Genomic DNA, 144,179 nt, shown 5'->3' on the forward strand with positions numbered 1-144,179 from the left:
TCACAGGAACATACATATCGATAATTACCTTAAATGTGAATGGATTAAATGTTCCAACCAAAAGATACAGGCTTGCTGAATGGACACAAAAACAAGACCCATATATATGCTGTCTACAAGAGACCCACTTCAGCCTTGGGGACACATACAGACTGAAAGTGAGGGGATGCAAAACGATATTCCATGCAAATGGAAATCAAAAGAAAGCTGGAGTAGCTATACTCATATCAGATAAAATAGACTTTTAAAAAAAAGAATGTTACAAGAAAAAAGGAAGGACACTACATAATGATCAAGGGATCATTCCAAGAAGATATAACAATTATAAATATATATGCACCCAACATAGGAGCACCTCAATACATAAGGCAACTGTTAACAGCTATAAAAGAGGAAATCTATAGTAACACAATAATAGTGGGGGACTTTAACACCTCACTTACACCAATGGACAGATCATCCAAAATGAAAATAAATAAGGAAACAGAAGCTTTAAATGACACAACAGACCAGATGGATTTAACTGATATTTATAGGACATTCCATCCCCAAACAGCAGATTACACTCCCTTCTCAAGTGCACACGGAACATTCTCCAGGATAGATCACATCTTCGGTCACAAATCAAGCCTCAGTAAATTTAAGAAAATTGAAATCATATCAAGCATCTTTTGTGACCACAACACTATGAGATTAGAAATGAATTACAGGGGAAAAAAACATAAAAAACACAAACATATGGCGGCTACCATATGTTACTAAATAACCAAGAGATCACTGAAGAAATCAAAGAGGAAATCAGAAAATACCTAGAGACAAATGAAAATGAAAACATGACAACACAAAACCTATGGGATGCAGCAAAAGCAGTTCTAAGAAGGAAGTTTATAGCTATACAAGCCTACCTCAAGAAACAAGAAGAATGTCAAATAAACCACCTAACCTTACACCTAAAGGAACTAGAGAAAGAAGAACAAACAAAACCCAAAGTTAGCAGAAGGAAAGAAATCATCAAGATCAGAGCAGAAATAAATGAAATAGAAACAAAGAAAACAATAGCAAAGAGCAATAAAACTAAAAGCTGGTTCTTTGAGAAGATAAACAAAATTGATAAACCATTAGCCAGACTCATCAAGAAAAAGAGAGGACTCAAATCAATAAAATTAGAAATGAAAAAGAAGTTACAACAGACACAGAATACAAAATAGAAATACAAAGAAATACACAGAAATACAAAGCATCCTAAGAGACTACTACAAGCAGCTCTATGCCAATAAAATGGACAACCTGGAAGAAACGGACACATTCTTAGAAAGGTATAACCTTCCAAGACTGAACCAGGAAGAAATAGAAAATATGAACAGACCAATCACAAGTCATGAAATTGAAACTGTGATTAAAAATCTTCCAAGAAACAAGAGTCCAGGACCAGATGACTTCACAGGTGAATTCTATCAAACATTTAGAGAAGAGCTAACACCCATCCTTCTCAAACTCTTCCAAAAAATTGTAGAGGAAGGAACACTCCCAAACTCATTCTATGAGGCCACCATCACCCTGATACCAAAAGCAGACAAAGATACTACAAAAAAAGAAAATTACAGACCAATATCACTGATGAATATAAATGCAAAAATCCTCTACAAAATACTAGCAAACAGAATCCAATAACACATTAAAAGGATCATACACCACGATCAAGTGGGATTTATCCCAGGGATGCAAGAATTCTTCAATATATGCAAATCAATCAATGTGATACACCATATTAACAAACTGAAGAATAAAAACCATATGATGATCTCAATAAATGCAGAAAAAGCTTTTGACAAAATTAAACACCCATTTATGATAAAAACTCTCCAGAAAGTTGGCAGAGAGGGAACCTACCTCAACAAAACAAAGGCCATATATGACAAACCCACAGCAAACATCATTCTCAATGCTGAAAAACTGAAAGCATTTCCTCTAAGATCAGGAACTAGACAAGGCTGTCCACTCTCACCACTATTATTCAACATAGTTTTGGAAGTCCTAGCCATGGCAATCAGAGAAGAAAAAGAAATACAAATTGGAAAAGAAGAAGTAAAACTGTCACTGTTTGCAGATGACATGATACTGTACACAGAGAATCCTAAAAATGCCACCAGAAAACTACTAGAGCTAATCAATGAATCTGGTAAAGTTGCAGGATACAAAATTAATGCACAGAAATCTCTTGCATTCCTATACATTAATGATGAAAAATATGAAAGAGAAATTATGGAAACACTCCCATTTACCATTACAACACAAGGAATAAAATACCTAGGAATAAATCTACCTAGGGAGACAAAAGATCTATATGCAGAAAACTATAAGATACTGATGAAAGAAATTAAAGATGATACCAACAGATGGAGAGATATACCATATTCTTGGATTGGAAGAATCAATACTGTGAAAATGACTATACTACCCAAAGCAATCTACAGATTCAATGCAATCCATATCAAATTATCAATGGCATTTTTTACGGAACTAGAACAAAAAATCTTAAAATCTGTATGGAGACACAAAAGACCCCGATTAGCCAAAGCAGTCTTGAGGGAAAAAAAATGGAGCTGGAGGAATCAGACTCCCTGACTTCAGACTATAGTACAAAGGTACAATAATCAAGACAATATGGTACTGGCACAAAAACAGAAACATAGATCAGTGGAACAAGATAGAAAGCCCAGAGATAAACCCACGCACCTATGGTCAACTAATCTATGACAAAGGAGGCAAAGATATACAATGGAGAAAAGACAGTCTCTTCAATAAGTGGTGCTGGGAAAACTGTACAGCTACATGTAAAAGAATGAAATTAGAACACTCCCTGTCACCATACACAAAAATAAACTCAGAATGGATTTGAGACCTAAATGTAAGACCAGACACCATAAAACTCTTAGAGGAAAACATAGGAAGAACACTCTTTGACATAAATCACAGCAAGATCTTTTTTGATCCACCTCCTAGAGTAATGGAAATAAAAACAAAAATAAACAAATGGGACCTAATGAAACTTCAAAGCTTTTGCACAGCAAAGGAAACCATAAACAAGACAAAAAGACAACCCTCAGAATGGGAGAAAATATTTGCAAATGAATCAACGGACAAAGAATTAATCTTCAAAATATATAAACAGCTCATGCAGCTCAATATTAAAGATACAAACAACCCAATCCAAAAATGGGCAGAAGACCTAAATAGACATTTCTCCAAAGAAGATATACAGATGGCCAAGAAGCACATGAAAAGCTGTTCAACGTCGCTAATTATTAGAGAAATGCAAATTAACACTACAATAAGGTATCACCTCACACCAGTTAGAATGGGCATCATCAGAAAATCTACAAACAACAAATGCTGGAGAGGGTGCGGAGAAAAGGGAACCCTCTGGTACTGTTGGTGGGAATGTAAATGGATACAGCCACTATGGAGAACAGTATGGAGTTCCTTAAAAATCTAAAAATAGAATTATCATATGATCCAGCAATCCCACTACTGGGCATATACCCAGGGAAAACCATAATTCAAAAAGACACATGCACCCCAATATTCACTGCAGCACTATTTACAATAGCCAGGTCATGGAAGCAACCTAAATGCCCATCGACAGATGAATGGATAAAGAAGTTGTGGTACATATATACAATGGAGTATTACTCAGCCATAAAAAGGAATGAAATTGAGTCATTTGTTGAGATGTGGATGGATCTAGAGACTGTCATACCTAGTGAAGTAAGTCAGAAAGAGAAAAATATCGTATATTAACGCATGTATGTGGAACCTAAAAAATGGTACAGATGAACTGATTTGCAGGGCAGAAGTTGATACACAGATGTAGAGAACAAACGTATGGACGCCAAGGGGGGAAAACCGCGGTGGGGTGGGGATGGTGGTGTGCTGAATTGGGCGATTGGGATTGACATGTATACACTGATGTGTATAAAACTGATGACTAATAAGAACCTGCACTATAAACAAACAAACAAAAAAACAACTAATACTAAACTTTTTTTGGGTTATTTGTATGGAAATATGTCAATATAAATGTTTCAGACAGTACATGAAATTTTTAAAAATCTTATATGTTCTGGTATAATAAGTCATAATTCTAGTTATTACTTTAAAATGTACATCTCAGAAATAACTAAATTTCCTTGTCAATTGCATTATCATGAACTTTCATCAAATCTTTAACCGTGGTCATTTTTAAGTCTTTTGTCATTTGCAGACAGTTCTGGGTGTACTCTGATGCTTTTGCAAATATATTCCTATAAAAGGGTTTCATGTTCAAGGAATTCATGGAAAAGACTCTAACAAGTACAGGTTTCTGGTAACTGACTATACTGCTGAGCTGAATGAATAAGCATTTTCAGAACTCTAATGGAAAGCTGATGAATTCATAAAAGTGCTAACAAAATATCAAGATGAAAAAAAATTAATTACATGGGACTGAGTGAACTGATGAGGATGATTATAATTTTTGTGACTTTCTGTTTGAATAAAAAAAATGGGGACTAAAAGAAAATAAAAATAAAAAAGACATGGGCATAAATGAGGGACTCACAATACTTATAGGAGGGTAAGAACCCATGATGTATGGGGTGGGGAGGAGGTTGAACTTGGACAATTTCTTAGAGGAGATAGTATTCTAGCATTCTTAGTTGAAACTTGAAGTATTTAGTACATTTTAAAGATAATTTCCCATGCATGGGGAATAGCATAAAGCAGTTAGGAAAGAGAGAGTTTGGAAATCCCAGGGAAAATTCTGGGATTTTAAATAGTCCAGTTTGATGAAAGAAATGGGTAAGAGGATAATGAAAGATCTGGCTACAAGGGTAGGCTGGGGATATGTTAAGAAAGTTGGATTTCATTTTGTGGTAAACCCCAGATTTTTGAGCAAAGAAATAATGCATAATTATGTATGCAATTATGGGTGACAGGAATATTCAAACATCATCCACAGTTCTTAATATATAATTAAAATATATTTTTTCACTCATAAATTACAGGGAATCTTTAATAAAACATATGTACAATAAATAATTCACACTTAAAAGTGTTCATGTGACAGTTTCATGCCTTTTCAACAGAAGAGGCCACAATACCAGGGAAATCAGAAGGCAGTCTCAATAACTCTTCTACTTCTTCTTGCAAAGCCTCTGCTTTCTCATGCAACAGCAACTACAATAAAAAATCAAGACATGAGGCAAAAACACCGATTTCTAGAGAACTGCTAACATTTTACCACCATCTGTTTGACACCTGAATCCTTACATACCACCAAACTAGACATTAAAACTAATAATGAGATTGAAAAATGGCCACTTAAGAACAAGTGATTACAATTAATGAAGCTAAGACATTTAGTTAAAGCCATTTTAGCTGATCACTGCATTTGGTATACCAAAAATAAGGGAGCTTTAATACTCTCAAAGATTTGTTTTATTGAAGACTCAGCCACTTAAAAATTAACTTTTAATCTATAAAATTTAAGACAATTTTGCAAAAATTTAATTAGTTCTTGAAAATGTTAGCCTTTATATTTGGATTTTACTATTCCTCAAAGTTTAGTATGCTATCTTTTAAAAGCTTATCAGTGTTTCAAAGAAAAGTTTTATTCAAGCTCCTAAAATTAATATGGCTAATTTCAAAAGAAGCATAATGAGCAAAGAAAGTATTTCTAAACCCAGCGCATAGTGGATGTCAATGAATATTTGCTGAATAACGATTTCTCCCCTTTCTTTAAAAAAGCCGGAAATAAAATATTCGTATTTGTTGCATCTGGGTTTTGAGTATATTGGTGTGAAATATTTGCACTATTTCTCTTATAACATTTTTATGATAAAAAGGTCAGCAAAATCACACAGAGGAAGAAAACCACTCTCTACCAATTTGATATAAAGCATAGCATTATTTAGCACTATATAAAGGAGTCTAAAATGTAATTAGGATGTATATGTATAACTGACACTTTGCTGTACAGCAGAAATGAATACATTGTAAATCAACTATACTCCAATAAAAATTAATTAAAAAAAGGAAATTTCAAATATAAAAAAAAATAAAGCAATGAAGTCAAGGAAAAAAAAATGTAATTAGGTAAGCTTTCCAGTAACTGAGGTAATGGTGACCCTGCAAAATGAATTTGCCAACACATCCTGTAAGCACTCTACAGATCACAAAGGACAATAAGTAAACCATACAAAACTCACATGTCAACATTACTAGAATACAGAGAACACCACCAACATCAAATGACTTGAAGTGTTCTGTTTACCCCTCAGAGGCCAACTAGTAACCTCTGTTACTAATTCTTTTTTTTTAATTTATTTTATTTTTATTTTTGGCTGTGTTGAGTCTTCATTGCTGACTAATTCTTTATATTAAGCTTTCCTGTTCAAATTACTGTGTGGTTTCTGTTCCTAATGATTAGACCCTGACAGATACAACCAGAAAGTAAGAAAGTACACCAATAATGATGGGGACACGCCAAAAAGACACAGGAGCCAGTCTGCAGGGGCTCTTCCTGGCCAACTCTGAGACCATTTGAGTATCAAAATAAGTATGAACCCATCATTCACTCTGATATAAATAAATGAATTAAAAGATAAATGAGGAAGGAATAGCTTTTCCTCATAGTAAAATGCCAATAAAAAATATAGAGGGAACAATGGAGCTAGAAAATCACCACTTGACAAACATCATAGAAATAACTGAGGCAAAAATCATCAATGAATGCTAAAACAAGTGTGTGAAAGTTTAATGAAGAACAGGATATCTACATAGTCTCAAAGTATCCACTCCAAAAATACTAATAAAAAGGGAAAAATAATAATTTTACAGCGGAAAAGCTTGCCAGATGACACCTCCTTAACCAAATGATCAAAGTCATTATCAGTAATGTGATAAAGTGACATCCTGTGGCTCCTGATCTGATGTACTAAGGACACACAACTTTTTTGTGGCATTCCTGCAAAAACCTGTTTAACCTCAGTATAATCCTAACTGTTTTCCTTACTTCCATCCCCTATTTGCAACCTCTAACCCACTCTTCTACTCAAAATCCTGCAAGGAATATCCATTTTACTCTTTCAAGCTTACTGGAAAAGCAGAAGGGATGGTGGGAAGGAGAGCATGTACCTCAGTCCATAAGATGGAAGCTATATATTAAGACTGGCTGAGCAATGAGACAGGGGCAGTATGGGTCCTTGGACACACAACTGATTCCTCATATCAGCTGTGAACACTAATAAACCTTTAACATTTAAAGTCACTTATTTTGGCCATCGTTACCGCAGCTCCATTTGTATCCTTAATAACATATAGTGTAACTCTATAGTCCTGCTCTACTACTTACTGACTAGCTGTGTTTCCTTGGGTAAATCAATTTCTTTAAATCTTATTTATTAATAGATTTAATTAATTAATTTATTTATTTATTTTTGGTTGCGCTGGGTCTTCGTTGCTATGCACGGGCTTTCTCTAGTTGCTGAGAGCGGGCGCTACTCTTTGATGTGGTGCGAAGCCTTCTCATTGCGGTGGTTTCTCTTGTTGCCAAGCATGGGCACTAGGTATGCGGGCTTCAGTAGCTGTGGCTTGCGGGCTCAGTAGCTGTGGCTCGTGGGCTCTAGAGTGTAGGCTCAGTAGTTGTGGCGCACAGGCTTAGATGCTCTGCGGCATGCGGGATCTTCCCGGACCAGGGCTCAAACCCGTGTCCCCTGCATTGGCAGGCAGATTCTTAATGACTGCGCCACCAGGGAAGCCCCAATTTTATTTATTTATTTATTCAAATATTTGCTAAATATCTACTATAGGCTGAATACTGTGCTAGGTGCTACAGAAATGGAAATAACTATAACTTCATCCCTATCAACCCAAAGAACTCCTAATCTAATGGAACAAGTTTTAGTGTCTTCATTTGTAAATTGAATGTAACACCAACTCTGCCCACCTCAGAGGATTGTTGTAAAGATCAATCAAAGCAATACAAACAATGTGAGCACTATTCACAAAGTAAGATGGAAATTTACTTTTCAGCCATTTCTGATCTATATATGACAATAGTATAACGATGAAGTTAAAAAAACAAAAACAAAAAACTATGAGATTTCAGACCACAAGGACAGAATTATAGTTGAGATCAAGAAGGAAATAATCCCAAACTGTTGTGTAATGGATTTACCCACATGGAGCAGGAGGGTAATGACAAACTGGATTGCATCTAGCAAAGGGTAACCAGTATAGTGAATAGCCTAAAACTAGGTTATTTACTACAGGTGAAAGAAACAGAAAAGAGAAGCCCTTGGAGGCAAGAAGAGCCATTTTCAAGTATGTGAAAAGCTACCAAATGAACAAAGCAACAGTCTAGTTCCACAGGGTAGTACTCTATGATGCCATGGTAGACATTTTAACACAGCCTCATTATATTGGGATGCTCTTTGTAACACTAGGGGTCCAAAAATAGAACTACTTAATTTTTGAGGTTGTAGGCTCCTTGTCAGTGAAGGTGTTGGGGATGCTGAGGAAAGGACTTCTGTGTCAAGAGTAGCGGGAGGCAGAGTTCAGCGAGTTCCAGAGTTCCTCGTACTTCAATGAACTCTTGAAAGCGTCTTTATTTTTTAGGAGATCCTTTTCCTCCTTTTAGCAAACCTTGTATCATAACACGTGTATTATTTTTATCCAAATATTGTGAGTATAAACTTTTGCATATATAGTTAAACGTTTTTGCTTTTATATCTAAAGTATAAGGAGATTACACTACAAAATATCATAAAGATTGGGCTTCCCTGATGGCACAGTCGTTAAGAATCCGCCTGCCAATGCAGGCGACGCGGGTTTGAGCCCTGGTCCGTGAAGATCCCACATGCTGTGGGGCAACTAAGCCTGTGCGCCACAACTACTGAGCCTGTGCTCTAGAGCCCGTGAGCCACAACTACTGAAGCCCAGCGCCTAGACCCCGTGCTCCACAGCAAGAGAAGCCACCGCAATGAGAAGCCCGCGCACCGCAAAGAAGAGTAGCTCCCACTCGCCGCAACTAGAGAAAGCCTGCACACAGCAACAAAGACCCAACACAGCCAAAAATTAATTAATTACTTTAAAAAATATATATATATCATAAAGATTAAAAAATAGTTTGCTTACCTTGGCTGATGAAACAATTTGCTTGGCCTGGCGTCTTGATAAATGATCAATTGTTTTTATCAGCACTTCAGGATTTGCATTAGCTAAGTGCATTAGACTTTTATAACCTGCATTGTATAACTGTCTTGCTCGACCCTGAAAAGTATTACAAAAATCATTAGGATCAGAATTTGGGATTAGGAAAAAGTAATTAAGTGTCTTACTGAAGGGAAAAAATTCACTTGCAGAGACAGGAATAAACTAAGATAATAAATATGAAGAGATAACACATCAGAATCCCGAGGAATTTTAAAAGACGCATTTGGGTGGTTCCAATCTGACTGCAAGATAGCTAGTTTTCTGTGTAGCTTAAGTGAGCTGATGTGTGCTGCAATCAGAAATAAGAAACCCATTAGGGCACTTAGGCTAGGGGCATCCCCAATCAAATGTTTTAGTCCAGTACCCCTAAAATGTTCTTACCATCTACTCAGGGGACCTGAGGTAGGGGTGTGTGTCTGCATTCCCAAACAGAACTCCTCTGATTTAAGAACTGAATAACAGAGGATAAACTGAAATCAAGGGTTGGTGAAAAATAGAAAGCTAAGAAACCAGCTGAGGATACTTTCTCCTCACTCCCTTAGAAAACGTAAATGACCCTCACTGCCACCAAGTCACCACCACCTTCAACAAGCACTGTTTAAACTGACAGAAGGTGATTCTTCACTGGAGTAGAGGAAGGAAGGGATGTTAAGAATGACACATATACTTGGGAAGAGTCACCCCATCCCTACTGTTATTTTTTCCCATGAATGTGATTTTTCATCAGAACTTTTTCCAGATTAACAGGGATTTCTGGGAGACCATGGCAGCAATTAATTAAAAAAAAAAGATTCCCATGATAAATGAACAATAAGGCTATTGTCACTTACCCTGTGACATGACAGTAAAACCTGATTTTTCTGTTAGTTGAAATCATCTCAGGTGGGAAACTGGGAGGCTACTAACCTCTAAAACTCCAGTCACTTCCATGAGAGGGATTAGCTCTGCCTTTACACAATAAGTCAACTTCTTGGTAAGTTCTACCAAAAGGGCTCTATAAACCCAGAACTCCTCAAGTTCCTGCAGAACACAAAGAAATATGCAGAATTTAAATCTGGTAAGTTATTTCAAAATCTAGTTTGCATGGGAGAGGGCTCAGAGAGGACGCTCCCTTCTGTAAATTCTGGAAGTTGGGTTAAGCCAGAGATGAACAATGACTCCAAGCAAAATTGTTACAAGGAAACATGGCAGAGACTGAGGAATTTGATGGAATGGTTTTAGGATGAGGAAAAAGATTGAAAATTGAAAAATAAACAACTATACCCCAATTAAAAAAGAAAAAGAAGTCAATAAGAAGAGTTCTATTCATTTTTATCAAAACATCAGCAAGTGATTGCATAGTTTTTCTTTCCCAAATGATTGAAAACAATTCCTACCTCTGGAAATTTACCCTGAAGACAAAATACTGAATATGGAAGGATTCAAATACAAGATGATGCTCAGTGCAGCAATATTTAAAATAGTATTAGAAACCATGAGTTGGTAATTCTTAAAGCTGGGTGGGTAAATGGGTATTCATTACATTACCTTGTCTTTTTAAATATAGGGTTGAAATTTTCTGTAATAGTAGTTTGGTTTTTTCTTTTTTTTTTTTTTAAGTTTCCTTTCTAACCTTTGGGTATCACTGTGAGCATTTGTGATGCATGGAACAACATTAGCTAGCTACTTTGTGACCTACTACTTTCCTACTAGTAGGAAAGTAGTCAATGCACTAGTATGGCAGCAAAAAAAGAGGAAAAGAAAACCTTGAATAGAACTACTGAATCAATCAATCCTAAACCGCCTTAGCTCTGGCTTTCCTGCTACATAAGATATTCATTTTTCCTTATTGTTTAAATTTCTATGGAATTTTTCTGTTACTTGCAGTTAAAAGTATCTTAACTAATATGATCGGTGTACTATTTTATTCCACTTACATAACTTTTTTTGTTTTTATTTATTTATTTAATTTATTTATTTTTGGCTATGTTGGGTCTTTGTTGCTACACGTGGGTTTTCTCTAGTTGCAGCGAGCAGGGGCTACTCTTCACTACAGTGCATGGGCTTCTCAGTGTGGTGGCTTCTACTGTTGCAGAGCACAGGCTCTAGGCGCACGGGCTTCAGTATTTGCAGCACGCAGGCTCAGGAGTTGTGGCTTGTGGGCTCTAGAGCACAGGCTCAGTAGTTGTGGTACACAGGCTTAGTTGCTCCATGGCATGTGGGATCTTCCCAAACCAGGGATTGAACCCATGTCCCCTGCATTGGTAGGCAGATTCTCAACCACTGAGCCACCAGGGAAGTCCTACATAACTTTTTATAAAGAAAAAAAATGCTTTAAAATATTGAAAATACATTCATGAGAGTTGTCGGGTAGACTGACCCTAGGATCAACCATCAAATTATAGTTGCTTTTGAAGTTCAACCTATAGAGTCTTTCACTTGAACAATTCTGTAAGGCTCACATCCTTATAGTTCTAAGTAAAACAAAGGGATAGAATTATCATGGAACACCTTTTTAAATATGAAGAACAAACACAGTAAACTTAAGAAAATACATTTTAAAGGCCAGCTTCTCCTTATTATCCATAATGTTTGTGTACTGATTAGCTACCATGTAATTAGGGAATATACGTTAAAATTTAAAAATCAGCATAAATAAAAGGTATTTAAAAGGTAAATTTGCTAAAATAATTATCATTCAATCCAAAGCCAAGTAGTTTTGGATTATTTACTCCATTAGCATATATGATAGAACTAATTGCCCTATACACACACAGAATATGGAGGCTTAAGATAGGGCAAATGAAGTAGATTTTAAGTTTAAAAGTAGAATTCATTGTGGAAAAAATTAAAAAAAAATAAGTACAGAAAAAAAAAGTACAGAAACAAATATTACTATGCCACCCCAAAGCAATAAATTTCAATGCAACAAAAATGGCTTATCTTATAAACTCATCAAAAACTGGGTAGAAAACTCTGGTAAGCTTTGTTGTGTTATTTAAGGAAATTCTGAAAGCTTCTTTTAGTAAAGTCTTAAATAAATCGATCTCAAATGCATATGGCCAAAATTAAGTTTTCTTCTTTATTTTATAAAACACACATTTGATGTAGAAACTGACGTAGCTGCTTGACACTGGAAGCAAAAATGGGAAATTACTGTGGTAATCAAAAGAACATGGTACTGAGTAGTCAGGTATCTGCTGGATATTGGTAACATACCAATCAAACACTTTACATAGTTACCACTCAGGAGAAAGACACTCACACAGAATCTACATCAATGGAGAAAAGTTATTTTAAGAGTTGATTCCAGGGACTTCCCTGGTGGTCCAGTGGTTGGGAATCCACCTTTCAATGCAGGCAACGCGGGTTTGATCCCTGATTGAAGAACTAAGATCTCACATGCCACAGGGCAACTAAGCCCTCATGCCGCAACTACTGAGCCCTCATGCCACAACTAGAGAGAAGCCTGTGTGCCACAACAAAGAGCCCACGTACTGAAATGAAAGATCCCTCATGGTGCAACTAAGACCCAATGCAACCAAAAATAAAGAAAGAAAGAAAAGAAAAAACAACAACAACAAAAAGAAAGAGTAGAAAAAAAAAGAGTTGATTCCAAATACTTGAAACTATTAATGATAGCTCTAAAAGTAGGGATAACTAAGGACTTCCTACTTGTTCATTATGTTTTAGTTGATTCTGTCATTCTGTAATACCTTTATTACATGCATGTATATAGTATTTTTGTAAGTGGATAAAAACAAAGATATATTTTAAACAAATTTTGAGTGCTTTGTAATAACAGAAGAAACAAGAGAACATATTGACTAACTGGCTTTTGAGTTCAGTAACGGTTAAAACAGAAGATGCACACAACATATATCATCTATTTAATGGAATTACCTCACAGAAGTGTAACACACAAGAGGAGAATGTGGCAGCTCCAGAGAGAAGGTTTTGTATATATCCTCGAGGCATATTGAATTTTTCAGACACACTCCAAATGTTGGTCTCTTTGAGCAAGGTATAAAGAACGAAAGACAGGTATAGTCTGTTGACAATATTCTTGTCCACCTTCTAGAAAGACACAAATAAGTTTATGTACTGGACCTGCTAAAAAATGTACATTACATTCAAAATGGACAAAAGGTAAAGAGCATGAAGTTGTACCACAGGAGAGCAAGGATAGAATGGTTCCACAGAAATAAATCTAAGTTCTAACAAACGTACTTTAGATGAGTTCAAATTACCGTTTTTCTGAGTGTAAAAAAAGAGATATGCCAAATTGTTCCCAATTTAAAGTTCCTTCTATAGGGAGTGTAGTGAGTTGAATTGTTCCCCAAAAAAGATATGCTCAAGTCTTAACCCCTGGTACCTTTGAATGTGACCTTGTTTGGAAATAGGATCTCTGCAGATGTAATTAGTTAAGGATCTTGAGATGAAATCATCCTGGATATACAGGGGGCCCTTAAGGGCCCATTATTCAATGACTGTCATCCCTTACAAGAGAGACCACACAGAATGACACAGAGTAGGCAATGTGAAAATGGAGGCAGACTTTGGAGGGATACATCTACAAGGATTGCCTGCAACCACCAAAAGCTAGGAGAGAGGCAAGATGGTTTCTTCCTCAGAGCCTCCAGAAGGAACAGCCCTGCCAGCATCTTGATTTCAGATCTCTGGCCTCCTGAACTGTGCCAGAATACATTTCTGTTGTTTTAAGACACCTGGTTTGTGCTAATTTGTTATGGTAGCCTTAGGAAAGAATACAGGAAGGAAAGGAATTGGGGAAACCTTTACATTTACTGTAGTATTTATAGGTGGTATATATATGTGTGACTGTGATTATAAATTAGACAAACGCATTTGTTTAGATAAATATGTTAATAAGTCTAAAAAGTAAACACTAGATTCTATGATTTCCACATGGTCATGGTAAATAATTAATGTTTCCAAAGTTAAAACACTGAAAGAAAAATGCTTCCTGTAGTTGACTATTTCTATTCTGTTATGTGCTTTTGCCTGTGCTGCCTAGTGATTATTTTTTGGGTAAAGCATTTCATAGCTAATATTAAGCTAACTCAGAAACTGAGTAACTCATGCTTAAAATCAGAGGAAAAAAAAGATGAATTTTAAAGAGAAAAAGTAGGTTTAAAATATAAAATTATATCCTTTACTACAGTAAAAGAATGTTTAAGATGAGAACTTAGGGTGGCACATTGAAGGATATAAGAATTACAGATTCTGCATGTTGTACTGGATCACCCTTTTAAAAAGCATTAAGCTGAAAAGCATGATAGCTGAAAAACAAGTAGGAAAAGTTTACCTTTTAATTTCCCAATTTTAGTGCATCTTCATTATTAACTATAAATTGAGTCAATGTAGATTTTGCTTAGAATGTATTTTCTAAGCCAAGAAAAACGATGTGATTATATTACATGGCAAGATAAGCCACATCATGCCAATTTCAAGATTTTTACAAAAAATGTTTAAAGGTCTTTTTCAATGTGAAGACATCAATTAGATTCTAAGTAAACATCATGTTCTGCAGAAGTTTTTTAAAAAGATACTTCTAAAGCACTGAACTAGTAACTAACCCATTTGTAATTAAGACAAATCCATGCCCATACTATTTTAAATATTTAATTATCAATTGAACAAACATTTATTGACTATATTTCATAAAGTGTAACAAAAATAAATTTTGATTCAAGTTTTAAAAGATACATTATTCTAATAAGGTTTTATAAATGTTTATTATTTGGTAATGAGTTGCAAACTAATATGATTTTGTTTTTATTTTATATTTTAGAGTTTGATACAAAAGGCTTGTTTTAAGAAATATCTTTAGTCAACATTTTGAAGGCCTAAACAACATAGCCATTTCTGAGGTAAAAGACCCAATTTAAATATTGACAACATGAATACTGAAGTGATATATATTTATAATTTTATGATACATCAATACAGGGGACAGCTGCACAATTCAATTCAAATATAAGTAAACACCTCCTTCCATTTTTCAAAATGAAATCAGTAAAATCTATATAAATTTTAAAGATATAGGGGAAATGGTAGGTAAGATAATTACGTTTCAAGGAAGATTAGATTACCAAAGAAAATGAAAAATGAAAAAAAGTGTATTATGAGGTGGAAGACTATATGAACTTAAGGATTCTGAATGCATGTTTGCCACAGAATTATTTCCACTTCTCTCAAGGTTAGTGTGTACATTCAACACTTGCTTCATGTTTGTTGACTAAACTTTAAAACACAAAAATATAAGATATCACACAAGAGTATTGGCTTTTCCACTTCAACCTTCTAAAATGCTTTATGTACTTCAAGTACATTGGGAGTTCTTTGGGACAACAGCAACAACAAAAACAAAAATCCCAAACTCGTCCTATCTTAGAATCCCTGATACCAAGTAGAATGCTTAATAAAAGGTTTCTAGAAGATTTTTTTCTCCCTTTAACTGCACTTATTTCAGGATTCCATAATACTGTGAAAACATTTTACAAATATTTTACAATTTATATAATTTAAGCCATAATAAGTAGCCTAAGAAAAATAGATAAAATAAGGTTTACCTTTTCCTATGATACTTACATGTGCATGACTATTTTAGAAATACAAAGGTACACAAAAAAAGGGCCATCACACCACCCAGAAATAAATACTGTTTAAAAAAAAATACCTAAATTTCTGGTCCTCAGATGTTTTAAATAGTAAAATGGGAATTATATTAAAGAGAAAAAAAGTGAACCAAAAGGATCAAGTCAACAAAGGAGATGATACAACAGCATTAATTTTGTTTTATGAACTTAAGTTATTTAGGAAGGAAAAAAAGACTATGGTACCTTCCTGATAGCTTGACCTGATGCTTTCTTCCCAATAAAGTTCTCAGAGACTCCAAGCAGAACAGCCACATTTTGTTCTGCTGGGCTGAGCTGGCTGAACTACAGAGAAAAAGAGCATAAATATATTGAAAAATTAAATTGTAACTTTAAAAAGTCTGCCATTAATCAAATCCAGTATTTAGTCATATCACACTTTCATTATTATAAAAGATATGAAAAAACCCACATATTTTGTTTACAAATATTGCAAGCTTAAAAGATACAGTATTAAAATATTTGGGTTGGCCAAAAAGTTCGTTCGGGTTTTCCCGTAAGCTGTTACAGAAAAACCCGAACGAACTTTTGGGCCAACCCAATATAACAAACTTTAGTAGAATGACTTAAAGACATGGCCACAAATACTGTGACCATGGACTATGATTTCCATGGACTATGGGCTCATGTTTAATATGGGAGATGTCTGTGGGAAGAGAGAAGAGGGAAAGCTTTTGAAAGTAACTGCATTGTATAATACCACTTAGAAAAACTTAGAGTAACAATTTTAAAAAACGACATTAAAAAGACAGTTAATTTCCTGCAATTAAAAGCTGCATATTGCTTCTGCCTAATATGTGTTCATGCATCTAGCCTGTTCACAGTAAAATCATAATAGACTGTACTCTACCACTTGGTTTTGTAACAAGTATGGCTAGTTCCACCTTGCTACTGTTGATAAAGATGATATTCCTTCTCAGGTATTAACATCACCGGGTTTGGTGTGACATGATGTGACATCACGTGTGACTGTAATAGAGCTTTCATGTAATTAAACTATCAATCATCAGGGATGGCTTTCATGGTTTTCTTTATATTCCAGGCATTATAAAATGTAGTGGTCACCAAATCATACGAGTAAACTACCTTTGGGGAAATGGGACCAGGGATGACCTTTTTTTCTTTTCTGCACCTTTCTTTATTTTTTTGATAATGAACATGTTTATATTTAACAGAAAATATTTAAGTGAAACAAACAAAAAATGTTATTGCCATATTACTACTTTAAAAACTCAAAAACAAAGGGCCCAATTTCAAATATATTTTAATAAAGAAAAAATGTGAATAATCACTTGACAAAAATCAAATCCTGATCCATTATTGTAGCCTGTATTGCAGAATCTTATTGTCTCACCTGCCTGAAGTATATCATCCAATCAGGGTGACACTGAGAAGCCATATCATAGGGAGTTGTTAGGTAAATTAGATGAAGAAGGCTTTCAAGCACAAGTCCTTCAAGACCTTTCTTCAAGTCTCTGTAGAGACTGTCACAATAAGCCAAATCTATAGCTCCTAAAAGAAAGACACAAATAGTTCATCTTTCATAATCACCAAAGGGGGAAAGAGGTGACTTTAAAGTAAGTCTAGTTTAGGAGTTAACTACAAAAGTCTTTAAAATCTCTTACTATGTAACTTAACACAACTATTTTGGAGGTCATTTTGATAGTATCCATCAGCATTTAATAAGTACATACCTTCTGACCCAACCCCTCTAATCTTGGGAATCTAACCCAGAGAAACATTTCCACACAATTCCAAAAATACATGAGCAGAGATGCCCAAGCAGCCTTGTTTATAATGGAGAAAAATCAGGAACACAGTAAATGTCCATCAATAGGGGAGTGGTGAAATAAATTATGGTATCCATACTATGGATGACTATTGTAGTAAAAGAAAAATGAGGTAGATTTAAAGGGATTAACATGTGAAGATGCTCATGATATTTTATAAGTGAGAAAAGCAAGCTCTGTGTGTGTGTGTGTGTGTATATATACATATATATGTATATGTATATATATATATACACATATACACGTACACATAAAAATGTTTGGAAGGATATATGTATCAAATTGTTATGAAATTTACAGATAATGTCTGCAAAAATATATACCAAATTGTTATTCTTGGTAAGATATTATGATTTTATGACTGCTGAGGGAGGGGAGCATGAAGGAGGGATGACCACCCTTTTCTCCATATACCTCTACAGTACTCTAAATTACTTGTTTCAAAACACTTTTCAACTTTTTAAAGTTGAAGTAGTCCAACAGTTTGTAAGATAAGATTAATATTATTAATATGAAATTACAAATCCAACTTAACATTACATAATAATTTCTATTTTTTCCAATGCATTTTCTCAGATTAGTAATGAGATTTAGGTAAACTCTTACCCTTAAAAGAAGCTCGTCCCAACTTTGTAATGTGAAAACTATATTGGAACTCTTCTTCCGACCCATGAATAGTGTCTTTTTGTAGAAGTCCTTTTTCTGTCAAAATAGTATCGTTTTGTAGGAGTCCTTTTTCTGTCAAGTATCTAAGTGATTCGACAGTTATTTCCCAGAGACTTCTTTCTTTCAACAAAATCTTCTGCTGAACACCAAAAAATGTACCACTCATAAAGTGATATATGTCACCGAGATTTGTTGCAATCTGAAACAATTCAGGACATCATTAGAGCATCTTCCCTAATTCAAGGTAACATTTTGAATGAATAATTAATCAAGATGATGACTCATTTCCATACCGCAAAGCTATTTAAATAAAAAACTATTATAAAATCTACATAGTTGCATAAAGGTAATTTTATAACAACATTTTAAAATCAAAAGAAGAAAACAATTTAAGGGAAAAGATAGTTATCATATTCCTACTTTTTTTTTTTTTTTTTTTTTAATTTGCGGTACGCGGGCCTCTCACTGCTGTGGCCTCTCCCGTTGCGGAGCACAGGCTCCGGACGCGCAGGCGCAGCGGCCATGGCTCACGGGACCAGCCGCTCCGCGGCATGTGGGATCTTCCCGGACCGGGGCACAAACCCGTGTCCCCTGCATCGGCAGGTGGACTCTCAACCACTGCGCCACCAGGGAAGCCCCGTATTCATACTTTTAATGAAAACATCTACACATTTCTCATTCAAAAACCCCTTAGGTTTTTGAATAATTTTTCACAATACCTCCAAAGCTGTGCTCTCTGTTTACTCCTCAATTATCACTAATTCCCACTTAGCCTCCTTCAGAAATCCTTCCTCCACCCCTTTCCAGCCACATGTGAAAACATTCTTTAGCTTTAAAAATTGTATTAAAAAAACAAACAAACATGGAAAACACAACTGAAAGCCTCCACTAAAACAGGATCAGGCAATACTTTCCCTGACATATTACCTAAAAATAGACAGCAGTTTTTTACTGCTTTTTGTCTCTCTCATTCCCATCTCCTTTTCCTGTTCTTTTGCTGCCTTTTTTTCTCCCCACTTACTCAGTATTTAAAACTTATAATGGCAATCATAAGTAATACTTAACTCACCACTTGGTATTCAGATGTAGAGCTGTCTCTGAATTAGAATAATTTATATTAGCCAATTTCAATGAAATCAACAAGTTATACTAAAATATAGTCAATCAATAAGCATATTTTTCTCTCTCACAGCTCTGACGATATTTCAACTGGAAAACTTAACTAGTAATTTCATATTAAACCATTATAAGCGATAACAGAAAATAAAATGGAGCACAGACATTTCCTATTGTTTCTCCTTTTAATAAAAATCATTCTTAATATAGTATTCATTCAGGCCAAATTGTACTTTTAAGATACTCAGTTTGTAGATTATCAGCATACTTAGTTTCTATATTGTTTTTTGGTTGGCCGATTACAGTTAACCGTGGGAGTAAACAAACAAACAAAATCCTTTACTTGATCCTTCTGGCGACCAACAGGTTACCTTTCTAGCCCTCTGAAAACTTATAGACATAGTGGTTTAAACCCACTGGTAGAGACTCTGCTTCTGGCTTCTCAAAGCTGGGTTCTTCACTGTTGCCCCAACCTGCAAGTTCAGCCATGACCAACTCCAAAGTCAACCCATTCATTAATTCAAGTGTTTACCAAGTGCCAACCACATGCCAGGCACTGTGCTAGTCACTGGGATTCAGTGATAAATGACAATACATGTGGATCCTGCTGTCACAGGGCTTACATTCCACTGGGGTAAAGTTATTAGCCAAATAATGGCACTAACAAGAATACGACTACAAACTGATAGGTGCTATTAAAGGAAAGAATGTGTTTCTACAAAGCATACAATAGACTGACTGGACTCAGTGGCAAAGAAAGGCTTCCCTGAGGAAGTGGTGGTGAAGTGAAAGTCTGACCGTTAAGTGGGAGTGGGTGAGGGTGAAACTGGAGACGGGGAGGTAAGAAGGGCGAGTCCCAGGCTTACAGAACACTGCAGTAGGAGCAAGTATAGAATGTTTGAGAAATGTAATAGAAGGCCAGTATGTCTGGAGTACAGAGTATACGAAGGCTGGTGAGAGATGAGGATGAAAAGACAGGCAGAGGCCAAATCTACCACAGTAGACCATGATAAGGAATTTGGGCTCAATCCTAACAGCAACGGGAAACAACCAGTGACAAATTTTAAGCAGAAGGGGGTGATACATTCGGATTTTATATTTTGTGAAGATCAGTCTATTGAAGAATTACTTGGAGGGGATGTGGGAAGGCAGGGCAGACAGAGTGAATGCAAAGAGACCAACTGGGAGACCATTACAGTGATCCAGGCAAGACCGCAGTAGTATGCACCAGCGTGTGCAAGCAGCCTACGTAACCTACCTTTTTGCCTTGGATTCTTTTTTTGTGAAAGCACAGTTATATTACTTTATTCAAAGGTATGCAAAGATCAGAGATAAAACATATAAAGTGTCTAGCAGAACATCTGAAACATAGTTGTGAGAAACAATAATTGGAGGCTCCCTGTATCCCATGGCCCAACAACTGTTATGATCTCTTATTAATTCCTGGAGTTTCCATCTCTTCCACCAAACCCTGGACCTAGTCTCTCCAGGGATGCCCACCTCTACCTTCTGCCTCCTGACCTCACACTGCCCTTCTTGCCTCTCACCCCTATCCCACCTGGTTGTTCCTGTCCAGAGGACTTGACTTCTGCTTCAGTTCTAACTCTAAAGATTTTCCCACTTCTCCACCCGGTCTGTAATTCTGGCCTCTTTCCACAACTAGAGCCCTGTTGTGAAGCCTTACCCCAAGGAGTAGGAGGAACCCTGATGGCCTGTCCTCCTCAGGACGGGGCCCCATAGTCTCCTATGGGCAGGCTTGAAACAACAGCTGCCTATAGGCTAATCTCCTGAGCTGACTCTGCCTGGACTTCTTGCTGCTGTACTTCAATTGTTAAAACAGAAAACAACGGTTGCATTGCCAGGCCCATAAAACCAGACTTTTGTGGCCAAGTCAGTTCCCCCAGGAGTCCTGTACCTGAGAGCACTGGTCTCAGTGCACAGGGAGTGCACTGAAGTCCCAACTCCCTCCTAATTCCACTGCCTTTTGTGGAGTCCTCACTCATGACATACTCATATTTGTCAGATGTATAAACATTTTCCTCCGCCTTTTCATTTGTTAAGCAGGGTCTTTTGAAGAGAATTTTAAAATACTGATGAAGCCTATTAAATTGATTTTTTTCTTTCATGGTTTACGGTTTTTGTTTCCCACGTAAGAACTCTTTGCCTACCCCAAGGTAACAAAAATTTTTTCCTAGATTTTCTTCTAGAAGTTTTATTTTAGCTTTTAGGTCTAGGTCTATGATCCATTTTGAGTTAATTTTTTTGGACAGTGGGAGGTAAGAGTTGGGGTTAATTTGTCTGTGGTTGTTCCATATTGGTATCTACTTGTTTCAGCACCATTTATTGAAAAAAAAATCCTTTTTTCATTTAAATACCTTGGCACCTTTGTTGAAAATGAATTGATCATATATGGGCCTAATTCTGGACTTACTGATCTATTGGTCTATATGTCAATCTTTGCACCAATATCACACTGTTTTTAATTATTGAAGCTTTACAGTAAGTCTTGAAGTCAAGTTCTTTTACAAAACTATTTTTGGCTATTCTATTCCTTTGCATTACCAAATAAATTCTAGTATCAGTGTGAAATTTCTACAAAAAAACCTGTTGAGATTTTGATTGGGATTGCACTGAATTTATAGGCCAATTTGGGAAGAAGTAACATCTGAACAAAAGTGAGTGTCCCAATTCATGAACATGCTATCTCTCTCCATTTATGTAGGCCTTCTTTAATTTCTCTAAGCAGTGTTTCATAGTTTTCAGTGTATAGGTCTGACACATATTAGTTAAATTTACCCCTAAGTATTTCATGTTTTTTTTGAATTTACTGTAAATGGAATTGTTTTTCCAATTATTTGCAGTAAGTATATAAAAATATAATTGAGTTTTGTACATTGACCTTGTATCCTGTGACACCACTAATTACACTCTGGTTTTTTGGACATTCCTTTGGATTTTTCTTGAATTCAATGCCATCAGCAAATAAGACAGTTTTACTCTTCCTTTCTAAACTGTTTGCTTTATTTTTTCTTCCTGTCTTATTGTATTGGGTACAAGTTCTGACATATGTTGATTAGTAGAGTGAGAGCAGATTTCTTTTCCTGATCTTAGGGGAAAAAAAATTTAGTTTTTCACCATTAAGTGTGATGTTACCTGTAGTTTCCTTTTTTTTTAAAATAAACAACCTTTATCAGATTGAAGAAGTTCTTTTCTACTCCTAGTATGTTGAGCTTTTATCATGAATGTTGAGTTCTGTCAAATGGATAATTATCAATATACTGATGAACTTTGAATGTTAAACCAACTTTGCATTATTGGAATAAATTCTGATTGATCATGGTATATTGTTCTAATAATGTATTGTTGTATTACTAGTACTTTGATATGGTTTTTTTTTTTTTTTTTTTTTTCAGCACGTGGGCCTCTCACTGCTGTGGCCTCTCCTGCCGTGGAGCACAGGCTCCGGATGCACAGGCCCAGCGGCCACGGCCCACGGGCCCAGCCACTCCGCGGCATGTGGGATCCTCCCGGACCGAGGCACGAACCCACGCCCCCTGCATCGGCAGGCGGACTCTCAACCACTGAGCCACTAGGTAAGCCCTGATATGGGTTTTTATATGTATGTTTACCAGAGACATTGGCTTGTAGTTTTCTCTTCTTGTAATATCTTCATCTGGTTTTGGTATCAGCATAATGCTGGTCTCATAAGATAAGATGAGCAGTGTTCCATCTTCCTCTACGTTCTGAAAGAATGTGTGTATGACTGATATTATTTCTCCTTTAAATGTTTGTTAGAACTCACCAGTGAAGTCAGTTGGGCCTAGAGTTTTCTTTGTGGGAAAGTTCTAAATTATAAATTCAATTTCTTTAATAAATATAGGACTATTCAGATTTTTTATTTCTTCAGTCAATTTCGGGAATTGTGTCTTTCAAGAATTTTCCCCATTGGACTTCCCTGGTGTTGCAGTGGTTAAGAATCTGCCTGCCAATGCAGGGGACGTGGGTTCAAGCCCTGGTTCTGGGAAGATCCCACATGCTGTAGAGCAACTAAGCCCGTGCACCACAACTACTGAGCCTGTGCTCTAGAGCCCGCAAGCCACAACTACTGAACCCACATGCCACAAATACTGAAGCACGCATGCCTAGAGCCCGTGCTCCACAAGAGAAGCCACAGCAATTAGAAGCCTGAGCACCTCAATGAAGAGTAGCCTCTGCTCGCCGCAACTAGAGAAAGCCCACGCACAGCAACGAAGACCCAACACAGCCAAAATTAAATAAATAAAATAAGTAAATTAAAAAAAAAAAAGAATTTCCCCCATTTCATCCAAGTTGTTGAATTCATTTTTCAGTATTCAAGGATACAGCTATTCAAGGGTAATTCCTTACTACCTTTACTATCTCTGGGATATCCAGTGATGACCTTCCTTTCATTCCTGATATTGGTAATTTATGCGACTCTCTTTTCCTTCTGATCAATTCAATCAATAATCTTACTGATCTTTTCAAAGAACTAGCTTATGGTTTCATTAATATTTTCTCTTGTCTATTTTTTGTCATTGATTTCTGCTTTTATCTGTTATCATTTCCTTCCTTCTACTTACTTTGGGGCTTTTTGTTTTGTTTTGTTTTAGCTTCCTAAGGTGAAACTTAGATCACTGACTTTGGATCTTCCTTGAATTTTAATAAGCATTTAAAGCTATAAATGTCCCCTTAAGCACTTCTTTAGCTGCCTGCCACTAATTCTGATATATGTTTTCATCTTCATTCCATTCAAGGTATTTTCTAATTTCCCTTGTGATTTCTACTTTGACCATAAAAGTATGCTGTTTAATTTCCAAATATTTGGGTATTTTCCTGATACCTTTCTATTATTTATTCATTTTTAAATACTTATTTATTTATTTGGCTGCATTGGGTCTCAGTTGCAGTGTGAGGGCTTAGCTGCCCCGAGGCATGTGGGATCTTAGTTTCCCGACCAGGGATCGAACCTGTGTCCCTTGCACTGGAAGGTGGATTCTTAACCACTGGACCACCAGAGAAATCCCTACCTTTCTATTATTGATGTATACTATAATTTTGTTGTCATTAGATACCATTCTTTATATGATTTCAATCCTTTAACTTTACTGATACTTATTTTATGGCCCAGAATATGGCCTATTTTGGTGAGTTTTCAAGTGCACTTAGTGAATGTTCCACATTCACAATGGCATACTGGAAAGAGTACAGGCCAGCAAGGCAGGAACCTGAATTATAATCTCATCTAAACAGAACACACTGAATGACCTTAAACCAATCACGAATTCTCTGTTACCTTATTCAATATATAAATGTAATAAGACTCAATGATCTTCATGATCTCTTTCCCTTCTTTATTAATTCCTTGGCAACCCTCCAATTGCAGGTCTTTATTACATTATACATGGATTACTACAGTTGCTTCCAAACTAGCCTTGCAATACTTCTGCATACTATTATTCCCATTTTACAGATAAGACAACTGAGTGAGGTTTAAGAGAGCATTAGTAATTTACACAGGATAACAAGAGACAGAGCTGTGACCCAGACACAGATATGTGTGATATCAGAGCCCCTGCTTGAAACGACCACAGAACACTTTGACTATTACTCCACTGATAAGTGACTGTGTCACAACTCTTGAGTCTATATTTAAGCACTCTCTCCTGTCTTCCCCAATCTACAGCACACACTCTGCCCCAACTTTTTCCACCCAACCTTCTACTCTTTGGTATCTTCAGCCCTACTCTACAGCTATAATATCTATTGACTGTTACCCCACATCATCTTAAAGTTTCTCATCTTTCATTCTATTTTAAGTACCTGGAATGGCTCATTCCTTCCCTCTGCTTATCTAAAACCTCTATCTCCTTCAATACCCAGCATTAATTCCTTTTCTTTCTTGTAGCCTTTCACTCTTGTAAATGGCCAGGGGATACTGCAACGTTACACCATTCATCCGCAAGGTAATCAAAACCTGTCTCATATCTTTTATTTATCAATTAAATTTTGGATTTTCCCTTAAACCATTCAGGTTGATGAAGAGAGACTACATGATAGGTTAAGAACATTGGTTTTATCATTAAAGAAAGCTGAATTCAAACCCTGGCTTTGCCACTTTCGGGCTGAGTGATTTGGGCACAAAGTTAAAATTTACTTAAGGATAACCCTAAAAAAAAGGTTTAGCTCAAGAGATATCCTAAAAAAGAGCGCCAATTTCTAATCTTAGGAAAAAAAGAGTGTTTTCCCATTATGCCCCACCCAACTATTTTTTTTATTTTAATTTTCTGCCTGATAAAGGCTATACTGATCTGACAAATGTTTATGGTCACAGGACTACAATGAACCTTATTCTTAACAGTGGCAGAGATGCAGGATTATCCCACATCAGGACCCATGTCTTTAGAGCTCCTTCTATCCCCCATAGTATACACCAAAGTTTCTTACTTGTAATGGATGCCCAGTTATGATTTGTTGATTTTTCACATTCTTTATAATTCAAAGGATTAAAAATGCACATATAAATCCAGACTCAGATTTATCATGTCACAGACTGTTCTTTTCCACATTAGATTAGAAGTTAACATTTTTTTCATACCTTGTAGTTTTCAAAACTTTTTAACTTCCATTATCTCAGGTAACAGCAATAAGATATAAAAATATTAAAAAATACCTTCAAACCAATCAAAGAGAGAAACAAAGTATGGATTCCCTTGGTGAATTCTTGAACAAGTTGGCTATAACAGTTTTCCAATGGTCTGCTTATTAACTCCAATACCTACAAGAGTTAAAGCATTATTATAAAAAATAAATTTATGTTTTGCATTACTATAAAAAATAAATGGTGTTCCATATAAATTTTATATTTTGCATAGATTGTGTGAAGGCTGGGGGAGATAAAAAACATAAAGACAAAAAAATAAGAATTTAGCAGGTATTCTCATGAAAATGGAAGAAGATAAATAAGGAAAATACTTTTCATTGTTTGCCTGAAATAGAAAAGTATTTGAACTACTCTTTCTAATTCTTAATCATGGGAGAGAAGGAAACATTAGTTAAAGGAATATTAATAATTAATTTTTAAAAGACAATCTCATAAAAAGGCTAGACCAAAGTCCAAGAAAAGACAACAAAATGACCAACCATCCACCAGATTATTACCTGTTGCTTGTCTTTTTCTTGCAATATAAGAATACTCTCCCCAGTAGAATCTATTCCAGCACGGCCAGCCCTGCCAATCATCTGTTTATATTGATTCTTCTTTAAAAATTCTTTAGCAACATAGGGGGCTCTTAAAATAACTCTATGGAATTGATAAAATTAATTAAAAGTGGTATTCCATCTATAGCAATAGCTTCTATTTTTTAAAGTTTTCATTATATTTATGTGATATTAAATTTAGTAACATATTAACTCAAAATAATAGGCAACTACTGTTTACCAAGAATCTATGATGTCCTAGGCTCTTTATGTACATTATTTATAATCTTACAAAACTCTTGGTGATAACATTCTTTCTTACTTATTTATAAAGGAGTTAACTAAAGCATATATATACGTTAAGTCATTTAGCAAAACTCACAAAATTAGTAATTACCAGAACCATAACTTGAACTTAAGTCTGCTTAGCTGTAAAACATATGGTCAATCCACTAGAGCAATAATCTCAAAATAGTTTTGATTTGATACTCCATAAATGAAAAATCTGACCATGGACCACCAACATATGCATATTCATTTATGAGCTTACAATACTGTCAACATAAAATTGTAGATTTCATCTGATTTTGACCTACAAATATGGTGATTTCAATCCTGTTCACATATACAGAAGTTTGTAGCCAGCTTTCCTATTCAAAGGTGAGAGAAAACCTGTCATTTACCTAAAACAATCAGCCTACCTCTTTATTTATAAATCTCAATGGACAGCCAAGATTACCAAATACATGAAGAAAACCAATGACATAAAAGAAAAACAATGAGAGCATACAGAAAAAATGTCTGACAGAAGCAGATAATATGCAGAACAGAAAAGAACTTTAAAAAATTCTAATTAGTATCCACAGAAAGTTCTAAAGGGTACTGTATTCACACTATGAGAGCAGACTCTTATAAAGAAAGGACAATAAAAGAGAGTTCTTAGAAATTAAAAAGAATTAATTAATTTAAACAATTTAATAGAACAACTGAATAATGAATGAAACACAGTTAACGGAATACAATTAAAAACTGATTTTGTTATATAGAAAGTAAAGATGGGCTTCCCTGGTGACGCAGTGGTTGGGAGTCCACCTGCCGATGCAGGGGACGCGGGTTTGTGTCCCGGTCCGGGAGGATCCCACATGCCGCGGAGCGGCTGGGCCCGTGGGCCATGGCCACTGGGCCTGTGCGTCCAGAGCCTGTGCTCTGCAGCGGGAGGGGCCGCAGCGGTGAGAGGCCCGCATACCGCAAAAAAAAAAAAAAAGAAAGTAAAGGTGAAGAAATCACATAGCTCATATAGATTGAAAAATGTGTAAGAACAATTAAGAGATGCAAGCTCAATTTAAGAGGTTTCAACTGTCTAACTGAAGTTACAAAAGCAGACAACAGAGAAAACAGAAGAAAAGAAATAATAAAATAACTGAAAAAAATTACTCTAAGATGAATAAAGGCATAAAACTTTAGACTGAAAGCATGTACCAAAGGGCTAAGCCCTATGAATAAGAAGTAGCTAAACTGGGAGAGTTAGGATTGCAGAATTAGATTTCTCAGTTTCTTCAGTTTCAAACCTTGGCTTTGAAACTCATTTGTTGGCCGTGAAGTTGGGTAAGTTACTTCATTATTCAGTGCCTCAGTTTTCCCTTCTATAAAATGTGGATAATAAAATACGACCTTTCTCACAGAGCTGTTGTAAGGATCTATTAAGTCAACGCATGTAAAGCTGTTATGACATGAGTGAGGGCATGTAATAACTGTAATTATTATTATACACTATGACAAAATGTTAAGGTTAAAGAGAAAAGTCTAAAAGCTTCTGGAAAGGGAAAAACAGCACGCCTATGCAAAAACAAAAATGACCAACACTAGCGCCTAAAAGACATGGAAGAATACTACAAGGGCCCCAAAGAAAAAAAACTGAACCTAGAATTCTGCTCCTAGCAAGGTGTTCAAGTGTGAGGCTAAAATAAAGACATCTTCAGCTACGCAAAGATTCAAAAATTTTTACTCCCAATGCAGCGTTTAAAAAATAATTACCCAAGGATGGCAAAATAAAAAATGGATCATAGAAGGAAGATGTGAGACACAAGAGGCAGTGGTAGGCACACACACACACACAAAAAGTATAATTTACAGGTAAGTTTAAAGAACTATTGATTATAAGATGAAAGAAAATTTAAAATCTAGAACTAAAATTCCAGGTAAATGCAACAATACATGAGGCAGTGTAGAAAAACACACAAATGCTAAGACTCTTGTTATGTTCAAGCAGAGGATATAGTTATTGATTAATTCTAAAATGACAGAAAAACACAGTTGCGTTTTTTAACAGTTTTACAACTGTTAAAAACTTTAAGAGTAACCATTGAAACAAGAGAAATAGGATACATAACTTCCTTTTTTATTTCAACAATTGTCTGAAAAAATAGAAAACTTAACCAGTGACAGAGTTTGAAAATAAAAGAATAGAAAAAAATATACTTGGCAAAAAATGTAGTCCCAGCATTCAAAATAAAATCACTAAATGAGGAAAACAAGGATGTATTCTATTCATAAAAGGTATAATTCAGCAATAAGATATTTGCAGTAAACCTTTATATACCTAGTTTTGAAATACAAAGCAAGAACTTTTAAAAATGTAAAAAGGAGAAGTTGACAACTCCATCATTACAGTGGGAGACTCTGAAACTGACAAATCAAAGAATCACAAAGAAAAGGGAGGAGCTGATGACTAATAACTGTTATACATTGAGCTATATGAAACTACATACTCAACAGAAAATACATATTTTTTTAAATCTCATGGATGATTTATAAAAACTGACCATTTATTTGAAAAAATGTCACAAATGACAAAGAGTAGAAATCAATTATACTGGTAATAACCAAAAAGATAATCAAGGATCTACTCTTTAAAAAAAGATACTAGACTCAAAAGTCTTTCTGGATGAGTTCTCTAAAGTTTCAAGGAAATCTGTTAAATAAACTCTTTCAGATCATAAAACATGGTCAAAAACTTGCCAACTGTTTCTACACAACCAGGATAATAAACCATAACATCAAAACCAGATAGGGAGAGTAACAAAGAAAGAAGGAATTCTAACAGCAAGAAATCTACTAGTGTTATTTTTCATTAAAATATTAAAGTAAATAAACCGAACAATCAACTAAGCAAATGCTGAAAAAAACATTTGATAAATTCTCACCCACTACTGAGAAAGAATAAAACAACAAAAAAAACTGTTGGCAAGCTAGGAACTGGAAAGTTTTGAGACCGGCCAACAATGACTTATATCTTACCTTCGAGCTGGTAGGTTAACACCTGCTGCTAGGGTGGATGTGCAGGTAAAAAGGCAGAGAACTCCTGCAGAGTAGGCCTCTTCCAAGAGCTTCCTTTCATCACTCGTTAAACCACCATGGTGATAAGCAACTCCAAATGGGATGGTGTGCTTTAAAACAGGACACAGGTTGCCATTGCTGATATTCTTCAAGTTCTTAATCACCTCATGTTTTTCTTTCTCTTTGTGTTTCAGATATTCCCTGGGAAAAAGACGTTAGACGTGAACCCTTGATCTTATAGTGACAAAGTACCTAAAATTTTAATTTCAGTAGGTGCATGTAAACATTCTTTTTTTAAAAGAACTTATTACTTTTATTGATATAAATACATAGAATGTTCTTAGAATTTTGATTTGATTTCATTAGCTATTAGGCAGTTTCTCTGAACCTTTTTGTGGATCACAGAGCCCTGTGAAAATCGGCTTAAAACTAAGGAAAAAAATATTCACATAAACAAAACACTTTGCATATAATTTCAAGGATTCATGGACTTCCTGAAGTTCAATCCTGTACCTCCTATGAATACATGAACTCCAGGTGTAGACCCCTGCTCTAGATGTTACAATTATTTTTTCACAAGAACATATATCTTTAGTGAAGATGATTTGTTTTAAGTCATAAATTTTCTTCTCTGAAGATGAAAACATATATTATTAAATCATATGAATTATATGTAAAACTGTCTAAACTCTAGCATTTTAGAAGCCTCAGTAATATCCTACAATGTCTTCTTACCTAGAAGCACCTATTATTTTAAATTCCCTTCTAGAAAAGAAAAAAAGGAAAGAAAGACTAAGTACAACTAACTACTAACTGACTACAAAGCAACAACTTCTGAATACCAGTAGCAAACAAATATAGTCCAAGATATAAATATAATACACACAGCCCTATGTTGTTTTAGCATGCTTCATGGAAAGCATAGAGAGCTCTGGCTGGTGCTAACTGCACAAGGACAGTCATTTCACACGAAGTTGAGAAATGGGAGGCCAGGAGACAGTGAAGAATTGGGAAGAAAGTGGTCAAGATTCATCAGTGCAAGAACTAGAAGTGGCCGCTGAGTAGGGAGCAGCAGACTTTATGTTACTACTTTCCGGCCAGTGTTTGAGGTCCTGAAAGGGACAAATCCTTCTCAAGGAATTAAGACTTATGGATAATCACCTTATAATTTTAGAGAAGGGAGACATTATTTGTAACTGACCAGATAAGACATAATTATATGGAGAAGGGTTTTGTGGGAGAAGTTGAGATGTGAGCTGGGCCTTGAAGACCAGGTGTTAGAGAGGCAGCAATGAGGGGGCAGGAAAGTGCAGTGTTGGCAGAGGGTAAAGCAGGATTGTAGGCATGGAAATGGCAAGTTCAAGAATAAACAAAGAAGACAAGTAGTTCAGTCTGGATGAAGTGCAGGGTGGATAAAGAAAGGAAGAAATAAGGATGGAAAAGTAAGTTGAGTCATTATCTTAGCATGAATTCTAGGCTAAGAAGCACTGTGGTATCATTTTCAGGGACATTTTTAGGGAAAGTGATATGACCAGAGCTCTGGCAGTTGTCAGCAAATAGTGTTTAAAAGACATCCTTAACTTAGAAGTCAAAGGTGGTAATAGCTATAAAAAAGATAATTTTCCTTGAGATTGAGACAATCACTTGGGAAAAAATCTGCTTCAGTCTTTGCACTTAGACATACAAGCATATTCTAGGTGATTTTACTATACCTGCTTCACATGAAATGTCTGATTAGGAGGCAAATCATTAAGACATAGGCTGATATTCCAGGACTCTCATGAAATTACGTTCTAAGGACAATACTGAGATCAGAAACCATTTAGCCCCAGATTTTACTTCATCTACATGTAAACTATAGAATAATATGAAAAAGTATGCTCTAAACATGACATTTTAGCCAACAGCCACCAAAAAAGGGGGCTAAGCTATACTCAGAACATTCACCTTATGAAAGCAGCAAGTAATATGGAAAATGTATTTTAGAGGAAGTTTTCCTTCAGAAAGAGTTTAAGAAAGTATCAAGTGTCCATAATAATTCATTAACTAAGGGTTCTGGAGAACCAAATTTTTAAGTAATTCAATATTAAACATCAACATTTATGACCCAAATAAACTGTTATCACCAAAAAGCAAAATAAGTCAAGGATATAACTTGACTAATAATAAACCTCACATCTCCCAGTCAAAAGTTTGTCTCTAAATTTCCCCATCACTTAGTGCTACACTACCTTATTCTAAGAAAACAACTGATTTACTGAGAATATCTCAATGATAATTTAATTTCCTTAGGTTTTTATAGTCTACATCACCACTGTAAAGGCAGACTCTGTTACTGAAATCGGAAACTCCTGAGCTTTATCCCGAACATCTGCATCTCTGTACTAGTCAATGAATTTAACTCTATATTAGATCAATCCATGATGACAGCAGGATTGGGAGGGGAGGCGGAGGATGGCTAGATTAGAATCCATAGTACTGGTCTGTGAACAGTGAGATAGCACTGGCTCAGGGGCCAAAAAGAAGTCTGAAAAATATGATAAAAGTACACATGGGACAAAAAGGTACAGAAAAAACTAAACTGTTCATACTTAAGTTCATTTTATACTTATCTCTATGACATAACAGAACCAACATTAACATTTTATAGTATAAAATTACAAACTAATACATTTCTTAATTATTTAGGAAATTCAATTCAAATGTCCACACAACCTAAGTGTGAAGTTTACTAAGAAAACAAAGGCAACAGTACTTAATTAAAAAGAAAGTTAAGCTGAAGATATGATTCATCCACACAGTGATTAGTGATCAGTCCTCTGATCATGTAGGCCAGCAGCTGACCTTGGCTGCATGCTGGACTCTGCCTAGGAGCTTTACAAAATAATGGTGCCTGGGTCCCACTCCCATATATTCTGATTTGTCTTGGATGTAGCTTGGGCACTGAAATTTTAAAAAGGCTCCAAGATGATTCACTGTGCAGCCAAGCCAGTATATTAGTCAGCGTTCTCTTACAGGTAGAATTATTCTCTGGCCATTTCACATATGTGAATTTCACAGTTCAACTTTCTTCAAGGTCAGGGCCTTTAGAATCTATTATAACAACTTAGTACAATGTTCTGCAAGAAGTAATTAGTGCTTGCTGAATAAACAGAACATACAGCATGTAAATCATAATAAAAATGAAACAATATTTTTTAAAAGAGTAACATACTTGCTTAAAATTTTGCATATCATTTCTGCTACATTTTCACAGTTCTTCTTAGTGGGACAAAAAACTAAGCAGGAATAATTGGGAATAACTTCTGTCACCAATGCTACCAAGTGATCAGGATCCATCTTTTTCAGAGTATCAGAATACTGCACAACAAGATTTAGGAACAAAGTAGTTAGCAACCATGAAAGCCTTTCATTTTACCAGTGTAAAAGGTAAGTAAAAAGGTAAGCTTTGAAAGGTAAGTAAACCAACCATAATTTTGAACTTCTCATTTAAAATATGATCATTTAAAAGAAAAGATACAACCTATATTAAACAGCAAAATGTTAAGTCCCACTTTTCTCTTGGGTTATTAGGGTTTCATTAGGTGTATTTAGTTTTAAATAAAGGAAGTGAAAATAGTTAATGTTATTAATAACCCCACTGCACACCCGTCTCCACTGAAGCAGAAAAAGTCCACAGAGAGAAACACAGATTGATCCTAATAATAGTCAAAGAACTGCATAAATAAGCTAAACCTCCTGCTTTACTAACAGTTTTCAAAAACATAGATTCAATCATACTACAGGACATATTTTCAGAAATAAAAAATATATTTATCAAGCAGATGCAAAGAACTCAAAGAACATGAAGAAAAATGTAAAGTTATTTAAAATCTCCTCACTTCCTTCGACTTTACTGAAAACTAATTAAGATACAAATTTAGAATAACATACCTTTATAGAATTCTAAAACTGTTGTAAAATCCCTTTCTTCCTTTCAATGTCCTTCACATAAATCACAGAACATTAACATAGTATACATTAACATTTTCATACACCAGTATCTGAGCTATACAGCCCACAAATATTTCTTCTTGTTTTGCTGTTGTTGCTGAATGAATAAACATTTATGGGAGAGGTCTCCAAACGTTCTTGGTTCCTGGAGCCCCAAGGTCAAAAGAAATAACTAACAGTTCTGATTCTTAGGTAGTTAGGTCCAAACAACTTAATAAGTATGTATTTCCTCACAAATTAGTAGCCATCTAAATAAATAATACACATCAACTGAATAAAATTTTTTTTATTTCATTCTTAAATAACCATCAGAGCCCACTAACAGGATGTGCACACAACTGGGCCCTGCAGTCTTTCAAATCTTAGAAATCCTCATTTCCTGTCCCACATTGATTTTCACATGGTATTTTTTTACAGTAAGTGCAAAAACAACCCCCAACTTCACAAAGATACAATATCGTAGAAAGTAATGTAGTGTGATCTAATGTTGACATAGGAAACTGCCTATCTTGAACCAGTAGTTTGTGTGGTGTCCAAGAGTTGTCAAGCATCAGCTGTTTCTCTGAAACAACTAAACTACCCCATGGTACCCATGCAACTCTTTTGTGGTGCCCCAGGGAAGCCGGGCACAAAGTCTGGGAACCTCACCTTTAGGGATTATCAAGGTTACCTTATAGTTAAGGAGACGTGAAAAAGTCATGCCATTCTCAGCTTTGCTGTCAACCTCATATATTGTGTCCTTTATTTTCAGATATTCTTTTAATTCAACCTCGAATTAAAAGGACATTTGCAATTAATATCACATGTAAATTCCTTTTTCCAGAGTATCAAATTTTGTAAAATATGTTGTAAAAAGGAAAGATATACAAAAATTTTAGCTTTTCTAAGGTATGTAGAATGCTTCAACTTAAAAGTTACTTCTTTCCCATTTAAGTTTATTTTTCCCTTTAAATCAAAACAGGGATTAATATCCTTGAAGAAATACTTATGAATTGAATAGCCACATACCTAAAAGAAAATCAGATACTTGTATGTGTCACAAGAGGAAGTATAAATGAGTCAAGTGTTCAGACTCTATCTTTTATTAAGGAGTTATTTATGGTATTCCTCAAGATTTATAGCTTCATTAGTCATCAGTTTTAATCTAAAACTGACCAAATTATTAATTTAACTATTTGTAGACAAAAAAAGCTTGTAAATACAGCTCATTGAATTTTTAAAAGAACAGCATCTAATTTGACAATTAAGGTCAGAAAATGTCTCTTGAAAATTCTCATATTTGGTGCAAATGTAAAAACACTAAATTTCAAATTAAAATTTGGTGATTCTAAAAAAATTATTTTCTGAAAACCTATTTAGACACAGAAACTTCAAACAGAGTATATGTACATTATAAGTTACTTTCGAATAACTATGAACTACATTTATTTACTTTCTTTCTTTTAGGAATACTATTATTGGGGAGTTTAAATTTAAATCCATGTGAAGTCTTAACTTATTTTAAAAAAGCATTAAAACTACCAAAGCATAAATATTTGAAAATATTTTAACTTTTAAGATAATTTTTTTTATGCGCCAATAACTTGAAACATGAGTCACTAAATTCTCACTGAATGAAAAAATTTACCTTACAGAATATAAAGTAGAAAAGCAGAATGGGTCTGAAAAATTCCATTCAATAAATATTCATTGAAGGCCCATGGGTCACGCACTGTTCCAGGTGTTCCCCATACAGTACTGACCCAAGCCAAGATCCCTGACCTCTACACACAAACTTGCTACCGTTTAGCCATGGTGAGTGGCATTATGTTCCTTCACTACTCTTAGAATTTTTATACAGTACATTTGCTACTTTTCTTTCTAAATAGAAGATGATACATAACAAACCAAACCTTAGGTACATACTGGTCTAAACTGACTCGTGTAATATTCTGCTTGCAGGAACTCTTGTAGGTCTTCAACATTGTTTAATGTTGCACTCATACCGATAATTTGAGTTGTTTCTAAAAAAAAAAAACCCAAAGTATTGATGAAAATGTGTTACTTAGTATATCATAACAATAATTTTAGCAACCTTTCAGTGTTCTTATTCTTCCTGAGTGATTTGAGAAAGAGGGGACAGGTAAGAAAAATATCAACACAGTTGACCCTTGAACAACACGAGGGTTAGGGGTACCAGCCTGCTTCGCAGTCGAAAATCCATGTAAAACTTATAGTCGGTCCTCCATATCCTCAGTTCTGCATCCCTGGATTCAACCAACCACAGATCATGTGGTACTGTAGTACTTACTATTGAAAAAAATCCACATATAAGTGGACCCATGCAGTTCAAACCTGTGTTGTTCAACAGTCAACTGTATAATACCAGAGTATTAATCTGGCAGATGATATTACTCAGAAGAGAGGTATAAGCTGGTAACACAGATTGGGAGCCATCAAACACAAGGAGCCCTTGAAGTCATGAGTATGGATGAGAATTAGCAGAAATTGTATGAAGTAAGAAACAAGAGAAGAGTCTAAGATGAATCTATGGTAACACCAATGTACATGATGAATACGCTTAGAAAGCAGTGTCACAAAGGAGAACAAAAGGAGAAACTAAAGAGATTCCTTTCATTCAAATATCTATTAAGTGTAAGGCACTGGTGACAAAAGGACAAATAAGTATACAGCAGTAGCAAACACATGTCCATTATGTGCAGGTACTATGCTAGATGCTGTACAAAGACTGACTCGTGCTATCTTCACAGCAATTCAGTGAGGAAGGTTCTATTACTATCATCCATTTTTGATGCATAAGGAAAAAGAGGCACAGTTCCTATAACTTGCCCAAGGTCACAGACAAAGTTAAAAGTGAGCCAGGATTTGAATCCAGCTCCAGAGTCTGCCCTTAGCCATTATGCTATGCTATCTCTCAATGCTAACACATGATCAGTCTTACAGACAGACAGTAGGGAAACCAAGACAGAATGATGTTTAAGCATCCAAAGGAAAAATGAATGATAAATAATCAAATGCTGAAGAGAAATTAAGACAAGGACAGTCAGTGTACACTGGATTTGACAAGTAGATGATCATTTTCCCCTCTTCCTCTGCTTTATATTTTTCCATAGAATTTGTCACCATCTGACACACTGTATGTTTTCTTGTTTATCTGCTTATTATCTGTTCACTTTCACTAAAATATAGGTTTGATAAAGGCAGGGCCTGATGCACAGGGGGTACTAAATAAATTTTTTTTAATAAATGATTATAAAGTGCTACAACCTGCCTAAATACCACTGTTATCAAAATTTTAAAAATAATTCTTAAGATCTGATCTTTATGATTAATAATTTTCCGTATATAAACTATTAACAATATACAACAACTAATAAGCTATTGCAATAGTATATCAAAAAATAATAGAGAAGATATTTAGAATATTTCATATACATTTAAAGACTATCTGATGTTGTAAAATAGCTCCTTAAAGTGACTATTTATATACAATGTTTTCTTGGTATGATGATCATACTGATGGTGGCAACAACAGCAAACCCTTATTGTGCTACGTGCTAGGCATGGCTGAATGCGTCCGTTACATGTGTTAACTCATATAATCCTCACAATAATCCCATCTGGTTGGTACCATTATTATCCCCATTTTACAGATGAAGAAAGAACGGTTGAGTCACATGCCTAAGCACACATAGCTAGTAAGTGGAGGATACTGATAGGGGACATCCTCAAATGTTAACTTCATTTATCTTCACAATTCTACTCACTCATCCATTCTTCCAACAAAAATTTATAAGCTTACTTTAGACATAAAAAACTAAGGCAGAAAGCTTAAGTACCTTACTCTAGGTTACATAATCTAGCTAGTGACAGAATTAAGTCTTTTATAGGTCTCTTGATTATAAATCAATTAGTGACCACATTTGAAAGAATACTTACTGCTAGTGTAGAGGATTTTTGCTAGAGTCATTTCCAGTATAGCCCCACGGCTTCCTTCACCAATCATGTGCAACTTCGAGATTTAAAAAAAAAAAGGGAGAAAAGTAAATCTGCATAAAATACCTAAATAAAACAAGCATACATTGGATGAAATGAAGAAGCCATCTTTGCTTTATAACTCAAACATTTTCGTTATGGCAACTAGAGTACATATACATTATTTCACTGGTATTTTAAGTTAATGAGGTTGTCCCGAGTACAACATTCTGGCATCTGGAATTCATAAATACTATTATAAAACTGAACATATATACATATATTCACTCTTCAAGAAACACTTGACACAAAACTGAATTTAAGACTACCATGCATGGGGGCTTCCCCGGTGGCGCAGTGGTTAAGAATCCGCCTGCCAATGCAGGGGACACAGGTTCGAGCCCTGGTCCAGGAAGATCCCACATGCCGCGGAGCAACCATGCCTGTGCACCACAACTACTGAGCCTGTGCTCTAGAGCCCACGAGCCACAACTACTGAGCCCGTGAGCCACAACTACTGAGTCCACGAGCCACAACTACTGAGCCCGTGAGCCACAACTACTGAGTCCACGAGCCACAACTACTGAGCCCACATGCCACAACTACTGAAACCCATGCACCTAGAGCCCGTGCTCCACAACAAGCGAAACCACAGCAATGAGAAGCCCGTGCACCACAATGAAGAGTAGCCCCTACTCGCCGCAAATAGAGAAAGTCCGCGCGCAGCAACGAAGACCCAATGCAGCCAAAAATAAATAAAACAGATACAACATTAAAGAAATAAAAAATGTTTTAAAAAGAAGATTACCATGCATGAAATGTCTTTATCTGTGTTATCTATATATTAAAATAAATTACTTATTTTCATAAAGGTATTAAGCAGATCCACATAATAAATGTTAGTATAATAAAAATGTTGATAAATTAATAAATGGAGTAACCAACCTCATCTACAACAACCAGACCCAGACTGTTAATCCTTTCGGTTTCAATCAAAGAGTTCACCAGACTATGTCCTTTTTCAATAGTGGCAATATATAGTGATTTCTTTTCCCTTCTTTTAATTGGAGGAAATTTTCCTTTGCTTCCAGCATATTCTTCAACAAAGAAACCCAGTTCTACACCAAAACTTGACAAACCTGAAATCTAGAATATTAGTTAAAATGAACAAAAAATATCAGATAAGAACCCTAATTGTTAAGTGTTCACAGGGATTTAAAAAATCTAAAATAGTGTTTAATACTGACAATGGGAACAAGGTCACAGATAATACATACCTACATATATATAAGAAATGTCATAATTACTGTATTAATCTTTGCAAATAAATGCCACTTTTAAACTAGATAATATAAATATAAATTTTAAGTGTCTCCTCTGATGTTAAAAAAATCAGAATAACTCATTTATTTTGATAAAATAATTGGTTAGTTTCTGCTTGAAAAAGCAGGCTAAATATCAATACAACATGTAAAATGGAGTTTAATCCACAGGTTTAGAAAAAAATAAAACCCCTTCTGAAACAGAAGAGATTTTCGATTAAGTACTCCACACTGTATTTGCACATCCTAAAAATAATAATTCTCCATCATTAATAGAGATACCTTTTCTCAGTCAATAAAAAGTTGTTACATTTATGCTAGTTTTTATATCTGAATGTCGAAATTACATTAGCAAATACCACTTGTTAAAAAAAAAATCACACCTTTTCTTGAACAATTGCCACATATGGTAGGATCATTAAAACATCTTTTCGCCGGCAAAGCAGTTCTTGCAGCATTAAAATCTCAGCCACGAGGGTTTTTCCACCACTTGTTGGCAAGGAATATATTAAATTCTTTCTTTCTTGCACAGAATTCAATGTTAAGCAAGCATGTTGCCATTCTGTGGAATTGAAAAAAAAAAGCCTTATTTTCCCCTTCTACAATCTCAAAAGTTTTCTAAGAAGATAGAATCAAATCTTACCCTGTGTAGCATCTTCTCATAGTGATAAATGTAACTATATATCAATGTTAACTGTCAAAATCCCCAACGCATGGTGTGCATTCTAGTTCAGGCCTGGTCAGTGAGGTGGGCAACTAGCCCACCTATTTGCCCACTGCAGGCTGAGGTCTAAGATTCCACAGGGCAGACAGCACCTGCTGGACAAGAGATGTCACCTGGGACATGGAGGGGCTAACGGGCACTTCAAGGATCTGTGTGAATTCTAAGGCCTTCCTCTTATGTTCTGCAAGGATACTGTGTGAGCTTCCCTTGCTCATTCACCCAAATACCATCTTAGAGAGAAACAGGGCGAGGAGGAATAAAATTTATGAGATTTTACACAAAGTAAGAAAGACTATTCAACCAGCTCTCACAGGGAGCTGAAGTTTGAATGGCCTGAATACCACCTTAAACTGATTGATGAGACTGTTTAAACCATAAAAGACTAGGATCATTAACTAGGACATCCAGGATTTCTACAACTTAGCAAGGTGGAATGTATGAAAAGGATCACATCAGATCCGAAACAATGTGAAAACTAGTATAACTACTCTGTAGGAAAATCTGACAATGTGGATCATCAAAAGTCTTCAAACTATGCATCATTTTTATCCCTAGAAAAATGGGCAAAAGATATGACAAGACATTCACACCAGGGAGAAATGCAAATAGCTAATAAATACACGAAAAGATGCTCTATTGTTACCTATTAGGTTGGCAAAATAAAAAATGTTAAACAGCTACCAAAAAAAAAGCCCCCACACATAAAATCCAGAGTTTACTAGACTGGACATGAACAGGCATTTCTGTGTGTGGCTGACGAAAGCATAAACTGCTACAATTTTTTGGAAAGCAATCTAGCAGCATCAAAAATAAAACTGCACACTGCCTTTGATCTAGCAGTATTGCTTGTAGAACCCTACACCTACAGAAATAAAAGCAAGGGTATATGTGCAAGATGTTCACCATAGCATTGTTTATATATAACAAAGAGCCATCAAGGGGTAAAGACTGAATTATTGCACAATCATATGATGTAATTCTTTGCAGCCTGAAATATTTGCAGATGACTATGTATTTTTACTTTAAAAGTATCTCAATATTTTACAGGCCAAGAAAATACAGCCATTATATTGTAATAACTTTATTTACTTATTTTTTTATCTTTTGGTTGTGCTGTGCTGCATGTGGGATCTTAGTTCCCTGACCAGGGATCGAACCTGTGCCCCCTACAGTGGAAGCATGGAGTCTTAACTACTGGACTGCCAGGGAAGTCCCCTGTAATAACTTTAAATGGAGTATAATCTATAAAAATACTGAATCACTATGTTGTACACCTGAAACTAATATTGTAAATCAACTATGCTTAAATAAAAAAATTTCAAAAATATTTAAATAAATTGAATGTTTAATACTTAAATATTAAAAAATACTTCAGACTAGTATCACCCACTAGTTATCAAACTGCAGATGTTTGTGTGAAAACACAACTTGACCATATCCACATTTTATCCAACTCAGACTTTTAAAGTATAAAATGACCAAAATAATGAATATTTAGGAATAACATCTTCACACACTAAAAAAAAAAAAAAAAAAATTACATTAACTTAGTTCCCAACATTTCTATAAAACAAATTAAGCATAATTCTACACTTAAGAGGCAAAAATAAGTTTAAGGTTGAAGTTCTCTAGCTCAGTAGCTCTCAAACGTCCCACACATCAGAATAACCTGGAGGACTTACTAAAGCAGATTGTTAGGTCCCACCCCAAGGTTCTGATTCAGGAGGGCTAGGGTGGAGCCTGGGAATGTGCATTTCAACAAATTTCCAGGTGATGCTGCAGTAGGAACTGCACTTTGAGAAGCATTGTTTTAGCTCAATGAAAAGTAGCACATATATTTATGCTTTAACTTGGTCATCCTTAAGCCAGATTTACAAATAAAAAGAGATTTTAAAAAGTTATTTACTGGGACTTCCCTGGTGGTCCAGTGGTTAAGAATCCGCCTTCCAATGCAGGGGACGCGGGTTCGATCCCCGGTCCGGAACTAAGATTCCACATGCCACAGGGCAAACTAGGCCAGCGTGCTGCAACTAGAGAGAAGCCCACATGCCACAACGAAAGATCCCGCATGCTGCCAACGAAGATCCTGAGTGCCGCAGATTAAGGCCCAACGCAGCCAAAAAAAAATAGTTATTTACTGAAGTTCTTACTTAGAAGCAATCAATATAACTACTGACAGTCATTACCAACGTCTAACTTGGCATGTCCTTGACACAGAACTGGAAAAACAACTATTATTATTATCCCTTTTTAACAGAGCAGGAACTAAGGCTCAGAGTGCAAAACCTGTGTTTAAGTGACATGGCCAGAATTCATAACTAGGCTGACAAACCCCAGCAGTTGAGAACCTACCAGAGTGTACGAGGCACAGTGCCAGTCACATAAGAAAAAGATGAGTTAGATAGAGCCCTGTCCTCAGGGTACTCATTCTGGCAGGAGATGCAGATTAGACAAAAAACAAGGTGCTAGGAGAAAAGCAGAGGGAAAAAAGTTAACATCTACTTCAAGGGCAATATACACCTGTAGCTCTTAAACTGCAAACCTTGCAATTTAGAATTTGTTAGACTCTTGTAGAGCCTTATATTAGACTTTGTTTCCTGTAGTCCTATTTCTCCAACCTGATTGTCTTCTCCCGAGATGCGAACTCATGTTTTCATGTGGTTCATAAGATACTAACTTAGGAGTTTCAGAAATAATTTTGAAGTAATTGGATGATAGGCTGCTCTTCAGGGATGGAAGCAAGTGTCCTTTCTGTCTAAAATGACACATATTTGAAATATATGCAAGGACCCAGGATTTTTGAAAAACGTTACAAGACAAATGAATTATTATCACTATTTCTTTGCACTTAAATCCTAACGTTAGTTGTCCTTAAAAATGTTTAGTTTTCATCAAACTAAACAGTTCAGTCAGTTTTACAAATACTGACTTCTTTCACTCAAGACATATTAGTAGTCAATGGAATTTCAGCAACTAAGTTTTGGTAGTAAAGTAAGAACCAGCTAAGGAAGCATTAGCTAAGAAAACTGAGCAGCAGCTAGACAACCAGAGGAAAAAAACCAAGAGTGGAATGCCAAGAAGTCAATAAATGGGTGTTTCAAGAAGAGTTTGGTCAATTTTGTCAGGTAAGCAACTGTCAAAGAAGGTAAGAACTAAAAGTATCACTGAGTTGCAACACCCTAGTCATTATATCTTAAGTGACAGCACAGAACCCAGAGTTGGAGTGGACTGGGAATTATCTGAAGTGAGGAAAGGGAGGCAGCAAGGATAACACGTTGGAGAAGTGTGACCACGAAGGGAAGGAAAGAAGTTCAATAGTAGCAGGATAGGAATGGAAGCCTCAGAGAGGACTGATGTTTTGATTTGTTTTAAGGGGAGAAATATGACGATGGAAGCATCGGTTTTCTTTTGATTTGCATCAATATTACAGTGATGATGGTAAATTTTTTTCATTCCAGCAAAAAGCATTACCATATAATTTTTCAATTCCCTTGAACTGAACATAAAGGTCTCTCACTTTGCTGGGTAATGAATAAAAAGGACCAAGGTCATCTAATGATGACTCAATTGTTTTCTTAGCAACATTAATTTCTTCAGATAGAAGAGTCTCTTTGAGCTGTTTAGTCCTAGAAAATACTGGTGTTTGAGCCTTGGCATTTCCAGTCATGGTATTTTTTAGATGATCTTTAAGACTTTTTCTCCTATTCGCATCTGAACTAGTTCTGACTTTGGAAGAGGATTCATCAGTTTGCTGTGGTTGCTCTACGTTATTAATGGGCGATTCCTCGTTCACAGTCTTGTGAGAGGATGAGTTCCAATCCCTCTCTTCAGTAGATGGATCACCCAAATCATTTGAAGAGTTATATAAATTTTCAAAGAATAAAACCTGTGAAGAAGGTATATCATACAAAACATCAGCTTCAGGATCAATAGGGACATCTTCATGCCCACTCTGGTTCTTCGTGTGCTCATCTATTTTTAATTCAGTACAGTCGCCTACAGTAGTAATGCTGAGTGTGTTGTGTTTAATGCTTTCTGAACAAAGATCTTCAGTGGCACGGTCTGTAGCATGTTTCCTATGTTCAGGAAGTTGCAAATATTTTTGTTCCAGGTCATCAACTTGAGCTAAAAAAGAGTTTTCAGCAAAGCTATCATAGTCACCAAACATGTCCTCTTCACTGTCAATATTCTGGAAAGAAGACAAAAAGATTTATGGTCAATTCTAGCTTCATTAAGAATAAAAGTTCCAGCTGAGGGCTCTATCAAGCATATAATTATATGGTCACTTATGGATCACAGACCTAAATGTAAATCAGCCTATAAAATAGATACTATCATCCCATTTTACAGATCAAGAAATGGAGGCCCAGAGAGGTTAAGTGACTGGCATAAACTGTCCTCCTAGTGATGCTGGGATCCTAATTCTTAAGCTAGTGCTAAATCCTTTAAAATGGCAGCAAGACCGATAACCATCTACTGGAAGGGGAGAAGTTTCTGATAACCGCAGTGCTGTTTCACCTCCGATACTCCATTCTGCAGAGACTGGCCTGTAATAAAATCATGCTTGTACCACTGGACACTCCAAGGAGATTGTTCTTAGAAATCTGGAATTGAAAGGGAGTGTCTGACTTGGTATGGTCTATAAACAGAAGAGATGGAATTTGGAGGTAGCAATATAGGGGAGTGATTAAGAACCCAAGATTTGGAGTAGCAAATGTAGTTTCTTAACTTCTCAGGGCCAGATTTCTGTTGTAAAATCTAGATAACGTAAATAGTTTAACAAAGTACCCAGCACATAATAGGTCTGCAATAAATGGTAGATTTTTAGTACAAGGAGCAGCAGAAACTTGGAAGTCTAGGTTTGCGTCTGGTCATGCCACTTACTTGCTGCATGTACAACTTCTGTCTCCGGGTTTCATATCTATATAATAATGGGGCTAACAGTGCAACACCTCACAGGTGAGGATTAACAGCGATAACAAAGACGAGGTAAGCCCACGAAGGCTAGTAGATAATTGGTCAATTGTTTGCACCTGGGAAGGGAACTGCCAAACTTCTTGGCGTTCCAACCACGCCTTCTTCAGCTGGTCTCCCGCGCCTCTTTCAGTGAGCATGCGCAGTGGGAGACCTGGCTTTGTATCATCAACCCACAGGTAGGAAATGGAACGTGGAACTCAGGGGAATTTGAGAGGTGACGGGGCTGTACCTCGACCGGCTGCACGTCCATGGTTTTTCGCCGCCGGCTCCCAGCCACCGTCTCCTCGTCCTCGTCCTCCTTCTCCTCATCGCCGGGCTTAAGCTCGGCCGCGGTGAGGGCGGCAAAAACGCTCTCCAAGCTACGACGGTTCCTTTTGCGGACCGACACCCGCCGGCGGATGCGGGAACAACCTTCATCCATGGCAGGGGCTGGGGGCCCTGCCCGGATGTCGTTCTGCGTGACCCAGCTGCCAAACCCCAGTGAAGGGGTGCGCGCAGCAACAGGGGGAAGGTAGCAACAGGCGGAAACTGCGCTCGCCTTTCCATTCACCTTTGGGAAGGATCACAAACCAATTGTCAGGGCTTTGGGACCGGAAGCGGAAGCACAGACGTAGGAGCCCGCCCTCTCTTCGTCCAATCTTGCGGCGCGGCAAGAGGGAGAGGAGGCGAACGGGAAGGTACTGCGCAGGTGTATAGAAATCCCCACCTGCTCTTTCCTTGGATTCCCAGCGCTCGCCTTCGGAACCTTTGAACCGAGTGCTTGGGCTAACAGGGGAAGCATACCGGAAGTGGCTTGTCCAGACGATTTGGAAAAAGGAAAGGAAGAGGAGGAGCAACGAACCATGGCAGCTATGGTAGCCCTTTGCAGTGGGCTAGGAAGGAGAGCGTTAAAGCACTTCGTAACGGCTGCTGTCTGCCTCACAGATTCTGGGGCTCATGCAGGTAAAGTCTCCATATCCTAGGTTCCTTTATAGCATTGCAGCCGTTTGGCTTAGCCCTAATTAGGTCGGTGGAGTCGTCACTGTTAGCTAAAGGACTCCGGTGTCTAGGCAGTTTTCTCCAAGGTAAATGGGAATCTGTAGTGGCCCGTGACTAGTATTTTAAAGCTGAAGAGGGCGTGAAATATAGCCCAGTACTTTTTTTTTTTTAAACGTACGAGGAGAGTGATGGGGTGATTCTTAAAAAGAGGCAGGGACTTGCCCAAGATCTTCGGGTAGACTTGGTAAGGAAGGAGCATTTTCAGTCACCTAGCAGCAAATTCCAGATGTCTGAGGGCCCAGATCTGGGCGAAATTGTGACATGGGCCCTGGAATCTATCATTTCTGCACTTTTATCTACTTTGTGCTTGTCTGTAAAAATCTTTTCACTTTCCTTTGGTATGACAATGCCTTTCAGTTTGCATTAAAATCTGTCTCTTCCCATGGAGAGAAGGGAATATAAATTTCCGGAACAGGGAGGTTATATGGGTGGAGATATATATGCCCTTTTCCCAAAGCCCCAGAAAGCACATTTATCCTAAGTCTAACTCTGCCTCAAATCTGAAGACTTTTAACCTTCATTTAACCTTGTTAATATAATGAACATAAAACCTTTCTTTTCTGTTAGGTCCCTTAATTCATCTCGCCTCCACAGAAGCAAAATCTTTCCTTAGCTGCTCAGCTAACAAAAATAATTAGTTCGTCGCTGTTTCTGTTTAATTGCAGTGCTGTGGAGAAGTTGTTCACAATATAAACAGGTAACCAGCAATGAGGACCTGGTAAGAATTTTTTTCTTACTTGTAATAAAGCATTTGCAAATACGACCAAGTTCTTATGTCTTTGCTATTTGAATAGAGTTCAGCTGAAGGACAAAAACAATTAAGATGATAATCATTAGTCTGTGTTGGAAAATTATAATTTATTGAGTAGTTACTTAAGTGAATTTTGAAGTAAGAGAATCCCTAGATTCCTAGCAAGAAGCATGGCTTCTGTAACACCATATTTTGCTTCCTAGATATGTGCTTTGGGAATTTAAAAAGGTAGTTTTGGTGCATGCAGTAATTGCAGAAAACCTAACAAAGGGATTGTACAAAGTTTACATATACCTTGGCTCTCTTCCTCATTTCAAATTCAATTCTGTCTTCCTCCTATTCATCACTTTGGCTGGGTGGCGGCTGCTTTAATCAATGCGGGATCAAAATTAAAGTTTTATACCAGGACATTAAGTACAGTCTCTTCTAAACTGTAGATGTATTTTTATGGGTTTCAAGTACTATCATTGGGCTTGGGCAGTATAGGTTTTCTTGCTACATGCAAAGATAATTTGACACTAATCAGACCATATAAAGCACTTTGCACAGTGTAGAGAAGGAACACAGTCATTACAGGTAAGCTGAATGTAAATTGGATTAAGAACATTTGAGGAGTTGGAAAAAAACAGAAGAACCCCTCTAGTCCCTCTGAGCGTCCATCTCGGTCATCTAATTCACACCATAGTCAAGAGAGTAAAGGAAATTACTAGAGCTCCTCTTTAGGTCATTAAACCCACTAAGACTAATGAAAGCTATGGGCTCTCCCAGAAAAAGGCACACAGTCCCATTTATTTGAAAATTTGCATACAACTACAGCGGTTCAGGGACTTCCATAGCCATTTCTACATTAAGAATCTATACTGGAGACACCTAAACTGATTTTAGGAGGGAGCCCTTTGTGATAGAAGCATTAGAGGCAGTAGTGAACAAAGAAAAACGAAAAATGCTGACAGAAACTTACAAAACAGTCTGGGGCCATAAAATTGTAGTCAAAGAACCTGATAGTATTACGCTAAGCCTTGTCTTTTTTTATCTTATTTATTATTTTTGGCTGCATTGGCTTTTTTTGTTGTTGCACGCAGGCTTTCTGTAGTTGCTGCAAGCGGGGTCTACTCTTTGTTGCGGTGTGCGGGCTTCTCATTGCGGTGGCTTCTCTTGTTGCGGAGCACGGGCACGCGGGCTCAGTAGTTGTGGCTCGCAGGCTCAGTAGTTGTGGCGCACGGGGTAGTTGCTCCACGGCATGTGGGCTCTTTCCTGGACCAGGGCTCGAATCCGTGTCCCCTGCATTGGCAGGCGGATTCTTAACCACTGTGCCACCAGGGAAGTCCTGCATTGTCTTTTTACAAGAGAAATAGTGATAAAACATCTGAAGAAATATGGGGATGGATTTAGGGATTATAATTTAAGAATTGCATATGGTATCTGTTGTGCTTAAGTTTTTCTTGATTTAAATCTGAGAGTTTTTAGTCACCTACAGTCTGGACAAAGCATTTGAGGAGAGAATCATTTATCGAAGATTTGAATTTTTTTCCCCCTCCCATAAGCCCTTTTTTCTCCAAAGATTGTATTTTATCCCAGAATCCTCCTCCATGACTTAATTCCTCCTTAGCCAAACTTAAACAAGACACTTGCACAAAATATGTTTGAGTACACTGAAACCTTTAAAATAGTGAATCTTTTTCTGAAATACTCGATTTTTCCTTTACAAGCCTAGCTGTTGTATTCTCTTTCACAGTAAAAAGGTACAACTAATCCCTTGGAGAGATTTAAATGTGGTAACCTAAGATTTTAAGTTTTTTCGATTCAAAGTTAATACAAACTATATTATCATATATTTTTTTCCTTTAGCCTGTTCCAATGGAAAATCCTTATAAGGAGCCTCTGAAAAAATGTATCTTGTGTGGAAAACGTGTAGATTATAAGAATGTACAGGTGAGATCTGGTTTTACTTCACTATGATACTTGATTTTGGGATTTTGGCTCCTTTATTAATACAATAGAGAAGCAAGTCAGTTTTTATAACAGGCTTTGTGTAGGGTGACTGTTTTAGCGACTTCATAATTTCAGATCTCGTTATACTTCTACGTATTGATACAAGGCATCTCTTTTATTCAAATAAGAGCCCCTTGGCTGTCCCTCATTTACTGTTAATTCAGCTTAGCATTCCTCTTTTTTCTTTGCCCAAAATGTCTTTACAGTAGCTCGCTGTGGCAGTGATTCTCAGTTGGTGGAGTTCAGTAGTTTGGGAAAAGCTCCTCTGGTGAAGTTGATCTCTGTACCTCACCACCAATATCGCTATTTCAAATGTAATTTTATCTGTTGTCGAGCACTCAGCAAATTAAAAGTGGCAAATTTAGGGGAGAGAATGGTGCTGGAGCTAAGTATACTGACAGTAGTATAAAGTGATAGCTGCCTTGGTGGGAGAAAAGCCAAGGAATTTTAAAATGCAACGTATTAGGATTATGCATAGTGCCTAGAATGATGCCTGGTACATAGAAAGTGCTAAAGAATTTAAATTAATAAAACCTAAATAACAGCAAACGGCCTGATGTACCTGTGCATCTTGAAGACCTCATTGTAGTCTGATATTATGTGATAGCCTATCATGATAGATGAAGTGTTTTGTACCTTGTTATAAAAGCAACAGTATTTGAGAAAAGTTATCTGTGGAAAAGTCAAGAGAACAGCTTTAGCACTGAAAGAATACGCTCATTAATCCGTTGTATAGACTTTTTGACACACTGGATAAGAGATGTCAACTTTAGTGATTACTTTAGTTATTTAAAAAGATGACCTATTAATAGAATGAACATAATTCAGTGTTTTTATTCGTATTTTTGAAGTTTGTCTGAAATGTATTAATAAACCTTTACATAACTTGAAGGTGTGGCATAAGGTTTTTTTTTAATTTACCATTCAAGATTGAATAACAAGTGTATTAATGTAAATTTTTTTCCTTTTCAAATATAACTCAAAACAGCTTTTATCCCAGTTTATTTCTCCATTTACTGGATGCATTTATGGAAGGCACATAACAGGTATTTTGTTTTCTATATATTATAGCAACTTAAATGTAGGTAAGAACTTATATAAAGCTACTTCTGTTATTTAAGGAAACTGGCAGATTTTCAAATAGTGCTACAAATTACTATGACACCAGTTACTATGGCTAGTTTGAGAAAGCCTCTTCTTAGGCCAAAGGATAATTATTTTGCATGTCTTCTTATACTCAGTTAACTATAGGCTGACAATATGTAGAAAACTTGGGCTTAAAAAAAATTGCTTTGCTGTTTGGGAGTATACTATAATCATCCCCAGGCTATTATTTAAACCAGGGGCCTGTTGCCTATAGGCCAAATCGGATCTGCCACTTGTTTTTGTAGATAGCTTAGTTTCCATAGTGTCTGAGCTACAACAGCAGAATTGAGTAATGATGATAGAGACTGTATGGCCCACAAAGCCTAAGATAGTTACTATCTGGCTGTTTACAGGTTTTCCAATCCTTCCATGACATAGACATTTGTTATGCATTTTGATTACTGGCATTTTTTACGAATAAGAAAGCAATTTCTTTTATAGGTCTTTGTGGGAAGAAACAAAAAGAAATCACAAAAGCAATTAAGAGAGCTCAAATAATGGGTAAGAGCATCTGAAAAACTGAATTATGCTAACCAAAATTTTGCTCATTACCTTTTGTGAAGAACTTTCATTATCTCTTTACAGGGTTTATGCCAGTTACATACAAGGATCCTGCATATCTCAAAGACCCTAAAGTTTGTAACATCAAATACAGGGAATAAATTCTATAAAGTTATCATCAATAAATTTATTTTATAGTTGTGTGGTATTAATACTGGCTCAAACTGTAAGATTTAATAACCTTTGAGTAGAGAACTGATAGGCTAAATCTTATCAAACTATAAAGTATTATGTTTTTAATTCTTAATAATTTGAAATTATATGAGGAAAAAGTGTTTCAAGTGTGAAGTTTCCTCTCCATATCAGAATGTTCATTAAGTAAATCAGATTATTTAAAATGTTAATACTTGTTATATTTTACATACATATGAATTAAAAAAAGGTACTATGGGATTTTCACTTATATCTGGCCCCCAAATAGCTCATACAGCATACCACTGATAATGAGATGTTAAACATGGAAGGGATGACGTGTATTGGGATTTTACTTTAGGCCCAGATTCTGTGTTGTAAATAGTATTGTAGGGATATGGGTGCGGGAAAGTGGAATGCTTATATAATGTACAAATCCCACATGATAGGGTGTGGATTTGAAATTGCTAAGGAAGATTTTCTAACACGTAAATAATTATGCCTGGCTAGGACTATGGGTCTTCCCTCTGTAGAGATGTTATGTGGGGATGAACAGTGGTGCTGTCTGTCACAGGACCTAACACTTACTCCTGGACTAGTCTATCATGAACTGGTAGTGTCCTGTAAATAAACCGATCCATAGGCAATCTGTTGTATCATCTTCTCTTACTCCAGTGATACAAACTGATCGCCAAAAGATGGAGAATAACTGAGAAAAAATGTCCTACAAGGATTCTTTTCCTCCTTTTCATCTAGTACCCTGAAAGTTGGGACATCAAACTTAATTATTTTAACATTAGGGTTCAGAATGAACCCCATTTCCTCTCCTGCCCTGTGCTTCTTATGTAACTAGTAAAGCAATCCCAACAGCAACTCATTATTTGCACAAATCATCCCTGGTATTATGTGGGCTTCATAAACACTCCATGGTAACTAATGCATGTTAACACATAGATAAAAGATGATAGTTTTTGATACTAGCTATGAATTTGCTCTATCATTTAGGAAATAAGTGATGGAAGAGCAGTGGTCAACATGTGGGTTCAGCATTTCACCCAGTGAGTAAAGCATGAAGGCGTCATGTGATGTGTATGCTTTATGGGAAATTCTGTTATGGAAAGGATAAATAGAAAAAACAAACAGTAAAAGCTCTCTTAACCAACCTCCACTTAACCAACTCACTGGATTAAACAGGGGCTTTACATCCTCCTTAAAAATCACACGGAAGCCCATAACTCTTAACCTGTTGAGTTCTACATTACCAAGAGTCATCTATTTTGTTCCCAGACCTTATCAGTTGTATTTTTGTAGTGATGAATATGAGCATTAAAAATAAAGTTTCAGTTGCAGTGAAAACCAAGTAAAGGCTCTGAGAAGACTTGATAAAGATAACTAGCTTTTTAAAAAAAATAGTTGTCAAATTAGGTGTGGTTAGGACAAATAAGATTGGGAATGGAAAATGAAAAAACCTAGTAGCATTTTGTACTTAGGTTGCTTTGCAAATTTCTTTAAAGAAACTAAAATTGGGGATTATATAGGGTAAGTAATGGGTTTGATTTACATAGGAACTCCAACACATTCGTAAAAAAGTTCCTGGCCCTGCAACAAAAGTTTGACGAATGTACACTTCTGCTTTATGTTAAAGTGAAATCTCTGATAGACACCTTATTTATGTATCATTTGAGTCCCACTTAACTGGCCTTTTCACCTAACTAACCAACTGCTGATCCCAAACATTGCATTACCAGGCTTTGTTCTGTACTCAAATTCTGAACTGACTCAATTTAAAGTACTTTATAAAATAAATGAACTAGAACTTACCTATGTGTTATTGCAAAGAGCTGAACATAGTAAAAACAATAGGCATGTTTGGCTTTACCCTTCTTCTGATGAAAAATCTCCTTTCGGCCTAAAAGAATCAAAAGGTAGGAGACTGTGGGTATTCACCAGAACCGTTCATTTTCTCAATCTCTTCATCTGTTTCTGGGCTGCTCACTGTGGATGCCTTTTCTTGGTTACTACTATCAGTATCTGTTTTAGATGGTTGGTTCTGTATCTCTAACAGCCGTGACTTCTTGAATTGCCATCCACCATCTGTACCTGAAGCTTTACGCTTAATCATTTGCAGCGCACTACCAGCTGGACTAGCTTCAGGAATGTCAGTATATTCCACCATTAGGGTCAGGTTGTCTACCACATTGAGATGGTGGTTGGTATTACAGCTACTTTTAGAAATATGTCTATTTTTCAAGGAGATAACACATGAATGAAGAAATTCACAATCGGGAAAAAAGGTCTGTAAAGCTTGACAAAGAAAAATGTTCTCCTGAGGATCTTTCTGGACATTCTTCTCTCCTAAAGAAACAAACAAATATTTCAACATACAGTATTTATACTACAAAGGTTTTATAGTTATCTATTTGTTAGTAAAGTCAGAGACCTTAAAGAATCATATTGAATTATCTAAATTAAGAGAAATGATAATCCCAAATTTATATGCCACAATATCCTCAGAGAAAATTAAAGTTGTTATATTTTTTAAAATCAAGGTAGTATATCTATAGTAGTACCATGTTCTCTGTTCAGTGGGATTTAAGAGTATTAATGAAAGTTATTTTTAATCCTAAAGTGAACAAATTGATCAGTTAGTGCAAGCAGCTCATCCATAATTCCAATCAGTGAGAATTTTTCTTCAAAGCACAGAAAGTAGTGATATGTGAACTTTTTACTTACGTGTTGCTTGAATCTGTGCTTGCTTTCTTTTTTTAATTTCTCGTTTTAATCTGTTTATATCCTTTAGTAGTTTCTCTACTGCTCTCTCACTGTGTTCTACTTTACTGCATGTACTCTGGAAAATAAAGTAATTTAACAGCATAGATAAAGTTCCAAATTGTAATACTACAATCTACGTTCACAAATAATATAAAATCCTTCATGGTGTATAACATCAAATATTTTCCTTTATAAAAATTTTATTTTATTTTGCTATTTTCTGGAGGAACTCACCAACAAGCATTTGTATGGTGCTTCATAGGTTACAAAATGCTTTCCAGATGTATTAACTTCCTATTTATACAAAGTTTTATCATTCAAGTTATTTCCTAGATAATACACAGAAATAAAAATCAAAAATATTTAACTGCTTCAAAACAAAAAATACTGTACTATTTTGAGATGCATACTTATTGCAAACATTTAAGAAACTGCCAATAACAAAGTGACTTTCACTATTACAAAAGAAAACTACTGAAGATTTTAATTCCCGTAAAACTACTTTTGAAAAGCAGAATGGCCTTATGTGTCATCAGTTTTTAAGTACTAATACCCTTTGACTCAGTGATTTCATTTTGGGAATATATCTTGGATCAGTAACAAAAATTTATATAACATGATGTTTCTTAGAATAGTGTCAAATCAGAAGTAACTAATTTCCAATTATAGTGTAATGGGTTGTTAGAGCCAGTTTTAGTGGATACTTCATGGAACATCTGCCCAGCCTATTTCTCATGAACTTGTTCATCCTGCCGTAAGAGTTCACCAGTAACCCTTTCACCAACTTTCACCCTAGCTGACCCAAGCAGAGATAATTACAATAGCCAATTGGCAAATCCTAATCTCTTGAATAGAAGAGATTAAATGCAGAAGCTATAGGTTAGCTCTTTGGTCAGCCAGTGGGTGAATAAACAGCAAGATCTGTAAATACTATGAAGGAAACAAACAGGCAGACACAAAGGGAGAGAGTTAGTTTTTTTGTTTGTTTGTTTTTTGGCCACTCAGTGCGGCTTGTGGGATCTCAGTTCCCTGACCAGGGATTGAACCCTGGCCATGGCAGTGAAAGCGCCAAATCCTAACCACCACCAGGGAACTCCCAGGAGTTAAAGTTCTGATGGCATTCAAGCTCCTGGTTCCAGTTCCTTCCTAGAGCTCAGTGGCCTTCTGCCCACAGTTCCTCTCACATACCTCTACATTCCCTAATTTAGCCCAAGTTGGTACTTTTTTTTTTAAGTTAATTTATTTATTTTTGGCTGCGTTGGGTCTTCATTACTGCGTGCAGGCTTTCTCTAGTTGCAGCGAGCAGGGGCTACTCTTTGTTGCAGAGCACAGGCTCTAGGTGCGCAGGCTTCAGTAGTTGTGACACGCAGGCGAACTAGTTTTGGCTCGCGGGCTCTAGAGCGCAGGCTCAGTAGTTGTGGTTCACAGGCTTATCTGCTCTGCGGCATGTGGGATCTTCCTGGACCAGGACTCGAACCCATGTCCCCTGCACTGGCAGTCAGATTCTTAACCACTGTGCCACCAGGAAAGTCCCCAAGTTGGTACTTTTCACATTAGAGTTCTAATATACTGCTCTAAGAAATATACTGCTATTAAAAAGAACTAAAATGTGGAAAGTGTTTAATTGTACATCAAATAAAAATCATGACACAAATTTCTATGTCCCCATCACTGTCAACAATGTAAAAGCATGTATACATTAGGGGGAAACTGGAGAAAATTGGAAAGTGCAAAGAGTTAAGTTACAATGGTAGGATTCTGGATGTTTTCCTATTTTCTAAAATTCCTGTATTATATTAAAAAACAATGTGCAATATTATCAGTGTGTAAAATGCATTAACCCCATTTCTCTTAGTGTGCTCTATTGGTGAGTATGGTGGCCATGGAATATACTACTCAGATCTCCATTTGCAGGAAGCAGAGTTGACTGACAGTTCCAGGTGCCATCTTTTTGGGTCCACTACTGTGCTTGTGCTTAGGTCATGCTTCCCCTAGGTTGCTCTTAGCCACCGACTGAGCACAGTGAGGATATCAGTATAATTCTATTCCTGTAGGATGCCTTTGCTCAAAGACTCTCCATCAGCCTGGCTGAAATTTTTCAGGCCTTGCAGTCTAAAGCTCTTCCTACCCAATCATTCTCCTTTCCCTGTCTCCTTCCTCAGGTGTCAAACTTACATTGCAAGTCTCCCTGCCACTCCTGCTCCCTCCCCTCAAGGGACCTGAATGGACACAATGAGGTAGAACTTAGTACTGTTGTAGACTTTTTTGTTCCCAAATATTTGCTCCCTTTTTTATCCTGTAAAAGGGTTATATCTCCCTGCCTATTGCCATGACATCCTCTGGCCAATGAAATGTGAGTGGAAGTGACAGGCCAGCTCTGAGCAGAAATTCTAAGAGCTGTTGTGAATTTACACCAGCTTTCCTGCTCTTTTCCCTTTGTCATGAGAAGAGCATGTCCCACAGATGGGCTGGATCCTAGAATGAACATGACATTTAGAACAGGAGCAGAGCTGCAGCCAAGATATAATGTGAGTGAGACAAAACTTTTGTTTTCGTAGCCCACCAAGATGGAGGCCTTTGTTACTGAAGCTAAACTAATAAAAAATTTATGTCTAATCAACTGTCAGGTTATCCATAAACATATATTCAGTGAGCAATGTGATATGAACTCTATAGGTGATCTTTAAATGTTTTTTTAACTTACCTTTAATTCCTCTTGTAAAGAAGCATACAGTTCATTTATCTTATGTACCTCCTTTAAAGATCCATCTTCTTTAAAAAATTTAGAGCTGTAAAATATTATCATTTCCTCAGGCAAATGTACAGAACTCATTTAATGATACAATGAAAAATTTATTTGTAGTTGAGGAACAATAGATGATTCTTTTTACTGGCTTTGTAGGGACCATGATTTTGTCAACCTACTTATTTACAGAATAAGTAAAACCAACCAGAAAACCTAGTTATCTATCTTCACCTCAGCAAACTTTTTAGCCTCCTAAGTACTATTTCCAGGACTCAGAAAAGAGGTTCAATGAAAACAGATAAAGACTGAAGGGGGGGTGGTTCTTTCTTGGCAATAGGATCAGTCAATTATTTTACTGAGTTTAAGTCATCATTGATTGAAAGAGGCAACATTATTTTATATACCACGAAGAAAAAAGAAAAACAATTCTAAGGCATGTTTTGTAAAAATCCCAATTTGAGATAAATGTAAAACTGTGTCTTAGTATCAATGAAATGTGGTATTCAATTTCTATAAGACACTGTTAAGCACTGTGGGAACACAAAAATAAATGAAATCTAGTCCATTATTCTCATAAAGTTTACACTTAGTAAGTATCCTGTAGTACCAGTGTTGTTATTTCTGACATTAATTATTCCCTTATTGCCCACAAAAAAGTTATAGCTCAGCAGTCTACAGTGTGAGTAAGTCTTGGCTAAAGCCTCATTTTTTGTCTTTATTTCATATCCAATCTAATTTCTTGCCTTTAATCTGAACTGCTGCCTTAGAAAATTACTATTTTGAGGCTAGCTCCTTATTTTTAGAATAAATATGTTAAAATATGTAGGCTATACAACAATGCCCCTCTCTTTTGTATTTTATAAATGGACAGGTGCTAGAAGGAAATACTGAGAAATTAAAAGTCTGGTTTACTTGAGTAATGTCATTAGTCAGTTTTCCTTTCGTTTTTATTCTTGTGTAATAAAAAAAATTAACCTCAAAAAATGAATAGGAGTTAAGTTTAGTGGGGAAGCAGTTGAGGAATCTCACCTGTGTGTTTTTACTGCTCGACTAAAACCAGTGGACATACAGGAATCAGATACAGTTTTATAACCCAGTTGTTCAGACATGCCCAAATTGGCCACCACTAAAGGTATCCTATGAAAAAGCCTGAAGAAATAAAATTTTTAAAAATAAATTTAAAATAAAGTGAAAGATTAGCATCTACTTATTAGTATATAGACTACCTTTCCCCTACAAGATTAAAAAACAAAACCCCATTCCTTACTACTTATCCATGACAGAATTTACTGACTTGAGGCAAATAGCTTTTAAAAACTGTGAAATGTGCATAGTGTAAGATAACTGTGAAAAAATACTTTAATGGTTATTTTAACTGATCACCACATGTAAAAATAAAGGCAGTATTGTTGCGATTCATCCTATCTTTCGTGAATGATAAAACTACTCTTCCTTGGTACTCTTTTTTTTTTTTTTGCTGTACGTGGGCCTCTCACTGTTGTGGCCCAGCCGCTCCACGGCATGTGGGATCTTCCTGGACCGGGGCACGAACCCGTGTCCCCTGCATCGGCAGGCAGACTCTCAACCACTGTGCCACCAGGGAAGCCCCCTTGGTACTCTTTTAACTTCATTCTCATACTCCATGAAAATGTTGTCTATATAACCTGTGGGGAGTCCTATTAACTCATTTTGGTGGATCCTCAAGAACCACCCTGCTTCCTGGCAGAGGTTAGAGAAAAGCTGCTCAGGTATGCAGGCTTCAGTTCTACATTATATTCCTTAGCAACCAATACCTAAAGCATGCATATTTTTTCCACCTTATGGTAAATAAGAGCAAATCCTCAGTGCCAGAAACACAAGTCATCATTCCATATTGGGCTTCTAATTTCCTTATCTGACCTTCATTCTCCCATATAAAGAACCGATGGTAAGAAAGGCTAAAAAGGGTTATTGTGACAATCTAATGCAACAATATACGAAAATAGTTGGTAAGCCATAAAAAGTACAATAAAAATATTGAGTACATTTTTCTGTTAGCTGAAAACAGCCAGTGACTGGCCAACATTTACCCTTTCTGAGGTTTGTATAAGGCATGCTCCAGCCGATGAGTAGAGCAGCTTTCTGTTATTATACTCGGTGTTAATAACAGAAAAACAAGTTCCTGGCTTGAAAGATGCTGCTGTAAGTTTTTGTGAAGCAGTCTCTCTCTGAATGTCATGATCTGGTCTGAATGACGTCGGAATTTATACCAACCAACCACATCCTGAAAGAAAATATAGAAAAACATCAGGCGAATACCTTAATGGTTACAGTTATTATGTATCTTACTGTCATAATCAAGCAGTAAAACTGGAAACCTTAAAAGTGACTTTCTTGGGCTTCCCTAGTGGCGCAGTGGTTGAGAGTCCGCCTGCAAAGCAGGGGACACGGGTTTGTGCCCCGGTCCGGGAAGATCCCACATGCCGCGGAGCGGCTGGGCCCGTGAGCCATGGCCGCTGAGCCTGCACATCCAGAGCCTGTGCTCCGCAATGGGAGAGGCCACAACAGTGAGAGGCCCGCGTACCGCAAAAATAATAATAATAATAAAATAAATAAATAAACTTTTTAAAAAATGGCTTTCTTGGGACTTCCCTGGTGGTGCAGTGGTTGGGAATCTGCCTGCCAGTGCAAATGCAGGGGACGGGTTCGAGCCCTGGTCCGGGAAGATCCCACATGCCGCGGAGCAGCTAAGCCCGTGCGCCACAACTACTGAGCCTGTGCTCTAGAGCCCGGGAGCCACAACTACTGAGCCCACGTGCCACAAACACTGAAGCCTACGCACCTAGAGCCCACGCTCCTCAACAAGAGAAGCCACCGCAATGAGAAGCCTGCGCACTGCAATGAAGGGTAGCCTCTGCTCGCATCAACTAGAGAAAGCCCCCGCGCAGCGATGAAGACCCAAACAGCCAAAAATAAATAAATAATAAAATTTTTTAAAAAATTAAAAAAAATGGCTTTCTTAATATTTACCAAGATTTGGGGCCTATATTAAACAAAACGTACACTTAAGAATACACTTTACCTTTTATAAAGCATGCAAACTGACTTGCAGTTAAATTACTTTCCATTTACTTACCAGGCTACAATTTTATTCAATACAGATTAAAGAAAATAAATTCTTAACTTCCTCTAGTTTCTCTTAATGGCATTTACTGTCTTAACATTTTTAACCCTTAGTCAAAATTTAAATGAAGAAAACACCAATGAAAACTAGTTAACTTCCTGTATGGATACTTGGTTTGCTAAGTAAGTAAACTGAACCCAATAGCTTTTAATTGAAATTTATATGGGAATGTTATCACCTACCCCACAGAGCTGGTTCCAAGATTAAGATCATATTAAAGGGTTTTGTAAACTATAACACGCTAAACAAATGTGTTGTTAGTATTTTTTATTTATCTTTGGCTGCATTGGGTTTTTGTTGCTGCGCGTGGGCTTTCTCTAGTTGCGGCAAGCGGGGGCTACTCTTCGTTAGGGTGCGCGGGCTTCTCATTGCAGTGGCTTCTCTTGTTGCAGAGCACGGGCTCTAGGCACGTGGGCTTTAGTAGTTGCAGCACACGGGCTCAGTAGTTGTGGCTCACGGGCTCTACAGCGCAGGCTCAGTAGTTGTGGCGCATGGGCTTAGTTGCCCTGCGGCATGTGGGATCTTCCCGGGCCAGGGCTCGAACCCGTGTCCCCTGCATTGGCAGGCAGATTCTTAACCACTGCGCCACCAGGGAAGTCCCTCAAAAAGTTTTAAGAGGAAAAAAGTACCAAGAAAAAATGTATTTGGAAAAAAAAAACTATTTTGATCATTCAGCAAGTTTTAACTGAACCCCAAGTGGGCTACAGAGGATCCAGATTAGGTGCTGTATAGGAAATCATCCCTGCACTAGGAAAAATAGTAACTTGTAGCTAAGTAAAAGAACAGCAATGGATTAAGTCCTAGAGTACGTGAGATCAATGTAAATCAGAGTAGTCAAGAGGATGAGAACAAGATGAAGATTTTTAATGACTAGCTTTGCTTTCAGGGAAACCCCTTTGAGTTTCTGGAAAGAACAAGCCTTTCCTCACCTGCTTTACATAGGACATTGTGAAGACAAATGCTGCTTTAAAGCTCTGTCAAAGTGTTACATGTTTTTACGAGCTGAAAATAATACATATAATACGAAAAAAAGAAAGGTAAATCAGGGAATACCTTTTTGACACTTGATAATATTTTCTTCAGCGCTCGCTCATTTACTTCACCAGAAGAATTATAAAAGCTGTAAAAGCCAAAATTAAAGGCATTTCAAATAAGCTAAAAATATGAATGATTTTATTAGCACTTTTAATTGTAGTTACTCCTAGCCTAACTACCCAACGAAAATCCATATACTTATTGCCTGTTAGATGAAGTTCTAAATTAAATAGGAGAGAAAGTTCTCAAATTAACAGACTTAAAGTGCTAGAAATATGCGGTCCATAAGCAATGAAAAAGGAAAAGGAGTGGAGGAACTTTAAAGGATAAGTTTGTGTAACACTTTTTTTTTAACGTAAAACAAAACAAACTCTCCATTAAATACAGGTATTTGTTAAGTTCACATAGCTAGTTCACAATTTATTCATTAAAACTTTTTTTACAATAATGATACATACAAAAGAATGTAATGTGAGTAATGAAGCAGCACAATACCATAAAGACAATTTATTCATTGCTAATTCCAAAAGCTATCCTTTTCTTTTATAAATTTATTCTATGATTTTATTTATTGTTTCTGGCTGCATTGAGTCTTCATTGCTGCACGCGGTCTTTCTCTAGTTGCGGCGAGTGGGGGCTACTCTTCGTTGCAGTGCGCAGGCTTCTCATTGCGGTGGCTTCTCTTGTTGTGGAGCATGGGCTCTAGGCGCGTGGGCTTCAGTAGCTGTGGCATGTGGGCTCAGTACTTGTGGTTCGTGGGCTCTAGAGCGCAGGCTCAGTAGTTGTGGCTCATGGGCTTAGCTGCTCCGTGGCATGTGGGATCTTCCCGGACCAGGGCTCGAACCCGTGTCCCCTGCATTGGCAGGCGGATTCTCAACCACTGCGCCACCAGGGAAGCCCTCCAAAAGCTATTCTTAAATTAAGAGAAGTGCTTTAGGAGTTGGGTTTTTTTTGTTTTGGGGGGCTGGGAGGGTGGAGGATAGGTATTGGTTTAGTTTAGTGACTTCTGTTCTGTAGTTGGAATGTCAAAGATTTAGGGAGAATTGAAAAATAATTCTAAAAGATTCTAAAGCATTTACTTTCAACTTTCTTTCCCCTCCAGGGATTACAAATAATATTCTCTTTTTTAACATTCATCAAGATCAACAATATTCTTTTCTATGATGTAATATCTATTATGCAAAATCTCTGACAAATACTATTCATTATAATAGGTTTTTACTGGTAATTCTAATCTACACACTGAAAAAATTTAGTTACATAAAACTGGAAAAAACATATCCTAATAGGCAATATATTTTTTCTTTTTAACTTACAAAGTGTTCCACCTACCAAAGGGGGATAATTCAGCTCATCGAACAGATCCTTCCATCTTACCTATTTATTCCAACATGAAAAATCTAAATACAAGAGTTTATTCCTGTGTTTCTCTAGGATGGTCCACTCCTGAGCTCCTCAAACTGGGACATAATGCAATACACCAGGGTATATAAAACAACAGGATAAAAGTGTACGTCTTCTGTGCAAGCACTGATTTTTATGTGAAGCTTCTGGGAAGGGGGGCAGTTTTTTTTTTTTGTAGAAATAGATATACTGTACAGTAGAATTCATGTTAAACTGTGCAATTTTTTTAAAGTGACTTTAAGTTTTAGGCTTCAATGGGCTGTTTTCCAAATTCCCCCTAGATTTCTGAGATAAGGGAAACAGTGTATTTCAGTGGCAAACTTTGCAACCAATGTATCAGAGCAGGATTGACAAACTTTTTCTATAAAGGGCCAGATAGTAAATACCTTAGGCTTTGCTGGACAGTCTCTGTTACATATTCCTCCATTGTTCTTTTTTTTTTTTAACTCTTAAAAAATATATTAACTATTCATAGAGGTCCATATAAAAACAGGCCATGGGGCTGTACTCTGCCACCCTCTGTATCAGAAACATAAACCTGGTTATTAAAGCTTATCCAGCTCGGATTCCATGAAGTATGGTATCAGAAGACTTTGTTTTTAACATGTTCCATCTACATCATTTAAAAGAGTTGCCCCCAACCTTTTTGGCACCAGGGACGGGTTTCGTGGAAGATGGTTTTTCCATGGATGGGGGTGGGGGGTGATGGTTCAGGTGGTAATGCGAGCGATGGGGAGCGGCAGATGAAGCTCTGTTCACTCACCCACCGCACACCGGTACCAGTCCAGGGCCCAGGGGTTGGGGACCCCTGATTTAAAACAAGAAAGAAACAGCATAGTATGCTGTTGGATTAGAGCTCAAGAAATCCGGATTCTACTAATTTTACCCTACCACTAACCAGTTCTTCCCCCCATCCCCTAATTTTGTAAAGCTAAAAGGCTGAGGGACTTCCCTCAGCAGTGCAGTAGTTAAGAATCCACCTGCCAGTGCAGGGGACACAGGTTCGATCCCTGGTCCGGGAAGATCCCACATGCCGTGGAGCAACTAAGCCCGTGCACCACACTACTGAGCCTGCGTTCTAGAGCCCGCGAGCCACAACTGCTGAAGCCTGCGTGCCCTAGAGGCCGCTCACCACAACTACTGAGCCCATGTGCCACAACTACTGAAGCCCGTGTGCCTAGAGCCCGTGCTCTGCAACAAGAGAAGCTGCTGCAGTGAGAAGCTCACGCACTACAATGAAGAGTAGCCCCCACTCACCGCAACTAGAGAAAGCCCATGTGCAGCAACGAAGACCCAACGCAGCCAATAAATAAATAAATAAATAAATAAATAAAAGGCCTAGGTATGGGTTTCTCATCACTGGATCAGATGGCTTCCTCGGCTCTAAGACTCATATTAAGTTGGTCTAATTATTTAAGGTAGTTGCCAGAAGGTATTGAATCACCTTTTTTTTTTTTACTTTCCCTCCTTAATCCATTGCTGGCCCAGAGTCCCTCAAGAAAGTACTTGTTATGAGTCTCCACCAAGAGTCCCTCATTCAAAAGGTATTTTTTATACGCATTGTCTATTAGGCAATATAGGAGCTGTGCCCCTTTCTGGTACAGCAGTTTAAGACCACACTAAGCCTTCTGTCACACCTACCAATGGTGTTTCTCACCTTAACACTATGTTCCATGGCAACTCTTACACAACCTTAGAAATGGTACATACAGTGTGACTGTAAGACAGTAATGCTGATTTTTCATGTATGGTTTATATAAATCATAAAGCTATTTCACCAAAACTACACCGTGTTGTTTATGGTTACAGTTGTTTGCTTTATGAAACATCATTGATTTATATACTTTTCTATGTAAATACCTCAATTAAAAGTTTTTAACAATATCATAGCCTATCAGGGCTAAGAGTACTACTACTATCTGTAGGACTATGAGTACAAGTTTCCACCCTGGAAAAGTAATAGGAAGCGGGTTAGATAAAGAACCTAACCAGTTAATAGACAAAAGATAACATTAAAAAATATAAGTGAAGAAACAGATGATAAAATAAACTGGAATAAAAAGAAAAAAGGGCTGCTGTTCATGTATGAGAACGTGTTGCTGAGTTTATAATATGCGATGAAGTGACTGGGTGGGAGAAGGAAAAGCAATCCTCAAGGTAAACTGGTACCTGGGAGAGGCAGTGAAGACCAGCTAAAGGAAGCAGATAAATACAGAGAAAGAACTATTAGGGTTGAAATGAACAGGTGAATTTCAGGTACTTAAAAAGAGTCTTTACATTTTAATCTGTACCACCAGGTATAACTAAGATACTTTGTTAGTTTCAAAAATTCACTTGCAGAGAATAATTTTCACAATGGATCATTTACTTGCTCTTACTACTCACCTAAAAAGCTGATAGCATGAAACGTACTTCTGAATGTCTGGAAAAAAAGAATTTTTAGTTATGATTACATTAAGTATCATTTGAATAACATATATTGAGCACTTCATGCCAGGATGTACTTTACCATTATCTCGTTTATTCCTCACAACAAACCTATGAGACAGATGTTATCACTCCTTCCACTTTAAAGATGAGGTAACAGGCAGAGAGATTAAGTTGGTGGAGGCAAAATTCAAACCCTGAACCTCACTCATAACTACTGATAGAATGCTATACTCCTTCTAAATAGGTTTAGTAATGGCCACACAAAAGATTAAGTCACACTTGCTATAGTCATTGAGTTCTGAAATTGTGATGCTGTAATTTTACCCAACTGATAAAAAACAGCTGCTAAAGGAATTCTTTTGTTATTCCAACTGGTTCTTTCATAAAGGATATGTCAATGTTAATTGTAGACTAAAGAAAAAAAGTCCAACATCTCTGAAGAGGTGAGTTTTATTCTCCTGTCAATAGAAATAATACATCTAAATACATCTAACTTCCGGTTGCTGCAGGTGCTGTGCAAACAGATTAAATTCTATCACAAGACATCATTACAAATCATGAAAGTATCAAGATGAATATAATGTTTCCTCTATCATCCCAAACTTTCAGATCCCTCAAGATTCAGTAGGGACGGCTTCCCTGGTGGCGCAGTGGTTGAGAGTCCGCCTGCCGATGCAGGGGACACGGCTTCGTGCCCCAGTCCCGGAGGATCCCACATGCCGCGGAGCAGCTGGGCCCGTGAGCCACGGCCGCTGGGCCTGCACGTCTGGAGCCTGTGGTCTGCAACGGGAGAGGCCACAGCAGTGAGAGGCCCGCGTACCGCCAAAAAAAAAAAAAAAAAAAAGTCATTTATGGGCTTCCCTGGTGGCGCAGTGGTTGAAAGTCCGCCTGCCAATGCAGGGGACACAGATTCGTGCCCCGGTCCGGGAAGATCCCACATGCCGCGGAGCGGCTGGGCCCATGAGCCATGGCCGCTGAGCCTGCACGTCCGGAGCCTGTGCTCTGCAACGGGAGAGGCCACAACAGTGAGAGGCCCGCGTATTGCAAAAAAAAAAAGATTCAGTAGGGAACAGTGAAAGGAGTGAGACATTCACACAGAAAGTCATCAAGACAATACATATTCTTCTAGGCAGCCCATCTTTATGTGTCCCTGTGTCAACAATCAAATTTTGTCAGATACCATTTACAGGATCACTCTAGCAGTAATCACCTATTTCAGATAATTCCTGTGACTATGATGTTCTCTTCCTTGGGGAGATCCTACCCAGAGTACTAGCAATTTCATTTGTCACCTAAATCAAAGACATCAGTTTGATTATGGAGAATCTGTGAATCTTCATCTAGGTGAGGAAACCCAATATCAAACTGCTGTTGAAGAATCTTTTCAAGTAAACATCTGAAGAATGCAGACATCTTTGCATCTTTGTACATGCAAAGGCTATCTTTAAGGAGAAAACTACATGAAGTCACCATTTCAATAACTTGATATGTATATAAAGTTATTGGCATTATACTACTATATATATATATACTACTATAAAAGTAATTCAGCCTATTAAAAAAAATGGAAAAGTTATCATCCTCTTCAGATATTTTCCTTCCAGCAAACATATGTTACCCTCAGATAAATCTCTCTGAACAGAAACAGTCTGTAACTGATAACCGGCCAAACATAATCTGGTGTAGATAAGGCACAGTATAATAAAATGATGAAAATCTCATTAACCAAAGCAATGTAGTAATTTGTAGATCTTGCCACCTGTTTTAAAGTAATCCAACATTTTAAAATAATTTAAGCAAATACTTGAGTGCAACTACAGCACTTGCCAGATACCTTGAAGCTTAGCACTGCTCCTAGCACAGTGGAGTTGCTTGATAAATGGTTGCTTATTTAAACTCCTAAAATATGTCAGATACTTTGGGCAGCATACCAATTACAATTAGGGAAAAAAGACTTCCTAAGGGCTTGCTTTTTACGCTCATGTGAACAGAAAGAAAAACATTAAGAAAATAAAATTATAAACAATATAAACATGTGTAACACATGACAAAAGGCCAATTTCCTTAAGTTATGATATAGCATTACAAATCAATAAGAAAAAGCAAAACAGCCTAGCAGAAATATAGTCAAAGCATGGAACAGGTGTGTTCTTTTCAAATAAAAAGGTCTCCCCAAAAGTCAAACACATAACCTCATTTGTAATTTAAAAATGCAAATTAGAAAGGGGGAGGGGCAAGATGGGGCAGGGGATTAAAAGGTACAAACTACTATACATAAAGGAAATAAGCTACAAGGATATATTGTACAGCACAGGGAATATAGTCAATATTTTATAACTTTAAATGAAGTATAATCTATAAAGATATTGAATCACTATGCTGTATACTTGAAACTAATATAATACTGTAAATCAACTATACTTCAAAAAAAAAGAAATGCAAATTAAAATTTTTTTTCTTCACTTATCAAGTTGGCAAAGATTAAAAGATTTGATAATACCCAATGGTGATAAGGGTAGGGGGACCCTGGTACTTTCACATATTGTAGAGGAGTCTAAGATGACATGACTCTTCCAAAAGGTAATGGCCTACCTCAAGGAATTTTGCTTTCAGATATACTCAAAGGCACAAAGATATATGCACCATAAAATGTGCATTGTTACATTGTTTTGTATTAATAAAAAAATAAAAAGTCATCCATAGCTGGTTAAGTACGTTGTGGTACATTCATACAACGGGAATACGAAGACATCAGAAAGAATGACAAACTATACACATTCATACTACTCTGCACTAACGATATCTTGGAGATATTTATACATGTATATAGTATGATCCCACTTAGAATATAAAAATACACATACATTTATATGTGTGTATTATGTGTAGTATTAATGAGTGAAAAAATACTCATGAAACCAAGTCATTGCCACAGAGGTGACTTTAATGGGTGAGTTTAAATTTATATGTTTACTTTATACATATGTACTAAATTTACATATATACTTCAATTTTTACCTTTTTAAAGTAGCAAACAAAAAGTACAGTATGAGTATAAACTGATATAATCTTTCTGGAAAGCAATTTGCTAATACAGATCAAGAACCTTAAAAATGTTCACACCCTTTGACACTGTAACACCATTTCCAGAAATATACCTATAATAGGTGTAGAATATTTATGTACCAAAATGTTCCCTGTAGTATAATTTATGATAATGAAAAACTGGAAACTCTGATTATAATTTATTTATTTAAAGGACAACTAAAATCACATACAGTCATAAGAGTAAGACCATAGAGAATAGAATGCAGTTATAAGAAATAATATTTAGAGGATTATTTACTATGAGAAATTGATCATGACACCAAATTTTTTATAAAGTATACCACCAATTTTGTTTTAAAAAAATATATATATATATGCTTAGAAAAAAAATGCATATGTTAGAGAATCAGAAAACTCCCTATGTATTTTAAAGCTCCGTTTCCCTTTTTCTCTGAAAGAACAGCTGCCACCAGCTGCAGTTGCTTCACCACCCACTTCTCAAACCCTCTGCAGTCTGGCTTTTTCCCCATTACACTTCTGAAATTATGTAAGGTTTCCAATTATTTAATCACTGAGTTTTTTCAGTTCTCATCTTCCAACTTTTCTGCAGCATTTTACATTTCTGTTGCACCTCTTTTATCTTTTTTCTTGGCCTTGCTTATTATTGGTTCTTTCTTTTGCTGGATCATCTTTCTGCCACTCACATATACACAGGAGCTATTTCATCCTTCTTTCCCCCCAGTAATCTTAATCTGCTTCCTATGTCTCATATTGTTTCTTGCTTTAGACTAGGGCATAGCCATAACTTTAACTGAGAAATGAGTGCAATATATTCCTTTAAAATTTGATTTCTGGGACTTCCCTTGTGGCGCAATGGTTAAGAATCCGTCTGCCAATGCAGGGGACATGGGTTCGAGCCCTGGTCCGGGAAGATCCCACGTGCCGCAGAGCAACTAAGCCCACGTGCCACAGCTACTGAAGCCGGTGCGCCTAGAGCCCGTGCTCCACAACAAGAGAAGCCACCGCAATGAGAGGGCCATGCACACCAACGAAGAGTAGCCCCTGCTGGCTGCAACTAGAGAAAGCCCACACGCAGCCACGAAGACCCAATGCAGCCAAAAATAAATAAATAAATAAAATTAAAAATTTGATTTTAAAAATTCATACCTATTTCTGGTGTTTTTGTTTCTTTGTTTGTTTTAGTTTTTGGCCGCACCACGCGGCACGTGGGATCCTTAGTTCCCTGACCAGGGATGGAACCCGCACCCCCTGCAGTGGAAGCGCAGAGTCTTAACGCTGGACCCAGGGAAGTCCTGATATCTATTTCTTAATAATTTAAAAAGTAACTTATACTGACCCCTTTCAGCATAAACTATCAAAATAGAAGACACAGAAATAAGTGACTCACCAATTGTATAAATAACTTCAAAATCATCCATTTGAGAATCAGTTATGTTGTTCTTCGCTTCACCTTTCACTTCCCCAAGGAGAAAACCTTCCTATAAGGATAAAAATAAGCAGTATATGGAATACACGGATAGAATTTCCAAGTTCAGTCACTTAACTAACCAGTATTTCCCAAGAATTTTACAACACGTACAAGCGTGTGTTACCAGCTGGAGCACACACAAAAGAAAGACTAGGTGCATTCCAGTTTACCTGGGCAACATAACCAGGTTAAAAAACACGAGTAGAAGAGATTGTAAATACCACTGTGACTTTAGCACTCTTGGAAGTATAAAAGGCTTAAAGGCAGAAATGAGAACACAATGTTCAAGGAACAAGGAGTAGAGCAGTTAGCCTGAGAATAGAAGCCTCCCATCTGTAACGAAATCTTAGGTTGCTAAGAACAGCACCAATAATGGACCATCCTGAATGACTGGCCAAGGAGTCTGGATTAATGGCACATGCTTCTGGGAGTCAGTGGAGGCTTCTGAGCTATGAAATGACACAGGATGGGCTTTTAGATTAAGCATGTGCACAATATCAAAGACCTGTAATTCAATATTAGAGTCTGCTGTATAAAAGAGGAGCTCTGAGCCCCGGTTCTTTTTAAAATGCAGGCATTTTGCCACCATAGCAGTGATCTCTTTGAGTTTCAGAGAATTCACTTATTTCTCTTGGCACATTTAGAAACCCAATGAGCTTGACAATGAATTTTTTACAGTCTTTATAACTTCTTTAGTTAAAAATGCTTTAAGAAATGTTTTTTTTTCGTTAAAAGAAAAACACAAAAGTAATGTTTCCACAATGTGAGTCTTTGCTGGAATCAAAGGGGAACAATACAGAACTCTACTCTCTAGCGTTCTATACAAACCCCTGGAAAAGAGACAATGCAAGTACAGCTCTCCATCAAACCACCTTTTAAGGACTTTAGGAAAAAGATCTAAGGAACAGAGTCCTCTCTAACACTACGGTACTTTGCAAGTGCTAATCCTTTAAGCTACAGAGGACTTACAGTCCCACTCTGGTTATGTTTACACTAAGGTATTCCACAGTAATTTCTACAGCCACACACATTTTAAATCATCATATATTTGCTCTTTGCTACGTGTTAATCTACAAGCGTATTTAAAATTGCATACATGAAAGATAGCAATTCCAGCCTTATTAGGACTATGCCAAAAAACTATTTTGGATAAGGCAAGCCTTTATTATAAAGTGAAGGGCACAAAATTTAGCAGAAATCACTAGGTTTTATTCAGTATGATATTCTCTAAACCGTATTAGCAAGTTACTACACACTTACTCTAGGACACTACTTCTCAGACTCAAAGTTTTACAGTGTTTTTTAATTTCATAAAAATGAAAGTTTTTAAAAATAGGTACTGTATTTTTAAAAAAAAAAACTACTTCACCTAGAGGTTTTGAACCTAGGCGAAAGTGTGAAATAAGCATTTAAATATCTAATATTTCAGGATAAACTTAAATGTTTAAATTACAACCGAAAGTATCCGACAAGGAACTAGCTCAGGCCTTACAAGCTAATAAATTTGATACCAATGCAAACAAAAGTCAGCTATCCAATATACGAAATTAATCTTCTTCATCTACTAAGATTCCCCCCAAAATAGCCACTGGATGCATCATTTCTCATTCCTTTACAAGTCTTCCATTTCAACAAACGTGCACAGTAGCTGCTCTGAAGGGGAAAATTGAGTTCTTTGCGAAAACCGCTGTCGGTAGTTAGGAGAAAGTTAACCGGCAACCTTCCCAGCGAGCGGTAGCGGGAGAGCGCTATGTGAACCTTCTATTTCTTCACAACCAAAATGAACCAGAAAAGGGGGACTACTGAAAAAGAGAAATGAAGGTGTGCGAGACACTCCGAGCAGGGCGCGGAAATAAACACTGGTTGCGAGAGGGAGGGCTAACTCTGGAAAAGGCTCACCACCGGAGGCACCTCCGGGGCCGCCCGGGAGCGGGAGAAGGCAGCCCCGACTGCACAGAGCCGGCGCGGCGGCGGCGTCGGGAGCCCGCGTGCGGGACCCGGGCAGCGGTGGCCGGGACGGCGCCCGCGCGCGCGCGCGCGCGCGCGGGTCCTTTTCTGAGGTGACGCCAGAGCCCGCCCCGATCCTCGGCTCACCGTGTCCGAGTCGGTGTTGAGGTGCTGGAAGACGAGCGCGCCCAGCACAAAGCCAGAGAGCACCGCCGACGTGCTCTCACCCTCCATGCTTCCGCCGCCGCCGCCGCCCCCGCGCTGCTCGAGCTGACAGGGCTCGGCGCGGGCCGCACCGGGCGGGGTCCTCGGCAGCGCGTCGGCGAGGCGGCGAGGCGGGGCCGAGCGAGGAGGCGGGATGTGCGCCGGCGCATTGGCCGCGGCTCGCTCCCCCGAGGGGCGGGGTTGGTGGGGAGTCGCTGGGGCTCTCTGGTGCGGAGCTGGCAGCTCTGACGAGGGCTGTGGTTCGTCCCTCTCGGTGTTGGGCACCTCTGCCCAGCGCCAGGCCACGGACAGCGCTTTTGGTGGCTAGCTGCTACTGAGGGACCCTGGCATATGTGCAAAAGTGGAATAAATGAACACTTCTGACAGAATAGAGGCATTGCCTAGTGGCATAATATCACAATGGAAATGCCACGTTTGGAGTTTTCAGAGTGTCAGATGCTGCCCATTACTCATTGAAACTTCTGGAATACTAACGACCGTTTCAGAGAATGTCTTTTCTAGATCTCTCCAGCGATGTCCCGTCCCATGCAGTGGGGAGGAGGGGAACGGGTTTCTTTGAGAGTTTGCTTGCTTTTAGAAAATTGAGGACTCAGTTCAAAGAATATACAGACTTTTTAACATTGTTCTGACAATTTAATGATAGGTGTAAACGTACTGTGATGGATCATTTGATATAAACGTAAGGGGAATAGGAAGACCAGGGCTTGCCAATTTTCCACACACTGTATATAAAGCTATGGTTTTTAAATGAAAGCCAGCAAAATATCAGACTGAATTGAATTGATATTACATATTTCTGGGTTTTGTTGTGTAGCAGCCATATTTCACTAACACACTGAAGACATGTGTAGAATTAAAGATTATGTGTTTATTACCTAAAATTGTTTCGTGCTGTCGTTTCAGCATAATCACTGTTAATATGAAGAGATTTTCACGTAATTTGTGTTTTATGGATAGTAATGATCTAAAGGATTAAAAAATAAAAAACGTTAGTCCAAGAGAGTGGAAGTAAACCCTCACATGTAAGGTCAAAAGTTTTTTGTTTTTTTGTTTTTGCGGTACGTGGGCCTCTCACTGTTGTGTTCTCTCCCTTTGCGGAGCACAGGCTCCGGACGCGCAGGCCCAGCGGCCATGGCTCATCAGACCAGCCGCTCCGCGGCATGTGGGATCTTCCCGGACCGGGGCACGAACCTGTGTCCCCTGCATCGGCAGGCGGACCCTCAACCACTGCGCCACCAGGGAAGCCCAGGTCAAAAGATTTTTGACATGGTTGCCAAGACAATTCACTGGGGAAGGACAGGCTTTTCAACAAATGCAAAAGAATGAAGTTAGATCCTTAACTTATGCCATATATAACAATCAGCTCAAAATGGATAAAAGAGCTAAATGTAAGACCTAAAACGATAACATTCTTAGAAGAAAACACTGGGGAAAACTTCATGACACTGGATTTGGCAATGATTTCTTGCATGTGACACCAAAAGCAAAGACAAAGGAAAAAATAGACAAATTCTACTTCATCAAATTAAAAACTTTTGTCCATCACAGGACACTATCAAGAGAGTGAAAAGGCAACCTACAGAATGGGAGAAATATTTGCAAACCATATCCAAAATATATATAAAGAGCTACAACTCAACGACAACAGAAAAAAAAAAACAGTTAAAAAATGAACAAACATCTTCTTGAATATACATTTCTCTAAAGAAGCTATACAGAAGGCCAATAAGTACATGAAAAGATATCAATACTTAACATCACTAATCATTAGGGAAATGCAAATCAAACCATAATGGCATACCACTTCACACCCATTAGGATAGCAATGGTATAATAAAAAATATATTTGGTCTCTGTCCCTGCATCCAGGAACAGAGTTCCTAAAACCCTTAGAGTCTCCAGAGCGATAATTATGTCTTCTGTATGCTAACGTGACTGTTGGGGAAGGAGGGTGGTGGACTAGATAGCTTAAGGATGGGAGTTAGTTTCCAGAAAGACCAAGTCTTGATCAGAGGATTGAAACTTTTAGCCCCACTCCTGACCTCTTAGGTGAGAGGGGCTGGAGATTGAGTTTAAATTGTTGCCAAAATCTCAGCTTCTCTGTGTACCGATGTGGAACAGAAATACGGAGACAGAGGTTTTGGAGGAAGAGAGAGATGGCTTTATTTTTCTGCCAGGCAGAAGGGAAGACACAGCAGGCTAGAGCCTCAAGAACTGTGCCCCCCACCTTAGGGAATTGGAGAAGATTTGTATATGTGGGGCTCACAGTCCAGGGTATATGATAAGGATCAAAGTAGTGAAGGTCTTACATTCTTCTTCTTTCTGCATTATTTCAGAACAGTTGCAGATGGCTTCAGGCAGCCTGGTAATTGGTAATTGGGTCCGTTTGTCTCTGGGTTATAAAGACCTGCTACCTTTTTTCTGAAATGCAAATGCTACAAGGGGTGATTTGCTACAAGGGAGTGCAGGATGTAATTCACATAGTGTTAAAGAGTAATAGGTTAGTTTTGTGAAGTACAAATCTAGTTACAGACACTACAGATTAGTGACAGTTAAAAAAACAAACAAACAGCAAACCTAGGAGTGATTAACTCTTTCAGGCCAGGTTATGTTTCTTCTCTAGCCTGTTCACTGTTCTCTTTATTTTCCTTGTTCTCAGGAGAGGGAAAACTTCATTTCTATATTTGCTGCAACAAAATCACTGATGGCCAGTGATTTAATCAACCATGCCTAAGCAATGAAACCTCCATTAAAACCACTAAAGAATAGGGTTCCAGATTAAAGAATGTATGTAAGACCTGAATGTAAGACCTGAAATCATTAAACTCATAGAAGAAAACATAAGCAGTGCACTCTTTGACATCAATCTTAGCAATATTTTTCTAGATGGTCTCCTTTGGCAAGGGAAACAAGAGCAAAAATAAACAAATGGGACTACGTCAAACTAAAAAGTCCTGCACAGCAAAAGAAAGCATCAACAAAATGAAAAGACAGCCTATCAAATGGGAAAAAAATATTTGCAAATGATATATCTAATAAGGGGTTAATATCCAAAATATATAAAGAACTCACACAACTCAACAACAAAAAGACCCAAACCATCCAATTAAAAAATGGGCAAAGGAGCTAAATAGAAAAATTTCCAAAGAAGACATACAGACAGCTAACAGGCACATGAAAAGATGTTCAATATCACTAATTAATAGGGAAATGCAAATCAAAACCACAATGAGATACCACCTCACACCTGTTAGAATGTCTATTATCAAAAACGCAAGAAATGGGGACTTCCCTCGTGGCACAGTGGTTAAGAAACCGCCTGCCAGTGCAGGGGACACGGGTTCGAGCCCTCTACCGGGAAGATCCCACACGCCGCGGAGCAACTAAGCCTGTGTGCCACAACTACTGAGCCTGTGCTCTAGAGCCCCCAAGCCACAAATACTGAGCCCTAGTACCACAACTACTGAAGCCCACGTACCTAGAGCCCGAGCTCCACAACAAAGAGAAGCCACCGCAATGAGAAGCCTGCACACCACAACGAAGAGTAGCCCCTGCTCGCCGTAACTAGAGGAAGCCCGCGCACAGCAACAAAGACCCAACGCAGCCAAAAATATAAATAAATAAATAAAATTTAAAAAATAATAAAATAAAATGCACCAAACAAGTCTGCTCTATTTACCCCAGTTTGGAAGAATTTTTTAAAAGCTGGAAAGCAAAGAATACAATGAGAAACCTGAACTGGCATGGCCTGGGGCAAGAGTCAAGCACACAAATCAAGATGAAGATTGGCTAAACGGGGCCCCTTGACTGAGGACCCAAAATCTAACGCACAAGAGGAGGTAAAACGTGTCTGGGGATGAGGAAGTCTCTGAGATACCTTGACACAGGAGCCTCATGCACTGTGGCACCAACACCACTTGGTGAAGCTCTAACATGGGCTGCAATTAGATTGAGAGAATACTGTATAGAAATGGAAGAGTTGATATCTTCTTGTTTATATCTTACTGACTTAAAAGTACTTATATGTTAAAGATATTGACCTTATGTCTGTCAAATATTGAAAGTGTTTGCTTTTCCCCAGATGGCTTTTAAATTTTACATGCATTTAAGGTAAATTACTTTTAATACAGAAGCTTTAAAATTTTGTATTTAAAGCTTCTATTCATGCCCTTAATCTTTCTAATGTATCGTGTTTAGGAAGACTTCCCTGTCTTATGATTAGTAACAATTATTTTTGAATTAGCAGGGGACATGTGTTTGAGCCCTGGTCCGGGAAGATCCCACATGCTGCGGAGCAACTAAGCCTGTGCGCCACAACTACTGAGCCTGTGCTCTAGAGCCCGTGAGCCACAACTACTGAGCCCACAAGCCACAACTACTGAAGCCCATGCGCCTAGAGCCCGTGCTCCGCAGCAAGAGAAGCCACTGCAATGAGAAGCCCGCGCACCGCAACTAAGAGTAGCCCCCGCTCGCCACAACTAGAGAAAGCCTGCGCGCGGCCACGGAGACCCAAAGCAGCCAAAAATAAATAAATAATTTTTTTTAAAAAAAGAGGCAATTACTAATTAAGACTAATGCCATTTGCGGAATGGAACCTTAACGGAGATCATTTACCAAAAGTCTAAACACCGGATCCATAAAAACAATAGAATTGCTTTAAAACTGTTTTTTTAATGGTAATTTGTTTCTTTCTTCACTAAAAGGAACTAGTACTCCTTAGAGAAAAGGCTGATTTTGAAAGCTGGAGCAAGAGAAAATACAAGATGAGCCTGAAATATTTATTTGGTGTTGGAAAATAAAGATGGACTCAAAAAATGAGGTAAACATGTCAACCTGACATAAGGGTCAGGTGGAAAGGGCTGATACTGATGAAATCTGAGGCAAAATATCAAAATAAATAACAATAGTAATAAATTATGTCCCATTAAATAGAGTAAAAATCTTTGAGTCCATAGAGATACAAATGAGAGGATGAATAAATAAATGGGGTAAAAGAAAGCTCTTCCTTACAGTTGAATACCAACTAATAAATGTAGAAGGAATCACAAAATTAGAAATTCCCTTTTGGCAACTCCCATCATCATCATCATAATTGATACGGGCAACAGGTACTAAAACTAAAGGGGAAAGTTTGAGCAACAGCCTATTTATGTAGTGTCCAAGTATTTCCACCAAAGATATTTATGAATGACAGGAGGAAAGGTAACTTTACAAACCCCACCTTAATGAAATAATGAAAGTTAACATCACCAGTAAAGAGGCAAATCAACATCAGATGGCTCCTGGTATGAAGCTCTGAGAAGACAACATCAGTTCAGCCATATTCTTGCTAAAAGTGAATTTTCTCATGAGGAAACACCAAACTCAAACCGAAGAACATTTTATAAAATAACTGATCTGTACTTTTTATAAATGTCAATGGCATGAAACACAAAGGATGAGAAAATGTTCTAGATTAAAGAAAACCAGGGGACTTCCGTGGTGGGCAGTTGTTAAGAATCAGCCTGCCAATGCAGGGGACATAGGTTTGATCCCTGGTCTGGGAAGATCCCACATGCCGCGGAGCAACTAAGCCCGTGCGCTACAACTGAGCCTGCACTCTAGAGCCCACGAGCCACAACTACTGAGCCCACACACCACAACTACTGAAGCCCGCACGCCTAGAGCCCATGCTTTGCAACAAGAGAAGCCACTGCAATGACAAGCCCTCACACCGCAACAAAGAGTAGCCCCCGCTCACGGCAACTAGAGAAAGCCCACACGCAGCAATGAAGACCCAACACAGCCATAAATAAATAAATTTATAAAAAATAAAAAAATAAAGAAAACCAAAGAAACAGGTAACCAAATGCTGCAAGGAATAACCCAAAATGACAGGGACAAATTGGATCAATTGGTGAAAATAATTTTACTAGATTTTATTTTGCCTTCTCTATAATTAACATATGATAACTCAGGAAAACCTGAGTAATAGAGCACCTCTGAAATCTTCACTTCAAGAACTATTTTTAAAAGTTACAAATAGATTTCCTCCAGTTACCCAAATTGCTTAGCTTTGAATACGTTTGAATAAGAGTTTGTAAATTTTCTGGCCAGACTGAAACTTTCCCTGCCATACCCGAAATTTTGCTAAAAAAAAAAAAAAAAAAAAAAAAAGCATGGATTTTATTTTTCCAATCTGGGGATTCCTTTAATACATTCTATTAATTTAAAAAAACACCTCATTTTACAGGTGAAATACTTAAAGAACTATACAAGATACTTTCATGAATCAGTGATGTCATTATCCATGTCATTCTGAGTCCCCAAACTCAGAAGATAAGGTGAGATAATCTATTATAAAATCCGAATAGTTTAAAATTTCTAGAAAGCATAATCTCCCTTCAGCCCAAGTTTTACCCCAACATAATGATAATACAATCTTTACCTCAAAATCCCCATAAAGTCCCACCATACGAAATTCTTATAGGAAGGCTCATAAAGCTTGGCATGACTCCTACTGTGATTGATTCCTCCTACAATATTCCAATCTTACCAAGAATTTTCAAAGTATTATTTCCACAGTAGATGTCCAACAGGTACAAGATATGTTTCCAAAAAGAACATTATCAGACATACCCTTCCTTGATGTACCACCAGGAGATCTAAGAAAACACACCAAGAGAAGTCAGCCTTAGAACATACTAGAAAAGAACATTTTAGATCCTAATTATGTTTCCTAGCACCAATGCATACTCTTGTGGGAATATGCTTCCCAACTGTATTAGTTTGCTAGGGCTACCATAACAAAATACCACAGACTGGGGGCTTAAACAACAGAAATTATTTCCGGTTCTGGAGGCTAACAGTCCAAGATCAAGGTGCCAGCAGGATTATTTTTTTTTTCTGAGGTCTCTCTCCTTAGCTTCCAGATGGAGGCCTTCTTGCTGTGTCTTCTCATGGTCCTTCTTCAGTGCACAAACATCTCTCGTGTATCCAAACTTTCTCTTCTTTTCTAAATACATGTTTTTAAATTTATTTATTAATTAATTATTTATTTATTTTTGGCTGTGTTGGGTCTTCATTGCTGCACACGGGCTTTCTCTAGTTGCAGCGAGCGGGGGCTACTCTTCATTACAGCAAGTGGGCTTCTCATTGTGGTGGCTTCTCTTGTTGCAGAGCATGGGCTCTAGGCCCGTGGGTTTCAGTAGTTGTGGCGCGTGGGCTCAGCAGTTGTGGCTTGCGGGCTCTAGAGCTCAGGCTCAGTAGTTGTGGCGTACGGGCTTAATTGCTCCGCTGCATGTGGGATCTTCCCGGACTAGGGCTCGAACCCGTGTCCCTTGCATTGGCAGGCGGATTCTTAATCACTGCGCCACCAGGGAAGTCCAAACTTTCTCTTCTTGTAAGGACATCAGTCATTTAGATTAGGGCTCACTCTAATGAACTCATTTTAACTTAATTATCTCTTTAAAGACCCTACCTCCAAATAAGGTCACAGTTTGAGGTACTGTTCGTTAGGGCTTCAACATAAGCATTTGGGGGGACACAATTCAATCCATACCGCTAGCCTAATGCAGTTAGAGTTCCAGATATCTAGTTCACTGGAGATCTGATCCTGACGTTCATTAAATGGTCTCCATAAACAGATGACTTCCAGAAGTAGAAAGCTTTCTCCTGTAAAAAATTAGTAAACAGAAACCTCAATTAAATAAAATTGGGAGACCAGAAGGGGGCGCTCTCACACCCTGAGCCGGCAGCAGAGCTCAGCAAGAAGAAAGACCATTCTTTGCTGGCAAGGACTCAGCAAATGAAAAGCCATGGATGCTTTGTTTACTATCGTCCTCCCAATTTCCATTTCCTCTCTATAAAAGTGTGCTCCTTCCCTTGTTGTTTTGGAACTTGCATGTGGCTTGCCATGGCTGCAGACCACCAAATTGTATTTCTCTGCCGATCCCAAATAAACCCATCTTTGCTGGAGAAATACCTGGCAGTCTGTTTCAGGTCTACATGCCAAACATTTTATGTATCAAGAAGATGGCATCGGATATTGTCAAAGATAAACAAAGTTGGATATTAGTTAAAGTGGTAAAAAAAAAGATTTTATTTAGTAACTACTACCATAGGAGAAAGAGCTGAGCTCCACTCCAATTTGTGCAGAGGTGACTGGGCATTTTCAAGGAAGAATGAGGGAGTAGGAAGGGGGAGTGAGTGGAGGCTTGAGCAGAAGCAGGGAGGTGAAAAATTACCAGAAAAGAGTAAGAGAGTTGGTCAATGTAAATATGATTAAACCTAGACTGTCTGTGCCTGCTAATTGGCATTTCTTCTAGGCTTCTACCCTTCCAAAGAGACTGGGAGACAGAGACACTATCCCTCCCAATGATTACATTTCAAAGGAATAGTTTTCAGGTCCTTGAGAAAGACACTCTTGGAAAAGGGACAAAGGAAGGATTTATAATTGTAAGTACTTTTTAGTAAATGTTCTAAGAAAGGGAAATCAGGGGCCTATCATCCGGTATTGGCTGGAGCAAACAGCAAACTCTTTTGGCAGTCTTCAGCTTTTCAAGACAGAAATTCAACGGGCAGCAGGGTCATCCCAGGGACATGACCTTAATCTGCTAGAAGCCATTTAGTTTGATCAAGTCTCTTAGTGCATGGGTTTGGATGGAGTCTTTTGTGCCAAGAGTTTTTGCAGTTCTCAGTACAAACATCTTTCTCCCACAACCTTTGGATCAAGATCTATGATCTGATGATGGACTTTAAAATCCCTAAATATGATTTTCAAACAATCAAAGTGACTGCAAATCTTTCTAAGGATTGGACTTTCCAACCATTGGACTTTGCAACTATTGGATTAACTGACCCTGGAACCCTCTGGAATATTATCAACTGCAACATATCTACATGGTCAAGTGTGCTCTAGGCCTCCAATAATTAGCTGCTATTACTATTATCTTCCAGAGCCTTAAAGAAACCCAAGAGACATCAAGAATAGAAAGAGACAAGGGAGTAATAATGGAAGCTGTTATCTAATTATTTTCTCACCAAGGCATATAGAAACGATTATGTGACTTATTTAATACAATTCAGGGCATTTGTTCTCCACAATCAGACCAACGAAATTCAGACAGCAACTGATACTTTAAACTGTACATTTTTGTCTCCTGAATGAGAGAATCCCTGGGACAGTTCTTCCTGTGATTACCTCATCAAAATGCAACTTGTAATTTAGACATGATTCTGGTGAACAAGATTTACTGTTTCAGCTGCCAAGGTTTCTCTTAGCTCCAGGAAGCTACCTTGTCCAAGGACCTGCCCTTTCTAGAGTGGCTGACATCTAACTGATCGTGCAGGGGTATAAAGGCCTGGCCATTTTGGCCCAATGAGGGACAACTCTTGTGAGTCATATATGTCCCAGAGCTTCCTATGGATTTGGTTTGGCTGAGGCTTTGCCAGGCTTGCATGACTCTTGGATTTCACCTTCTGCCTAATCCTATTCCCCCACACCACTCCCCAGCCTCCCAGGTGTTGGTGTTACTGAACCAAACTTGAGTCCCCTTACCTGACATGCAGTAAATTTAATCTACTGACACTGGCTTATGGTGAAGGAAGGTGCAGCATTTTTTGCAGGGCACCAAGCAGGGATAATGGAAAGCCAGTGTTCAAAAGACCCAAGCTCCCCGATGGCTTTTAGGAAAGATTGTTTTTTTTTAAATTTATTTGTTTATTTTTGACTGTGTCGGGTCTTAGTTGCGGCACGTGGGATATTTCCTTGTGGAGTTCAGGCTTCTCTCTAGTTGTGGCGTGAGGGCTCAGTAGTTGCGGTGCACGGACTTAGTTGCCCCGTGGCACGTGGGACCTTAGTTCCCCCGACCAGGGATCGAACCCACGTCCCCTGCATTGGAAGGCAGATTCTTAACCACTGTACCACCAGGGAAGTCCCAGGAAAGGATTTTTAAAGGCAACAATGGGTCACAGGGTATCTGATCAGCTTGTGGGCATTCTTCTGATTAATTTGTGGTGAAGTAACAGGGTGATGTTTTGGGAATCTTAACCATTAGTCTTCTGCTTTCCACCAGTCTGTGGTCTACGTGCTTGTGGTCAGCTTGTAGTCACCATCCTCCACAGGGTGGGGGGTCTTATTTTCTGCAGAACAACTCAAAGATATGCCTCAGATTATTATGTCTGTCCCTTCAGGAGGAATTAGGAGTCCTGTGACTCTGCTTTATGACTGAATTGTTGTTTCTTGACTGCTTTTCCTTTGTTTCTGTATTTCCTTGCTTCTCTAATTATTAACTGCTTGAGTCTGCTCTTTGGAACTTGGGGAAGTCCTAGGAGGCTAAAAGTTTTCTACAAACAAGAAGTGGGGCACATGGAGGGGCTTTTGTACCCAAGAAGGCCCCGCAGGGTCCTGCTCGGTTTCATTGGTCCTTAATAAATGCCCTACAGGCAAAATTCCATCTCAGCGGCGGCTTTCAAAGAACACAACATGCACCAGTGGTCAGTTGTACTTTCCAAATATTCAAAATAAACCCATCAGTTGCTCATATTTTATTAAGATGATAAATTACCAGGGGAGGTCTAAGACGCTGCATGTCACTGGTTTGTGCAAGGATTTTTGACCTGACTACAGGTTCTTGAACAAAAATCTGTGATACATAATTTAACCCTGACTATGATCCAAATTGGCTAGTCCTAGGCTGGCTAAAGAATTGGATATAAAAATAGGTTCAGAATATTTCTTATGATATTGGTGATTGTCACTGCACTTTTTGCCTTTCTCCATTGTTTGACATTCAGGCACTTAATATTGCTATGAAGTCGTTACCCCAAGGCAATTCCAATTAAAAATACTGTGTCAAAAAAGCAGACCTGGGCTTCGCTGGTGGCGCAGTGGTTGGGAGTCCGCCTGCCGATGCAGGGGACACGGGTTCGTGCCCTGGTCCGAGGGTCCCACAGGCTGCGGAGCGGCTGGGCGCGTGAGCCATGGCCGCTGAGCCTGCGCGTCCGGAGCCTGTGCTCCGCAACGGGAGAGGCCACAGCAATGAGAGGCCCACGTACCGCAAAAAAAAAAAAAAAAAAAAAAAGCAGCCCTGGGACTTCCCTGGAGGTCCAGTGGTTAAGAATCTGCCTTCCAATGCAGGTTATATCCCTGGTCGGGGAACTAAGATCCCACATGCCACGGGGGCAACTAAGCCAGTGCACTGCAACTACTGAGCACGTGAGCCACAACTAGAGCCTGCGTGCCGCAACTACAGAGCCCACACGCTCTGGAGTCCGCTTGCCACAGCTACTGAGCCCGCGCCACAACGAAGAGCCCGTGCACCGCGAAGAAGATCCCACGGGCCGCAACTAAGACCGACGCAGCCAAAAATAAAATAAGTAAATAAATATTAAAAAAAAAAAAAAAAAGCAGCCCTTATGGACAACTTGGTTCCTTTAGGAGCCGACATTGACCAAAAGGGTGGAACTGAGAATCTCTGGTGAGGAAAGGGGTATAATCCTGGTTTAACAAAGATAGAGGTGCCAACAGAAGAACAAAGGCAGACATTACACACTACAGATAACGCTCTCACGACTTTTCAGAGCAATCATTCTCCTAACATGATTCCTGGAGCAGCAGCATCTGGGAAGCTGTTAGATATGCAAATTCTCCAGCCCCACCCCAAACCTAAGAAATCAGAAATTCAGGTGGTGGAGCACAGCACTCAGTGTCTCAACAACCTCTCCAAGTGCCTGCCCTAACATTTGAGAGCTGCTATTCAAGACAATCTGCAAGTAACTGAAACTGTTTTCCCTCAGGACTCAGTCAGCATGCCCCAGGGTGGACTCCTAGACAGGTCCTCAAGGATGCTTTCCAGTCAATCAGATGACTTAAGTAAAAAAAATAGAGCCCACTATTCCTAGACTATCTTTTTTCCTCCCATCTTGTCTCCTCCTTTATATATTCTCTTTTTACCTTTGTTTAATTGTAACCAAGAGTAAACTCCTAATATGCTACCTAAGTGAAAGGTCTCTGAATTAGTCCCAAGAAATGCCAATTATTTCTTAATTTTTCTGAAAGTACCATTTTGAGTCTGAGAGAGCTAAACTGGGATTGCCAGGCTGATGATATAATCTGGACCAGCATGCAAACTCCCAATGGTGAGTCTAGTGTAATTGACATCTGGAGCAAGTATGTTGTTTTTTTTTTTAACATTCCTTCCTCTATACAACAAAATTATTTTCAGTAATAATCACAAAATGAAGTAAATAATGATAAAGTCCAGAAAAGAATTGTAAACATTGAAACTTTTTAAAAAATTGAACTGTATGTATAATTATTCTAGGAAAAATAAGTAAACATCAAATTAATAATAAAATAAATATTAGAGTACAGAAAAAGACAAAATAGTAGATTAATACTTTTTAATTCCACTGATGTATTATTATTTTTTTTTGCAATGGGAGAAACTCATATCTACACATTGGTCTATGTAATAATCAATAGTAATATTACAGTTTTTCCACCAGGGACATAAGTAATGAGGATAAGTCTCATTCTGTTTGGAATTCCTATGAAACCCAGGGATTTATGTTCACTACAATATAACAATTTTAGGAACAATGTAAGTTATTGACCTAGTAGTCAAATAAAACCAGCACAAAGAATAACAATAAAAATAGGGAGACACTTTAGCTGTGTTATTAGAATCATGTTAGTTATAGGTTTGATGCTTCAGAGGTATGTGCTTGCTTGCTTAAATTGGGATCCAATAGTATTCATCTCTGTTAAATATCTGTGGCATTTTAAATAGATGAGTTAATGAAAACTCAAATCATTTCAAGGAAAGACTGCATTTTTTTACCTTTCTATTTGCATTTTTAGACATCTATTTTTCTCATAAAAAGGATCATAGCAGGAATATGGAAAGCAATGATTGCACTTGTGACATCAAATTTTGAACAAATATGCATAGAGATAAATGAGTATCATAAAGGAAAAAATAAGTTATCTTAACAGCGTATCATTATTTATATAGTTTCTTCAAAATGAATGGAGTGTGTGATGGCCATAGACGTGCTCCAGTCAGGTCTTCTTCAAGAGAACCCACTGCGGGAGCACAGTCGGTGGAAAGCCTCCACCTGCAGCCCCTGTGGATTCTGTGGCCATCCTGCCCCCACCCCCATCCTGACTGCTTCGAATCAATCCATGAGATGTTGGAGGAACTAATGTAGGCCCATTCTTAAGAGATACCAGAGTCCTTCAACTCAAGGACTCCCCGTCAGCCTGGTAAAGATTTTCTTAGCTTGCCCTGCAGCCTGAGACTCCTCCTCCACTGTCTTCCTATCTTCCGTTTCTCTTTCCCAGGTGTCAGAGAGCTGGCATTCTGAAGCCTCTGCCTGCTTACTCTCACTCTCTCTCCCCATTTATCTTTCATGGGCATTTCCCCCAATGTGTCTCTTGCACATTTAATCCTATCTTTGTGTCTGCTTCTCAGCAGAAGGACCCACAAGGACAGAGTACCTGTGTTTTCATACACCTATGAAGGTTTTTCTGAGCCATAAAGATCACAGTTTCAAATTTGTGCCAGTTTAAAAAATAATCTCCAATCACTGATCCAACATGAATATTCATGCTGATCATTTTACAGGTCGAAACAAAATCATTCTCGGGTTTTTTTTTTCCAGCTTTATTGAAGTATAATTTAAAAACAAAATTATATAAATTTAAGGTGTACAATGTGATGATTTCATATATATATATATATATATATATAGTGAAATGATTACCACAATAAAGTTAGTTAATACGTCCATCACCTCACATAGTTGTCATTTTGTGTGTGTGTGGTGAGAACATTTAAGGTTTTCTCTCCTACCAATTTCAAGTATACAATACAGTATTATTAACTATAGTTACCATGTTGTACATTAGATCCCCACACTTATTCATCTTGTAACTCAAAATTTGTACCCTTTGACAAACATCTCCCCATTTTCTCCACCCCTCAACCCTTGAAAACCACCATTCTACTCTCTGTTTCTCTGAGTTCAACTTTTTTAGATTCTACATATAAGATTCTATATATAAGATCATATGGTATTTGTCTTTCTCTGGAACAAACAGTAAATCTTTTGGCAGCCTTGAACTTTTTTATATAGTAACTCAGTAGGGGCCTGGATGGCCTCAGGGAGTGGGCTTAGGCTGCTAGAAGCCGTGTAAAAGTTTGGTGGAGTTTCCTACTGCAGGGGATTGAATGGCATATTCAAGCCAAGAGTTTTTTCAGTTCTCAAAAGTTTTAGTCAACCAAGTCCTTATTTCCTAGAGACGCAATGTTGTAAATTGGAATTTCATTCCTGGGAACCCATTTCATACTACAAATATATCAGAACTGAGGAAGAAATGAAGTAGGGAGAAAACAAATGTAAATCTTTGCTTTTATCAACATGAATTAACTAAATACAAAATATGATTCATAACCACAGAAAATGTTTTGAAGCACTTATGAGTGAGGTGTACTGCTAATAGGTTCCCACATCAGTGGCTCTCAAATCACTTAAGAATCACCTAAGATTTATATTTGTTGTCAAAAGAATGCCATGTAAAGAGACAGATATGCACACAGGGAGTATGCCCTGTGAACATGAAGGCAGGAATGGGGTGATGCAAATACAGGCCAAATAATGTCAGGTTGCAGGCAAACCACTGTTACAGGAATGGGAACCCCTTCCAGGGCCCGAGAGTGGGCTCTTGTCTAACACTCAGAAATAAATTGTCCGAGGAGACACGCGTACTGACAAAGCAAGAGACGTTATTGGGAAGGGGACCCCAGGCGGAGAGCAGCAGGGTAAGGGAACCCAGGAGAACTGCACTGCCACGTGGCTCACAGTCTCGGGTTTTATGGGAATGGGATTAGTTTCTGGGTTGTCTCTGGCCAATCATTCTGAGTCAGGGTCCTTCCTGGTGGTGCACGCATGGCTCAGCCAACATGGATCCCAGCGGGGAGGATTCTGGGAGGTTGGTAGGACATATGGACTGGCGTCTCCTCTCTCCTTTTGGCCTTTTCCGACTTCTTCTGGCTGGTGGTAGCTTGTTAGCTCCACGTTCCTTACCAGGACCTCCTGTTCTAAGAGAACTCACGTAAGTGGTTACTATTGGGCCTGGCCAGGGCGGGCAGTTTCCGTCAGCGTTTCCCCTGACACCACCAGAAGCCAGGAAAGGGGCACAGGACAGAGTCTCCCTCCTGGCTCTCAGAAGGAACCAGCCCTGCCCTGCTGAGTTTGCACTTTTAGCCTCCAGAACTGTGAGACAGTGAGTTTCTGTTATCTAAGCCAACTGGTTTGAGATAATTTGTTAAGGCAGTCCTAGCATATTAATTCATTTCCTAAAGCAGAAGATTATCCTGCTGTTTAAAAGCCTCATTGTGTAATACACCTAATCTTCTACCACCCTAAACCACAACCTCTTCTCCACTCTCCACCAAGATCATGCCCTTTCTCTATAACATTATTTTCTTATATCCCTGCTTTAGTCTGTTTAGGCTGCTATAACAAAAATACAATAAACTAGGGAGTTTATTAACAACATTTATTTCTCACAGTTCCAGAGGCTGGGAAGTCCAAGATTATAGTGCCAGCAGATTTGGTGTCTGATGAGAGCTTCTTCTCACTGTACCCTCCCATGGCAGAAGAGATGTGTTGGCTTTCTGGGGTCTCTTTTGTAAGGACACTAATCTCAGTCTTGAGGGCTCTGCTCTCCTGACTCAATCAGCTCCCAAAGACCCCAATTCTAGTACCATCACCTGGGGGTTAGGACTAAAACTATGAGTGGTGGGGGGACACACACACAAACATTCAGGCCACAGCAATCCCTTTCATGTCTTCTCACTTTTCTATAAATCTACGTTCCACCTATTGGCGTTCTAGTTTTTCCATTGTAGAAAGTTATTTTTGCTCCTATAGATTTTTTTTTATCAATATCAACCATTTTTCTAAAATGTGAACGTCATACAAATAGAGATTATTTATCTCTCCCCAAACTCCCACTTTATTTTCAATCCCTAGAATAGGCCCAGATCAAAGTTGACACTAAATAAATATTTGAGGAATGAGTACAATTTGGTTCTTAATTATTGACTGTTGGGCTAGTTAGGTGTTTCTTGGATTTTTTTCTTCCTTCAGAAAGATTCTAAGTTCTTGGAGGGCAAGAATCTTGCCTTATACTTTCCTTGTATTCATGAATTCACTCCTAATGAATACCTGCTTTAAATCAGGTACCCTGCTAGCTACTGAAGGTACATTGAATAATAAAAACAGATATGGTGTCGGCTCCAATGTAATTTATAATCTAGCTGGAGACAGAAACATTATAGACATAATCTTATATGATGACATAATTACAATTCTGATCAACGCTTTGTAGGAAAAATATAGAAAGCTAGAGGCAAGGATAGCTAAGGTACCTACTCCCCCTAGTGTTGGGATCAGGAAAAGTCTTCTCAAGGACCTAGAAGATTGGAAGGAAAGGGGCCGGGGAAAGAACCAGTGCTCAGGCAAAGGAACGTCAGGGGTGTGGGAGTCCTGACCAAAACTTGGTGAAAGGGTTACCTGAGTTGAGAGAGAAAACTAATATATATTTTGGAATCTTATTTTGACTCAACTGTGAAATGTTTCTTTATTCTGGGATATCACCTGAATGAACCCTTTGATTACACAAATGTAAAGCAAGTACTTACCCTTTGCTTTTAGGAGAGAACTGAAAGAAAAACAAGGATGTAGATGTTTTAGACGGAAGTCTTAGTCAGTGCTTGGACTCTAAATAGTTGTAGATAGTTGAATCATTACTGCATACTGAGACTCATCTGCTTCTGTGGTGAGAAATGTTTCTTGATTTTATTTATACCTAGAGTTGATGGTTACAGCAAAGGGGGCTTACCCTTGAGGAGGTGGGTGTGGGCTTATTCAAGAATTGCTTGCAGAAGATCCAGAGCTTTTGTCCCAGGGCCAAAGAGCCAGAACCTTCACCTTATGCTAGAGGAGACAGTAATGGGGAAGAGGCCTGGACTTAGTACAACCTTATCTGTGCTGGAATGCTGATACCATACACACGACTCTAAGACTGCATAACCCCAAATATGCTGATGACTGCTTTCAAAATGACTGCTCCAATAGCAGAGCGGAGAACGATCGGGAGGGACAAAAGTGGATTCATTCTCGCTTATTCTCTACTTATGGACCTTGATAGTTAATTTCTTCGCATGCACTGGACTATTTTATTCCCCCTCAAACTTCCAAGATTTATCATACTATCTGGCATATACATAGTATGCCCTCCATATTTGCTTATTGAATGAATGGACTTTTTCATTAGGAAATTATTTTAAAGGTCATTATGTAGAGTATGGAGTAAGACATCCTCAGATCACCAGAATTTGGAAATAAGAACATCCTTTGAGAATGAAAATAATGTATATATATATATATATATATATATATATATATATATATATGTATTTCTTTGCTCATCATTTTTTTTCTTGATTTCTTATTCTCACTGTTTTCCAAAAATGATTTGAGGGGATGAATGAAACCATGCATAGTGAGCCATTGGTAGCAGGGAAAAAAAAAAGATAAATCAGAAAAAAAGAAAAAAAAAACAGTCAACGTGTTGCCAAAGAGATGTGGGGAACATCCATGAAGGTGACTAGAGTAAACGTCCTAGAAGAATGACCAGAAAATGACTAATGTGAAAAGAATCTGTGACCTCACTGACTATTGAGAAACAGGTTTAAAGAAGGAAGGCAAGGAGTCCAGGTGAAATCAGGAAAAGAAAAGAAACCAGAGAGGCTGACTTGGGTGTCATCACGTAGTTATCATGCAGCTTGACCAGAGGGGGTACTGGATGGTGGTCACTCATCTTTCAGCTCCACAGTAGTGATTCTGCTTCAGGTTTCTCTTGGCCCTGGATGAAAAAATTTTCTACGCTATACTGCTCTCTTGCTCTCATTTCTTTTGATTGTGAGTTTGGCCTTCCATCCCTTTGACACATTGAAGCAAGAGGCACTATATTTTGAAAATGTTCTGGTTACTAGAAAAAAATATATAGGATAGTACATGGCACTTGGCATTCAGATTTGTACCTCAGTCTCCTGTGAATCTGATTATTATGAACTGGCCACAAAAGCCCAACCAAATCAAGCTTTTGACTTTAAAACCAAAGGCCATTTTAGCTGTCTCAAAAGGAGATGATCACACTAAGGTCGTGGTGGGTCCCCATTTTTGATATTCTGTCTCATCCTCTCTAACCCCATCGGAGTGCTATGGGAAGAGCCTGCCTCCTCAGGGTAGCTCATTCCCAGACTCTCTTGTTGAATCTCTGCTGTGGAGTCATTGGCGTGGCTTTGGCTTTAGGAAGTCTGGGGAGACTGGGTCATGGTATTTTCCAGGTAGGAGTCATGGAAAAAATCCCCACCAGATGTACTTTTGTAAAGACAGGTCAATAGGAAAATCTAAGAGGCTGAAGCTTCAGTCAAAAGTAAGCAAGATGATGTTCTCTTTAACTCATTCAACACACGTGTGTAGGTGAACCATCTGCTTTTTAAGGTCTTTAGTGACAGACTCATAGGCTGGGCTTTCCCTGGTTCCAAAGAATACTTCCTCTGGTTTTAAGTTCATCAGACTCAGAACCATATCACCATCTTCTTGGGGTACTCAAACCAGAGAATTCTCAGATCTCTAACATGTTTGTTTAGGCTAATTTAAGAAACGTTGAATAAAAGAGTGGATGGAGGGCTTCCCTGGTGGTGCAGTGGTTAAGAATCCACCTGCCAATGCAGAGGACACGGGTTCAATCCCTGGTCCGGGAAGATCCCACATGCCGTGGAGCAACTAAGCCCGTTTGCCACAACTACTGAGCCCACATGCCACAGCTACTGAAACCTGCATGCCTAGGGCCCATGCTCCGCAAGGACAAGCCACCGTAATGAGAAGCCCGCGCACCACAACAAAGAGTAGCCCCCGCTCACCGCAACTAAAGAAAGCCCGCAGCAACGAAGACCCAACGCTGCCAAAAATAAATACATAAATAAATTAATTAAAAAAAAAAGTGGATGGCCACTACTTACTCACAGAGGACTTATGGACCCCTGAGAATATGTCTGTGTCCCCTGTGGGTTCCAGGGACTCCATCTGAGAAGCACTGGGGAGACGATGGTTTTCACCTGATTGTTTACTCATGGACAAAGTTGAGTGACCAGTTTTCTTTGCATTTAGGTTGAAGTTCTGCCCAATGTGTTGTTAGTCTTTTAATGAGAGCAATATGTGACAGACTAAAATGTAAATAAAACAAAAACGTTTTGGTTTGTTAAATTAACAATAAGAATTGTGGAGATTATTGAAGCCTAGAAATCAATCAGGAAGTGCTTGGCACCATTATCTCTATCAAGCTTTGCTCAACTAAACTCTGATTTGATAAGGGTCGTGTTTTTCTTCAGGACTCCAGGGAGGGGACAGATAAAGAGTAGTGGGTGAAGCATTATAAATAATCGGACTGTGTTATAACAGTCATTATGGTAGTTGAAAAGATTTTATTTTTAACAGAGGCCAGAGTGCATTGAAGCTATTAGTTAGTCAGCAGGTTGTTTTCTTTTTTATTGTCTTTGTCAGCCAGTTGCTCTCTGCTCAAAATGCAGAGGTGAACTTTAGCACTATATATTACAGGGTGGTGACAGCCATTCATTAATTAAAGGAAACGTTCCTGATTTGAAAAGGTTTTAACTTATGAACATGCAGAATGGAAGACTCCAAGACTAATTCTGGGATAAGAGTGACAGTTTAACTACTAACCTACTTATTTTTATTCTGCCTTAGTGAAGGGAAGGTATGTTCCCGAATAATATTTAAAATACTAGTTTCCATTTATTACCACTTGCCCAAATATATAATTCAGAGCTGCCTTTGGTCTTTTAAATTTTTTATTTTTAAAAGTTTTAAAAATTTTCCCTGACATGTGAATACTTTAAGGAAAGAGACAGAAAATCAATCTCTATGACAAGTTTTCCAGTCATGAATGAATTTCAGTGTGGGATTGATTAGACCATTAGAGAATTATACATCATGAAACCATGCCTGGAATCACCAAACAAGCAAGACCTATGTACATGCATATATGTGTGTGCATGTAGATACGGTGCAATACTTTCACCAGAGAGATGAGTACTTTACCCACTCTCTCTAGAGAGTAGCTAGATGATGTATCAGCATCTGAGCAAAATGTTGTTATTATCCAGAAAATTCAAATATAAAGTCAATTTAAAAAATCTGTTAAAGGTTTTAGTGGTTATTATAATAATATAATGATCCTTACAAAATTGGAGCCATATTTTGGGAAGATTGATAAGTTATGGATACTACTGGGGATAAAAGTGATTACAACTGTCTGAGGAAGAAGACCCTCCCTAAGTGAACCATTTCTTAATGGAAAATTTTGCCAACATTCTTATTATCCTCCACTTTTATTTTCCTTTGTTATCATCTCTCTCCCCTTCCCCAGAGGTGCCAAATTCTATGGTGAGATCTTCTGTCTTAATATTGTTTTGGAGACACAGGGCACTTGGCCATCAAACTCCTTCTCTAATCTTTCTAACAAAAAATAAAATAAGAAAGAAAGGAAGAAAGAAGAGAAAAGAAAAAAAATAATGAAATCTAAATAATGATGAATAATGAAATCTAAATAATGATGAATAATGAAATCTAAATAATGATGAATAATGAAATCTAAATAATGATGAATACTGAAATCTAAATAATGGAATCTAAAGCTTTGGTGGTGATGGGGTAATAGAATTCCTGGTGGAAGAAATTCTGCCTAATCAGGAATAGCTGAAATTTAACTATATTCAAATTTAAATAACTACTGAAAGAAGCTGGGCAGGTAATGAAAATGAGGAAGTAGGCTGGGATTAAGAAAAATTTTGATAAGTACTTAAGTAAAAAGTACATGTCATTTTCTTCTTAAGTCCACTCTACTATAAGAAATACATCAGTGCCATGGTGATGACAAAAGACCACAAGGGGGATGGACATAGAGTACACAGGAGAGGTTATGTCCTATAGGAATGGCTCAGTGCTGCCTGATTCTAAGAGAATCCAGAAATTCTAATCTTAGTGTGAATATTTTAATATGTGGGCAATCAATTCAAATTTTCTAAAAAACATTGTATGGATCATTGTAAAGGCCCTCTGATTTCTGACTGCTGATTTACATATAACCGGTGAATAAATGGATTGGGAAGAGGAGAGCCTGGGCTTTCTTGTCAGAGACTTTTTTCCGTCAGTGTATATAATCCTTGAAGCCACACTCTTGTCCTTTTGGGGCATCCTGTTCAATTTAGCAAGTGTGCATTGAATATATCACTATATCATAACAGTGTGCCCTGGGATGAAACATTTTTGTCATTGGTTCTTACTTTGGAGACTTGATCTGAACATTTGTAGGTTCAGATATCACGTCCTATCACAGTGGTTCCCAATCAGACTGTAGATTAGAATTCAGAGGGTCACATCCTGGATCCAAGAATTAGGTTCTAAGGCCATCCATAAAGAAAAAGTTGGGTATGTCAAAATTATCCCTGAAAAGTTACCTGGGAATGCTCCATCATGGAGACTGATAGACTCTATCACCGTGTCAGTTTTTCCTTCAGTATTGGAATAGGTTCATTGTTTCCTGGACTGAGCACAGATGAACTAGTTGCTTGACTTTCAGGGCTAAGCTCTTAAAAACATGCACTCTAGCAGAATCACAGTCAGTGGAGGAAATGTTCACACTTTTAGAGACCTCCCAGGAACTGAGAACTTCAGAAGGAAAAGCAGATTTATGTTCCTCATCTGAACATGTTACCTACTATTCAATTTTGGCTCTTCTCATTATTTTAGTCATAAAATTTAATTCAAATAAATTAAATGAGACATAAAGTACGGCATGAGGTATTAGGCAGCTTCACTTTAAGTAATGTGCCTCCATGCACTGTCATGTTTTTGTTGGAGAAATACTTTTATGTAGGTCAGTAATTCTCAAAGGATAGCTCAGGGACTCCAGAAGTCCTTGAATCCCTACAGGGCATGAAGTCACAACTGCTTTTATAGTAATATTTAGAGGTTATTTTACTTTTTTACTCTTATTTTCTCACATGTGTGATTGACGGTCTTTTTGATGTGTACACCTGGTCAGGCTCCTCAGTTACTTAATCAAACACTAATCAAGGTGCTGCTGTGACATTATTTTTTATAAGTGATTAAAGTACATAGTTGACTTTAAGTAGGCGAGATTATTCTAGATAACCTGGGTGGGTCTGGTTAAAGAAGAACAGAATCTCAAGAATGAGTTTTCTGGAGTTCATTTTCTAATTCAACTAGACTTAAAGACACTAATGCCTCTATTTTCAGTGCTAGAAAGGGCACTGGTAGTCCATTTCATAATAAGTAAGAGATACCCAAAATATGGCCATTGGATACTTCTAATCAATAGCAGGAGAAGGCAAAGTTCTGGGTGATCATGTATTAGCTATTTTAGAACATTTTAGTCAAACTGAGGAATATAATGAAATTGGCTAGTTGCTCCTAACTGCCCTCCAGCAGGGAAGAGAAAAAGCCTTCAAATTCTCAGGTTGAACTTCACATAAATGGTCTGAAAGCTTCTTATCTGCCCAGAAGGAAATTCTTATCTCCTATAGACATTGGCCAACATTTCTGAAAACCAAACCTAGAGTCTCATCCTTCAGTGGCTGAACTACAACACAAAAGTGAGCGCATTGATTGGGAAGAAACAGGATCCTGAAAATTGGCATGGGGACATCTATGGGCAGATCCTGATGAAGCTAGGAACACCGAACTCCTCCCCTAAATTCTGCTGAGTCATCTTTGCCAGTAGAAGCAGCTTTCTACCTCTGTCCAAAGAACCTGTAATGGCCTCCCCTGAAGTACTTGCCCTGCAAGACACTGCTGATCCTCCTCAGGACCTAACTCTGTCACTCTTTGCTTCTAGAACTGTAATTAAACTCAAGTCCCGGCAGGCCCTGAAAGGTGAGGTACAAAGTATGAGGTACCTCCATGAGAAGGTGAGCTATGCTCCAAAAGAACTGAATGATTTTTCCAGTTTATACAGGCAGAAATCTAGGGACTCTGCATGGAAATGGATATTAAGGGTGTGAGAGCATGGTGGGAGGAATAGAAAGTTGGATCAGGTGGAATTTATTGAGATGGACCCACTAAGCAGAAATTCTAGATTTCGCGTTTTAGCTCAAGGGGTTAGAAAGAACTCTAACAGTTTGATTTGTTATTGAAACATGGATCCATAAGTGGTCTACACTGAATAAGTTCAAATGCCAGAATTGTGTTGGTATACTGTAGAGGAAGCATCCAAAGGCTTAGGGACATGGAATGTTAGAGTGGGTTTATCATGTAAGACCTGATCATTCACCCTGGGAAGGTCCAAAGACATACCTTTTACCTCAGCTTTGAGAAACGTGTTTGTGAGAGGAGCCCCAGAATCTTTGAAGAGCTCGGTGGTTGCTCTTCTCTGTAGGTCAGAATTTACAGTGGGAACTGCTACTATTCAACTAGTGTCCCTAAATGCAATGAGGATAACAGGACTCCAAGAAGCCAGGTACCAAGTGGCTGTATTTGATTACCAAAGACAAAGTGAGTACGATTGTAATGGGCAGCAGAGTCAAAGTATAGAGTAATCAGAATAGTCCGACTCAAAGAAACCTGTGGCGTTGAATAACTGATCAAAAGAAATAGATGGCAATCACCTAAATTCTCAGTTGTATAAGTGGAAAAGTTCTAGGTTAGTCAACAGATGTCTAACTCAAATCCCCAAAGAGTCACAATCTCTTGATTAATTCACAAACTTTAGCCAGTTTACAGACCCAGAACCACTTGAAAGAAGGGGAGGCCGGGTCCCCTTGAAGACTGCCAAAGTTTTATAATGTTATTCTTTTTCCCAGTCTTCTACAAAGGGACCTAAGGCCATTTATCAGGGTGACTGCTCTTTGAAGAAAGGGAAATAATCAGACTTTTCAGGGATTACTGGACACTATTTCTGAAGTGACACTCACTGCTAGAGACCCAAAATGTCACTCTGGTCTATCAGTGAAAATAGGAGCTTGTGGATGTCAGGTGAACAATGGTGTTTTAGCTCAGGTGCATCTAACACTGGGCCCAATGAATTCCCGAATCCATCCTGTGGCTATTTCCCCAGTTCTGGGATGCATAATTGGAATAGACATACTCAGTAACAGGAAGGATCCCCATGTTGGATCCCAAACTTGTGGAGTGAGAGATTTGGATGAGAGGTCAGGAGACTGGTGTGCAAAGGGCAGGGTGTGGGAGGATGAGAGTGGGGCTGGGGCACTGTGATGTGATCAAGCAACCAGATAAGAAGCTCTGCAGAAACCAGGGGAAGGTGAGAAAGGTTTTGCCGGAATGTCAGGGAGTTAAAGTTGGAGTGCTTTAAGATCCAGCCTAAGATATTTGATATATTTGGACTTTAATTTTTGACCATTAGGGAGTCACTGCTGGCTTTGAACAAGAGTGTGGCATGAAGTAAAACTCTGTGCAGGTGGAAGGGGCAGAAGAGTGGGAAGGAGCTACAGATAAATGACACAGTTCCTGGTATTAAGCAGTTTACAGTGGGATGATGAAGCAAATACACAAATCAAGGTGGGGTATGATGAAGGCCCAAGAAAGGTGTGAAATGAGAGAAAAGAGAGGTCTCACACAGAGACTGCAGACAAGAAATGCAAGACTTGTCTGTTCAAAAAATGCTTCAGCAATCTGCTACACCCCCAGATTTCTCCTTTGCCAGTGTGGATTCCTCCTTCTTAAATTAAATCAATATCTGCCATTTGGCTCCAACTATGACATCTTATTTGCCATAGGCATCTATTCATGAGAGTATTGACATTCGCTCAAAGGTTTGTAGCCTAAACTCCTCTGTTCACAATTGCTGTCAAAGCAGGGGTATGGAAAAAGATGCAGATAATACAACAAGTCCTCAGGTAAGGAGGAGCTCTTCAGAATCAATTCTTCTTGCGTTGGCTCCTGGAGAATTACCTGGACTCCCACGGTCTTTTCCTGTTTATTTATTTATTTAGTTTTATTCATGAAGTAACTAACAATGTTGTGTTAGTTTCAGGTGTAGAGCAAAGTGTTTCAGTAATATATATATATTTTTTCATATTCTATTTTCATATTCTTTTCCATTATAGGTTATTACAAGACATTGAATATAGTTCCCTGTGGTATACAGTAGGTCCTTGTTGTTTATCTATTTTATATATAGTAGTGTGTATCTGTTAATCCCAAACTCCTAATATATCCCTCCTCCCACCTTTCTCCTTTGGTAACCGTAGGTTTGTTTTTCCCATGGCCTTTTGTCATTAGTTAAATATAAAACTCCCCTCTTGTCTGAACTCTAAGGGCTTGCTACTCAAGGTGTGTCTGTACATCAACGACATCAGCATCACCTGGGAGCTCTTAGAAAGGCAGAATCTCAGGCCCCATCCCAGCCCTAGGAAGAATCTTCAATCCCAGGAGCCCCAGGGATTCCTACCCACTTTAAAGTTTGAGAAGCTCTGGACTACCTGCTAATCCCTCTTCTTCATTCTCCTATACAACTTCATTTGGCCTCAGATGTTGACAAGGGGTCATGCATGGACTTGACGGTTTTATCAAAAGTCTAATATTTTAAGACTGGAAGGGATCTTAGAAATTATGTAAGAATAAGGGAACCATGTGATTTTTCACTCAAACCAGGACATTTTTGAGAGTGAAAGGAAGCGTCATTAAAAATATATGCCAGGGACTTCTCTGGTGGCTCAGTGATTAAGAATCCACCTGCTAATGCAGGAGACATGGGTTCGATCCCTGGTCCTGGAAGATCCCACATGCCGTGGAGCACCTAAGCCCGGGCACCACAACTACTGAGCCTGTGTAGAGCCCATGAGCCACAACTGCTGAGTCTGCGAGCCACAACTACTGAGCCTGTGTGCCACAATTACTGAAGCCCGTGCACCTAGAGCCCGTGCTCTGCAACAAGAGAAGCCACTGCAATGAGAAGCCCGCACACCACAACGAAGAGTAGCCCCTGCTCGCTGCAACTAGAGAAAGCCTGCACACAGCAACAAAGACCCAATGCGGCCAAAAAACAAAACATATATATATATATATATATACACACACACATATGCCAGGACAACAGGTGAAAAACAGGATTGTCTTGAACAACCTCATTACTGAGTATATACTATCAGCTAAAGTTTAAATGTATAATCTCAAGTCCCAATAACAACCTCTCCAGGTAGGTGTTATTATCCCCAGTTTACAGATATGGTAAGAGTAGGGGGGTTGAACTGTAGCCTCCTAAAAGATATGCCCAACTCCTAACCTGCGAATGTGACCTCATTTGGAAAAAAAAAATTCTTTGCAGATTAAGTATAATTAAGTGAAAAATCTCAAGATGAAATCATCCTGCATTAGAATGGGCCCTAAATCCAGGGTGATAAGTGTCTTCATAAGATAAAAGAAGAAAAGGCCATGTGAAGACTGAGGCAGTGAGTATGCTGCCACAAGCCAAGCAACACTGGTAGCTACCCAAGAAGCTGTAAGAAGCAAGGACAGATTCACCCCTAGAAACTTTGGAGGGAGCTTGGCCCTGTAGGCACCTCCATTTCAGACTTCTGGCTCCTAGAACTGAGAGAATCAATTTGTGTTGCTTAAAGTCACTAAGTTTGTGGTAATTTGTTATGGCAGCCCTAGGAAACTAATAAAATGAAGGGAGTTGTAAGTGCAGGAAGGGAGGGAGGATCCTTCCTAGGTTTAAATGAAAGAGCCTTAAGGTGTGCAAAAAAGGGCAGGTGAGGTGAGTGAAAGGGAGCCTGGGGACCACCACCATTACTTCTTCCCTCTCCCTCCCTCATCACTGCAGAGGTGAACCTATCTTGGCTATCCTGTGTTTTAGGTGAGATAAAGATGGAGAGCTTGGGCTTCTCTGGTGGCGCAGTGGTTCAGGGTCTGCCCGCCAATGCGGGGGACATGGGTTCGAGCCCTGGTCCGGGAAGATCCCACATGCCAAGGAGCAACTAGGCCCGTGTGCCACAGCTGTTGAGCCTGTGATCTAGAGTCTGAAAGCCACAACTATTGAAGCCCATACACTGCAACTACTGAGGCCCCAGTGGCTGGAGCCTGTGATCTGTGGCGGGGGAGGCCACCGCAGTGAGAGGCCCGCACACGGCAATGAGGAGTGGCCCCTGCTCGCCATAGAGAAAGCCCACGTGCAACAATGAAGACTCAACGCAGCCAAAAAAAAAAAAAAAAAAAAGGTGGAGAGTTTTTACACTTGCACCAAGCTGCCTTCGATGTTTGCACAGAGCTTTGTCCTTAACAGAGCAATTTCAAACTCATAATCACATTTGACACTAAAAAGAATCCATTTTACTGATGAGAAAGCTGAAGCACAGAAGACTAAACGAATTGTTCAAACTTACAAGTGTCTGTGTCAGTCTGGAGTCAGTCTAAGACTTCAGACTCCACTTTATTACCATTCCACCATTCCGTTATGGGACAATAATTCTTTTCTTTTTAAAATTTTTATTCATTTATTTATTTTTTGGCTGCATTGGGTCTTCATTGCTGGCGTGACCTTCCTCTCCTTGCAGCGAGCAGGGGCTACTCTTCGTTGCGGTGCGTGGACTTCTCATTGCAGTGGCTTCTCTTGTTGCGGAGCACGGGCTCTAGGCATGCGGGCTTCAGTAGTTGTGGCACATGGGCTCAGTAGCTGTGGCTCGCGGGCTCTAGAGCACAGGCTGAATAGTTGTGGTGCACGGGCTTAGTTGCTCCGCAGCATGTGGGATCTTCCCAGACCAGGGCTCAAACCCGTGTCCCCTGCATTGGCAGGCGGATTTTTAACCACTGTGCCACCAGGGAAGTCCCTTATGGGACAATAATTCTTACATAAAGAATAAACCAAAACCAAAACCAAAGAAGTAAACCTCGTTCATGAAATTTGGTTATGAACAACAAGAAATCATTGGAGACTGTGGGCACTCAGCTCCTCTGTCTGGATGGGCAGAAAAAGGCCATCCTTAAACGAAATTACCTGCACTGAGACTTGTTGGGTAAACTTTGGTACAATCATTCAGCATTCCTTAGTCATCTTCCTTTGAGGAAATAAAAGGAGGGTAAGAGCTTTGCCTGAATGTATGGTGTTAAATGAGTCAATATAACCTTTGAAGTTTTGTGCTAAATATTTGTTTGTTTCCAGCAAAGACTTTGGACGAATTTTGGCATGTGTGTTTTTTTGTTGTTGTTGTTTGTTTTCGTAAAATGGCAGACTATGAAGAGGTTTAATTTTGAGAAGCCAAGCTCCTGACACTTCTTAATTCTCAGCTTGGTTTTTAGGACCAAGTTACAGTTTTTTTCCCTTCCTAGTGGGGTAAGGAGTTGTGATACCTGCCTTGCAGGAGGTGCAGAAGCCAAACATTTACATTCTTTGCAGGGGGTTCTCCTCTCTTCCGCTCTCCATTTCCTCCACACCCTGGGCCGAGGCAGCCTCTTTCGCAGTATTTGTTGTCAACACTCTTTGAATTCAGTTTGCTTGCCGTCCCAGTTTTTCTAGCTTGAAATTACACCCAAAAGAGACCTGTACGAGATTTTGGTCCCATTCAGTGACGATCTGGAAACGGGGGGAGCCTGATTTTCTTATCTACTACATCTCAACATCCCTTCTTATGCTTACTCTTAAAAACAGATCAGGTTTCTAAGAGGCATGAACCGCAATGAAGTAAATACCCGTACAAGCTTTTTGCCCTTTACTGTTCTAAGAAGGGCTAACGAGGCAGCGATGCGGGCACTGAATTCCCTGGAAGCGCGCGTCAGCTGGATGAAGCTTGCGGGGGCCTGGTGTTTTTCTGTGGCTTCTGTGAGAATCGTGTTGGGTGAAAGGTAGGGGAAGCTGTAGTTGGAATCTTGCCCCAGGAAGAGAGCGACCCTCGGCGGAAGGATTTCTGTGCCAAGGGAACGGCGGCTGAGCCGGGAAGGCGACTCGTGGAGAAAACTTTCCACTTTCAGGAAGAGCAAGATCTCGCCCGGCAGCTCCATAGAGTAGGGAGGGGAAGGAGGAGGGAGAAGAGGGAGTGGGAGACCTGGAAGCGGAGGAAGCCGCAGCTCAGTAGCGCCGCGGGCATTTCCCTCTCCTTGACAGCCCTGCGGAGAGGTCGTTTTATACACACACAAGCAGGACCTTCTCAAGCGTTCCGGACACGTCAGTAGTTCATTCCGGGGGTGAGAAAATTCTAACGTGTTGCAGATGAAAACTCTGTTCCCTGAAGAACCTCCGCTGGGAGTGCTGGCGAGGCGGGGCGCGGGGAAGACTGGAGGCCGCCCGGGAGGCTGCGGCGCTTTCCGTGCAGATCCCTACTAGAGCTCCCCGTTGGGTGGCGGAGGAGGTGGGGCGAGGGCAGGGTGCAGAAATTGGGCGCTGGGCGTCCGAGCCAGCCCACCAGCAGCGCAGTCCTGGACCAGGCGTCAGTTCCGCCAGCGGCTGGTGTGAGGTGGTGCGGTGCACGGCGCCGCAGGGATCCTCGTTCCGGGAGGGCCTCCGTGACTCAACGCTGAGTTGCCCCAATCACCACCCAACTGAAATCAGGCACAGGGTGGGACACGTTCCCTGCTGCGCTCGCGTGTCTCCACGCTCACCCCCAGCCCTGGTCGCCTGGCGGGCGCTACCAGGTCTGCGCAAGCGGCAGCAGGGGGCCTGGGCCTCCAGCCCAGAAAGAGTCAGCCGGCCGCGGCGAGGTGGAGCCCTTAGAGGAAGGAAATTGCTGTCCTCCTGAAAGTTTTTCCCGTCCTCTCTTGTTTTCCCTGCAGAGGTGAGAGGCAGGCGGCGGCGGCGCTGACTCCGGGGAGCCGGGCCCCGCACCTCTGCTCCCGGAGCTGCCAACCGACTAACTGGGGACAGGGAAAGCTGTCGCGCTCGGACCTCCTCCGTGGACCCCTTCTGGGTGCGCCGAGCCATGGATAGCGCGGAGCTGGCCGGGAAGATCGTTTACACCTGGCTTACTCTGGTGCTCGGCTTCATACTCCTGCCTTCGGCCTTTGGGTTGTCTTTGGGCATCTCCGAGCTCTACATGAAGATCCTGGTGAAAACTTTAGAGGTGAGCGCATGGGGGCATGCCGCGGCCCCTCCTCCGAGGGCTTTAGGGAGATCCTGGGGCGATGCGAAACGAAGGTAGAGCTGAAAGGCGAGTAGACGCGAGGGGACCAGTAAGTAAAGTCAGTGGTCTGGAGGGGTGTGCGTTTTAGTTTATTCGCGGCTGCATCCCTCCTCTCCCGCAGAGCTGGAGGGATTCGGACTAAAACCACTGGACCACCCTGTTGTTGCTGCGGTTGGAGGCAGAATTACCTCCACCCTCTGCTGTTGTTATTATGATTTTTACTGATAAGAATATCAATGCAACCACCTTTTCTATCACCGAATTTCTTTATATCGTTTCTGCGGGGCAGCTGTCACCTCAGTGTCCTTAGTTTTTACAGCCCCAGGTTTCAGAGGTCCTTTCGTGGACTAAGGCATCCTGTCCAGAAAGGCATCATGTTCTAGTGTATGCTCAATATAAGACACCAATTGCTGGATGGTAGAAAGAAGTCTGATTATATTTTAACAGAGTCATGGAAATTTAATCTAACCAATGGCACTTGAAATGTCATTGAAAATCTACATTCCTTGACCTCAACTCTAAGTGGGCCTGATGGGGAACAACTACAGCTTACCCTTAATACAGGGCTTTATTAAATCACAGAGGGTTCCCTGTTGATCCTCTCATCAGATGCTCCCCAAAGCCTTGGAAGGTAGGGAGAGCAAGTGTTATTCCCCCTTTTACAGGTAGGGAAACTGAGACTCTGACAAGTTCAGTGGTTTGCTTGAATTAAGTGGTGGAGACAGGAGTCTTAACTGAGGAGAGGGCCTGCAGCTATTGGTTAATAGTGCAGACTTTGGATGCAGATTTGCTTTGATTTGGTACCAAAATCCCAGCTCTGCTTCTCAGTATATGACCATAGGGAAGTCACCTACTTCTTGTGCTTCATTTGCCTCATCTATAAAATAGGAGTAACAATAACAACTATTTCCATAGGGTTGTTTAAGTGAGTTAAAATATGTCAAGCATCCTAGAATGGTATCTGTATGTGTTTGCTACTATTAAAAGAATAATATTATTCTTATTATTAAAGTAATAATAAAGTAATAATATTATTACTTAGATTCTAGCATCCTTGTTTCTGTAGCTACTAAAGTACCTTCTAATACGGTTTGCAGTTTTCTGCCCTTATTCTATGTCTGCCCCCAGGCGTTGCTTTATTTGCTCTTCTCCCTCAGGCAGGAGGGTGGCTCCCAGATATACATCTCTAATCTTTTATCTCTTACCTGGAGATTACCAGCAGATCTCCCACCAGCTAATCTCCTGCAAATCTATTCTGGCTGCTTATCTCCTGTTTTACCCCACATTTTTGTTGTACTTCTCTTTGTGGCTATTTTTCTGTCTAGTCTTTGAAGTTATATTTGATTCTTCATCCTCAGCCCTCATGTTTTAAAAGTTCTGTTGTTTCTACTTGGGAGATATTTCACAGTCTTGAACTTATCTTGTTGATGTCACACTCTGAACTTGGTCACACTCTACTGTGAATTTCTTAGCTACCTCTTACTGTTAGATCTTCAGAATACTCTCCCCGTAGCAGTTGATCCTCTTCAGCTGGTGTTCACTCTTTCTCAGAACTGAAATGATTGAACTGTTCTCCCATGTAGCAATGTCTTTTGGAATTGATACCCCAAGTGAGGATAGAGTAAAGTAAGTTGCACACCTGTCTGCCAGCTGCTGACTCCTATATGCTTGCTTGAGTAAGTCAGGATACAGCTAAAGAGATGTCAGGGAGAGAGGCCTGCTAGTTGCTGTTAGCCTGGCAAATAACTATTATACTTTGAAGGGATGTCTCCAGTCCAGGGTCTGGCTTCAGTGTGGCAGGGCCTCAAGTTTTAATTTTTGTCCATCTAGACTTGAAGAGACTTAGAGGTGCACTCCTTGTTAATCAAACTCTCAAGAATGCTAGTTTTCTAATTATAGTGGGAGGTACACCACCTAGCTTGGAAACCAGGTAGATGGCAGCATAAGGAACCATCTTCTTAGCTCAGACCAAAGTTATTAGGTCAGAGAGATGCTTGGCATATATGGAATTAGAATGGGGATTCATTTTGTGAGCCAACTCTGACTTGGTGGTAGCTGCCTGGAGTGCCTGTGTTTGGAAGCAGCTGGGCCCCTCAGGAAAGAGCTATCATTCCATAGCGATATCTGCTTTAGGCACAGAAGAGGGAGATGGCAACCCAGGGTTTTCCATCCTCTAACCAGAACAGCGTTAGATGTTTCAGAGACATTTCTGTTAGGCAGAGGTTGGTACAGTGGATTGCTTTTTTTTTTGCCAACTATGGGGATAATTCTCTTAAAAAGTGTGCTGGTTGTTTAATATTAGAACATCTTTAGATCTGGAAACATACCCTGCCTTTTTGTAGAGTCCATTCAAGGCCCCGCCTTTCTGCTACTCATTATTCTTTAGTATGTTCTCAACTGATTTGCTTCTTTCTTTCTTTTGCATTCCAGTCCCAAGAATATTCTTTGGGCTCTTTGATTGGAATTAGCTATTTCACAGGTTTCCTTGGTCACAATTTACACACCATTTTAAAAGGTCATTTAGTTTGGTACATGATGTGTTTACTTTGATAAGTTTTCTTGACAATGGTTAGATTTTTTTGTGATCATAAACTCAAATTCTGGAAGTTGCAATGTGTGTGGGGTACCTTCAGAATAGCTGACTGTGGTAACTGCTAATTGTCAAGTAACTCAGCCAGCTATATGCTCTTCTTGGGGCCCTTTCTTAGCTCATCAGTTCAGGTAATAATTATTTATTGAGTACCTACTGAATGCTGCCTTCTGCATTGCTGAATATCTCTAGATGTGTTCATAGGTCCCTGATATGGCAAGCTGCTTGAGGGTAAGGCTTGAATTCTTAGCCTAGAGTAAGTGTAGTGATTCTCTAAACCAGTGATTTTCAAGGGGTATATAACAATTTCTTAGGAGTATATATGCCAATATGGTAGCAGTATATTAGGGAAAATTGTTTTAGGAATACAAACCATGAAAAGTAAAACTTTTGGCTGAGAGGATTTGTAGAGGGTAGTCCATCTGCATGGTGGGATGTATATATCTGAATCTCTGGGAGAGTGTGTGTGAATTTTTTATGTTTGTCAAACAGGAGCATGGATTAAAGGTTGAAATATGCTGTTCTCAGCCCTGCAAGGTTAATGATGCTTCCTATTGATTGACCTAAGGATTGCTATTCATTGGCCTAAGGTTCATAGAGGGAAATAAAGAATGGGAAGAGAATATAGGATTGATGGAGAAGAAGAAGGCAGGGGAATGATATGTAAATTATCTAATCTAACCAGATAATACAAACAATAGACAGAGAAGATAAATGTTAATGGACTGATTTTTCCCTCAACTTTTGAGGAATAAGTTGGATGCATGAACAACTTACTCCAAATTTCTGGCATTGTAACCTTGGGCAAATCACCCAACATCTCCACCTTAGTTTCTACATGTGTGTACAGGAATATGCCTCACAGAGTTATTGTGCAGATTAAATGAAGAAAGGTGAATAAAAGCACTTGATACATAGTAGGTGCTCAAATCTTAGTGGAGTTTGAATTGGAACACTCTTTGGTTGTATTTTTTGGGGGGTTTTTTTGCTCCTGTGTGGCTAAGGTTTAACCTACCTTCAGATCTTTGATGGGTCAGCACACATACATACTCAGAATAGCCTACTCCTGCCTTTTATTTTAGTTATTATTCTTTCCCTTACCATTTCCTCCATCCACCAATTAGTTTTCCGTCATTTTAAAAAGGCAGGTCAATAATTTTCAGATGATAAACACCTCTTATTATAACACTCAGGTATTATCCCTGGTGTTGGAAATATAATAAATCTGCTAGAAGGCCATGACTCTTTATGACAGAAAGTAATAATAAAAGCTACCAAAGCAATATGCTTTTCAGATAACTTAATTCTACAGCAGCTCTCTGGGTTAGGGTCTGTTATTATTCCCATTGATAGACTGGAGAATGGAGGTTCAGAGAGGTGATTTGTCTGGACAGTGGCATACAGCTGTCAGTGGTAGAATCAGGATTTTAATCTGAATCTGAGTTCTACTCTGCTAAAATGACAGACTCTGCTGAGAGACTTTTGTTTTGCTACAGATGATGGCCAGCTATTATTTGAGTAAGCCTAATATTTTGAATTTTTATATAATTTTATACATTTTTCCTTTCCCTCTATTTAGTGAATTCTTAAATGTCTTTTTAGTGTGAAAACTGAAAGTTGAATTGTCTAGGTGACAGTGTCTCGTTTTTGCAAGCTTTTGGCCTAAGCTTTAAAAATTATACTTAACCCTTTATTTTGGTGAATTGTGGACAGCTACTTATTTTCTTCCAAGAGGATTTTGAAATTAAGTGGGGGTGAAAACCGGATTGAAAGTTGTCATCCTTCTTGGTAGGCGTAGTGAGATGGGGAGTGGTAGCCAGGATTGTTCGAAGCTGCTATCTTCAGGGCCCTTTGCAGACAGAGCTGCGTCTTTCCTGGTGCCTTGAGGTAGATGTGTCCTGAGATACCTCAAGAGATTTAGAACCTCTAAAGAGATATTCTTCCTCTGTATTTGGGCTTACCTGATCAGCTAGAGAAGCTGGCGTGGTGAAAGAGAAATATCTATTTATTGGGAGATGCACTGATGGTCTGGAAAACAAACTGATCATTTTGGCACCTATATAGATGTAGGGAGGGAGGAGAAAGCCAATGTTTTTCTACCTTGTGGCCGATTGTGTGATGGTCGTTGGATAGATTATCTCCTTTAATCTTTACAACAACCCTTGGTATTGTTCAGAGATGATGAAACTTAGACCCCAGGAGGTTAAAGTCTTGTCTGAGATGATTACAGCAAGGAAGTGGCAGAACTGCAGTTCACGTGTACTTCTGTCTGTCCAGCTGCAGAGCATAGGCACTTGGTCATTTTCACTGGAGAGTTAGCCCAAAGAAGAAAACCGTTTTCCAGCACAAATTCCTTTTGGCATTAAGTGACTTCTCCTCCAACCTTAAAACTTGCTAATCTTGAACATTGTAACTACATTTTGGAGGATAGACCTCAGAGTTAGCATTTCAGGAGAGGGTCTGTCTTCTGAAACTTCTGATGATGGCACAGGGAGTTCTTTGGAGCACATGATGTTATTGGAGGAATGCCCCCATATTAGTTTGCTGCCATAACAAAGTCCCATAGACTGGGTGGCTTAAACCATGGAAATTTATTTTCTCACAGTGTTGGAGGATAGAAGTCCAAAATTAGGGTGTCAGCAGCTTTGGTTTCTTCTGAGGGCTCTCTCCTTAGATTTAGATGGTGCTGTCTTGCTGTGACCTCACATGGTCTGTCTTCTCTGTACATGACCCTGGTTCTTTTCCTCTTGTTATAAGGACACCAGTCATACCGGATTAGGGCCTCACCCTAAGGGCCTCATTTCAACTGAGTCACCTCTTTAAAGGCCCAGTTTCCAAATATAGTCACATTTTGAGGCACTGGGCGTTAGGGCTTCAACACATGAATTTTTGGGGTGCTTTGTGTGGGACACAATTCAACCCATAATAGCCAAAGAATACTAATGTTTTCCATCTTATAAGCATGGACTAATTGTTCTAGTCTAAGGTAATTACCATTTATATAAAATATAAAATCACATGCCCACAATGAAAAAAGTGAGCTCCAGGATAAGGATGATTGATTGTTGACAAAGTTTTATCTTAATCATGTCTTAGGTCTCCTTACAACTGATAATAGGTAACAGGGCTTTAAAGTGAAAAACTGTGGAAATAAACCTTTACCTCTATTGAGAAGAGATGGGAGGTAAAGTCTGGAGTTTGAGAATTCCTGCCTAGATCAGCAAGGAAGAGAAAAGGACGCAACCAGATTAAGACTCTGAGCCTATTATCATTTGTGACTTGCCACTTGAAGCTGGGAAGATTAAGCCTCTATTCATAGGCTGTTTTCTAAGCACCCATGGCATGTTCCTACTTTGCTCTTTGGGATGTTGTGCAGGGGTCCTGACGTAGTCAGATCATGCTTTGCTCCTTGACCTTCGTGTACATGTTTTAGGTTATTTATTCTCTACTACTTATTTTCTTATTTATTTGAGAAAAAAATGTTTACCTCTCTGCTTGAGCCCTTCAAACCCAGCAACAACTGGGTTTTTGCCTTGACATATTTAATAAATTCTGTCTTTTTGCCCCTTCAAGAGTGCCTAAGTCGTAATTATAATTATAGTGCCTTTTACCTCTTGTTTTGCTCTTCTCCCACCTCCCCAAATAAGGTCAATTTAGACATTGTTAGCTTCTAGAATTGTAGTCATCTACATAATATATATATAGATTTTTAAAATTAAGTTATTTATTTATTTATTTTTGGCTGCGTTGGGTCTTTATTGCTGTGCGCGGGTTTTTCTAGTTGAGGCGAGTGGGGGTTACTCTTTGTTGTGGTGTGCAGGCCTCTCATTGCGGTGGCTTCTCTTGTTGCGGAATACAGCCTCTAGGCGTGCGGGCTTCAGTAGTTGCAGGACGTGGGCTCAGTAGTTGTGGCTTGTGGGCTCTAGAGCACAGGCTCAGTAGTTGTGGTGCTCGGGCTTAGTTGCTCCACGGCATGTGGGATCTTCCTAGACCAGGGCTTGAACCCGTGTCCCCTGCATTGGCAGGCGGATTCTCAACTGTGCCACCAGGGAAGCCCCCACATGTCTTTTTAACTTTTTGTTTGTTTGTTTTTAAAACTTTTATTGGAGTATCATTGATTTACAATATTGTGTTAGTTTCTGCTGTATAGCAAAGTGAATCAGTAATATATATATATCCACTCTTGTTTAGATTCTTTTCCCACATAGGCCATTACAGAGTGTTGAGTAGAGTTCCCTGTCCTATACGTAGGTCCTTATTAGTTATCTATTTTATATATAGTAGTGTGTATATGTCAATCCAGTCTCCTGGCAGATGTCTTTTTAGTTAGTGATTTCATGGATTCCTTTCCAGCTTTCCCAGTCTCACACTGCTCCTTTTGAAAGCTTTTGTCTGATACAGGCAATTAGGCATCTTTGAGTGTGTCTCATCCTTGAATGCCTAATTTCTTATGAAAATAATATTCTTTGTGCCCTGTGTTTATGTCTTTACATGTGTTAATCTCATTTAATCTTCATAGCAACCCTATGGAATAGGAACTATTATCCTCATTTTACAGATGAGGAAACTGAGGCTGAGAGGGATTAAGTAATTTTAAACCCAGATAGACTTGATGCCATAGTCTATGCTCTTGCCCTTCATGCTTTCTGACTTTTCCAAGGAGTAATTTATTGGGGTACCAGGTGTGTGTGAGGGTTTTTTAATAGGGTAAACATGATCTTTTCCTCCTTTTATTTGGGCATTACCAGTAACTAATATAAGAGTATACCTGGGATTTGGAATACTATTATATTAGAGATTCAGTGGGGTATCTCTTCAATTCACATAACACCAGGGCTTAATGATTAATTTCATGTCTATATAAGCATGGTTTAAATATCTTGCATTGTGTCTGTGGCACAGTTTACATTAATATTTGTTGTTTTTGAACAGTGGGCCACGTTACGAATTGAAAAAGGAGTCTCAAAGGAATCAGTTCTTAAAAGCTCAGCTTCTGTTGGTAAGTCTTCCTTTTCATTTTAATGGTTAAAGTATCCTTCAAATATGCATAGAGTAGTACATTTTATGGGCCTTGGATTGTTCATAATTCTGACCTTTATGCAAAATAGCCGCCTTCTGACTTTTGGATGAGTTTTTACTGTAAAGATGTAATATGTGCTGGTTCATCTACATGTTCTTATAGGGTATTTCTAAAGGTATGTATTTAAAGGTGGTTGCCCATGGTAGTTAATGGTCTTAAGAAAAAAAAGGCTAATCGGACTACCTGGTGTTAAGTTAAACCTATGTTTGAGGTTTCATTAGCACCTTATAACTTGTGGTTCTCAAAGTATGTTCCTCAAAATATTCTTTCCTGCTAAAAACTAATTAGTAATGCATGAAAGAAAAAAATAACTCCCTTGTGAAATAAGCTTGGGAATCACCACATGCTACACATTCCTTTTGGAGACTAATAATGTATAGTAACAAAGGCTCAGAAAAGTCCTGTAGTAAAGAAACTCACTTAATTTTTGTTAGAAGTGAGTTGACAAGTCAGCCGAGCTAAGCAGTCCCTGCTTCTATATGTGTGCTTTGCCTTTGTCCCAATAAACCCTTTCACTTAGGTTAAGAATTTTAAGAATTTTTAAGACACTGGGTTCAAAGGGGAGTAGAATTCTGTGGAAGTGCTGGCTGTGAAATTAAGGAGAAATAAACCCTTGATTTAATTAAAAGATTAAGGCTTTATGTGTTTTTCAAAAATAATATAGAAACAATTTTGTGCCCATCTGATTTAGGGTTAAAGATGGTCAAAATGTCAAACATTTCACTAGAAGGAATTTATCTTCTGAAGGCTTGTCTAAGAGGAATTGTAGAAATTATATGCTATAGTGCATTTAGGAAATAAAGAATCTGAGTGAAAACATCTGTGCATTTTTGTGTAATTAGATTGTTATGTTCAAATGATTAAAGCAACTAGTAGAGCTTCATGGTGTCCACTTAAACACCAAAGGGTTAGCACCAATAACATGTTAACCAAGATTGGATATTTCTGGCTCTACTTGGTCCTCTTCTTATTGACCTGAGAGATACTTTCTCTCAGGTGTAGCAGATCTACTAAATTTTTTTTCTGGGTTCTTTTTAAATGTGTGCCCTTGTGATTTAAGGAGAGAACAAACTTTATTGCTGATTTTTTGTTGTACTTGGTGAGATTTTGGGCTGTCATTGTTCTTGGGTGAAATTCTATGGGACCCTACAGGTTGGGGTGGTGGTGGCGCATGTCTTGGGCCATGAATTTAAAAGGGCACAAAGTGTTTCAATTTGGTAGGTTAAGAGGATTAAAAAACCACTAGCTGAGGGTGTTTGTAGCGTTGTTTTAGGTTTTTCAGCCTAATGAGAGTGAATATTTCCACATGTTGGATTTTTTTTTTTTTAATCATGCATCTGTCTTTTCTATTTTTGGTCTTTGCCTTTTTCTTGGTACCTCCAGGAAAGAGTGGAAGTGAGTAGGAGGAGAAAATATATATAATAATGGTTTAGAGTGTGGCTAATGCCTACAGAATTTATCATATTTCATTCAGAGTGGCTGCTCTCCCTTTTAGCCTGTGCAGTTGGGAATTGACTATTGTAGTTACTGAGCATTTGCTACCTGTGAGGTTGACAGGGGATCCCAAGATGATTAAGACATGGCTCCTGTGGGGAGACAGGCATCTGATAGGCCACTGTGATAAATGCTAAAATAGTGGCATAAGCAAAGGGTGAGGTGAGATCTCATTTAGGCTCTGCTATGTGCTGCTTTCATCTGTATTAATACCTCAACTGTACATGGTATGCACCTCTACTCCCATCCTGACTTACATCCTGCTTGAGTCGCCCTGTGGCAGGGTGTGTGCCCTGTTGAGAGTCAGTCTCAGCTGACTCTAAACACCTGTACATTCTGGTGTTTAGAGTCAGCCGAGAGGTAGTATCACAGTCCTAGACAGAGGCAGAGGGTGATGAAACACTGAGCACCTGTGTGCCTGGCTGGTGCAGTCGCCTGCCCTCAGAGCATCGTGTCTCTGTACCGCAGCCAACCGAGCACAAGTCAATGTTGAGCCGGCCAAAGTTTAGGCAAGGGTCACTGGCAGACCATGGGTCCCAGGGGTGTGGGTGCAATTTTGAGATGTCGAATGATACAGTGCTGATGATAGGTTTAGGGAATTGAGAGGGAGAGATGAGGTAAAGAGGGACAAGAGTTATGTTTATTTTCTGCACCAGAAAATTCCTTTTGCTGCTCTTCTACTTGGTGAAGCACATTTCTGGAAACAGTTTTCAAGTCTCCCTCTCCAGTTAAACCCCTCTTGTGTTGTACTTCTTCTGTGCTTTTATTGAATAAGCCAACTGAAAGCTGAACCTCGGGAATTATTATCTTTGTGCTTAAATACTTCTTCGCTGTCCTTGGCTGTACTCTACCATGTCTTCTGTTAAAACACTGTCCAGCTCATTGAGCTTCAGATATGATCATGAATAAAAGCTCTTTAAGAAGCTCTATCATTGTACCTTCCTCTTCTGGGTTTAAGGACTTTTTCTCATTGTTAATACAGTGGTGAATATAAATTTTCTCCTCCCTTCAAGTAACTGTGTTATAGGTAAGCATTCAACTTCAGTGGAGAATACAGAGTTACCCTCTACCCTAGTTTTTGTTCCCTGAGAACTGTGTGGTAAAACAAGAAGAGAAAAGGGTATTGGGTCTTTTGCTTTGCATCAGCTGTACTTTTACCACTCTAGCCATAGAACAAATGCATCTTCTCAGACCCTGGCTTGTGGTCTGATGGAGATTTTAGCAACTTTCATTTTACTCTGCTGTAACTAGTTCAAGGGACCGTTTGACTCTAAGAAGCCACCAGTCTCGCTCTTTGGGTACCTGATTTCCAGAACTTATGCTGTCAGACTTGAATGAGTCAGTAATTTTAATTGTGATTGAAATGAATGTAATTAATTATGTCATTTTCATGACTCAGGATTAATGCCACTGTAATTGCATTGCGATGCTAGGACATCACAGTGATTAGCGACTATATGTCGACAGGCAGGAGTTAAGGCCTGAAGGTGCCCTTGCCCGGGGAGTGAGTCCTAAACAATATAGATAAGTAGAGGCCGTGGCTCAGTCCTTCCGGTGTTTTTCCCTGGGTTGTGTTGCTGGCCGGACTCCGCATTGTTGGCAGTGGGAAATGCACTTGCTTCCTCAGGTCCTCCACGTTGCCCTGTCCCAGCAAGGATTTGGGATCACCTGGCCCACCATTAATTAAGCCCCTGGGCTAAGTTTCTCTTCTGCCCAGTATCTCTTGCCCTCAGCCCCCTCCACCTCTTCCTCCCCTCAAACACACACAAAGGACAAAATGCTACGGTGAAGCCTTTGATGTTGTACATGTCCAGAGAGAATTTAGGCTGCCTAACGTTTCTCTCTACTTCTACATTTGGGATTCTTTTTTTTTTTTTTTTTTTTTGCGGTACGTGGGCCTCTCACTGTTGTGGCCTCTCCAGTTGCAGAGCACAGGCTCCGGACGCGCAGGCTCAGTGGCCATGGCTCACGGGCCCAGCCACTCCGCGGCATGTGGGATCCTCCCGGACCGGGGCACAAACCCGTGTCCCCTGCATCGGCAGGCGGACTCTCAACCACTGCGCCACCAGGGAAGCCCTACATTTGGGATTCTTTTGTGAGAATTGACTAGCCATGTTGATGCCAATACAATATTAGTTGCATCAATATTAAGCAGATCTGTGAACTTCACAGAAAATGTGGGATAATACGTTGTAACAGAAATTTGAGGAGTGTCATGTTCTATACTCATTTTGTCTTGGGCGGGCCGCTTTTGATAGTCTGTTTAAATCAGCTAAGTTGATTTCGTACTATTGTCTTGGTGTAAGTTCTCTGAATATAAATCAGTGTCTGCTGTCCTCAAGGATATGGACTTTAATGCATTTAATGGGGTTATCTTGCTCATAAAATCCTAGAACGTGTCTGACTACTTGCAGAGAGAAAAATAATCCAGTTATGGGATATGGAAGTGTTATAGGTTGAGATTTTCTTTATCACAGCCAAATGTCTACCTGCTTTTATTAGTCTATCTGCCTGATGGTGACGATGATGATGATGACAATTTTCAAACATAAGCAAAAGTAGAAAAATAGTATAATGAGACCCATATAGCCAACTTGTTTTTGTTTTTTGTTTGTTTAATTGAAGTACAGTTGATTTACAGTATTGTGTTAATTTCAGGTGTATAGCAAAGTGATTTGGTTATACATGTATATATGTGTATATCTCTATCCGTTTTTACTTTGATTCTTTTCCACTGTAGGTTATTACAGAATACTGAATATAGTTCCCTGTGTTATACAATAGGTCCTTGTTGTTTATCTATTTTGTATATAGTAGTGTGTATTTGTTAATCCCATACTCCTAACTTATTCTCCCACCACTCGCTGGCTTCCCCTTTGGTAAACCATAAGTTTGTTTTCTATGTCTGTGAGTCTGTTTCTGTTTTGTAAATAAGTTCATTTGTGCTATTTTTTTAGATTCCACATATAAGTGATGTCATATAATTGTCTTTTTCTGACTTATTTCACTTAGTGTGATAACCCATATAGCCAACTTTTGTCAAGATTTTGCCACACTTGATTCATCTATCACTCCTCAGTTTTTGCTAAAGTATTCAGTGCAGATATAAGATTTCATCTTTTTATACATTTTTTAAAAAAGGACTTTAAAAAAGAACCACAATGCTTTTATCCCTTTTACAAGCTTAATATTTTCTTAATATCATCTAATACATAGTCCATATATAAATTTCTGTAACAGTTTCAAAATGGTTTGATAACTGATTGTTTGATTTGACATTCAGTCATGGTCCACAAATACGTTTGCTTATTTATTTATTGACACTGCCTTTATTGGACATATGGAGTACAGTTTCTCTTCTTGGAACAAAATTACTTGATAGAAGGTGTTTCTGAAAAAATTCACTAGCATACCATGTATTTTAATCCTCATATGTTAATATAGTTCTGCAGAAGGCAAAGGTTTGATTCTTTTTTGTTTGCTTGTTTTAAAACCGTAAGATCAGTCATCTGCATTTCTAAGTGCAATATAATGAAAACTTAGTTCAGGGACACTTTGGAGAGCAATTTGGCGATTCGTAGCACTGTAACCCCACAATTCCACTTCTCCTAAGATACCAGACCTACCCAAACTCTCAGCATGTGTGTGTTAGGAGACGTGTTACAGGTGCATACAAAAAGTGGCAATGTGGAGACGACCCAGTCACTCCTTAGGAGGAAAATTATGTAAGCTGCTTTATTTGTACTGTACAGTGATCAAAAAGAACTAACTGGATTTACATGAAGAAAACAAAATGGACAAACATTGAGAGAGAAGAAATGTATAGTATAATAACATTCATTTAAAATTTAGTACCTTAAACAGATAACTATATATTTATGTAGATGTATGTAGATAAGTATAAAATACATGTGGAAATGATATATCTGCTAGGAGGGAGGAGAATAGATGGGGAGGTGGGCTTTAACTGTACCTATAATTTTTTTCTTCAAAAATATCTGAAGCAGATATGACAATGGAATTTTTTCTTTGTTGAACTCATATTTTTTGGTTAAACTTGTATTTTAAACATAAACATTAAGAAAACCAACCAAATAAAATATCATTAAGCCTTCAGCTAGAGTCTGTAGTCTGATAAATGGAACTAGTTTCATATGAATAGAAAATAGGTACCTGTCTCAGGGGTGTGATTGATGCTTACATGCTCCAAAATACATCTCTAGTCAGCATGCCTAGTGCCTGGAATAGAAACTTAAACCTGTGGAACAAAGGCGTTGTTAACTGAAATATATTACCTCCTAGAGCTGGGTTTCACAACCTCAGTACTACTGACATTTTGGGCAGAATAATTCTTTGTCACAGGGAGAGGTCCTATGTGTTGTAAGATGCTTAGCAGTGTCCTGGGTCTCTACTCACTAGATGACAGTAGCACACCCCTAATGTGACAACCAACAGTGTCTCCAGATATTGCCAACTGTCCCCTGGGGGCAAAACCCTCCTCTTTCCCACCCCCCCCTCCCTCCTTTGGGACCATTCCTTTGGGAACCACCTCTCTGAGTGAATAATGCATTAATCTATTATGCCCCTCTAACTGGCATAATTATGCATAATTTATTCTAGCTTTCTAACTAATAGCCCCTTGAAGGAGCAGAACTTGATTTCTACAGTTTTTGGTGGCTGGTTTGGGGGAAGATAGAATGCAAGGTAAGGCATGGGAATCACAGTGTTAACAGGGTCTCTGGATGGTGGCAGAGGAGTCATGTTCCTTAAGGAAAGGTAGAGGTGAGACAAACTTCAAACTTCACCTCGAAATCCGAGGAAAATAGACTGCTTCTTTAGGAGAAACTTTACTTTAGAGTGGGTTAGAGACTTGCATATGAGTATGTGCTCTCACCTCTGAAAGTAGATGACTTAGCATGTAATTCTGGCCAACACTGAGTAAGCGAGATGGAGTGGTTCTGGCAGGAAAGAGGAAGGCAGACTGTCAGAGCAGACTAATACTTTTAACTGCATTGTGAGGGATGGGTGGAGAAAGAGCAATTTAAGTGGTAAGTCACAGAAAGAAAGGCTCCCATGCTAATAAACCAGGTTTTCCGGTATATTTTAGCCCATAAAACATACTCTCTACTGTTTTTCAGATTGTTTTTCTTTTCATACAGCTGTAACAAAGTGGATGACTTGCCCTGTGCCCTGTCCCTATTTTCTGTGAAATTAGTTTTTAAAAAAATGTACCTAATATAAACAGGTTTTAAATCTTTCTATCCTCAGCAGTAACTAGTTGGGGATCTTGTTGGTGATTTAGCTCTCTTAGTCCCAAATACCTCAGTAGTTTAGAAGAGGGTACCTTCATCTCAGAACTGTGGAGGTTTGAAAAAGCTGGGTGAAAACTAAGACACAAGGATTCTTTGAGAGTGAAAAGATAATAGGATCAGATTATAGGACAGTCAACTTGAGAACACATCCCCTGTTTATTTAGAGTTGTCTTTACTGTTGGGAGGAGCAGACATCTCCTCAGGTGCCCATCAAATTCAAAATCCAGTTTGTCATTTTAGAAGTGTTCCCAGGGACTTCCCTGGTGGCGCAGTGGTTAAGAATCTGCCCGCCAATGCAGGGCACATGGGTCCGGGAAGATCCCACATGCCGTGGAGCAACTAAGCCCGTGCGCCACAGCTAGTGAGCCTGCGCTCTAGAGCACATGAGCCACAGCTACTGAGCCCGCACGCCACAACTACTGAAGCCCGTGCTCCTAGAGCCCGTGCTCCGCAACAAGAGAAGCCACTGCAGTGAGAGGCCCGTGCACCACAATGAAGAGTAGCCCCCGCTCGCCGCAACTAGAGAAAGCCCGTGCGCAGCAACCAAGACCCAACGCAGCCAAAAATAAATAGATAGATAGATAGATAGATAGACAAATAAATAAAAAAGTGTTCCCAAAACCAACCTCCCATTCACCATACCGCTTCTGGCCACCCTACCCCACAGAGAAAACCCTGATCAAAACTCCAGAGCTTCTCTATTTTGTTTCTGCCTTATAGATAAGAACCTATCAATAATAATAATAATCGCCACTATTTCTTATACACCAACTCCACTGTGCAAAATTAATTTACATTATTTACATGAGGATAACATCTTGTTAATCCTCATTTTACTGATGAGAAAACTACAGGTGACGAAGGTCAAATAACTTGCTTCAGATCACATCGCTAGTCAAAGATAGCCTGAAAAGGAATCCCAATTTGTCTTTCCTACTCAGAATCCCTCGCCACCACTTCCTACCCTAAATCATGCCTTCCTTACCAGCCCCTCTGGCCAGTGTCTTCTAATTCTCCCTTTGAAAGTTGAGGTGACTTTTCCACAAATGGAATCTCCTCTGCTGAGTGTTGGCTTTGTCACATCCTAGGAAACTCATAACATTTCAATCCTAAATCATCAACAGAAATTTTAAAGAAAACAAATCCATTAAGACTATCAAGCATTATGATCAAAGATACTGTACATAAATGCGAAACCATAAGGTTGACATTTTAATTGAATTGATGGTTCATTTGATGATGAAGTTTATGGACTCTTCTGTGTTGTGGGATTTCTTGTTTAATCAGACTACTCATGTCCAAATAAACGAAGTTAATGTGGATGTCAGTCAAGATATGGGTCAACAGTGTATTGAATGAGATGTTAAAATGTTAATTGTTAAAATGAAACTTTGCCTGTTATTCTAAATGCCTGTTGGTTTCTCTGCAGTGTTGATTGGCAACTGATTGCAATGTCCATACTTCCACCCCACTTATGCTTTAAAATGGATATACACACATATTTAATTCTGTGATTAGTATTTATATCTGGGGCTAAAATCCTCTCATTTTATAATCAGCATTGATTATTTTATAAGTTTCTGGAGAACTAACTGGGGTAAATAATGATAAAAAAGAAGGTAGATTTTCTCATCCACCTTTCTCAAGAGACTAAAAGTACATCTCCAGTACTTCTAGCTTAGTACTTTTAGTCTTGATAACTGAGAGATACTAATAGAAAATTACTCACAATACAAAAAAGGCAAATTATTCTATTATAGTTATATAAACCATGTAGAAATCAGGAAAATAGAAGCTTTATTTCAGTAAAGCTTTTGCTTTTATCTTAATCCCAAATAACACAGTCAACAAATCCATTCTACCTGTTACCCTTCCCATGGCCCTGACAGACATCACTAATTGATGACGTCTTTGTCATGAACCAAGATGTGGCCTCAAAAGTCCTCTTTAGCACAAACCTGTAGACAGCTTCTCACTACCAACTGACCTGGGGTTGGCCTTCCTGATGAAACCTTGTCACACTCCTGATCTGGAGATTAGATGGGGCTTCTCACACTGCTCATCAGAGGACCACTAACTGAAAGGAAGGGAACCTGTTGAGTAATTGGGTTTGGCTTAGATTTGGTTGTATTGTTTGAGGTTACGTTGATGACTTTGACATCATTGAAGTGCAGTATGGTGGACTGAATGCTCTTAAATTAGTCAGGTTTTAAACAGCCTAGGAAACAGGAATAGAGTTTAAAGTAACCTTGATGGTTTTGATGAATGAGCCACCAGAGAGAAGGAAAACATTCAAGATCCTTTACCCAAGGAGGATGCTCCAAAATGGGATAAGAAACCAGGCTTGGTTAAATACATGATAGGAACTGGCCCCTTTAGAAAGCCACAGGCAGAGTTTTAGATAAGCAGGCAGTGGAAAGCAGGGCATAGAACCTAGACTGATGCTGCAGTGCATAAAAGAGCCAGCATGTTTAACTACACAGTGATGCGCTGCTTTGAATCACTAGCCCTGGTCTTGGCCATGAACAGTGATTCCTGCGTGTCTTCCGTGTGCCTACGTTATATTCGGAACTATGCCCACAAGCAACCCTTAGCCTAGTCAAGGAGATATCACCAAGATCCGGATATCCATGTGGCAGTTGAGAATCAGGCAGCACTGGTGTTATTGAAGTCCACAAACATAGAAATATAATAAATTTGAGGAAGAAACTTAATGAGCGTAGCATGAAAGGAGATGATTTTGGATGGGGGACATCAGAGAGGGTTTTTTGTGGATGTTTGGTGTTGAACTGGCCATGTGGAGGTGGATTGAGGTTAACTAAGGTGATGGCTTTCTAAACTGGGAAAATGAGGGAATCATTTAAATAACAATGGGAGTGAGCTTAGTTTATAGAAGAGACAAAAGATAGAAATAAGATTAGGTTATGAAGGGCCTCAAATGCAAAGCAGTTTAGATGTGATATAAAGGCACAGGTAAGTTGAGGTTTACTGTTTGTATTAAGGGTGGTAAAGAGGAAATTCTGAAGCCTGTATAAAGGGTTTAATGAGATCTGTGAGGGTTGATTATTGAATTTAGAAAAAGAAAAAAAAAAAGCTGAGGGATTATACATTTTTCAGTTGGTTAATTATTAGAAGGAGGAAGCCATCCCACTTTTCCTCCATATCCATAAAAGATGGAATAAAAAGATTGGCTTAAATTGAAGTAAAAAATTGATAGATGTAAGAAAGAACTTCTCGTTAGCAAAAAAGGATATGAAAACTGGACCAGACTAGTAGGTAGATTACATAGAGATTTTTTGCAAATTGGATAGGTAATTGAGAATTTTGGGAGAGGTATAAATTATATAACAAAACTCTTTTCATTTTTTAGCAGTGCCTTTTTGTCTTGGTTGTAACAAATTCCCTATAAATATTTTAAGTATTTCAGTTTTCAATCTGTCTTTATGTGGTGTTTATCTCTGTAACATCGGTGTCTGCTTGTGGGTCACTGGCTCTATGGGTAGAGAAAGCTCTTCATCAGTTCTTTTATTCTGCCAGAAAGTAGCAACAGCTCCTCAAGCCCTCTTCACCTTTTCTCCTTTCTTCAAGAGATTTTGTAATAGCATTTCCCAATTTTCTGTTTTTTTGCTGAAGCACTTGGGGCAGCATAAGTTTTCGAACCAACAAGAAAGTGAGGGGCGAGGGCACCAAAACACGCCTCGTACACGCAAGTTGGGGGAGATAGGGAGCAGATAGTGTGGGTTCTACGTTTGTTGAGAATAGGCTCTTGGGCTCAGAGGAAGGAGAGATCCCATTGGACTTGTGATTAGACAGTTTTTTTCATGGGTTGGGGTAGGAAGAAGCCAGTGATGTCTGGATGCCCTGGGGGTGAGCAAACTGTTAGGCAGGGCCCTCCTCCTTGGTGTGCCAACCTCAGAACAGTGTGATGAAAAGCTCTACTCTGGACCCCTTCCCTCGCTTTTCTAGGTCAGGTGCCTGGTATCTCTGCTTCTCTTCCTCAAAAGCTCTGTTTCCGCCAAAGCTTGGGCTGGCTAGAGAAGAGCTTCTATACCCTGGAGCCCTAGCCCATCTTCCGAAGGTTTCTCAGGGAGCAGAACCAGTAGACCCCTTATGTCTCCTGTAACTTCTGGGATACCTGGTGAATGAGAGTAAAGAACGGGATGCTTTTCTGTTAGGGCTTTAGAGCCTTCTTCCTTTCCAGGTGTTTCTTTCTGGAAACAGGATTTGCCTCTGTGCTTCTCTGGTGTTGAGCACTGGGCAGCCTGCACCTGCTAATTTCACCTGGGAAATAGAAGTGGACCCTGATGCCTGAGGGTGCAGGGGATGCCATGGACAAACTTTGTCGGTGGATCATTTGGCCTTATTATCTTTGGATACCTGGAAAAATGCATTGTATGCAGAGGACAGCAACTTGGAGGAACATGGCTTCAGGCCTTTACAAAATTTAAGGTACTCTGGAGACAGTGCATATACGTAGCAAATGACAACCTTCTTCAAGTTGCAAGAGAAAACAGCATTAAGGGCAGTGATTTCAGGTATCCCTTTGAAACCAGTGGCATTCTCTTGACTTAAGCAGTGGGGAGGGACTTCCTTGGTGGTCCAGTGGTTAAGACTCCGTGCTCCCAATGCAGGGGGCCCGGGTTCGATCCCTGGGGAACTAGATCCCACACGCCACAACTAAGAGCACGCACATCGCAACTAAAAGATCCCGCATGCCTCAACTAAAGATCCCGCACACAGCAATGAAGATCCTGCATGCCACAACTAAGATCCGGTGCAGCGAAACAAAAAAACAAACAAACATACATACATACATACATACATACATACATAAATAGCTAACTAGCAGAGGGGAAGTTGATAATGAATTCCAGAGACCATCCCTTAAAAAAAAGGAGAGAGAGAGAAAATGAGATCAAGATTGGATAGAGAGTACAGACGTTGGCTATGTGTGATTAATTCAAGCGTTCACCTGCTTGGTAGACTATGTAAAGTACTCCAAGCCTTTGCAAAGGGTAGGTGTATGTTCTTTTTTTCAAAGTGTGGTAAGCTTTTTGTTTATTAAATTAAGTTGGTATCTGTTAGTGTATCATGCAGATGCATCCTTTCCTCTTCCTGCTTCTGCAACAGCATTAGCACAAATTTACTTGACTAAATGAATGTCCTCATTTTCAGTGACTCATGTTCTAAACAGTGAATTTCCTTGCCAGTCAGTGGTCAACCTGCATGACCCTTGACAACAGACATTGTGTGTGATGCCAGCAGGCATTGCGAAATCCCAGCGTGTGACGGTGCTCAGCCTCTGATGCTTATCTCAATGAGCCTGTGCCCAAGATTGCTAATCAATACAGAGGCATGTGTATCAGGGTATGTGTACAAGAGAAAAACAGGCATTTTGTAATCAACAAAAAAGAACTAACATCTTTTTTTTTTTTTTTTAAGGGAGGGCATTGCCTTGCCATTTCACCCTCACCCTCATAGGACAAGTCATCCATTCTGTCTTTTAGTGTAAGCCTGATTTAATTTTAGAAACTTATAAGTGATATTTTGTAAGTTTGATGTAACATGGACTTTTTTCCCTGTCTTTGCTGATAATCAGTTAAAACAACTCCTGCATCATATAGTGAATGGGGTTGGTGGTTCATGGGCTCAAGGAAAATGAAAAAGGGGAAAATGGAGGTCTGCTGATGTGAAGAATCTTGAGTAATTTTAGAAAAAGGGGTATCAGGTGGAAGAAATTGTAAGCAAAGGCAGGAGAGTAGGAGAGCCTAAGAGATATTAGGGGCCCAAGAACTGATTTAGTCTGGTTGGAGCTAGGATGAGTGAAGATGAGTTGGAGGTGCAAAGTGTCGAGATTGGATATTTCAATCCTAAAAAGCCTTGAAATTCCAAGCCAAGAAATTACTTAATTAAATTCAGGACAAATCTGGTAGCTTTTTGGAAGCAGGTTAGGAAGAGGGTGGGGAAAGTGGAGAAAGGAGGGTGGTAGATGGAAAGCCATTCTGGAAGGTATTGGGGCCTTGAACCAGAGCCATGGGGCTGGTGCAGAGGTGGAGGGTCTGTGCAGCCATATAAAAATGTGACCCTTGGGGCTTCCCTGGTGGCGCAGTGGTTGAGAGTCCGCCTGCCGATGCAGGGGACGTGGGTTTGTGCCTCGGTCCGGGAAGATCCCACATGCTGCGGAGTGCCTGGGCCCGTGAGTCATGGCCGCTGAGCCTGCGCGTCTGGAGCCTGTGCTCCGCAACGGGAGAGGCCACAGCAGTGAGAGGCCCGCGTACCACACACACAAAAAAAAACCAAAGCAAAAAAAAAAAAACATGTGAGCCTTGGGGAAGACGTCAGGACTATAGATGTACATTTGGGAATTATTTGCAGAGGGTGGAAGTTGAAATGGTAGATTGAATGAACTCACTGAGTGAAAGACATTTATAGAGGCTAGAGAAAAAAGGGGGGCAGGAAGAGATAAATGAACCAGATGAAGATCAACCAGGGAAAAGAGAGAGAGTGGAAACTCAGAGGAGAGAGAGTTCTAACTCTATATTTTCTCTCTCCTCATTCCTCTGTCCACTGATACTCTTTTGTGCTATATTTTTCAATAGATGTTTTCTATCAACTCTTTTTCAGAAATAAAAACAGTGAATACCTTATCTGTAAACTGCTTTTCTGTGAGTGTCTACACATGTGAGGTGGTGGTGGGGTTATTAGGGACTTCTAAAGCTAACGTAGAAATTACGTATTTTAGGGTAAGATTTGAAATGCAGGGATGACACTGGTTTATGTGGAAAGTGATCGTAGTACGGTTTCACTTTGTTGCATCTTTGCAGTTCTGCATAGGCTGAGCCATCAGACTGATGGGATTCTGGGAGAGCCAGCAGATGACACACAAAGGATATGTGTGTGCAAGTTCTTGTGTAAACATTTTAAATTTGGGTTTACACATCTTTTAAAAACTTTCTGGCATAGGTAGTATTTACATTCACATGGTACAAAAATCATAGCAATTTAAAAACATGTGCTTTGATACGTGTAGCTTCTAGCCGTTACTTTCTACCTCTATGCCATTTTAGTGTCTTATGGATGTTCCAGTGGTTCTTTATGTGACCTCAAACGTGCTATTGTAATGGAAATGTTTGTTATTTTCTTCAGTTGCTAATACCAAAGATGATGTACAGTAAACACTACTCTGAGCCAGTTTTCCACTTATAGCCTATAGTCCTTTCCATATTATTACTTAGAAAGTTTCTTTTTTTTTAACAGCTACAAGAAATTTCATTACATCAATGCAAATGGTTTCTTACCTGTAGTTCTCCACCTCTTGCTATCAAAAAATATGTGGCGATTCACATTATTTGTAATATGAAATACATGTAACATAAATCTGTGACATGAATGGGATTGCTCTGTCAGAGAGCATTTGTAATTTTGATTGATGGCCAAATCACCCTTCATTAATGGTTGTACTATTTGTACTTCCACTAGGGATGTATGGAAGTGCCTCTTTCCCCACAGCTTCACCAATGCTGTAAATGTATGTCAAACTTTTGGGTTTGTACCAGTCTGATGGGTGAGAAGTGGAAACTCATGTTACTCTTAATTTGCATCTCTTTTATAGAGAGTGTGATTTGGTACACATTTTATACTTAAGGGCCATTTGTATTTCTTTTTCTGGAAACTGTCTTTTGGCAATTTTTCTTTTCTTTTGCCCATTTTTCTCTCTCTCTTGATTTCTGTTTCACTTTGATTTCTGGGACCTTCTCATATATTAAAGTGATTAATTAGCTTTTGTCTGTGCTGAGATAAAAATACTGCTTTCAGTTTGCAATTGTTTTTTCCCCTTTGCTTATCATGCTTCTTACTATGCAGATATTTTCTTCTTTTAATAAATTTATTTATTTATTTTTAGCTGTGTTGGGTCTTCGTTGCTGCACACAGGCTTTCTCTAGTTGCGGCGAGCGGGGGCTACTCTTCATTGCGGTGCGCGGGCTTCTCATTGCAGTGGTTTCTCTTGTTGTGGAGCACGGGCTCTGGGCATGCGAGCTTCAGTAGTTGTGGCACGCGGACTCAGTAGTTGTGACTCGCAGGCTCTAGAGCACCGGCTCAGTAGTTGTGGCGCACAGGCTTATTTGCTCCACAGCATGTGGGATCTCCTGGGACCAGGGCTCAAACCCATGTCCCCTGCATTGGCAGGCGGATTCTTAACCACTGAGCCTCCAGGGAAGTCCGATATTTTTCATCTTTATGTAGTCAAATTTATCAATATTTTCTTTCTATAGCTTCTGGATTTTTAGTTTTTTTAGTAGAAAAATCTTCCCTCTGCCAAGTCTTAAGGGAATTCTCCAGTGTTTTCTTTGACTACTTTTATGGCTTTAAAAAAAACAATTTAAATATTTGATTCTTTTATTCTGGTGTATTTGTCCAGATGGCTATCCAGATGTTGCCACACTGTCTATTAAAAAGCCCATCTCTACCCAGATGATTTGTGATGCAACCTTAATAAGTTCCTGAATTCTAGTATAGTTTTGGATCTATTCCTGAACTGTCTATTCTGCAGTGTTTACTTGTCTTCTCATGTACTGGTACGTTGTTTTAATTATTGACATTTTAATATCTGGCAGGGATCGTTGTTCTCATTGCTTTTCCTTACAGAACTGTCTTGTGAATTCTTGCTTATGATCCGTATGGTCTTGACATTCAGCTTGTCTATGTTCCAGAGGAAATACAACTATCTATTTTTATTGGCATTGTGGTAAATTTATAAGTTTACTGAGGGTGGTTTGACCTTATCTGTGTTGAGTCTTCTTCTCCAAGAACATTACATCTTTCCATTTGTTTAGGTGTTTCTTTGTACCCTCCAGAGGTGTTTGAAAGTTTTCCTTAGACAGTGTCCATTTCCTCTTAAGTTTATAATTCCAGTAGATATTATAAATGAAGTCTCTTCTTCCATCATATCTTCTAACTGATTGTTGTTTGTATATTGGAAAGCTTTGAGTTTAGTAAGGCAGAAGGATATAAAAAAGTAAGAATTCTACTTATGTAGGTTTCAGATTTCCTTTTTTTTTTTCAGGCATGCAGCTATTTTATCTTAGTAGTGATAGTTTTACCACTTCTTATTCAACTTTAGTTTGTATTTTATTTCTTTTCCAGTTTATACTTCATTTCTTTCCCTTGTCTAATTGTGCTGGCTGCTACCCCAATACAGCATTGACTAGCAGTGGTGTTAGCTGCTGTTCCTGCTGGGGACAGGCTGTAGTGCCTGCAGCGTCTTCCCTGTAAGCGTCAGGTTGGCTTTGATCTAGTTTTCCATCTTATGGGAAATACTTCTTGATGCTTGTTTTGTAAATCAAGAATGAATGTTGAATTTGTCGTGCTTTTCAGCATATTTGGTGATGAGTATTCCTCCCACCCCCTTAGGCATATTATGGTAAATTACATTAATAGCTTAATATTAGAGTCATCTTTGTGTTTATGGACTAAACATTGCTTGGTCATAATATGGTGCTGGAAACTGTGCCAAAATTGGAGTTAGGATTTTTGCAATTGATCCTTATATTTGAGATTAGTGTATTACCTACCTACTTACTTCCCTTCTTCCCCCTTTATGCCCTTTCTTCTCAGATTTAAAGGTTTGGTAAAATTCCTTGTAAAACGGTTCGGGTCTGGGACAGGTAAAGTTTCCTTACTCCTCACAACATGACTGCATTTGTGAAAATGGTTCTCTTTAGAGCAGGGGTCCCCAATTCCCGGGTATGAGGCCCGTTAGGAATTGGGCCGCACAGCAAGAGATGAGCGGCGGTCGCGCAAAGCTTCATCTGCTGCTCCCCAGCACTCACATTACCGCCTGAACCGTCCCCCCCATCGTTTAGAGCATTCATCTCTTGGTGTCAGTATTAGTAATGTTTTCTTAGTTAGAAAGCTATCCACTTTGACTAGCTTTTTATTATATTCATTTGCATAGGACTTTGTGCAACGTTGTTTCTTATGATTTTTATACTTTTCTGTTTATGTTATTTCTTCTTTGTAAATTCTTATTTTGTATTTTATGTGGACTTTCTCCCCTGTCCTTATTTTGTTTTTCTTACTTGGATTAACTAGTGGGATGTGTAGGTGTTTAAAGTAAACTTTACCGTTTTCATGTGAAAAAAAAAGTTGAATGTGACTCTTAAATGTGCCAACTGGGGAAGCATTACTGGGGGGGGGGGGGAGCACGAGTAGTTTCATAACTCTAAAGCTTTTTTAAAAACTAGGCAATCATGATTGAGTAGCTCTTAGGGAACCAAAGGAGATGCTAAGTCAGTATTTATTTTGAGCACATTTCATGTATATCATGGGTCATGATAGTTCTGCTGATTTTGCCCCCTTTTCTTTTTATGGACCTATTGTATGGTACATACAAGTCTCATTCTAAAGCAGGGACACTTGTGAAACTTTTATGTAGTGAGGTTTTTTTCCTTCAGTTTGCATTGTATTCATATTTTTGTTTTTCATCCTTACCGATCTCTCTACTTCCAAGAAGAGATAAACTTCAAACCTTAAAACAGCAACCAAAAAATGACCTAGCCAACAGCAACCCCTCTTACAAGTATATTGCTAATTTGACAATCAAATAGATAAAATATTATCAATAATAGGTGAAACTAAGCAGAAAGATGTTAATGTGTGTCTGTGAACTCTCAGTGTTCTAATACTTGCTGGTAATAACATGTTTCTCTCATCCTAAGTATTTCTTCTTCTAAATCATTTTAGGTTGTAGGGTGAGGGGTTAACATAGATCTGTCGCTTGTAGCAACAAAATGATATTTTGATTCAGAGGTGGGGACCAATCCAGGTTGTGGGGGCCTGAAGCTTATACAATTTGGAGACTCTCTTTAAGAAAAAGAATACACAAAATTAGGTGTGGGAGCTTGGAAGGGGCCGTGCAGGTGAGGAGACTGAAGCTTAACCTTCTTAGTTTTACAGTCAATCTGTCTTTGGCTCAGAGACCTTGAACTCAATGTAGAGTCATGGCTGAGGATATAGCAGGTTGTATAGAGGCTGTTTTCTACAAACCTTGGCTGGGTGACAGTCCAGGTTAATGAGGATATAACAGAGGTAAATGACTTTAGAATAAACCCTAACAGTAACAACAATAAAACGTCAAGGGTGATTATCCCTTCTAAACCTTGACTAGCCTGCAAGATGCCTGGGGCAGCTGCTTCTGCCTCAGAGAGGACTTGAAGAGGAAGGATACCGGCAGGACATCTGTGTGCTGAATCACAGATTGGACAGAACAACCTCCTTGGGCAACTTGGACCTGGCTGAACTACAAACTGAGGGAGTATTAAATGGACCACTGCCCAGGTGCTGTTTTCTATTGGGCTTATTGTAGGAAGACCTAATGGGGTGTGCTCCAGGCTGTAAAAGATTCCTGCCCCAGATGAAAAAAAAAAACCAGTGACTTGAGTTCCTGCTTCCTGGGAGGGATGATTAAGCCTAAATCAGTCAGTGACAAGTGCGTGTCCAGATTAATGACAGATGGAGGCCACTTATAGGTTTTCCCATATCAAAGTTCCATTTCTTCCTTCAAAGGTAGGACAGATACTCAGTAAAAGTGCTACTCAGGGCTTCTCTTTAGCAAGGAAGAACTGGGGCTGATGTGGAGTTGATGGGAAAGATCTTACATCTTTGAGGTTTGTCAAAGAGCAACTGTTGGACAGAGTGACATGGAATTTGAAAGTTTAGAATATGAGAGAACATTTGGTTTTGGAGTCACAGACTTGGTTTCAAATGCTGGTTCTATTCCTTTCTCTCCCCATGGCTCCAGGTAAGTTACCCAATCATCCTGAGCCTTAGTTTCCTAGTCTGTAAAATGGGGATAATAGACAATACCTCATAGGATTATGGGGATTACATGAGTGTACATGTCAAGGGTTTAGCACACAGTCTGGCATCAGGAAGCATTCAATAAATGTCAGTTGTCTTTTTAGTTTAGGAAGGAAGACAAAAATTATTCGTGGGAAGGGTAGGTATGATTGGCTAGAGCCTCTAATTGGGATTATAGCTAAAAGTTGTGAAGATTCTTAAATGTAACAGTTTTCTTTAAAAAAAAAAAAATTATTTATTTATTTAGGCTGCACTGGGTCTTTGTTGCGGCTCACGGGATCTTTGTTGCGTCAGGCAGACCCTTAGTTGCAGCATGCGGGATCTAGTTCCCTGACCAGGGATTGAACCTGGGTCCCCTGCATTGGGAGCGTGGAGTCTTACCCACTGGACCACCAGGGAAGTCCCTGTAACAGTTTTCTGATTCCCCCCCAAAATTGAGGCATAATTAACATACATTAAACTGCACAAATATCAACTGTTCAACGAGATGAATTTTTACATACTTGTAAACCAATGTGACTACCACCCAGATTCAGCCGAACATATTCATGATCTCACAGTTCTCTCAGGCCCTGCCTAGTAGGCGTGACTCATCCCTCAGTCCTCATTGTAACCTCTCTTTTGATTTCTGTCATTATCAATTAGTTTTTCCTATTTTTTTTGAAATTCACATAAATGAAATCATATAGAATGGGCTCTTTTGTGTTTTTTTCAAGCAGCATAATGTTTATGAGATTTCTCCGTGTTACATGAATCAGTGGATTTTTTTTTTAATTGTTGTGGAGTATTTCTTTATACAAATACATAAAAATTTGTTTACCCATTATTGTGTTGATTGACATTTGGGTTATTTTACATTTTTTAGCTGTTAGGAATAAAACTGCTATGACCATTGTTATGAACCTGTTTACTTGTTTTTCTTGGGTACATACCTTGAAGCGGAATTGCCAGGTCATAGGGTAAACAAGTGTGTTTAACTGTTGGAAACTGCTAAATGGTATTCCAAAATGGTTGTACACTCTGAGAGCTGTGTCTACATTCTATAGCCTCTTCAGTGCTTGGTAGTTTTGGCCCTTTTAATTATAGCCATGTGGTGGGTAAGTAGTAGTACATATCTCATTTTGGGTTTTTTTGTTTTTTGGTTTTTTTTTGCGGTACGTGGGCCTCTCACTGTTGTGGCCTCTCCTGTTGCGGAGCACAGGCTCCGGATGCACAGGCTCAGTGGCCATGGCTCGTGGGCCCAGCCGCCCCGCGGCATGTGGGATCTTCCTGGACCGGGGCACGAACCTGTGTCCCCTGCATCGGCAGGCGGACTCTCAACCACTGTGCCACCAGGGAAGCCCTCGTTTTGTTTATTAACAATAGCATTTTTAGTACTTTTCTCTCACTATGTAAAATAATACATATACTTTACTGAAAAATTAGACGTTGCAGATGTATAAGAAAATTAAAAGTTACCCACATGAAATCCTATTACCCAGAAAAGACCTAATATTTTGATATCTTTCCTTATAGTTTTTCCCCCATTCCTATATATTTTAAAAAGTGTAGTTATTTTAATTTAGTTGATTTGGGATTGGACCCTGATGTCTTTACTTTTGTAGATTCCAAAGATATTCTAATGTGCAGCCATGCTTGAGAATTACTGAGTTTTTCCCTCTCCCATCTGTGTATTGAATATTTTAGTGCCTGGCCTGGAACTCTCTCTGTAATGACTGAATGAACGAATGAATGAGATTTAGATGAGGAAATTGATTCCCAGCTAAACTGACATTTCAAATGAGTTTCTTAAACAGATTAAAAAGAAAATACAGTATTCAGTTTTAAAAAGTAAAGAGAATAGTACAGTTAATTCCCTTATAGCCATCACCCTAATTCAACAAGAATTTGCTTTATCTATCCTTTTTTTCAGTTTTTTCTTTGTGGAAGTATTTTATTTAATTAAAAGTTTAATTACAGATGTAGTATGTGAGCAATGTCAAAAATCAGAGAATACAGATAAGCAATCAGAAACATTGTATTCTCACTTTTGTGTGTGTGTGCTGTCATGTATTTTAATGTATAATTGTAGTGACTCATTTTAAAAATTTTTATTGGAGTATAGTTGCTTTACAATGTTGTGTTAGTTTCTACTGTACAGCAAAGTGAATCAGCTATACATACCCATGTATCCCCTCTTTTTTGGATTTCCTTCCCATTTAGGTACCCAGAGAACACTGAGTAGAGCTCCTTGTGCTGTACAGTAGGTTCTCATTAGTTATCTATTTTACACATAGTATCAATAGTGTTATATGTCAACCCCAGTCTCCCTATTCATCCCATACCCCCATCCCCCGTACTCTCACCTTAATGAATGTCCTTTTGTGGGAGTATTTTAAAACTAGATATTATGTCATTTTGCCTCTAAGTACCTTAGTATGCATCTCAAAAATCTGACTTTTTAAAAACATAATCTGGATACCATTATTACACTTAACTAAGTTAATAACAGTAAACTGGATTTTTAAAAAATACTTAGGAAGGAGAACAGTGGTAGTGGATTCACTGTGAAATAAGCATAGTCAAATCGCCTAATTTATGTGCTGGAAATTGTAACTTGACTAACGGCCCAGGGAATTTTTTGCACATGGTATATCTCAAGCTTAGCCTTGCGATGGTAAATTATTTTGAAAAAAGGTGGCAAAAAGTGGACTGGAAACCTGTGTAGTTGGGGGACTGCGTAGTTGATGCGTTCATTAGTGTGTTAATATCTATGATGATTAATGAACTGGAGAAGAATGAGGACAGAGCTCAGTGGTCTGTTCAGGGATCTGTCCTTCGCTCTGGCTTGTTAGAATTGTATCAGGACCTTGAACTATGCCTAAGGGATTGAACATGGGTCTTATCTCTCCGGAGGCTGGCACTGAATATTTCCGCTCTTTAATCCCAGCTGCTCTGATCCACCCCACTCCCCAGCCCCAACCGCATACAGTTAATCTTTTTTTAAAAAATAAATTTATTTACTTATTTTTGGCTGCGTTGAGTCTTTGTTGCTGCACGCTGGCTTTCTCTAGTTGCGGCGAGCGGGGGCTACTCTTCGTTGTGGTGCACGGACTTCTCATTGTGGTGGCTTCTCTTGTTGCAGAGCATGGGCTCTAGGTGCACGGGCTTCAGTAGTTGTGGCGCACGGGCTCAGTAGTTGTGGCTTGCGGGCTCTAGAGCACAGGGTCAGTAGTTGTGGCGCACGGGCTTAGTTACTCCGCAGCATGTGGGATCTTCTTGCACCAGGGCTCGAACCCATGTCCCCTGCATTGGCAGGAGGACCGTCAACCACTGCGCCACCAGGGAAGCCCACATACAATTAATCTTTACAGCTACTTTACCCTGGTCTCTTTAATCAGGCCAATCACATTTATGGATCAGGAAGGATATTGGGGCATGGGAGGGAAGAATGTAGGTCTGGCTTTCTTGCCAAGAACTGGAGACCCTCAGAGGAGATTCTCATAGCAGAAAAAGGACCTTGCCACCACTAGTTGGAGCTGAGACAGGTAAACTCCTTCCTGCCCAATTGCTTAATAATTGGGTAGGGGGATATAGAGTAAACTTTTTTTTTTAAGGGACGTATTTATTTAAGTATTTATTTAATACTATTTAGTATTTATTTAATCCTATAATAGGTAAATCATGGAAATAGGGGATTAACAGATATTGTCTCCTTCAATTCTTTTTTTTTCTAAAATTGTGGTAAAAACACTTCACATAAGATCTACCCTCTCAACAAAATTTTAAGTGTACAATACAGTATTGTTAACTATAGGCCATACTGTACAGCAGATCTCAAGTACAATTTTTACAAAATTGAAGCATAATATACATAGACAAGAGTATAAAATTATAAATGTACAACTTGATGGATTTCCCAAAGTAAATGTACTCATGGACCTCTCACCTAGATCAAGAAATAGAACATTAACAGTGTCCCAGAAAGTGCCCCTAACGCCCCCTCTAAGTCACTACAAGACAAGGAAGTTTTTTGTTTTGTTTTTGTTGATTCCAAGCCAGATTTAATTTTTAAATTTCCTGTGGAAATAGTGCTAAAGGAGATTTCTATTTCATGGTACTGCTACTATATGATCACATATATTTTGGGTTAATTAGGCTTATCATTGGATAGGACTCTAGCTCAAACAGACTAATTCAAAGTTTCCATGAGAGAGTGTGTTTTAAACTCTGAGCTTCTGACTTTTGGAATATAGCCTATTGGTAGGTTAAGGATCAACTTCTATACATAAGCCTGCTGTATCCACCTTTGGTCTGTGGTGGACCCTGATTTTCCATAATTGCTGACCTAGAAAGCATACTTTACAGCTGGAAGATGGAAAAACTAGTGTGATTTATAAATGGGCAGTTATTCCAATAGTTCACTCAGCTAATTTAGAGTTAATTATATTTGAGATGGTTTTAACTTCAGCCTCCATTTCTTTTAACAGGCCTTTCATAGCTGGCATTATTTACGTACCAGTGACTTGCTCAAGGCAGGTGGCACAGGCAGCTTGTGCAATTCATCTCTTGCATTAGATATAATTGTTCTAATTTTATTTTCATCCAAGCATGAACCTTGTCGTGTTGGCCAAAGCACTGGTTAAGGACAAAGTTCAAATGTTTATGGCTTTCCCTTTTTGAGGTTAACTTGCGAAACAAAAGGAAATATTTTCTAGAATCAGGGTTTTACCAATTTAAGATCTGTGGGTTGCTCTGAAGGATCAGGATTAATTTATTAATAATAACGAGTTTTCCTTAATGACAATAAAACCAGTATAGAAACTGTCTGTGCTAGTTAACTCTGATATGTACTTATATCTATATTTTGAAGACTTTTGGTCTACTTATGATCATTTTTTGGTGTCAAAAGAAATAGTTCCTCTTTTTCTAAGGTGTATTTTGATGCCTGATACATAGTGAGTATCCCCTATACGTGGAGTGAATTGAATATTTTTTCCTGTTAGAAGTTCATACTTAGGGTGAATTCAGTCAGTATTTCTGACCCTCCAGTAGTCAATATTTAGGAAGGAAGTAACATTATAAATTCAGTAGTGCTTCTTTTGACATCTAATTTTATAATACCTAATTTCAGATTTTGTGTGCCTTATTAAAGAGCTCTTAAGCTAGTACCTGCTCTCTTACAATATAGAGCTTCATCTTGGGAACAATTGTCAGTTCCATGTAACTTTTCTTTTTCTTTTTCTTGGTGATAGCACATGTGTAGCCACCACCTAATTTAATAAATAAAGCTTTACAAAACAAATTCTCCTGTTTATCCCTCCCTGATTCCATTGCCCTGCCAAATCTGAAACTACTACTCTGATTTTGATGTTTATTATTTTTATGCATATTTTCATACTTCCCCAATACATGTATGTATTCTTAAACAATACATAGTATTTATTGTTTTGCATTATTCAAACTCTATAAAAATATCACCTTTCACATATTACTCTGAAATGTTTGTTCCTTCTGATATTTGCGTATTATCTAATTTGGTAAATTTTAGTTAATTTCTTTTAACTGCTGTGTAGTATATACTTCATACATCCATTTTTAAAAATGAGCTTCCATTTATTTACGTATAATTGACATATAACATTATATTAGTTTCAGGTGTACAACATAGTGATTCGATATTTGTATATATATATTTTAAATTAAATTAAATTAAATTTTTCTTGGCCACGCCATGTGGGTGGCATGTGGGATCTTAGTTCCCCAACCAGGGATCAAACCCGTGCCCCCTGCAGTGGAAGCGCAGAGTCTTAACCACTGGACCTCCAGGGAAGTCCCGATATTTGTGTACATTGCTGTATATGCACCTATTGAATGAACCTTCGTATTGATTCCACTATTTTGCTATTATAAACAATGTGGCAAGATGTTCTTATATATGCCTGTTTGTGCACAATTTTATAAGAAGCTCTCTAGAATGTAAGGAAAAGCTCTTCCTTAAACTGGAATACCAAATAATAAATGTGGAAGGAATGAAGGAGAGAGAAAATACTATTTTAAAAGACACATAGGGCTTCCCTGGTGGCGCAGTGGTTGAGAGTCTGCCTGCCGATGCATGGGACGCGGGTTCGTGCCCCGGTCCGGGAAGATCCCACATGCCGCGGAGCGGCTGGGCGTGTGAGCCATGGCCGCTGAGCCTGCGCGTCCGGAGCCTGTGCTCCGCAACGGGAGAGGCCACAGCAGTGAGAGGCCCGCGTACCCCAAAAAAAAAAAAAAAAAAAAAGACATAATACCAATTTATTTGGGGTGAAAGTGTGAGGAGCAGGATATTTCCGTAGTTTCAAAGCATCTCCCTTTTATAGATACCTATAGGTAATAATTATCCATTTATTAATCAAAAAGAGAAAAATAGTAACTTCACAGTGGGGGAACCCTGTAAGCACTGACTACCTTAAACCAAGTGGTCAAAATTAAACGTCACAAATCATGGGACAAAGTGACATCAGTGCCTCCCCATGGGATGCACTGAGAAGGATACAGCATCACTTACATAGTATTCCTGCCCAAAGTGGACAACCTGCATCTAAGCATGAAGAGACATCACGTTAACCCAGATTGAGACATTCTACAAAATAAATGGCTTGTGCTCTTAAGAAATGTCAGTATCTTGAAAAACAAAGAAAGGCTGAGGAAACTTTTCATGTAATAGGAGACTACAGAGACGACATGTAAAGGTATTGTACAATCCTGGGTTGAATCCTGGACCAGGAAAAAAGTGCTGTGAAAGATATTGGTACCATTGTTAGAATTTGAATAAGGCTTGTAGATACTAGTGTTGCAGTAATGTCAACTTTCCTCATTTTGATAATTGTACAGTGGTTATGGGAGTTCCCTGGTGGTCCAGCAGTTAGGACTTGGTGCTTTCACTGCCATGGCCCTGGTTCAATCTCTGGTTGGGGAATCAAGATCCCGCAAGCGCCGCGGCAAGGCCAAAAAAAAAAAAAAAAAAAGTACTGTGGTTAAGTAAGTGAAGCTCCATGTCCTAAGTAAATCTATGCTGAAATATTTGGGGTAAGGGGCATGATGTCTGCAATTTATTCTCAAGTGGTTCAGAAAATAGTATTGTTTTATACATACAGAGATATGACAGTAAAGCAAATGTGACAAAACGTTGGCAGTTCGTGGATCTGGGTAAAGTGAACCATCACTGCAGTTTTTCTGTATATTTGCAATTATTAAACGCAGATCTTCCTGCGGTGTACCTGGAAGTAGAGTTGCTGGGCCTTGGGCTGTGAATATCTTTAAAGTTACTAGACAGTGCCAAATTGTTTTCTAGTGTGGTTGTGCTAATTACATTCCATTGTCCCAGGTCTTTACCAACACTTGATATTATTCAATTAAAAATTTCTATCGGTCTTCATGGGTATGAAATAGTATCTCATTGTGGTTTTTGCATTTCTCTGATTATAGGGAAGCTGAACATCGTTTTAAATGTTTATTTAAAAGTAAGTAAGTCATTAAGGCTTACTCTTTTTATGAATTCCTTGCCATATACTTAAGCATTTTTTAAACTGAGTTCTTTGACTTTTTCTTATTAATTTTTTGTATGTTAATATATTCTGGAAATGAATCCTTTGTCAGTTACCCACATTGCAGTTACCCACACACTTTTCAAAAGAGGCTTAAGGAAAATATAAAATTGAGTTATATTTTATTTGAGTTACGCAGAATAAAGTAGGTCAGAGGGCAGAGAAGACATTGCACATCAAATGTGTAGTGGCTAAGGGGTTGGCTTCTGTTTACAGATCTCTTCTCTCCTGGCTCAGTTAAATAATATTAGGCAACTTGAACTTGTATTTTTATCTCTGGTCCTTCTGAAAAAGGTTATTTTTTTAGAAGGGCAGTCTCCTGTCTCCAGTGTATTTCATTCAGCGATTTCCCAAGTAACTGTTCTTCTCTTCCCTTCTAGACTTAATAAAAAAAAAAGTCTATACATTGCTAAATAATGAAACTCTTGCACCGCTAAATATTGGCCAGTGCTTGGATTGAGTAACCTGCTCTCAGTGGTACTACATTACCTACAGAGCAAGAGGGTAATTCAGTAGCAAAACTATTTGGTTTATTTTCTAATACTGATTAAACCCTTTGCAGAGATGAGGAGAGATTAAACCACTTGGAGTACACTACTGAAAAAGATAATCTAATGATCATTCAAGAACTTACTTTAGTGCTGGCCTTCTTAAGGTGGTTAGGTATTAGCTTTGCATGTGGGCAAAACCAAACAAAACCCACCAAAAAACTCAAAAGTAAAATCAGAAAACTTTAGCCTTTGTAAGGACTTTCCCAGCCCCCTGCCCCCCATTTTATAAAGGAGGACACCAAGTGAGGTGACTTATTGGTTACCCCTGGTCATAGAGCAAGCTGGTGGTTGTCCTAACAGAACTTGACTTTGGATTCCAGATCCTCTTCACTTTCTACTCCAGTGCATTATGCTGCCATTCCTTCAAAAAATGGGTATATTACAGCTCCTCCTACAGAGGCACATCCAAGTTCTCCAGAGGGTAGATAACATAGCTGTCTCCACTTTCCTCATTGATTTCCTAGTAAACTGAAAAATGAGAAAATCAAAGGGGATCTTCTTTCAGGGAACTTAATGTCTTAAGTCTTGACTTTTCTAATTAATGTAAGAAGTAAATTCATTTGTGATATGCCCCATAGGGACAAATGGATAGCCATGTCACTGTGTATATAGCTACTTTTTATTTTGAAGATCTTCTCATCTATTATTTTTATTCAGTGGGTAGAACTGGGTGGCAGTAGTCATTTTTCAATCTACTAAACTTATGCTACTTTAAAAAATCTTTGAATTATTTTCTTTATGGAAAATACAATAACAGTATAAAGAGGAAAACCTAGTCCTATTGCCCAGAGATAACCACTTAATGTTTCCTTCTGGACATTTTTACTATATATATATTTCATAGAGTTAAGAGTAAACCATAGTTTTAGATCCTGACTTTTTTCACTTAACATTATAGTTTTTATTAATGGATATACTATATCTCATTGTCTGGGTCTATTTTTTAAAATTAATTAATTAACTTTTGGCTGCATTGGGTCTTCATTGCTGCGAGCGGGCTTTCTCTAGTTGCGGTGAGCAAGGGCTTCTCATTGCGTTGGTTCCTCTTGTTGTGGAGCACGGGCTCTAGGCATGCGGGCTTCAGTAACTGTGACTCGCGGGCTCTAGAGCACAGGCTCAGTAGTTTTGGTGCTTGGACTTAGTTGCTCCACGGCATGGGGGATCTTCCCGGACCAGGGCTCGAACCCATGTTCCCTGCATTGGCAGGCGGATTCTTAACCACTGTGCCACCAGGGAAGTCCCTGTCTGGATCTATTATAATGAAAATGCTACAGTGAACACTCTTGCCTGCGTTTCTGATTATTTTCTTATGACGAATTGGAATTATTGACTCATCAGCAAAACTACTTTTAGTTTTTTCATGCCAAACAGATTTTGACAAAATTGCTCCCAGTTCCACACTCGTACAAATTGAGTATGAGAGTACCTGTGTCATTTCTGTCTTTGAACTTTATCATTAAAGAAACATGTTGCTGATTTGATCATGCAAATAGGCCACTCTTTGTCTGATTCATGTTTCTTTGATTACTAGTAAAAAGGCTTTGAAATATTTATTAACTATTTATCTTTTTTCTATGAATTCAGTTCATGAACTTTGCTTACTTTTTTGCAGGAGCCTATGTTTTTCTTATTAAATAATTTTTACATATTAAAAACATCAAACTTTTGCTATTTGTGATAACACCTTCTGCCATTTTGGTTGCTTTATGGCTTTATAGTTTTTATCTGGGGAAAACATAAATTTGTTTCTACACAGTCTAGATTTATACTTGGGGAGAGTTTGTTTCTGTGAGTTCTTTTGCTAATGATTCGTAGGGAGAAGATGCAAGCAAAAGGGTTATTGAGGACCAAATTCCTCTGTAATGAATTGAAATCATTGGGTAGAAGCCATTTCATGCAGACTCAGGGATTTTTACCTCTTTTCCCACTTCAGTTGCTTGTCTTTTATTTCTGAAATCTGCTTCATGTTACTCATTAGAGTTATTTGTCTTCTGCACAGTTAAAGTAGCCTCTTTGATCAGTTGTTCTTCTGTCCTATGGCATTTTCTCATGTCCTGATGCTTTCTTTTAAGGTATTATCCAAAGAGATGAGTCACCCATGGAAAAAGGGCTGTCTGGTCTGCGAGGAAGGGACTTTGAGCTGTCTGACGTGTTTTATTTCTCCAAGAAGGGATTGGAAGCCATTGTGGAAGACGAAGTGACCCAGAGGTTCTCCTCAGAGGAGCTAGTGTCATGGAATCTCCTCACAAGGACCAATGTAAATTTCCAGTACATCAGTCCGAAGCTCACCATGGTGTGGGTGCTGGGCGTCATAGTGCGCTACTGTGTCCTACTACCTCTGAGGTACGTCTCCTGCCCAGTAACTTGATGGTACAGTTGGTTCAGCTTTCTTTTTAAATCATGTATGTAATGGCCACCTGAGAGTATTAATGATACTAACCCACCCCTTCCCATTTAGAAAACACCACTAAACGTGACCTCCACAAAAACATACTATTCTCTCACATTTTTCCCAAATGGAAGTGTGTATTCAGAATCCAGTATATGTTAACTGCATCCATGTTGCTCTTTCAGTCATGGAAAATTTGAGGATGGATAGAAAAAGGAAGTTAGAAAAAAGAAGAGAGAGTATTTACAGTTTCACATTCACCAGAGTGTCATCCAAACTGTGACTGCCTCTCTTTGCTGGTCTGTAGCCATTCATAGCTGCACAGGAGAAAAAAAATTCCTCAGAGTGGTTACCACACAGGAGAGGGATATTTGGAAAGGTGAATTTGTTCCACCTAGTTCAATTTTGATCACTCACTTTTCTTATTAAAAGTTCACCAGTTGGGCCCCGTTTTGGTTCTGAGTTTGCGTGCTCCCTCATGAGGAAGTAGCCTCAAAGCCCAGTTTACTGGAGCCACAGTGTGGATTGTGAGTTGAAGAGGTGACACTGGGCAGTGGGATGAAGTGGTTATGGTCTGTTTAGCGTGGTGATGGCAGGTAGTAGCACGGGTGCCAGGCATGATATTGCTGTTGATTGTCTTGCTTCATTTCCCTGGACATGGCCTTGGTGTGCTCTCAATACAGCCTTCCAGGCAGTTGCTTCCAGCCGACTAAAATTGGCACATGAGTTGAAACCTCTTTACCATCCCTAGGGTGGCCTATCCTTGCCTCATTCCGATTTATTATGCGGAAAGAGGTTGCTTAAGTGTAGGCAAAGGCACATTTCTAAGAAGCTCTCTCTCTTTTCTTGTGCTCATGTTGCCACTGTGTAGATGTTGCGGTATGTCTTTGGAGAATCATTTCAGCTGTGATAACAAAGTGAAATTAGGACACACTTGCTTGAACATTAAGCCAGTGTTCCCAAAGTGGGGTTCATGCACTCTGGGGATGCACAAGATTATCCATTGTTGTGTTTGGGAAATGTTTCAGCTTTTATTTATTAGAAGTTTCTAGTCTATTTATAATTAGTGCTTCCATTGATTTTATTTTTATTCTTATAAAGAAATGAAATTTCAGTAAAGTTGAATATATAGATGAGCTCTTACATCTTCACTTGGTCCATGGGTCAGGCACCGTATCCAAGGCAACCTGAAGAAAGAGTGAGGATTTTACAGCCCAGAGTACTTGAGATGCCCTCATATGTTTAGCTTTCACTTGCTGGGGGTACCCACCAAATAGTGATATGATTCTATTATCTAGTTTAAATTAATGCTCATGAAATAGATACGTGACATAAAAGATTCTTGCAAAGAAACCACAGATTTAGGATAATCCAGTAATATAAGCAGCCAAGAACAAGAAGAAAATGGCAGAATTGAGGCTCCTACTCTTAGTACATACTCTTCATGGGAAAGAATTGCTTTGTAAATGCTTTTTAAAAGAAGCAGTTGCTGCAAAGTGAGCATTTAAAAAACAGATTGTGCTAAAATTGTGTTGATGGTTGAATAGCTCTGTGAATGTGGCAAAAACTATTGAATTGCCACTTTAAATGGTGAATTGTATGACATGTGAATTGTATCTCAGTAAAGCTCTTAAGCAACACAGATTGTGGCAGAAAACTTGTGTCATCTGTGAGAACTCTCATGTTGGCTCACTGAGACTGGAAAACAGAATTTTCTGTTAATTTAGCAAATAAAAATGTTCAATAGTTTTGAACCCAGTTGTTAAACATGTTAAAATATATAACCTCTTCTGATTTAATGTGTAGGAACAAGTGATTCTCATTAGGACAAGATGGCACAACATTATTTTAAAACTTTTGTGTAATCGATGGATGAGATTAAGCAGTCATTTAGTTATTGCGTTAGTGACTGACATGAAAATATGGCATCCAAAGAAAAACTGAATCAGACCTTCAAATCGCTGTGTCAAAAGGTGTTAAACCAAGACTTTAACAAGGTTTAACAACTTAACAAGGCCTTTATAAGGAAGCCCCATTTATTTTGAAAGGTATAAAATCTCAGCTTTTTCTTTTTGAGTAATTCTATTTACATTTCTAAGAATGACTCTTTCCTTTTGGAAGTAAAAGCATTTTTCAAAAATGAGAAAGTGTCTGTGGAAATGAGAGATATTGTCTGTCACCTTGTTTATTAACTTCTGAGCTATCTAGAACCACACAAAGGAACCACACTTAGATTTGCATGGAAGGATTCCTACATGGTGATATAACTTGGTGCTCTTATTATGAAAGAGCCTTTAAGTAAAACTTTCTCGTCATTTGCTATAAATTTCTTTGAGAAAAATTTGAATTGTGCCCTTTTCCCCCCATCATTAAAAAGCATAGAAAAACAAGTTATTTTCAGACCTTTGCAAGGTATTTTCCTTTTACAACCTCACCATGCCACACCAAAGGATCTCAAACAAAGTAAGTTAACTACTTTCAACCTGAAATGACTCCTTTATACAGCATAAAACTCTTTTATTATATAAGAAGTTAAGGGCTTCCCTGGTGGCGCAGTGGTTGAGAGTCTGCCTGCCGATGTAGGGGACACGGGTTCGTGCCCCAGTCCGGGAAGATCCCACATGCTGCGGAGCGGCTGGGCCCGTGAGCCATGGCCTCTGGGCCTGCGCGTCTGGAGCCTGTGCTCCGCAGCAGGAGAGGCCACAACAGTGAGAGGCCTGAATACCGCATAAAAAAAAAAAAAAAAAAAGAAGTTAATATGTGTATATTTTTAAAAATTTTTAAAAATACTTCAGAAAAGCAGAAGGGCAAGACTTTTATTCTCTTCACTAGCCCACTTAACCCTTTGATGATTGCATAGATTGAACGTGGCAGTTTTGTGAACAAATTTCCAGGCCTGCTATATGCATCTATAGACTGGTTATGTGCTTGGTGTTATTTTGAAAATGGTATCATACTCTACACATTATTTTGAAGTTTGCTCTTTTTTTTTTTCTCAAAATGTACAAAGAACCATTCTTCCATGTCAGAATCTATAGATTTGCCCGATTCTTTGAATGGCTGCATCATATTGCATAGCGTAGATGCTCCTCAAGTTATTTACAGTTTAATTTTTTATGAACTTTATATTCCTTCCCTTTTCCCCCTACTGTTCAACTAGGTTTTGCATTACTGTTTCTTTTCCTTTTCAGGGTTACCTTGGCTTTCGTTGGGATCAGTTTTTTGGTTATAGGAACTACCCTGGTTGGACAGCTGCCAGAAAGCAGGTGAACTGTTTCCTTCCTCCCAGCCATTAATAGGATTGTCCGTTTTCTTAGCTGTGTCCACAAAGAGAATATTTGTGTGATTCCTATGTACTGCGTCAAATTTATGGCCTCAGCACGCGTATTAAAATGCCACTCACTTCATCTTCATAGTACTTATTTGATTTCCCATGATGCTTACATTTAAATTGACAGAAGTTGCTTTTCAAAAGGGGAAATGAAGAGAAGGAAGCAAATGGACTGAGGGACTCAAGGAAAGCAAGAGAGTCTTGTAGTATTGTCAAGCTAATGAGGCTGAGACCAAAGAAGCTTCAGCTTTCTTGGGCAGGAATTTTATCATGCTAGTCCTTGGTCAGGATTTATCGTTGGTCAGGGTGGAAGCTATTTTCCATTAGAGTTTTGTCCTAAATTCCTCAGCGAGACAGTGAGAATTGAACTGTATGCTCCTGTCAAGGAGCACATTGAAGCTTTTATTGTATTGTTTCTTAGGAGTGCCCAGAGCTGCACAATAAAATGTTTTCTCTTTCCTTCAGTCTCAGAAACCGGCTGAGTGAACTGGTGCACCTGACTTGCTGCAGGATCTGTGTTCGTGCCCTCTCTGGTACCATTCATTACCATAACAAGTGAGTATTTGCTGGCTTCCTGCCAGCCTTTCTCTAGGTAAATCAGCATGTGATTGACAGTAGTGGGTGGGAGGAAGCAGGTGAAATAAGAGTATTTTCAGCGTGTTCATCCCTACTGCTTAGAGCGTCACAGACATAACAGTGCACAAAAACACTTTTCAAGGTTGTGAAGAACCTAGGGCCAGGACAGGAATAAAGACGCAGACGTAGAGAATGGACTTGAGGACATTCTGGGACGAAGTGAGAGAGTGGCATGGACATATATACACTACCAATTGTAAAATAGATAGCTAGTGGGAAGCAGTTGCATCGCACAGGGAGATCAGCTCGGTGCTTTGTGACCACCTAGAGGGGTGGGATGGGGAGTGTGGGAGGGAGACGCAAGAGGGAGGGGATATGGGGATATATGTATATGTATAGCTGATTCGCTTTGTTTTACAGCAGAAACTAACACACCATTGTAAAGCAATTATACTCCAATAAAGATGTTTAAAAAACAAACCAAAAAAACCCCTACTTTTCAAAAGCAATCCATTTGCAGAGGGAACATAATAATAAACATGTAATGACCTTAATAAATAGGCATTTATGGTGTGCAGGCCAGGCCCGTACTTCTCATAGGTCATCCCTTTGAGAAGGCGCTGTGTTATCCTGTTTTACGGGGTGAAGAAATGGAAGCTCTGGGTTTGCTTGTCTAGGTTCACGTGGCTAGTAAATGGGAGAGTCAGGTTTTAAACTGGATCCATGTAAAAATTTTTAAATGGTGAAGGTGACAGGCCTGCAGAATGGTGGAAAGAGGACTAGACTTGGGAATCCTGAGTCTGGTTTCTAGTCTCAGCTCTGCCACTTCTAAAATCCCACAACTGAGCCTTAAAACAGAACCCAGCATTCTGCTTACCTCACCCCTCATCAGGGAGGAGAAAGGTAGTAAGTGAAGTTATTAACTACATGGAGGTCATTTTGATTGTTTTTGAATTACATTTCTGGAAACTAAATTTTATTTTTTTATATTTAATATCGTTATTTAAAAAGTTCTAGGACAAGCGTCTCTTTTTTTACTGACTGGATCTTTTAAAAAAAATTTAAAAATTTTTATACAACTTTTAAAGATTACTTGCCACTTACAGTCATTATAAAATATGGGCCATATTCCCCGTGTTGTACAGCACATCCTTGAGCCTGTCTTTCGCCCAGTAGTTTGCACCTCCCACTCTCCACCCCTGTGATGCCCCTGCCACACACACTTTTTTTTTTTTTTTTTTTTTGCGGTACGCGCGCCTCTCACTGTTGTGGCCTCTCCCGTTGTGGAGCACAGGCTCCGGACGCGCAGGCTCAGCGGCCATGACTCATGGGCCCAGCCGCTCCGCGGCATGTGGGATCTTCCCAGACCGGGGCACGAACCCACGTCCCCTGCATCGGCAGGCGGACCCTCAACCACTGTGCCACCAGGGAAGCCCAACACACACTTTTAACCACTCGTTTGCTCTCTATATCTATGTGACTGGATGTTTGTGTCTTTTTTCTAGAAGGGAAACATTTCATCATTTGGCTTTACCATGTGTTACCAACATAAAAGGCCCCTTAAATTTCTAAAATTACAGGATTTGTGATTGGGCTGTGAGTTTTGGGGTGAGGATTAGAAGAAAATGTTTTGTGAAAAGTGTGATTAGAGGAAACATCTTCTACAGAAAAGGAGCTTTAATTACACGGAGAGGAGTTCACAACTTATTGTAGAATTACTTCTAATTTTAAGGAAAACATACTAACATTGTTATGCATTTGGTTCGCTTTCTTCTCTGTATGGGTCCAAAGAAAACCACTTTGCTTCATTAGTGTGAAATACCATTTGAACTTTAGGACAGAGGTTGGCACACTAAACTATGGGCTTGTAGGCAAAATGTGGCCTGCCATCTGATTTTTGTAAATAAAGTTTTATTGGAACACAGCCATGCTCATTCATTTAGGTATTATCTGTTACTGCCTTTGTGCCAAAACCACAGAGTCCAGGAGTTTTGACAGGGATTGGCTGGCTTGTAAAGCCTAAAGTATTTACTCTCTGGCCTGTGATAAGAAGAGTTTGCCAACCTCTGTTTTAGGGGGATAGGAGGGAGGAAACTACAGTGAATTTACTCTGGATCATCCTGAAGCCACTGAAAGTGATACTTATGAAGATTGAAATAATGTGAAAATACTTATGGTAAAATAAGTAAAACTTACATATCACAAAGTTTATTAAAGTTATGGAATCTTTGTAATTCAGTCTAATGTTTTAAAATTATTTTTTCATCATAAAAGGACAATATGATCATTACA

General features: G+C 38.8%; 4 protein-coding genes across 25 annotated transcripts in view; 2 read left to right on the top strand and 2 right to left on the bottom strand.

The window, feature by feature from the left end:
- Positions 1–5,039: 5,039 nt before the first annotated feature.
- On the bottom strand, positions 5,040–45,449 carry HELQ (helicase, POLQ like). Of its 12 annotated transcripts, XM_019932851.3 has the most exons (18): positions 45,258–45,449; positions 43,523–44,240; positions 39,711–39,889; positions 38,951–39,151; positions 37,970–38,042; positions 35,936–36,033; positions 34,701–34,799; positions 33,252–33,397; positions 29,999–30,238; positions 26,663–26,804; positions 26,175–26,279; positions 18,308–18,566; positions 17,266–17,423; positions 16,098–16,196; positions 13,138–13,311; positions 10,162–10,275; positions 9,178–9,312; positions 5,040–5,217 (listed from the first exon to the last, which is right to left on the bottom strand). In XM_019932851.3, exons 1-18 carry the CDS (start codon positions 45,447–45,449, stop codon positions 5,110–5,112), a joined length of 3,240 nt encoding a protein of 1,079 aa, XP_019788410.2. In that variant the 3' UTR covers positions 5,040–5,109. The 12 variants fall into 12 exon arrangements, 11 of the variants coding, with proteins under 11 accessions (XP_019788410.2, XP_019788412.2, XP_073661514.1 ...); XM_019932853.3 differs by lacking the exon at positions 26,175–26,279; XM_073805413.1 differs by lacking the exon at positions 45,258–45,449 and having other exon boundaries at positions 43,569–43,668.
- A 386-nt stretch (positions 45,450–45,835) lies between these two features.
- On the top strand, positions 45,836–50,664 carry MRPS18C (mitochondrial ribosomal protein S18C). 4 transcript variants are annotated; one of them, XM_004327953.4, is made up of 6 exons: positions 45,836–45,970; positions 46,732–46,784; positions 48,666–48,749; positions 49,798–49,855; positions 50,397–50,456; positions 50,541–50,664. In XM_004327953.4, the coding sequence occupies exons 1-6, from the start codon at positions 45,871–45,873 to the stop codon at positions 50,615–50,617; spliced, it is 432 nt and encodes a 143-aa protein (XP_004328001.1). In that variant the 5' UTR covers positions 45,836–45,870; the 3' UTR covers positions 50,618–50,664. The 4 variants fall into 4 exon arrangements, with proteins under 4 accessions (XP_004328001.1, XP_019788422.1, XP_019788423.1 ...); XM_019932863.3 differs by having other exon boundaries at positions 46,732–46,763; XM_019932864.3 differs by lacking the exon at positions 49,798–49,855.
- ABRAXAS1 (abraxas 1, BRCA1 A complex subunit) lies at positions 47,580–71,013 on the bottom strand. 4 transcript variants are annotated; one of them, XR_002175929.3, is made up of 10 exons: positions 70,830–71,011; positions 68,655–68,745; positions 64,154–64,190; positions 60,383–60,449; positions 58,236–58,429; positions 57,196–57,315; positions 56,125–56,209; positions 53,382–53,496; positions 52,470–53,003; positions 47,580–48,153 (listed from the first exon to the last, which is right to left on the bottom strand). XR_002175929.3 is itself a non-coding variant. In XM_019932859.3 (9 exons), exons 1-9 carry the CDS (start codon positions 70,914–70,916, stop codon positions 52,567–52,569), a joined length of 1,233 nt encoding a protein of 410 aa, XP_019788418.1. In that variant the 5' UTR covers positions 70,917–71,011; the 3' UTR covers positions 49,796–52,566. The 4 variants fall into 4 exon arrangements, 3 of the variants coding, with proteins under 3 accessions (XP_019788418.1, XP_019788419.1, XP_019788421.1); XM_019932859.3 differs by lacking the exon at positions 47,580–48,153 and having other exon boundaries at positions 49,796–53,003; XM_019932860.3 differs by lacking the exons at positions 47,580–48,153; positions 57,196–57,315 and having other exon boundaries at positions 49,796–53,003; positions 70,830–71,013.
- A 29,006-nt stretch (positions 71,014–100,019) lies between these two features.
- GPAT3 (glycerol-3-phosphate acyltransferase 3) overlaps positions 100,020–144,179 on the top strand; it is a 57,364-nt gene continuing 13,204 nt past the window's right edge. Inside the window, exons 1-6 of one of the 5 annotated variants that reach the window (XM_019932866.3) lie at positions 100,020–100,205; positions 100,791–101,077; positions 108,660–108,726; positions 137,664–137,934; positions 141,172–141,246; positions 141,777–141,866. In XM_019932866.3, the coding sequence (XP_019788425.1) occupies positions 100,937–101,077; positions 108,660–108,726; positions 137,664–137,934; positions 141,172–141,246; positions 141,777–141,866 (644 nt within the window). In that variant the 5' untranslated portion in view covers positions 100,020–100,205; positions 100,791–100,936. Of the gene's footprint in view, positions 100,206–100,285; positions 101,078–108,659; positions 108,727–137,663; positions 137,935–141,171; positions 141,247–141,776; positions 141,867–144,179 lie in introns of those variants that run through there. The other 4 variants (XM_073805415.1, XM_019932868.3, XM_033857190.2 and 1 more) reach the window with 4 other exon arrangements.

Source organism: Tursiops truncatus, chromosome 5, assembly GCF_011762595.2.
Source record: "Tursiops truncatus isolate mTurTru1 chromosome 5, mTurTru1.mat.Y, whole genome shotgun sequence".
Taxonomy (NCBI): domain Eukaryota; kingdom Metazoa; phylum Chordata; class Mammalia; order Artiodactyla; family Delphinidae; genus Tursiops; species Tursiops truncatus.

Coding starts and splice junctions, on each gene's coding strand:
- HELQ (XM_019932851.3), bottom strand. CDS start 45,449: ATGGATGAAGGTTGTTCCCGCATCCGCCGGCGGGTGTCGGTCCGCAAA. Junction 26,280..26,662: donor AAGAAAAAGACAAGCAACAG/GTAATAATCTGG, acceptor TAACTCTTGTAG/GTATTGGAGTTAATAAGCAG. Junction 10,276..13,137: donor GTGTGTTACACTTCTGTGAG/GTAATTCCATTA, acceptor TGTGTTCTGCAG/GAACTTGAGGAGTTCTGGGT.
- MRPS18C (XM_004327953.4), top strand. CDS start 45,871: ATGGCAGCTATGGTAGCCCTTTGCAGTGGGCTAGGAAGGAGAGCGTTA. Junction 48,750..49,797: donor TAGATTATAAGAATGTACAG/GTGAGATCTGGT, acceptor AACTCAAAACAG/CTTTTATCCCAGTTTATTTC. Junction 49,856..50,396: donor TTATGGAAGGCACATAACAG/GTATTTTGTTTT, acceptor TTTCTTTTATAG/GTCTTTGTGGGAAGAAACAA.
- ABRAXAS1 (XM_019932859.3), bottom strand. CDS start 70,916: ATGGAGGGTGAGAGCACGTCGGCGGTGCTCTCTGGCTTTGTGCTGGGC. Junction 64,191..68,654: donor TGAAGTTATTTATACAATTG/GTGAGTCACTTA, acceptor CTTTTTTTCCAG/ACATTCAGAAGTACGTTTCA. Junction 58,430..60,382: donor TATTATCAAGTGTCAAAAAG/GTATTCCCTGAT, acceptor ATTTTCTTTCAG/GATGTGGTTGGTTGGTATAA.